The sequence below is a fragment of the Leopardus geoffroyi genome, chromosome C3 (assembly GCF_018350155.1).
Source record: "Leopardus geoffroyi isolate Oge1 chromosome C3, O.geoffroyi_Oge1_pat1.0, whole genome shotgun sequence".
In the NCBI taxonomy this organism is placed as follows: domain Eukaryota; kingdom Metazoa; phylum Chordata; class Mammalia; order Carnivora; family Felidae; genus Leopardus; species Leopardus geoffroyi.
The window spans coordinates 29,524,698-29,651,204 of NC_059338.1; the positions used below are offsets into that span (position 1 = coordinate 29,524,698).

The window sequence follows — 126,507 nt, forward strand, 5'->3', positions numbered from 1 at the left end:
AGATGTTCAAGAAATGTTACTTAGTCATCCACTCAACAAATATATATATATATATTTATATATATATATTTATATATATGTTTATATATATGTATATTTATATATTTATATATATTTATATGTATATATATATGTATATTTATATATTTATATATATAAATATATTTACATATATTTATATATATATTTATATATATATGTAATGCTAATATTCTTCCTATTTAATTTTCAGCAATTTGTCTAAAGGCAAAATATTTAGCAACCTGAGGTTCTCTTAGTCCTAGAAATGACTACCATAAAATCTCTGCATTAAAAGAACTAAAAAGTATACATGCAGAATTTTATGTAGAGAAAAATGCATTCCAAATGATAGGATCGGATCTGTTAATACTCAGGAAAAGTACCCAGGAGTCACTAAAGCAGCATTTCCCAAACAATGTTCCTTGTTACAATGGTCTTTAAAGAGTCTTCTCAAAAAAAGAGTTTCTGGCTAAAACTATGAGGAAACCTTATCCACGGTAGTATTTTTTAAAGAGATTCGTTTTGGGATGAGCACTGGGTGTTGTATGGAAACTAATTTGACAATAAATTTCATATAATAAAAAAATTTTTAAAAAGCCATCAAAAAATAAATAAATAAAAAGAAAAAAATTAAAGAGATTCATAACATGTATTATCACATCAAAGCTTCTAAGAAGTTCTGCAGTAAATACATCTACATAATTTAAATTAGGGCTTCTCAAACTAATTTATTCATAGAAACTACATTTCCCCATGTTCAGTAACATCCCATGAAATTATTCCTGGGAGTGTAAATTCTGAAACATTTCGAAAAACACTACCATGGAGTATTCTCAGAAAGACCACAGAATGTCAGATCTGGTAGAAATGTTTTGGCCTTCTAAGCCAGCAGTTTTCAAAGCGTGGTCTGGGGACCGTGTGGGTCTCCAAAACCCTTTTAGCGCAATCATAAGGTCCGCTGATTTTCCTAGCGATGCTAAGATGTTATTCGCCTTTTCAATCTCATTTTCCTCCAGGCATACAGGGGGGTTTTCGGGAAGCAGATGACACATGATAACACGTAATTCACAAGGAACTGAATGCAGAAGCAGATGTCAGAATCCAGCTGTCTTCTATTAAACCAGACATTAGGGAGATTTAGCAGAAAAACAGGTAAAACGATACCACCTTCCTCGCTCCATTTTTTCTTTTGGAAAATACAGGTTGTTTTTCACCAAAAGATGTTTATGCACACAACGTGTTTGTTATTGCTATTTTAAAACAAATTTTTTAAAGCTTCCTAGCTTTAATTTTAATACTGTAAGTATTGATGGATAGGATCACGTAAAGCTCTTTGGGGTCCTCAGTAATTGTTGGGTGTAAAGGGGACATGAAAATAGGGAAAAACTGCTCCCCCTTCTCCGCTCACACTCACATATCAACACCTCTGACATCAGATGCGTAGGTTTTCCCCACGTCAAGCAATTCTGTGACATCAGCTGGGTGTCCTACAGTTCCATCTCATTCTGACACTAATCAAATGCGTGCAGACCTCACAGGTTGGGGATTCAGTCCCACAAGCCTGCTCCCTTTCCCCTACTTCAGATGCCCATTGTGAGTCACCTGCTTTCGCCTATGCGTCTGACTGGCCGGCTGTAAATCGAGGATCCCACGACCCTCTCCTCAGGTTCAATAATTTGCTCCCAGAACTCAGGAAAGCGCTTTCATTATGAGAGTACCAGTTTATTATAAAAGGACACAACCCGGGAACAGCCAGATGGAAGAGACGCAGAGGGCAAGGTATAGGGAAACGGGTGCAGAGTTTCCAGGCCTTTCCAGGCACACCGCCCTCCCAGTACCTCTATGTGTTTGGGAATTCAGAAGCTCTCGGAACCTCATACTTTGAGATTTTTATGGAAGCTTCATCACGCAGGCACGATCGATTGTTAGCTCATTTTCCAGCCCCTGTTCCCTCTGCAGAGGATTGGGGATGAGGCTGAAAGTTTCAAGCTTCTAATCCTGGCTCGTTCTTTCTAGGTGACCAGCCCCCACCCAGGAGCCCACCAAGAGTCACTTCATTAGAACAAAAGATGCTCCTATCAGCCAAGAATTCCCAAGGGTTTAAGAGTACGTGCCAGCTGTGGCTGTCATGCAGGAAAGAAAAGATTTTAGGAGTTTTGTGTCAGGAACCATGGCAGAGACAAATATATAGATTTCTTATTATTTCACAGGACGTGAGCCCAAAAAGATTTAGAGCTGCTCTTTCGAACAAATCCTTTGAGGGAGAAACTGAGGCCCCAGTGGGCTAGTTTCAAAATAAAACCCAGATCTTGTGATTTCTGAGCCCGGGGACTTACCCAGCCCCCATCCTGCCTCATGTACTTTTGTGAGCTGAGCTAACAGAATCCAAGATACTTGATGTGGTTAAGACAATTGAAACCCCAAAGTGAACTGTTGTTCTATACTTCTGTAGTGCCCTCAAGCCTGCACCAAAGAGGATGTGTAGCAAAACAAGCTGAGCCAAGAAAGATAGGAGAGGAGCCACTTAGTGTAAGATCACACACGTAATTGTGCCCAATTAATAATTGCTGGTAGAATGACTGGCATAAAGTGGGTCCAGAACTTATATACTTATATTTAAATGTGTGTGTGTGTGTGTGTGTGTGTGTGTGTGTGGACTACATATGTATGTATATATGTGTGTGTATGTGTGTGTGTGTATGTATGTGTATGTGTATGTCTACGTATATTAGACTGGGTGCAGTTTATGTCATGTAATACACTTTAGATAGAATAATGCTTTCATTCAGAGTTCTTCTCAGTTAAATATAATTGTTCTTTGACTAAGTGCTGTCTTAGCTGGTTTTGGGGAGCACAGCATGTGTGTGAAAAGGCAACTTTGGGGGCCCAGGCAAAAAAAGAGTACACATATTCAGGCGGATGTCAAGCCCAGGGAGTATGCTCTCAGCTCTGTGCCCCCTGATGCCTGAGAAATCCTGCTGTGGTCAGAGAGAGCAGACACCCTCAGGGCATCTGATGATGGCGTTCACTCTGTCCCAAGGACGTCCCTGGGCCCCTGACCTGCCACCTATGGGCGGAGTGATGACTTCCTATTAGAGGTAGATCAAGGGCTTCTCTGTACTCCAAACTACTGCCCCCTTAGAGCCTGTTACAAGCTTCCGAATTCTAGCCCTTGAACTTCATTCTCTCTTTGGCTTGGATGACACTTTATTCTCTGTTTAGCTTGGATGATGCTTCAGTGTAGCTATTCCCTGGTGGGGCTAAAGCGTGGGTGCTGTTGTACAGATTAGGAAGTTAATCATCTTATAGGAGATTGAGGGTCCAAGGCACTGGACAGATAGGTAAGCTTTGCTGGGAGTAGAGGAAGAGCGGGGCACATAGCTGATGCCGGGGAGAGTAGGCACCGTTTGGAGGTGATGACAGCAGTCCAGTCCCTCTTCAGGAGAACCAAGAGTGGGGACAAGGAGTGAGGAGGAACCCAGACTTTCAGCTCTGGCACAGATGCCAAGATCTGGTTTTTTCAGGCCAACGGATATTAGGGTTGTTGGGGTAAAAGCAGGTCCCCGAGAGGGACCTGTGGTTTAAGTCCCAGAGCTCCAAATCTGGGAGTAGGGAGCAAGGTGCAGGATGAAGACCAGTAGTTCCACGAGGAAGCAGCAGGAAGCTCACGGCTTCGTTCAGCCTCCTCTGCTGGAGGCAGCACATTCCCGAAGTTGCCTGGTCCTAACCCTGCCCTTGAACCCCGAGCCAGGGGCCCGGGCTCATTCGCTGGCTCACATCGACTCTCTGCTGTCATGAAGTTCTGGCCTTGGCTTACCCTCTGCCCTCCCTTCCCATTCACCTGCCCTGGGTTTGAGCCAAACCGAATCGTTTGCTCTTGCCCTACGTGCATGTTCCCAGGGCCATCTCTTTACTCTTCTTACACTCCCTCTATGTGGATGTCCTTCCCCATAATCACCCTGTTCCTGAATTCTGTTCCAAATTTTGCCCACCCTCCTGGCTATATTAGGTTTCTATTGCTGCTGTAATGAATTGCCATGAATTTAGTGGCTTAAAACATCACAAATTTATTATCTTACAGTTCTGTAGGTCAGAAGTCTGACACAGGTGTCACTGAATTAAAATGAAGGTGTCAGCAGGGCTGTGTTCCTTCTGGGGACTCTAGGGGAGAATCTGATCCTCGCCCTTCCCAGCTTCGAGAGGTTATACCCTCATTCCTTGGCTTGTGGCCCCTTCCATCTTCAATCTCTCTCACCCTGCTTCCATTGTCACATCTCTTTGTCTGATCGCAGCCAGAAAAGGTTTCCCTTTTTTAAGGACTCACCTGATTAGATTTGGCTTGTCTCGATAATCCAGGCTACTCTCCCCATCCCAATGACCTTCATTTAACTACAGCTGCAAAATCCCTCTTGCCATGGAAGGTCACATAATCACAGGTTCCAGGGATTATGATGTGGGGGGCTACTCTTCTGCCTATCATACTGGCCCAGCTCAAGTAGCCCCCCACTACCTTCAAAGCCTCCTCTCTACCATTCTGGGCTCCTCTGGCCTTTGGTCTCGGTTTCTCACCGGCCTCTGTAGGTCTTCCCCACCATAGCTCTTACCACCCAAAATTGTGATTACTTGTTGATCTGTCATTTTCCTGCAATAAACTTCAAGGTCCACGAGAGCAGGGACAGGGTAGGTCTTGTTTACTGATATATCCCCAGCAACTAGCATGCTGCCTGGAACATAGTGCTCAAAAATATTTTCAGGGAGAAAACTCTTCTATGACACATCACTCGATTTTTTAAAAAATTTTTTATGTTAATTTTTGAGAGAGACAGAGACAGAGAGAGAGATACACACACATAGAGACAGAGCATGAGCGGGGGAGGGGAAGAGAGAGAGGGAGACACAGAATCTGAAACAGGCTCCAGGCTCTGAGCTGTCAGCACAGAGCCCGACGTGGGGCTCGAACTCACGAACCACGAGATCATGACCTGAGCCAAGTCAGACGCTTAACTAACTGAGCCACCCAGACGCCCCAGATCACTTTCTATTTTAAGTAACTTCCCGGCCATATGATTACTCCCGTACAAGACTACACACTTCTTGAAAGCAGGGTTCACCATATGGCTTGTCTGTGGTACCTGCTGGGATGTCTTGACAGTGCTTAGTCAATGTTTGTGGGATTGAATTGAATAAATAGCTTCAGACTCATCTCAATGGCCTGGCACTTAAACTCAGGGCACACGGAGGATGTGTGGGAATGAGGGGCCCTGGGTCAGCTAGGGCGACCAGGGAAGAGTTCCTGGAAGAGAAGTGCTTGGGGTAGAGGTTTGAAAGAGACGCAGGATAAGGATTGGCAGGGCTGAGGGGGTGAGAACATCCTATGGAAGGACTGGTGTGAACAAAGTCAAACATAGGAGATAACTGGTGGGTTGTAACCAGAGATGAGATATGGTGGGTAAGGGCAGAAATGGTGGCCAGGGCTTGGATGCCAGGTAGAACTGTCTGAACTTGATGTGACAGGATCCTACCAGGGATTACTGAGCAATGAACAATGTACTGAAAGCAGGGTTGGAGGACAGAGGAAGAGAGTGTATTTCAGGAAGCAGAGTGCTGGCTGCAGGGTTTGCAGACAGGGGGATGATAGCCCCTCCACAGAGACACCTAGATAGACTAGATGGAGACAGGAGATAGCAGAGACAAGGATAATTTTTTTTTTAACGTTTATTTATTTTTGGGACAGAGAGAGACAGAGCATGAACGGGGGAGGGTCAGAGAGAGGCAGACACAGAATCTGAAACCACGCTCCAGGCTCTGAGCTGTCAGCACAGAGCCCGACGCGGGGCTCGAACTCAGGGACCGCGAGATCATGACCAGAGCTGAAGTCAGCCCCTTAACCGACGGAGCCGCCCAGGCGCCCCGAGACAAGGATAATTTGACACCACAGTCTGGGGCCTGAGAAAAGCAGCAGGATGGAGGCCTGGCTTCCATCAGATGAACAAGATGGTGAATTCAGCATTGGGCACCTTTAGTGTTGGGTGTCAGAGGGGCATGCCTTGGAGGTGACTGGGACTCAGCCCAATTGCTTTTGTCCCTGTGAAGTTCCCCACCTCCATATAAGAGATGAATTGGGAGAAGGAGGGTATTTTTCCCGTGCCTGAACTGTCCCTTCTGCCCCCATGTGGCAGGCATGCTTTCTCTGCCCCAGCTTACTCATCCAAGCAGCCATTCTGACCCCCAGAATGAGCTAACATCTCCATTTATAGATCCCTCCCCTGCTTTGGGCTAGCCTGCCCCTGGTGCTTTGCACATAAGGATCCATTATACTCTCACAATAACCCTGAAAAGTAGGTAATATTAGCCCCATTTTATGGATGTGGAAACCAAAGCTCTCCTAAAGGATAAGCCAACCACCCAAACCCTCACATCTGGGACAGGAGGAACCAGGATTCCTTCCCTAGTCCCTGAGCTATGACTTTGTGTCACACCATTGTGCCTCCTGCCTGCTGTCCAATGAGGTTTAATTGAATACTACCCAGTTCAGTTTAGCAAACATTTCCTGAGCACCCACCAAGGGTAGGATAGTCTACCAGGTGGTGAGGATTTAAAAAGGCATAAGACATGAGTCAGGTAAAGAAACATAAACCCAACTACCTGCACACAAGGCGTATAGTGTGCCTGTGAGGGGCTTAATTGTGCCCACACCCAGCCTGGGTGGGCCACACCCAGCCACCAACATCAAGAGCGGGCCACATCAAGCCACTTCCTGAAATCCCCAAAATTTCAAAGCTGAAAGGGACCTTAGTATCCAACCAAATAATTTTACAGATAAAGACACTGAGGCTCGGAGAGGGGAGGTGGTTTTTCCCAGGGTAACATAGCCGCTTATTGGCAAAGCCAGGGCCAGAGCCTCGGTGTCCTCACTCTGGGTCTGGTACCCCAGGCTCAGATGGCTTCTCTTTCCTTCACAGCTGGCAAGAAGTTCACTTCTGCCCCCCAGCAGCCCAGACTTCCCTCTCTCTTCCCCAACCCTCCACTCCCCACTCCCCATGCTGGCCTTGCACATCTTGCCCCAGTCTGCCAGGTCCAGAACCGGTACTCGGGGCAGTGAGACCACGTAACCAGTGGCCGGGCACACGCCTCACAGGCCCAGTCCTCCACTTCATTGCCACCCCTGGTTTCCTCCTCCTCAGGGAGGAGGGTGGAGGGAAGAGTAGAGCTGGGGTCTGGCAAAGTCTTATGCAGCAAAGACATGGATCCCTAAATAACATTTCCAGATTGTGAGGGAGGACAAAGCCCTTTATTGGATTTTTAAGGTTATTGTTGTTACTAGCCTATTGTGTATAAAGTGCTTTCTCTTCAAAACAACAAGGTGAAACAAGCTTAGTCCCTCTCCGATCCTCCGCCTTTTATAATACAAGGAGGGGCCAAGCACTACAGTGGTAGTTTTACAGGCCCCACAAAGGCAAGACCCTTCCACGTTTTGGCCTGGAAGACTGACTGACGCTCCCTTTTCTTGTTTGGTCGGGTTTGAGAAATGCCTTCCTCTCCCTTGCGCCGGAGCCTCTAAGCCCAGGCGAAGGTGGGTCTTGTTACCTTGGCGATAGCGAGGTTGGGCTGAGAGACTGCTCCAGCAGCCAATAGCGGCCGGGAGGGGGCGGGACCGGCTGGGTCTCCTGCAGCAGCGGCGGGGCTCGCAGGTTAGCGGACGGCGCGTTGGGGGAGGGGACGGGGGTCGTGGGGGCACCTGGGGATTCGGGGAGGGCCCAAGACCCCTAGATTAGGTGGGCACTGGCCTTGGCGGTCGGATCAGGTCTTCCAGCCTCTACACCCAAAGTTTTCGTCGGGCCTTGAGCGGGGAGGAGCTGCCGGGCGGGCGGAGGCAGAGATGGCGGAGGGCGGTGGAACGGCATGCGAGGGTCAGAGCACGCAGCGTGGCCTGCTTCTCGGGGCTCCAGGCCCCCTGCGGCCGTGTCCCCGAGAGGCCTCTCTTCTGGGCGCTCCGGGTGGGCAGTCGAGAGCCGGAGACTTGGGGGAGAGGGAAGGCAGCATTTGGCTACAGGGTTTTAGGAGGCCCTGGAATGCTGAGCCCAGCCCCCAACCCCATTCCCACGTCCCGGCTAGACGGCCAAGGGGCCGAGAGTGCCGACAGTGGTGTGGTCACCTTTCCTTGCCCGACTTCATATCTCTTATGCAGGTGTCCGGTCTGGTTGGCACCCCCAGCCTGCCAAGCATGAAGCTCCTATGTTTGGTGGCCGTGGTCGGGTGCTTGCTGGTGCCCCCAGCTCAAGCCAACAAGGTGAGGGAGGTGAGACAGCAGCACCTCTTGCACGACCACCCGCCCTGCGGACAGGGCTTCCCCAGGGGTAGCTGCTGTTCAGCCCTGCCCCTCTCGCTCGTTTATGGGCCATACTTTTGGGACTGGCAGGCGCAGAACTGCAGGCGTCGGGAAGGGTGGAGTGAGAGGAGTGGGGTGGTGCACAGAACATAGGTTCTGGACCAGATGGAAACCGAGGTAGGATTCCAGCAAGGGAGTTTGTGTTTGAGGGAATTATCTAAGTTCCCCATACCTTCCTTTGCTCCTGGGTTAAAATAACTATGGTTATAATATCCACTACTCTGCTGAAGGAGAATCAAGTAATACAGTGAGTAGAAATGCTCTTTAAGTGTGAAGTCCTACACAGTTGGGAGTTTCTGTTGCCAAGGGTGACCAGCCTAACCCACCCTAAGCACTGGGACTCTGGAGAAATTGCCATTTTTTTTTTTTAGGGGCATATTACCCGGAGCTGGGCAGCTCTGTGGTATTTGAAAATTTGAAGATCCCCAAGGCTTTAAGTAAGGTGGAGTCGGAGGGTTTGCTTGCAGTCTCCCTGGGGAATTCCTGATTGGGATGAAAATATTTGTGGTGTTGTTTCTTACCCATTTCAGAGAGGAAGAACTTTCTGAGGGGTTGCACCCTCTTTCTCTTGTTTACTTCTGCCCTCATCCTAACCTGGGAAGTTGGAGATGGGATGATGGAGGGGTGGGGAGAAAGGGTCTCACCATCAAGATTGATGGACAGAGGTGCACACAGCGGATGTGGGGCCCAGAGTAGAGGACTGTCACTTTGCTTGCCACACACATCCCTACTCCAAAGCACCCTACTAGGGAGTGACAGCCCTAGGCAGCTCTCTGGGGGTCTCGTTTGCCACCTGGACAGTTGACGTCTTGAGGATCCTGTGATACTAGCATCCTTCCTGCAGAAGCCATTCCTTGCTGAACTTGGGGATGGGAAAGGTCAAGAGCATTCATATATAGAACAGGGAAATGAAAGCTGAAAGTCTTTGCTAGAACCTGAACCCATGGGCCCTGTCTACCTGATACGCTTTTTCTTCCAGAGCTCTGAAGATATCCGTTGCAAATGCATCTGTCCACCATATAGAAACATCAGTGGGCACATTTACAACCAGAATGTGTCACAGAAGGACTGGTAAGGCACTGTACAGGCTGGCTCATGGCCGCTTCAACCAGTTGAAGTTACAAGTGTTTCCTGGGATTCTTGGACCCCTGGAGGATAAGCTTTCCCTCTCATTCCTATGGACAGTGTACAAAGCACTGTTTTGTCCATGGTCACACAGCCAATTGGGAACAGGGCCTAGGTGCCTTGAATTCTAGCTGAGGGGTTCCTGGTCAGAGAAGTGGATGTTGTTATTTTGCTTTGGTTTGGGTGTTTATTCATATATGCAAAATGGTGGCAGAGAAATTGGGAGAGGTTGTTAGTATGCCCGCATACTGTGGGATCTTTTGTGTACTTTTGCAAAGCTCTGTTACGTGTGTTATCCTGTACCAGTGTCAGTAACACCTTGTGAGGTAGGCGAGATAGGTAGTGTTCCCTTTTTATAACTGCAGAGTCTAAAATCCAAAGGGGAATTTTAAATTGTACTCCTGGAGTCCTGAATTCATTTCTAGATGCTTCACGTTAAAAAAGAAATGAAGAAGCACAAATTCAGAGAGAGGAGACCAGCTTGATTAAAGGAAGTTTCAACACATTGTCCTAGAAGGAGTGATTTAAGGGAGGCTCAAAGAGGGGAGGGTTTGGGGACATCTGGTGACTGACAAAGACCAGGAGCAGGGCTGGCATGCTATGGGAGGTGGGGCGCATGGGAATGGGAATCCGTTATGTTCCATGTGGTTTTTTGGTGTAGAATCGGAGCCAATAGAAACAACTTGAAGGAAAGCTTCACGGAAACAGATTTAAGTGTGAGCTGAGGAAACATTTCTAATCCAGACTGTTTTGGGAGCTGGGAAGCCCCATCCTTGGAGGGATCTGAGCACAGATGGGGTGATTCTTTGCTAAGGGCACTGTTAGAAGGGATTCACATCATGGGGAGGGGATGTCCAGGTCAGTGCGCCTGCTTGGTTGTACGGCAATATCATCAGGTGGGCTTTGAGAAAATAGAGATTGCCAGCACCTTCTGCCCCCCAAGATTGTGGACTTTGTTGTTTTTTTTTCTCCCCAGCTTTATTGAGATACGTTAGACGTAGAACTTTGTGTAAGTTTAAGGTGTATATCCTGATGGTTTGATATACATATTATGAAATGATTGCCACAATAAGGTAAATTAACACCTCCGTCTCCTCACATAATTACCTTTTGTGTCTGTGGTCAGGACATTTAAGATCTACTCTCTCCACAGTTTTCAAGTGTGTAATACAGTATCGTTAACGATAGTCACCATGCCCTACATTAGATCTCCTCCCCCCTAAGATTTCGATTCCGTAAGTATTGGGAACAGGAAGGCAGGGGTAACATTTTCTTAAAGTTCCGTAGGTGATCGTGAGGCAGTTTGTTCGGAGAAGCATTTGGGAATTTTGAATTTACCCAGTTCTGAGATAGTCTGAGTGATTTTCCAAGAGGCTGTCTAGTTAGATGCACAGGCTGGGGATCTGGCTTGCCTTGCCCTCACTCTGGGTCTGCCATTTGCTCATTCTGTGACAAGTTACTTCCTCTCTTTTTTTTTTCAACGTTTATTTATTTTGGGGACAGAGAGAGACAGAGCATGAATGGGGGAGGGGCAGAGAGAGAGGGAGACACAGAATCGGAAACAGGCTCCAGGCTCTGAGCCATCAGCCCAGAGCCCGACGCGGGGCTTGAACTCACGGACCGCGAGATCGTGACCTGGCTGAAGTCGGACGCTTAACCGACTGCGCCACCCAGGCGCCCCAAGTTACTTCCTCTCTAATGTACTTCAGTTTCCTCATCTGTAAGATGGGCGGCAGTATTTTGAGTATTAAATGTGTGTGTGTGTGTGTGGGGGGGGGGGGGGGCGTGTGTGTGTGGTATATGTGCTTGTACATACCTGTGTAAGTAAAGCACTTAGACAATGCCTGGCACATAGTAAGTGCTGTGTAAATGTTAGCTAATATTAATATATATTATCATGCGTTATTAGAGGCCACATAGATAATCGTCAGACTTACACCAAGCCCCAGAAAACTTGAGCTCCTCCCACAACATAGGTAGACTGTTTCCCTCTGGTTTTGCCTGTCCTGATGGAGTCACAAAGCCCTGAGACATGAAGTCCTGGGAGGAGCCCCTGTGACCTCCTTGTATGTTGGGGTTATAGCTCAAATAACATCAGGAAATGATCTGATAGACCGTCAGAGCCCCACAGCAGGTAATAAGACTACATCGCACAGGCAACAGATTTTATTAGCAATGTCTCTGCCCTGGGGTTATACTATGGTCTGAAAGCCCAAGTGTGGATGCCCACAGAGAAACGAGTCTTGTCTGGACCTCTCAGGCTGTAGTTTATCTTCTCCTTAGAAATCAGAATTAAGGGACTGCCTAATGAACAATCTTAATGGAGAACTTTGAGACAGTTCCATTAGGGTGGTAGGTGGAAACCGAGGCTGGACAGATTCTAGGACCCAGCGACACTGGTGACACTCCCTTAGTAATGGGATGGGGCTTGACATGTGGTCTTAGGGTCTCCGTGCTAGGACCAGAGGAGTCCAGTTGTGTCTTCCAAGTCTCTGCCACCTTGTCACTGTGCTGTCACATTGGTCCACAGCCGGGGCAATACTTGCACCCTCCTTTGTGGTGCAGAGTGAAGCCGGAACTGCCTGAGCCGCAGTCCTCACATGTAATGGCATTTATGTTCCTGCGGTGCTGGTATCCTGCCATCTAGTGCTGGTAGTTCATAACCACATGCCTGTAGAAGGGCAGAAACCCTAACAATGTTGCCCTGTTGGTGGGCCTGCCAAGGAGATAATGTATTAGAGGCCATCCCAGAGTAGGAAGGAACCAAACAGGTTGGCTAGTTCAGTGTCTTTCAGACTTATACAAACTGAACCTTTCTATCGACAGAATCTGTTTTGGAAACACAACGTACAAAACAAAATCAGAACCCGTGCCGAGAGGGACCCGTCCCTCAGCCCACCTCCTTGCACAGTGGTTCTTGAGTGGTTCTAAGAGAGCACAGCTTGAAAGACACCGATGGAGTTCAGCCTCCACTTATAAATGAGGAAACCGAGACCCAGAAAGGGTAAATAAATTACCTGCCATCACAGAACACAGAGAAGAGCAGAGAATTAAACCCAGCTTATCTTTGTAGACCTCTCCCCTTAATGTCCTCTGGCCAGTCCTTAGAGTCTTTTGATAGCACTGATCCCCAAAAAGGTAAAGGAAAGCCTTAGAGAGCAGGATCATGTTTAGGGTTTCACTGACTCTCAGGAGGGCCAGAGCCAGCAGAAAGATTACAGCTTTTCGTTTACTGTTGCCCTAACCCTTCTAGAAACAGCCTGTTCCTGTAATAGCATTCCAGTTTGAAAAACCTGGGTTGGCCCCTCTCAGCTCCCCCTGACACTCCACCTTGGCCTTGGGGGTAGTCCACATATCCTCCTGCAACACTGGCGTGACCTTCTAAACCACGACCCCGTGTGGCTCGGAAAGGAGGCATCTGGTCCTCAGGAGGCTTGTAGGGACTTCCTGGAAAAGAGAAGGTCCCAGCAGTGATGACCAAGTGTGCGTGAACCTGGCCTTGTCCATCAGCCCCCAGAACTGGCAGTGTGCAGGGTCTGGAAATGATGCATTTAGTTACGGTGGAAGAGGACCCCTTCGTGCAGCTAGGAGTGATGTGGTGAAGTTGCTACCCAGTGGTGAAACTGGAATCGTCGGAGGTTTAGATAAAATCACAAATGCAGCGGGCCAGATTTTTAAGGGGATCAGAGGATTTTAGAGGACATCTCATTTTTATGTCAACACTTGATCTTCACGTCACACGTCTTTGATGCCTCTGCCAAAAACCCAGCTTGAGTCTAAAAGGACCCTGGATAGCTCAGAACAGGCCTGGTTGTTTTCAGAGAGCTATGCATGACTCTTGCAGGCTTCCTGTTAGACCAGGAAGGTCCTTAAAGGTCATCTGGTACAACCCCTGCATCTCAGAGAGGAGAAAATAGGCCCAGGGCCCCAGACACTCAGCGGCACAGCCAGGACAGCCCAGACCTGGTGATCCATGGCAGTGTGATGCCTGGTTCGCCTCCGTGAACCTCTGAGGGTGTGTTTGACCTTTCCTGGTGGTAGTGATAAAGGCAGATCCTCTAGGTCATTGGCTTACTGTGGTCTATGAACCATACTTGTTGAAAACCTGCCGATCTGAAGGGCTGGGGCTGATCGAGAGACTCAGATAAAGAGCTGAGCACAGGCCCCACTGAAGCTGAGGGTCAGATGTAAAGATGAGCCAAGGATCAGGGTTTGGGTCCTGACCTCATCGTGGTGGAGATGCCACTTTGCCTTCCTGAACCCACCGCCTTTTCAAATGGGCCTGTGATCTTTGGCTCACCTTCTGCGGGAGCCCTGTTAGGGAAAGGTGGGCTAAGTGGGCATACTGTTAGAACATGGGATTCATTTGGCAGTCACTTGTTCACTGAGCGCAGCTCTGCCAGGGTGCTGGAGATGGCCTCTGTCCTCAAGGAACTCAACATCTCCTGGGGCGACTGTACAAATAAAGGTGAGATCACAGTACAGTGTGGTCAGTGCTGTGATAGAGATGAGCAGAGGGAGAGGTCAGGCCTTTGAGCTGGATCTTCAAGGATGTGTAGGATTCAGTTCATGGAAAGGGAAGGTGGCAAAGCCATGTATTCCTGGCAGAGGGCGGGAGATGTATCAAGGAAGGGAGCATGGCTCATTCAGAGAAGAGTCCAGAAGATCAGCATAGCTGGAGGACGATGGGGAGCAGGTTGAGGGGAGGCAGGGGATGGAACTGGACAGGTAGGCGGCCCTGGAATCAGGTGGATCAGTAGGAAGCCGAGGGGCAACAGCTCAGTTCGTCCTCACCCTAGAGGCTGGGTGGAGACATTGAACCAGCTTTAGGCTTTAAGCTGGGGGTGACATGACCAGAGTTTCATTTTGGTAACACCACTCGGCTGCCAGGTGCAGGTAGTATTGGCACAGGGCCAACAAGAACAGGAGAGCAGTGGGGAGGCTGGGTCATTTGCCCGAAGCAAGAATGATGAGAACTTCATCTGAGACACAGCAGCGGGAGACAATAGAGAACGTGGGTCTTAGAAATGTCTAAGGGGGTAAAATCACTGGCTTTTGGTGGATTCATAGGTGAGAGGAAAAGGCAGTGTCAAGGTGATTGCCAGGTTTTGATTCGGTCAGTGGAGTGGACAGTAGGGGTGCTTTCTGCTGTTTGGAACACAGATCCCGGGACTGGGGGGTTGGGGCAGAGGGGCGGAGGGGTGGACGTAGAGTTTGCGGACCCTGTGGGGTGCTCCTATGGTGAATCCAGTGGGCAGCTGGACGTAGGAGGGCCCCGGGGCGGTCCTGACTAAGAGATTCTAGTCTAAGATCCCAGTCTAGGCCTCACCAGCTCGGAGTTGAAAATCTTTGGAATGGATAAGCCCCAGCAGGGGAACCATAGCAGGAGACACGAGGGCAGCTAAGGGTAGAAGTTTGGGGAACGTTAGCGTTTTTCGTGCCAGCCCTGTAGGCACACTTTGAAGAGCTGGTTCGGATGGCCAGTGGCCAGGTGCTGTGAGGCTCTGAGTTGGGGAAGGGGGCTGGCGCCAGCCTGACCCTTTATAAGCTCCATACTCCCTGGGAACACCCTCACCTTTGCCCAGCCCCTCCCCTCCCAGGCTGCCCGCTTCCTGTGGCCCTGCTCCCACCGCCCTGTCTGTCTCCGTTGCAGCAACTGCCTGCACGTGGTGGAGCCCATGCCGGTGCCCGGCCACGACGTGGAGGCCTACTGTCTGCTGTGCGAGTGCAAGTATGAGGAACGCAGCACCACCACCATCAAGGTAGCCCGGCTCTCGGCCCCCCCCCCCCCCCCCATCCCCGGCTGCCCGGCACTCACTGTCTCTGGCTGTATTCTGAGCATCCCAAGTGGCTGTGGGACCGGCTTCTGGGTTGGCCTGGTCACAGATGCAGGGGCCCGCTCCCCACACCTTCTTGGAGCCAGCTTTCTCCTCTGACCTCTGTCCAGTGGCTCCCATTACACAGGGGCGCTGGGAACCTGGGAGAGGTGTTCAGTGTCACTCTTTTCTTTCCAGTCTTTCCCTTCCTCTCTCCCATTCCTTCAGGGAGCCTCCTTCAGGTGCCTTTTATGTTCTGGGCACCGTGTAGGATGCTGCTAATAGAGCAATAAGCCCACCCTCCTGGAACATCCAGTCTACCGAACTCCTCAGAGTCCTGAAAAGCTCCCAAGAGCTGTGGACAAGGGCGAGGTGTCTGCGTGGGGCAGCTGGGCGGGAGGGGCTTCAGCCCTGACCCTCGTTCTCCTAGGCTGTTGGGTGAATTCAGGAGAGAAGTGGTAGACACGACCACTCCCGTAGCGCGTGAGGACGGGGGCCTTGTTCTTTCCTCTGCCTGAGGCGGACACAACAGGACCACGGCTCACGCTAGCAGGGTCTCGTCCACCCACAGCCCCCCCGGGACTCCTAGTCTGTGTTCCAACACCTGAGCCAGACCCCGTCTACCGATTTCTAACTTAAGCCCTTCCTGGCCAGGTTCTGTGGAGAACCTGGTTCTGTGGAGAGTCTAGAAATAGCCTCGAGAAAGGAATTTGGGAATTTAACAACACTGCCTTGTCCAGGTTTCTCCTTTTGAGGCTCAGGAGGGGAGGCGATGCTCACTGCTGTCCTTCCAGACCAGGGAGCTGGCAGCACCTTCCCTGCCCTGCAGTCCTCTGTGTTCTCGCCTTTCTCATGGAAAGCAACTGCCTATCCCCCACATCCGTCACTCCTTTTATCCTCCCGCCTGACCCAGCCACTCCTGGAGCATCTTTCTCCTGCTCTGAACGTGCTCTGGGGCCCCACCCTCTGGGGACCAGGTGGCTGAGACTGAATTCTGAGCCAAGTGTCCCCTGTCCCTGTTTGGCAGAAAGGGACTTCCCGATATGGGGACCTCATCAGACACACTTCCTAATCCCTCAAATTTCCCTCCAGTCCTCCTCCCAAGGAGCCTCCCCCTCCCCCCAGCTTTAGCCTATTAGAGACTCAGTCTCCACTCCCCTTCCTCTTCCTGGGGTACAGGCAAGAGGTCTGATCATTTACCCTGTTTAAAGAGGCATGAACGGGGGCGCCTGGGTGGCTCAGTCGGTTAAGTGTCCGACTTCAGCTCAGGTCACGATCTCACGGTCCGTGAGTTCAAGCCCCGCGTCGGGCTCTGGGCTGATGGCTCAGAGCCTGGAGCCTGCTTCTGATTCTGTGTCTCCCTCTCTCTCTCTGCCCCTCCCCTGTTCATGCTCTGTCTCTCTCTGTCTCAAAAATAAATAAACGTTAAAAAAAAAAAAAAATTAAAGAGGCATGAACGCTGATGCCCCAGTCAGGGAGGAAGTTGGTCCAGTTGAACTTGACCTTTGAGCTGAGCTTTGACTTGAAAGTCCCAAGGTTTCTTTCTTCCTTTTATCCCTCCTCGCAGTCCATTTAGGGTCAAGGCTGGGTTCAGAGGCCAGTGATGGCCAGGCATTGTGAAAGTAGGAAAGCATTTGAGACAATCAGTAAATCTGAGTTCAAGTTACATCTCTCCCACTTGCTAGCCTTGGCACCTAGGCTGAGCGGTTTAGCCTCACTGTTCTCAGGTGATGGCAGCCGCCCAGGGGGCATTTGGACACAAGCAAAGGTGCTTCTGTAGTCCCAGTAACTGAGGTGTATTAGTAATGCCATTACAGGGACTGAAGCTGCTAAGTGTCTTGGAGAATCCTGTCTTAAATGCCCAGAGTATCACACTGGAAACCTTGAATGGGCCTCACTGAATCTACTTCTGTAAAACAGAAATTACAGAAATTACTCCCGGGGTGACCGCCGGGAGGGGGAGATGTAGCCTCCAGCCTCCAGTGCACACCTTGCCGGTCTGTCCCCCTCCACCTGTTGGTGTGCCCTCTCAGGACCGCAGCTTCGCACCTGTCCATCCCGTTGGCGGGGGAAGTGAGCCCTCGTGCCCAGGTGCTCGGCCTCTGCCTTCAGGCCTCTTCACCAGCCGGTTCTTCCTTGCTCTTAGTGTCCAATTGCTTTCCACCCTTTCTTAGAGATATCCCAGTAGCCCTGTTTTCCCGATCCCCACCCCTGGGAGCATCTTGGGATGTCAGAACCCAGACGTCTTCCTTCATTATCTGTTGTTTTTATGTCCGCCATTCTTGGGGGGTCCCCTCAGTTTTAGGGCAGAGCTAGTACACATGTGGAATAGGGCACATTCCCTTCCCTCTTGCCCTCCAAGCCCCCAGTGTCCTCGCCCTTCCCCAGTGCAGAAGTTGAGGCAGCTACGCCATCAAATATGCACAGCACGGGAATGGACACGATTTGCCCTCCTGGCCCAGGATGCTCACAGGACAAGCTGGCTCTCTCCCTCAGGTTACCATTGTCATCTACCTGTCAGTGGTGGGGGCCCTCTTGCTCTACATGGCCTTCCTGATGCTGGTGGATCCTCTCATTCGAAAGCCGGATGCATACACCGAGCAGCTGCACAATGAGGAGGAGAACGAGGTAACCGGGGTTCTGGGCGCCAGGGCCCTGCCAGTACCTCTGCCCACACGTGGGTCCTGGGCCCCCGGCATGTGAGTCCCCGGGGCAGAACCAGAATAGCATTACAGAGGCCTCGTTGAGGATCCGTGTCCCCCACCCCCCATACTCCAGTTCGCTCTTCTGTTCAGTGTCCCACACATCACCCAGACTCTAGAGTTTTCCTCGGCAGGGGACTGCCCTTTGCACTTCCAGGTGAAGCGGGAGGTGGCCCTACACTTCTCCCGATGTCTGGCATCAGGCAGCCTCAGGGCATCAGCGGGGGGAGCCATATGTTCCTGTTACCCTGCCTTTCTAGGCCGAGGGGGAGTGGGCCAGCCAGGGCCGGTCACACGTGAACACAACACGTGACACCGGTTGCTCAGACACTGGTGTCAAGCTGTTGGCAGACTTGGAGGTAGCAGGTTTGTCCTTTAGTCATTCTGTAGTCCTCTGCGGAGCACCGGCTCGATGCAAAACACAACCTGGGCGCCTCGAGAGGAAAGTAGGATTTTGAGAGCCAGTGAGGAGTAAAGTAGGTAGCCGTGCTGAGGGGGGAAATCACTGTGTGTGCTTGAGGAATTTGGAGCGTTCCGAGGGTAAGGTAGGCAGGAGGAATAGTGGCAAATAGAGCTGGCCAGTAGGTTTAGGCCAGATTATTGTTGGCTTCAAATATCAGGCTCAGGAGTTTCAACGTCATTAGGTAAAGGAGATGGGGGACCACTGGCACCAGGCAGCCTGCAGACCCCTCAGGTCAGGCCCGGCATAGCTAGCAGCCACTCTTGCCCTCCTGTATCTGTCCCCATGCTGAGGGGTTAGGGGCGCCCTGCAGAGGAAGCCCTGTGCGGGGCAGAGGACGGCTGCAGGAAAAAAAAAAAAGAAGTGGTGCGTGTGTAGGCGGCCTGGGCAGGGGTGTGATGAGCCAGCACGCCGCCCGAGGGAGGCTCCTCGCCCCGCGCGCCCGGAGCTCCCCCTCTATGGGATCACACAGCCACCACGACAGCCTCAGAGCAGTGGCATCCGGAGGCAGGGCAGGTCTCACTGCCACTCTCTACCCTGAGGGACGCGCTCTGAGAAGTTGTGGGAAGCACAGACCGGTCCGTTAGCTCTGTCCTTGGTGGCTCCGGCTGCTGGAAGGTACTGTTTATCCCCAGAGTGAGGGAAGGAGTGAGTGAACCAGCGCATGCACAAAGGGTCTTCTAGGGGTGAAGCATCTCAGCCATGTCCTGGGAGGGTAAGTTGAAGAAACCGGGAGATGTTTAGCTTAAAAAAAAAAAAAAAAACCAAACAAGCCAAACTCAAGGAGATACGTGACAGCGGCCTTCGGATAGCACGTCTTCAGAAGAAGGCTTTGCTTCGCCCAGGTAAAGCCAGGGGTACGAGGACCCGCAGTTGGGAGTTATGAGAGGGAGATTTCACGAGATCTAAGAAGGAATCTTCTTGCAGATGACACCGCTGATAATGTGTCGGGTGGGCTCCCTTGTAAGCGAGTGCGTTTAGAGTCACAAGAAATCACCAGGCATCGGCTAAACTACCACCAGGCCGTCAGAATTTAGAACATTTCAGGCACTGGATCAGAGGTGGGCAAGGGCGGGTCCCTCACCAAGAGGGTCCAGGGCTCAGACCTCAGTGTGCAGCCATTGTGGGTCTGAGCCAGCACGAGCAGGAAGACGAGGCCAGGAAAGGAGGGAGGCCTGGCCATCCCATGGGCCCTGTTGCTTCTCTTGGGTGTGTGCCTGGACCATCCCCAGTGTGCCCCCAGCCTCCTGCCGACATGCGTTTGGCCAAAGGGGGAACAGAGAGGCTGAGCCTCGCCCCTTGGAGCTGGGGCCTGGGAGCTGGTGGCACTGGCGGCTGGGTGGTCTGTGTTCAAGAGGAAACCTTGTGTGCCTACCCGGTTATTAATGTGCAGTAATAGCAGCTCTGATGGGGAGGAGCGTTGCTAATAAACACTCGGCGATTAGGGGTAATGTGGTAATTGCAGTCCTGGCTGGGGGAGTAATTGAGAGATGCAGCCCCGTGATTACCCAGTCCGCACTGCGATTTCTCTGGAATGTGTGGCTCTCGGGCATGGCCTTGTTGTGTCTCCTGCCATCCTGGATGTGGTGCCAGAGGGGAGGGCAGCCTGCCATCTCTGGGTCTGGGCGCAGGCCCCTCTCCCCCAGGAGACCTGGGACGCTCCCCACTTGGAGTCTTAAGTCACAGCTGCCTCTGTTTGTATGAGGGGGCTTTAGGGAGAGTGGAGGGGTTAGATTTGGTCACCCAGTTCCTGAGAGCAGGTCCTGAATCCACTGGAGCAGATCCTGAATCCAAGGGAAGACGTCCCCTGGGTGCAGATTTTGGCTGAGTAGTAAGGAGGATTGGCCTGCGAGGGGGTGCTGTCCAGCCATGTATCGTGGGTGCCTGCAAGGGCAGTGGGGTGCCTTAGGCAGCCCTCAAGCGGAAGCTGGCGAGCCCAGACTCCACACCGTGGAGGGGATTTCTGCCTTGGTAGAGAGAGGTGGGATGACACCCTCACCTCCTACCCCAAGGTTCTAGAAGGTAATAAAAGGTGTTCAGTCTCTGATACTGTGACCCAGCCAGCTCTGCACAGATGTGGAGGGTGGCGCAGGGTGCAGCTCCTGGGTTACCCGGAGGGTGGTTAAAGGAACACCTTCAGGCAGCCGTGAGTGGGGTCTGTCCCCCCGTTGTAGCACTCTTAGCATGGATTGTCCCCTAGTCCCAGTATTCGGCCTGGCTCCCCATCCCCTCACCTTGTGATTCTGTATGGTGTCCCCAACTTAGGTGTTCCTAGGTCATCCCTCCTGGGGGTTCAGCAGCACCATTTTTCTCCCATGGACATAGCGTCTCTTCTTTCCTCTGGACTCAAGAATCCTGCAGGTGGCGCTGTGTAGATTTGTAGACCTCATGTCTGCCCTCAGGGGTTTATGCCCCAAGACAGAGCCCCAACCAAAGGAATGAGCAGGGACCATGAAGGCAGTTGGTGAGATCAGGTTTTAGGAGATGGGCAGTCAGAAAGCTGGGTGCTCTGGGAAGCCCTTTATTAGACTGGGGGCTGGGCACTTACCCTTTTCTTCCTGTTAGTCTGGGAAGGAAGGCTTCCTGGCAGGGGGCTCTTCAGAGCCAGCTCAGAGGATGGATGGGACACTGATAGCTCAGCTGCTGTAGGGACACTGGGGTCAGTAGTGCCCAAAGGTTTCATCTCTCCAGAGACCCAGTGCCCCTAGTCTTGGATGTTGAGGGATACTGTGCTGACCCACCTCTCTCAGTGCACTTGGGGAAAGGGGGATGGGGTGGGGTTGGGGGCACGGAGAGCAGGCCCCAAGGCCACCTGGCTGAGCAGCAGCAGAGCCAGGGCTGAGGCTGTGTCTCTGGGTTCATCGATGGTCTGGAGAATGTTTCCCTTAAGGAAGCGAGAAGGACGGGGTCTCCCCTGGGGTAAAGGATTTAGCTTTCACCCTGTAAGGAAGAAAGTTGGAATAGGACCTCTCAGTTCTTTGAAAGTTCTCCTGGGCCCGTACAACTCAGTGACCTTGAGGAGGAAACTGTCCAGGCTCTGGTGCCCCCACCCCACCTCCCACCTTGAGTCTGGGACCCAGTTAGAGATGGATCTAGGGATTGGATCACTTCCCAGGTTTGGGGGCCCTTGTCCCCATTCCCCCAACTCCTGTGGCCAGAAGCTCTCCTGCCCTGGAGCAAGAGGTCTGGAAGGGGAAGGGAAGCCTCCCCCACAGCCGCAGCCCAGCGCCTGAGGAGGGAGATGAAAGCCTGGCGTGTTCCCTTTGAAAGTGCTGGCAGGCCTCGGTGGGCCCTGATTGCTTAGCGCTGCCTCCCCTGGGATTCCGGCAGCATTAGGCTTAATCCCCAGGCTCAGACACCCTTTGAAAGGAGGAAGCAAGCATGTTTGCTGGGACAGAAACAGCAAACAGAGCTGTTTTAGATGTACAGGTTTGGCCCTCTTTGAAGAGAGAAATAAGGGCTTCCATGAGGCTCTGGGTGTTTCTGCTTCTTGCAGCATGGGCCCCTGAGCTCTGCGGGGTCCTCAGAGATCTCACCCCACTGGGGCTGGGTGCAGCTCCAGGCCCCCTGTGTGAGAGGGGTGTGTGGGGAAGCAAAGAATGGTGGTGACGACGAGGGCAGCAGCTGGGGGCACGAAGGAACCAGGGTGGCGAGAAGGCTCAGGGCCACTGGGACGGCCTCCCTTTCTGTCCACGGATAGGCGGGCCGCATGTGTGCTCAGGGCTTTCCCTCCAGGGAAGCTGACAGACTTGGAGATACACGCTGATGGGGACAGTCCTCCCACCTCCTCTGGGGATAGACAGAAAAGTATGTGATTCTAGAGCATCCGTTAGAGGACTCCCAGCACTGTCGTTGGGAGCAGGGCTTTGGAGCCACAGCTCGGGGTTGGAGTCGGACTCTGCCACTTAGTAGCCACGACACCGGAACTCTTAGTGTGGTTTCCTCAGTCTGGATTCGGTGCGATGTAATCAGGATCATGTGTGTTCCAGTTTGACAAATGTTTGTGCATCCTTAAGAATGAGAGGCCTCTGCCTGGACCGGTGTGGCTGCAGGGCTGGGGGACGCAGGGGAGGTGAGGCCGGGAGTGTGCGCCTCAGCCAGCTCGGGGGCCTTGAATGCCGTACCCACGAGTGTTTCATCTGTGAGGAGCCGAGTCAGCAGGCAGGGTTTTTGGGTGGGGGAATGGCATCGTGCCATGTCCTAGGAAGGTGACTGGGAGCATGTGGGAGTCAGGGAGAGCTTTGCAGCAGAGAAGCAGTGGGATTAGGTGACAGCAAGAAGGATTTGGGCTAAACTGGGAAAACAGAGGGAGGCTGTGTGGTCACTTTTCTGAAGGGCTTTGCACCAGGGCCATTCTTAGCTGTGTGACTGGGTAAGTGACAAGAGTGCCGGTCCTGCCCCCACTCCCAGGGCTGGGGACAACGGTGGAGGGGCCGCAGCTCCAGGTGGGGGTTCTTTTTTCCTCCATCTTCTTGTCATCAGAGAGGCTTCGGCCCAGCCCAGTGTTGACTCAGAACCAGTGTTCCTGTGTGGGCTGGAGAGGCTTCATCTAGGCTACTTTGATGGTGGTCGTCAGCTCTGGCCTGTGTGCACCAGTATCTGGGGCCTGCCAGGCCTGGATGGGAGGGTGGCCTGAAGTGCCTGATTCTGGGTGCCTTTACAGGTGCTTTGTTCTTCCTTCAGTGTAGCAGAAAGATAGCAGCTTGCTTCTTTGGGTTTCCGCATTGGCTCCCTCTTAGGAGAAACCAGCCAAAGAAGGACCCAGCAGAGTGCTGGGATAAGAGAATCACAGACATGGTTCAAACCCCAACTCAGCGACCAAAATGGCTGTGTGACCTTGGGTAGCAAAATGATTCATCTCCCATAGCCTCAGTTTCCTCATCTGCAGATGGGAGTGATGTTTCCCATGTGCCAGTCTTGTAAGCCTGGGGAGAATCCACGTAAAGTACTTAGCAGAACCCACGGCACTTAGTGATGCTTGTCATCGTCGTGCTAGTCTGGTCCCACCGGGCATCTCCTGGTGTCCCATCAGTATCCGGCGCCTTCCTCCTCTCCTTGCTGCCCTCTGGCCTCCCTTAGTTCCCGGACACTCAGCCCCAGAGGAAAGGAGCTAGATCGGAGGAAAGGGGCTAGAAATGGTGCTGTTCTCCTCCTCCAGCTGCCATTCTGCCTGCAGAACGGGCAAGGGTAAGGCCCCGCTCTGGGCCGTCTCTAGAACAGATGTGGAGTCTTTAATACCTTTTAATCAGACTATTAGCAATGGAAACACGGAGGCTCTCAGCAGCAGCTTTCCCCCACTTAGGAGCTGTTTGTTAAGACTTTACATGAAGGGAAAACAAATGATACTGTGGTAATGCGGTGAATTTCAGCATGTTCCCTTAATGCTCTGCTCTTGGCTTCCTCTGGCTTCCTCTCCTCAAGACGTCCTCCCGAGATGCAGAGCAGTCGAGGAGAAGCAGGGCTGGAGCTGCCCCATCCCTCCAAGCCTGCCTGGGTATCCCAGCCCACACCTTGGAGCTCGCACCTGGGCACTCCTTGTGGGACCCAGAAGGGACGTGATTAGAGGTGGGGGCTTGAGGGGGGAGGGGAGAGAAGCCCCTGTGGCCCCTGAAGCCAGAACAGCAAGGTCCTGGTGGGCCAACAGCTTCCTCAGTGGGGCTTCAGTGCCCACGTCACCTATACTGCCACATGGAGCCCTGTCCTTGGCCCCCCATAGCCCTCAGCTGGCACAGCTGAACGGGGAAGGAACAGCATTGAAAGGTGGTACAGGGCCATGGGGGTTTTTCAAAGGCAGCTCCCTCTGGCAGCAGGCTGCCGGCTTTCTCCTCCTCTCTCCCACCTAGTAGAGCTAGGGTCTGCCATGAGCAATTGGAGCGTTTGCTATCTGCCAGGCGCTGCTAGAGGCCTTACTTTCTTTGCCTCATCAAGAAGTCGCTCTTGCAGTCCTCACCTTCTGGATGGGGAAATGGGTTCAGAGAATGAGCTGACTGGCCCAGGGTCATATTCCGATAGGTGTCAGAGCCAAGCCTCACAGCCAGGTTGGTTTGATTCTGGAGTATTCTTAACCGCTGAGCTGCGCAGTCCAGGAAGAAGGAAACTAAACATTTCCTGAGCTCCTACTCCGTGGTGGCCAGTACACTAAGAACTCTGGACATACTGTTTTCCTTAACCTTGCCATACCTGTCTCCTCATCCTAAACCGTGTTTTTCAAAGTGTGGATCACAACTGTTAGGCCACGAAATCAACGTACTGAGTCATGACCCGCATCTTAAAAAATGAAACGGAGCAGAGCAGAGAGTATCCGAATGCCTCATACTAAGTGTCTTGTAAAAGTTTTAAATGTAATTCCTGCTGACAGTACAGTCAGAAAAGTCTGGAAAGACTGGCTTCGTTAAATTGAAGCTTGGAGAGGTAGTCACTTGTCCAGGGGCACAGAGCTGCTAGGTGGCTGAGGCCACCCCTCTGTCCCAGCTCCCACTGGGAGGCCTGTGAGATGGGCCCTAGGGGTCTGAGGCGGGGAGAAGGTGGCCCCTCGGAGCCCCGGCCTAGAACCCAGGAGTCCTGACTCCAGGCTCAATGCGCCCCCCGCCTCATGCTGATAGCACCTGCGTCCTTGATGTCACCATGATCCTCAGCTAACCAGGCTGAGGAGGCCTTCCTCAGGGTTGTGGACTGGGGCTCCCAGAGGGCAGTGTTCCTCATGAGACAGTGACTCGGAGTTCTGCGGCAACGGCGAATTACCTCCCAGCCTCACCCCTGGCCAGCCACCTCTCTGCAACTGCCAGCTATCTGTGCCTCCCCTACCCTTGCCTAACCACCCCTCCCTTCTCCCCAGCCTGGCAGCTGTGAAGCGACAGAAGCTGTGCCAGCTCGGGGCATTAGAAGCAAAGTTGCATTTACTGGGCGGCTCTGGGCTTAGAGAGGTGTGCTAATCCCTTAAGAGATGTGTGGCAGCAGATGAGAGGCAGGGAGAGCGAGGGAGGAAATCCCCACAGGGGTGTGGGCCTGGCCCTCGGCTCTAATTCCCCCCAAAGATCAGGTTGGGGTCCTGCAGGAAATGCATGGGCTCCGGAGCTTCAGAGGCAGAGGTGGTAATTAGGGGAGCCACTGCCTTTGACAACAGAGCAGTTCCGAGAGCAGAGGGGAAGGGGATCAGTAGGGCACCCAGGGGAGCTGAGCCGTCCTGACCTGACCTGTCAAAGGGGAGTGGGCCAGAGCAGGCTCTGGAATGGGAGTGCTGGGGTCCAACTCCAAATCCCCATCCCTGCCAGACTCCCTGAGTGAGGGGCAACCCCTCTTTCCCAGGGGGAGTAAGCTGGGTGTCCGGTGCCTGGCAGAGCAGCTCCCGTGCAGATGCCTCGGTGGGCCCGTCCTCCCCACTGGAGCACACATGCTGCCATGTCAGGGCAGCGAGGCCCTAAGTCCTGGGCCTTCCCGCTGTCCCTGGGCCGTGGCTGGCAGGGCGGAGGAGTCCTGCAGCCTTGTACCCGCCACGGGGCACACCGATACGTATCCACAAACAGCAGACGGCATCAGGGCCTCTGCTGACCAAATGAGTGAACAGTCCAGGAAGAAGTATTCCTCTTGAAGGTTAGAAATAGGCCAGTGTGGGGGCGTTTGGTGTCTCCGTTGGTTGAGCAGCCAACTCATGATTTCTGCTCAGGTCATGCTCTCAGGATTGTGGGATCGAGCCCCTCATCGGGCTCCACGCTTCACATGGAGCCTGCTTGAGATGCTGTCTCCCTCTGCCCCTCTCCCCACCCTCTCTCTCTCTCTCTCTCTCTGAAAAATAAACAAGTAAATAAAATAAAGTAAAAGAAATAGGCCAGTGGGATGCAGCCGAGGACTCAAGCTATAGCTGTGTGGTGACTGGGGCCTCAGATCATTTTCCTCCCGGAGTGCCCCCTTTCCCAGGCCCTACCTTACACATTCTACAAACACCAAGCCTGCAGCTGGGCTGTGGTGCTGTGCTAGGCCCCATGGACCACCAGGCAAGGCCCTCAAGCCACCCCCAGCCATTGGGGAGGTCCAGCCTCCCGGTCTGCGGGGAGCTCAACCTTTGGGATTGCTCTAAGGGCATTTTTTTCTGTGTCAGGCTTTCGAAACCACCCCCCCCCCCCCACCAGCTCACAGTGCCAAATCTCTCCCTTTTCTTCCACTGCAGGATGCTCGCTCTGTGGCAGCCGCCACTGCCTCCCTTGGGGGCCCTCGAGCAAACACAGTCCTAGAGCGTGTGGAAGGCGCCCAGCAGCGGTGGAAGCTGCAGGTGCAGGAGCAGCGGAAGACCGTCTTCGATCGGCACAAGATGCTCAGCTAGATGGGCCGACGAGGTTGGGTCAAGGACCAGAGGCCACGGCCGCCAGCTTCTGGGGCTGGATGGAGCCAGATGCCCCTTCCCCCCACTCGGTGCCACCCTTCCCAGGCTTTCTCTTTAGAAGCCCGTGGCCATTTTCCCTCTCCTCTCTCTTTTTAGGAAAGTCCTAGTCAGCTGATTGAATCTGGGAAGAGTGATGGGGTCCCTGATCTCTGGTTTGCCTGCTCACATCTTGGGCTTAAGGGGAGGGGGTGGTGGCCAGAGCGGAGCAGAGACACCTCAGGTGGCCTCAGGATTGGAACGGTCTGTACCTCCTTACTTCACCCTGGCCACCCTTCCAGCTCCAGATCTCGGAATGTTCTTACCCTTCGCAGGATGGAGCTGGGCCATCGAGGACTCAGTATGTGGGAGGAAGGCAGTCAGCATGTTCTCCTTTCTGCTGTGGTTCTTATGGCCACCTTCCGCCCAGCTCCAATACCTCAGTCCCGCTCAGCCTGGTTCCAGCCCTCAGGATGGTTCTGATGGGGCAGCTGATGCCACTGAGCCGCACTGTGTCTTCAGGGCACACCCACCCGCTTGCCCCCACCCCCACTCTCCCGCACTCTTTCCCCAAGGCACGGTGGTGCTGATGCACCTTGCTCACTCTGCCACCTGGGCCCTCGCCCCCACCTCAGGAGGTCGGGCTGTCCCCCCATCTCCCCATGTCTGCACTGAGCCAGTTGGTGGGACCACGTGACCATGGGCTGAGCAGCGGCTCTAAATGCTATAGCTCCTGTCCCTGGATTTCCACTCGTCTCTGAATTTCATTGTACCAGTGCATGGAGAGAAACGTTTGTCCTTCTGTTGTCTGTACATCAAGGAAGCCATCATTAAATTGTCTTCTTTCTCTCACTTCCTGGATTTCAAGAGATCTAGAGAGCTAAGAGTGTTTCACAAGTGATGTGATAAACGCTGTGTCCCAGAGAAGGGACAGAGAACATTGTCCTTTAATAGGTCCAGGGAGAGAAGCAGAGCCTGGAAAGTCCTGGTCGGTGTGGCAGGGTCCACGGGGTCCGGGCAGAGCCCCAGGGCTCGCCAGGAGTGCCGCTCACTTGATGGGTTGGAGACAGGCTCCTCACGAGCTCTATCCACTGGCCGTTGGGAATTACCTCGAAATTCTGTGTTTCCTCTTTGGGGGAGATTCCCCCTTCAACTCTGAATAGTCCTGATGTCAGTCAGTATCTTACAGACCGGTAAAAAGTGCTCACTTCGAAACTCGTGTGTTTTCCCTAGTGAAAACCCACGGCTCTTCAGAGAGGTGTGGGGCAGCAAGGAAAACAGAGCTGCCTGGGGGAAACAAATCTGAGCACCATCCAGGGGCCATCCCGCAGAGCCTGGCCCAGTGCCCTCTGTCCCATCCCAGAACATGCAGTGTGGGGTGTGTCCTAGACCCAGACAGAAACGGTGCACCTGGAGGGACCAGCTGGATCTGATTAAAGTTTCTGCCCTTGGGTTGGGCCAGCAAACTTGCATTGAGGAGCTTTGTGTGGAGCCCCCTGCTGGGTCCTTGGTGAAGTGCGAGCTAAGAGAACAATGTGAGGCACGGATTTCAGTTTGCAAAGATTTGCCCAAGTTCAGAGTCCAATACTAGTGTAAAGGGGATGGGGGGGGCGGGTAGGGAGGGAAGCGGTGACACACCAATTGGGCTTCTAGGAAGAGCGGAGACTTTGGAGTTGGCCTTGAAGCAAGCAAGGGATGCAGCGGAGAAGGGGCTGGAGTGATTGCGGGATCCTGAGCAAATGTGCTCAGCCAGCATGAAAGTTTGTGATGGCGTTGACAGGAGACACGCATACCACGGGGAGGAAGGAGCATGGGTCCCAGTTCTGCCTTCTTCCTTTTCCTGGCACATACTTGCCACCTGCTGGGGCCACTGCTACTTTGGAAGGCCGGGGGACGGGGGCATTGTAACTCTTCCACAATGAGGATGCTCTTATTTCAAGAGGCAGGCAGAACTGGGTCTTTTCAAAGGTGGGCAGGTGCGTGTGTTAACTTATCTAGAATAACCAATCCAGAAATTGGTGTCTAACGCTGCTGGGTCCCCACCAAACGACACCGCCTGGGAGAAACCTCGAGTACCCTGTTTCTCGGAGTCTTGGTTAAATCCTACAGATGATCCAGCTAGTTGTTGGTAATTTTAAGGATTTAAAATGAAGCAAGCCACTATCACTAACTATAAATAAGCCAAGTGTGTAAAAACAAATTAGTATAAAAAATTAGGATGACTGTTCACTTTACATAAGGATTCAGCCAGTAGCCAAACATGTAGATGTGCTTCACCTTACACACAAAATTGATTCTTAGGCAACTCTTCCAGAGTGTACCTCCTCTTTCTATGAATGATGAAAGAACAGGGAGCCCAGCAGAGGGAGAGTTTACTGCTCAGCAAGTCATCTGGAACAGGATTGTGATCCCTACAGTTAATTACAGAAAAGATCAGAAGTGACACTCTATCCCATCTCATGTAGTACGACATGAATTTTAGTGTCGTGCTCGGGAATCCTGTGTCTCCTATCAAACCCACGAGATCCGCTGTTCAGCAATGCTCAGGCCCACCGGGAAGACACTGGGTTTGGCCCTGGGGACTAGGGTCTTAGAATTGGTCCCCACGGTGTGAGGCCAGAACACTTCCTGGTGGTCTCTCTGCATTTCTCACTCAGACCCACTCTGCCTTGTCTCCTTGCATCTACCGTACTCCACCAGCAAAATTCCAAGTGTGGATCTACAACCCAGCCTGTCTTCTCTGTTCCTCCCTGGGCAGTTCAGCTCTGCCTATGAGAGACTGAGTGGGGCCCCTGAGGGCTGGTGGTTACCACCCCCCCCCCCACCTCCTCTCTGCCTTTGTGGGGGCCATTAATCCCTTGACATTAGTCCTTTCTTGTGGCTCACTCTTTGTGGAGGTCACTAGGCAACTTTCCTAGTGGAGAAAAGTTTTTTTTAATTTCCCTTTCTCCCTACCCTAGAAAATCTTACCTTGCTACTTCAAGAAAATCAAGGCCAGTAGGTATGATCTCTCAACTTCCTTACTCCCATCTGAAACTTTTTCTTCGTACTTACCTTACTGCCTTTGCTGTGGTCTTGGGGATAGCATGTCCCTCCTGTTCAAAGCCAACCCACCCATCCCCTTCTCCCAAGGACCTCTACCTCACCCTATTTCCTGGTCCTTCTCAGCCTATTAACATGTCCAGTCCTCCTGCCCTCCAAAGAAATTTCCACGGGCCCCATGTCCACCTCTGACTACCATGGAGTCTACTACCTGACCCCATGCCCTCCACCTTCCCTTTCAGTCCTTCACCCCAAGCCCTCTGTAGGCAAGGTCATTGATGACCGTAATTGTCAGACCCAGAGGATAGCCTTGGTTTTTATCTTTCTGCCCGCCCCCCCCCCCCCCCCCCCCCCCCACTACATATGATGCCCTGATCCTTCTTCCTTCATGAAATTCTTCACTTGGCTTCTGGGACCTTGCATCTTCGGTCCTCCTTGCCCTTTCTCACCATCCCTTCACTTCTTCCTAAAAATTGACATTTCTCAGGCTTCCATTTCCAGCCTACATGGCTCAATCTAAAGTTTAATGTCCAAGTACTCTTCCTGAAAGTCTATTCTCCTTTGTGATTTTCTGATATTAACTCTAGAATCTCTCTCTCTAGCCCAGACCCGACCCTTGAGCTTCAGGGTTGTCTACCCAGCTCTCAGATGGACTCTCCCACAGGGTGCCTCAAGCCTGTCAAAATACACATGTCCAAGATTAAGCTCTTTAACTGACCTTTAAAAAAAATTTTTTTTTTCAACGTTTATTTATTTTTGGGACAGAGAGAGACAGCATGAACGGGGGAGGGGCAGAGAGAGGGAGACAATCGGAAACAGGCTCCAGGCTCTGAGCCATCAGCCCAGAGCCTGATGCGGGGCTCGAACTCACGGACCGCGAGATCGTGACCTGGCTGAAGTCGGACGCTTAACCGACTGCGCCACCCAGGCGCCCCTTTAACTGACCTTTATATTCGTTATCGTTCAAGCCAGAAACCTGGAGGTCACTCAATTCTTGATCTTTGTCTGCAGTTCCTGTGCCCAATCACTCAAAAGTCCCACCAACTTGACCACCAAGCAGAGCTGACTCTTGACTCTTGAATAAGTTTGAACTGCACGGGTTCACCTATATGTGGATTTTTTTACAGCACAGTATTGTAAATGTGTTTTCTCTGTCTTATGATTTTCTTAATAGCAATTTTCTTTTCTCTAGCTTACTTGATTGTAAGAATACAGTATATACTACATATAACATGCTAAATATGTGTTAATCGACTGTTCATGTTATCGGTAAGGCTTCAAATCAACAGTAGGCTCTTGGTAGTTAAGTTTTGGGGGAGTCAAAAGTTATATGTGGATTTTCAACTGCGCAGGGTGTGGGCCCCCATATCCCCCCCCCCACCTATTGTTCAAGGGTCAACTGTTCAGGAATCTGTCCCCTTCCTCCACCCCTACCACCGCTCCCCATTTCATGCCTTCATTTCTCTTGGGATCTTGTTGCTTCCCTCCCTCAGAACCATAAAGGCTCCCCATTTCCTAAGTCTTGAGTTCTTTATTGAGGCCTATGAGGCCTTGAGGCCATGTTTTGCCTGTACCACAGCATTTAGCCCCAGAACAAATTGGCAGAGTTACTGGGTGGGGCCCTTGCTAGGGAGGAATTGATGGGCTCTCCACCCAGGCCCTCCCCTAGGTGGGCGCAGGCGTAGCTACCAGGGACTTGGCTCTTCCCAAGCTGCCTCTGAGACTCCACCGTCTGGGGCAGGAGGCACTGTCAGAAGCTGACTCGGGCTTCTCACCAGCTCCCACTGTCCACCCACTTGCCCTGGGGGGCTGAGGAGGAAGCAGGGCTTTAAGACATGACTGCAGGTGTGGAGGAGAAGGCCGAGTCTTTCCCTCCTAGCTCCTCCTGAGCCTCTGCTTTCCAAGTGCAGGCAACTTCCCCAGGCTCCAGGCAGCCAGCAGGGTGGGTGGCTGGGTGGAGCTCGAGCCTAGAAGCTGGGATGAATAGACAGCCCTTCCACCCCTCTGAGCCAATCCCCTCATCTGTAGTGATACCTTGGCCTGGGGTCTAGCCCCTGGTTAAGTGCTTATCTGGTGATGGCTGTCATTATGAGGGGCTGGACCAAAATCTCCCCATAAGATCAGCCCTCCATTTAGTAAAGCAAGTGGGGCACTTAAAAGCGTGAACCCTGAGCCAGTAGCCTGGGTACAAATGCGAACTCTGCCCCTTACTGGCTTGGCAACTTTGAGTAGATCTTGAAGCCATGCCTGTTTCCTCACTGTGGAAGGGGAGTAATTATCTACCTCATTGGGTTGCTGTAAGGAATAAATTATTAACGTGTATAAAACACCTAGAACAATCCTAGCACCTAAATAAGCACTTAGTGCTGGTTATTCTTCACTGTTATTACTGTTACAGCATAAACTCCTACCCATCAGGTCAAGGTTGCATAGATTGAACAGAGAATTCCTACTTAGTGCGATCGGGGGCCCTAGGGCCCCAGGAAACCCTGACCCCTCAGCTAAATCCCTCTCTTGTTGAAGTTCTTCTCAGAGCCCCCTGGGGGTGATTAGTTGGTGGCCCTTAGCCCTTAGCTACTCCCTTAGCCCCCGATCTCCCTGCTCCCCAGCCATGGACTTGAGCTCAGAGCCAAGGCTGGAGGCAGGCAGGCCCTGAGAGCACTGGGCTTCTCTGATTACTGCATCAGGGTGGACACAGAGGCTGAGGCTTCAGGCTGGGAGTCGGGAGCCCTGGTCCCGTCCTGGCTCTGTCACTCGCTGCCTGACCTCAAACAGCAGGCCTCCTGACTGAGCCTGAAGTTCTCGAGGTAGAGAGTGAGGACGTTACACCAGCCCATTGTTTCCCGAAGTGTGGTTCACCTGAGCCTGGTGATTTTAGGGGGGGGTACCCCGAAGAATACTTCTTATTCTAGTAGTTCTATGATTATTTTAATGAGTATTAGAAAAAAAAAACAAAACCCACCATCAGCACATAAACTTCGTGATTTCAAGGGAAATGAGTGCTAAGGACGAGTAAAAAGCGGGGAAGTGAGTACATACCAAGGAAATCGTAGCAAAACCGTTCAAACGGTGCTCGGAAATGGCAGAAATTTTGCAAGAAGCTGGGTGCTACTGCCGCTGGTTGGGGACCCCGGAGGTGGTTGATATCTAAGGTACCTTCAGAACTGACATCTGTAAACTACTTAATCTCTCTGGATGCCAGTGTCCCACTGGCCGAACGGGGGTAAACGAGTACCGAGAGAGGGTCTTCTTTAGCTTCTGCTGGTGTGACGGAGCCGGGGGAGCCCAGAGCAGGCACCAAGTGGACCCACGCCCAGAAACCCCGGACCTGGCCCAGACCAAAGGACACTGTAGCGAAGAGGCCAGGTGTGTAGGCCCCAGAGCCAGTCTGCCTGGGTCCTAATCCCAGAGCTGACTCTTCCGAGCTGTGTGGATCTGGGCAAATTAATCCGTCTTCCTTTCCTCGGCAGAGAAGCAGGAATAGTAATTTATCTCATAGGGTGTTGGAAGGGGTCGATGGGCGTGTGTGAGTGTAACAGAGCCTGGCAGGTAGTAAGTGCTCAGTGGTGCAGTTTGTAACCATATGAGGGAAAGGAGTGTCTCCCCCTCCTGCTGAGAGGGGTACCTTGGGCCCCTCCCCCCCAGGCTCTTTCTGAAAGGAAACAGTATTCAACGCAAAGGGGAGGGTGACAAGGCAGAGGCCAGCACGCAGGTCTCCTTGCTTCCACCTTGTCTAGGTCAGTAAGCTTTGCCAGAGCGGAGGTCTTGCTTTGCAGAAGGCTAAACTAGCTGGTTGCGTGTCTTGAACAAACCCTGCCCTCTCTGGGGGGGCAGTTTCTGTGGCCCGGGTGGCCTCCAAGGGCCCCTCCAGCTCTGGCATCAGGCAGTTTTGTGGAATAGCCCTCTGCTGCCCCGTAGTCCCCAGCGGGCACACGGCAGCCCCCAGCCCAGCTGTGCGAGTACGTGTCCTGCCCCACCCTGGAACTGTGTCCTAGAGAGCCACCACAGCCCTCTTAGTCCCCCATCCTTCCCCAGGAGGGCCCAGGGACCACATCAGCTCCCAGCACCCAGACTGGTACCATAAAGTCACTCCAGAGACAGGGCTGTCTTCCCCTAGCCAGAAGGACTGGCCCCATGAGAAGAGACCCCTTGCGTTGTCCCAGGTTTTGCACCAGCCACAGTCAAGAGGCATTTCCTAAGCTCGAGAGTCCCTCCTGCCGCACACACTACCATCTTGGAGGCTCTCTGAACTTCCCTGCCAGCTGGGCCGGTGTGCTGGCCCTCCGCTGGCCCTCAGGTGGGCAGCACCCTGGGGGGACAGCATCCCGGCTCACCCTTGGCTCCAGCCGGAGCCGCATTTGTCTTGCTTGGACTTGGGGTAGCCAATCACAGGAGGCCGAGAGTGGCCCTCTCTCCTCCTTGGGAGTGGATCCCGGATCAGAGGAGCCCCCCCGCCCCCCACCGCCCTCCTCCCTCCCCTTCTGGGTGTGTCGCCGCCGTTTGAAGCTTAATCAGGAAAGTGTACCTGGCTCCTGGTGCTGTGGCAGGGAAGCCGGGCCAGAGGCTGCCGAAGGCGCCACAGGACAGACAGGCAGCACCGAGGTCCCTCTGTCCCCCTGAAGGCCCACGAGACACAGATCGCTGTGAGCGGCAGCCGCGGTGCTGGAGGAGCGATCCCCGCCCGAGGAGGTAACTGTGCAGAGGTGGGGGCTGAGGGATGTGTCTGAGTTTTGTCCTGAAATAGTGACGGCCCCACCCGGCTCGGAGGAGTGAGGTTGGGAACAGTTTACTCAGGGCTTAGTCACTCCCGATGGCTCTCCTACCCAAAGGAAAGGAAAGCGGAGCCGAGCCACCTGCTGGCTGGGGTTATGGCATCCATCTCTGAGGGGAGCAGGCGAGATTAGCTGTGCTGCCGAAGGCTTTGCCACCAACTGGGAATTTTCCCGTGGACTTGATCTTGGGACAGTCCACTGCCACTGCGTTTGGCCCAATGCCTGATGCCTGCCAGTGTCCGGAGACTAAAGCAGGGCTTTTCTGGGTGGAAATCAGCCGGGGTTAGCCCTCCTGGAAAGCAGCTACAATGTGAAGGGGTGTGCAGGGGAGAGCTTGGTCCTGTGTTTGAATGTGGGAGCAGGCTCGAGGTGGCTCCGGGTGTGACCTCCGGAGCAGGCTATCTGGATCAAATCCCAGCTCTGTCATTTGGTAGCTGTGAGACCACAGGCCATTTGCTTATCTGCCCCTCAGTCCCATCACCTGGGAAGCGGGCCAGTAATACCTACCCCGTAGGACTGCTGTGAGGGTCAAACGGTGGAAATGCATAGACCAGCACCTAGCACCGAGGAAGTTCTACAGAAATCTCCATGTGGGGTTTGTAATCCTGCTATCTCCCAGAAACACGATCTCACTGAAGCTCACTGAAGCTCTCTGAGCCTCAGTTTCTCCATCTGCAGCACAGGGAAGAGAAGTTACCATGAGGGGATTAAATATGTTGCCAGCACATGGTAGGTGCCTGCTAAGTTGCAGCCCCCGTCCCCATGAAGTGAGCCGAGATTCCGTCCCTGTTAAAACCGTATTTCCTCCCGTTCGGCGCCTACGCTTTTTTATTCTGCTGCCAGAGGAAGCAGGTTGGATGGAAAAGTTTTGTCTTCTCAGGCCCGGAATGCCGGCATCGCTGCGTCACCGCAGACACGAGAAACTAGACGTGGCTCGTGAGCACCTGTGTCACCGCGGCGTTCTGTGGACCGGGTGGGTCACCCTCATGTGTGACCGCGTGTGCTTGGCCGCTGAATCGCCCCTGCACCTTTAGGGCACCTGAGGGGCCCACCAGGGGCACCTCCTGGGCATCAGGAGCAGCGCCAGCCCTGCGGGATGCTGAGGCACGCGAGGCACGGCCCCGCCTTTCTCCGTGAGAGAGCAAGACGCAAACATGTGGCCAGGTCATCGGCCGGGTGAGAGGACAGCCCGAGAGAGAGCGTCCCCAAACCGATGATGGCTGATGAGGGACAACCACGCAAAGGCTCTAGGATTCAGGGGAGAGAGAGAAAGAATAGAACAGGAGGGGGCAGGGTGGTCTCCATGGCCATGGACAGACTCCATCTGGCTCCAGAGGACTTGAATTTGGACGGGTGGAAAGGCAGGGGCTGACACTCCAGGAGGGGAGTCGTGGGGAGAAGGCCAAGGCTGGTGTGGAGAAATGGGTCACAGTGGAGGCGAGGGCTGACTCGGCCAAGCGCCGAGAGGGAAGGTCGGAGAAGGAGGAGGTCGGCATGCCGCTGAGGGCCTTTGGTGCCAGGCAAGGGGGGATTACGCTTTAAAGAGCTGTAAGTCCCCTATGGAGGAGGGGGCAACATGATCAAAATAAGGTTTTAGAGGATGAGTCTGGCTCTGTGCCTCTAGAGGGTCTGTGTGGGGCGGGATGGGAGCCCGACACCAGCTGCTGTCCCCAGCGGCAGCAGCTGCAGAGATGTGGACTGAGCGCTTGCACAAAAGATGCTCACGCCCGTGACCTCCTGCAACTGCACGGTAACCCTAGGGAGGGAGTGTCCCAGCCGTCCGCCACCCACAGAAGAGAAAATCCAACAGGGTGGCTCACGCCGCTGTAGCTGGGAAGTGTCAAAGCCAGGATCCCAAGCCACGGTTGGCCAGCCCCAGAGTCCCTGGTTGGATGCCAAGTCTTGACAAGATGCAGAGAGCACGAATTCTGTCTGAAACGTGGCTAAGTGCGTGAATGAGAGAGACAGATCGGAGAAGCCCGGGGATTGGACGTGGAGGGAGCCGTGAGGACCTCAGCCACCAGGAGAGGGGGCTGGGGTGAGGAGGTGAGAAGACAGGGCCACTGTCTGATCTGGCCACACGAGCCCTGGCTTCCTCCTTGTGGAGTGGGACACTTCCTCACAGGGACACTCTGACGGCAGTGAGGTCCAATGCCTGAAGCATCGCCAATGCAAACAACATTACCTCTCTACCCCTCCGTCATCGCAGACCAAGGAGATGCCATGTTCCTGGGACCCTGAAGCAGGAAGTCACTTCCCACCTACAAACTCTCTGATTCCGTGATTAGGAGGGGCCTCAGGAAACCTCAGACTTTTGCTCTGCGGCCCTCAGGGATTTTTTACCCAGGAAAATACCCATCGCCCCCAAGGGTGACTTTCTTTGTGGCGAAGGGGGTGAGAATCTCTTTTTCCTCTGTTCCCCTAGTCAGCAATGATACGGGCTCCAAAGCCCAGTTCTCTGCCTGAGGTTGGTGCTAGGCCCACGGCAGGAGGCCCAGAGAGGAGACAGCCACACTAACGGCTGAGGGGGCGACTCGGGAGAGCCCTGGGGGGCGTCCTCGGTGGCGCCCCCTCAGCCCACATACCCAGCCTGCAGCCGACTGTTCCCCATCAAGGGAAGCTGGGCTCGGCTGGCAGTCTCCCGGTCAGAGCTCTTCTGCGCAATAGCCTGGTTTGCACTCACCATGCCTCCACAGGGTGATTTTCCTTCCCTGTTCTTGTCTCTGAAATTAGCATGGCTTCAGAAACACCCTTGAGCACTTACTCTGTGCTGGCCACGATCGGAACAGGAATCAGAGTAACTTGCATTTGGAAGCAGTCAGTATTCTTTTAACCGAGAATCGGGTTATATACTGGGCTCCCAACAGAATTTTGGCGAGCGTCCCTTCCCTTGGCCTTTCATTCCCCAGCTGCCCTCCTGCGACCCTAACACCACCCTCCCCACCGACCCTCACCCCCACCATGAGGTTGTTGGACTCCTCTGAGCTGTTTCCCTGAAGGCTAGGGAAGGAGCAGCTTTATCTCTTGGTAGGATTTGCCCACTGAATCACATTAGCACTTACTGGTAGCTTTGGATCCAGATGAGTCTTAGATGTCCCGGCTTCTAGGCTGTGGCTTCTTTCCTCCCTGTTTTGGGTGTAACTGACAGCAGGGGGCAGGGGGAGGTGAGAGTGTGGGTAGAAAGAGAAACGACTAGAACAGTCTTTCTCTCTCTTGAATTTTAGTTTTTCCTCATTTTCTTAGACTGTTAAAAAAGACTCCTCCTTGGACAGAATGATGATGCCTAGCCAGTCCCAAGGCGTATGCCAGTTCCTCTCAAATGCCAAGTTTAACATTTAATCAGCTGTGTGCCCTTAGGAAAGTTACTTGACCTCTCTGTGCTTCAGTTTCCTATCTGCAAAATAAGGATAATAATAGTTCCTGCCTTGTAGTGAGGATTCAGTCACTGGCCATATGTGTGTATGTGTGCGTGTGTGTGCAAGCAAGCACACGTATCTGTGTCATTTACAACAGTGGCTGACCCGGAGGAAATCTCATGGACAAGTTAGCTGTTGTTCTCTGGTCCAGCCGTGCTCAGAATTCTAAGCTCTCAATGGCTCCTGAGGAGCAGTCACTGTTTCTGAAGGTCAATCTAGTGGGTCCCTTGGTGACGAATGCAAGAATGGGTTTTTCCCAAAGTTCATTGCAGGCTTGAAAGCATATTTGAGAAATCTTTCTGACCCCTTAGCTCTCACCCTTCCAGCATATATAGAGAGGTGGTACCTGATTGGTGGCCGCATCTTTTATTTTTATTTATTTTTTAAAAAATATTTATTTGGGGGGGTGAGGGGTAGAGAGACAGAGAGAGAGGGAGAGAGAGAGAAAATCCCAAGCAGGCTCCTCACTTTCAGCGCACAGCCCAGCTTTAGACTCTCTCCCTCAACGCTGGCATCATGACCTGAGCCGAAATCAAGAGTCGGACGCTTAACTGACTGAGCCACCCAGGCGCCCCGGCGGCCACTTCTTTTAAAATGGCAATCGCAAACCTAATGATTACAATCCTTTTACACTTGTCTGCAACTTTACAGTTTACAAAGTGATTTTACAAACTTACCCATTTGATCACCAAACAGACCAGGCAGACATTACTGTCCACACATCCCAGTTCTGGGAAGTCCGGAGCAAACCTGAGATGGTCTCATGGTGCGTTTTCCTTAACCTCATGCCGTGAGTCTTTATCTTCTCCTTGCAACTCCTTTTGCTTTTCCCTTTCTGGTGGTATTTCTCCTTATGAGTACGACAGTGAGCGGGGCTTACTCAGGAGCCCAGATACCTGGATGTGAATCTCAACTCTGTCCTGTACCAGCTGTGTTACTTTGGGCAAGTGGCTTAACCTCTCTGAGCCTTGTCGTCCTCACCTGTAACCTAGGCTACTGCCAGTGCTGCCCTCCCAGGGCTGTATGAGAGCGCACTTAGAGACGGGTCTGGCACATAGGAAAGTGCTAGGTGTGCAATGGGCACTGTTGCTCACACGCAGTCCTTTTTGCCTGCTGCACTGGGGACAGCTGTTGTGGCTGTCCTGTGCTGAGCCCCAGCCCACAGCAGGCTTCCTGGAAGGAGCTCAGAAGACGTTTGGTGGGTGAATTGACAGGCAGTAGGACACGCGCTAACTACATCCAGCTTCTGTAGAGAGTTATGTGAATTCGGTTACCCTGTTCCTCCAAAGACTTGAGAAAAAAAATCAAGCCCTGGGTACAGACTTTTCCTTCTGGGCTTCTATCAGGACAGATGCGACTGTGGGAAGCTGTTTGAGGTGGGCATCAGCGCTGTGTCCAGTCACGATGTTGGAGAACGGCACACGCTGTTTTGGGCCTTTTGCAGACGTATCCAGGGACCTTAGAGCTTCTAGAAGCTCTTCCCAAGGTCGCCCTGCCTTACTGACGATACCAGCTTCCGGTAATGCCATTCCTATTGGGTGCCACGTGACTAAGGCACATTACCTTATCTCTACAGTAACCCCCGAGATAGATATTATTGCCCCCTTTTTACAGATGCGGAAGCTGAGGCTTCTAGAAATCACTATCTGGCCTAAGGCTGCTCAACCGGTGAGTGTAGAGCCAGGATTCAGTCCAGGGTGAAAGTCTGTGCTCTCCCACGTGTCTGGCCACCTCTCTCGGGAACTCCTGGAGTTGGGGTGCTCTGGGGTTTTCCTCCCAGCAGGAGGCTGGGAGCCTGATACTCCTAGGAAGTCGAAGCAGGTGCCTCCAACAGCATCTTCCTGTGACCCCCAAGCAAATATTGGGTCGCAGTCCAGGGAAGCAGGAAGGACCGAGCCCCTCACTTGACTCTGGCCCCCAGGAGATCCCGTAATGATCGTTTTCCTCCAACAAAGTTGGGGACCCCTGCCTAGCTAAGAAGGTCCTCATGCATCAACCTGACCAGACCCCAGTAAGTTGCACGCAAGCTGTGCGCCACTGAGGCACTCTCTTAGCCTCTCTGAGCCTGTTTCCTCTTCTGTAAATGGAAACAATAATACCTACCTCTTCTCTGGCATGAGGGTCACCCAAGACAGGGAGAGCAGGCCAGCAGGCAAAGTATCAGACATCAGAAGGCACCTACCCCACATTAGGCTTCCCTTCTCCACTCTTTTCCTCTTCTTTGAGATTCTCAGCAGAGTGATGCCACGTTGGAGCACGGGGCTCCGTCAGCCCATGCCAAAGCTCTGCAGTGCTGTTCTATTTGCTGAAAGTGGTGCAGACAGTTTGCTCGGGGGCAAACAGAGCTTTCCAAAACGGGAGGCAGGAAGGATGGCGTGGGGGCAGTGTGAGGCTAGGCAGCTCTGGGGCTGAGGCCACCGTGGCCCTGCCTCATCCAGTGCAGGCCGAGGGGCCAGAGGGGCTGAAATCAGCCTGCACGCACTCTGTATCTGCTTAGAGCATAAGGCACCAGAGTGTCTAACCCTCTGAAGGCACCATGTGGGCATGTGGTCGGCCTGGCTGTCCCCCTCCTCTTTGGTCAGACCCAGTGTGACAGCAGTGAGATACTGAAATGATTATGTATGTTACACATGTATTTGGGGGTGTTGCATATGCATATGGTGGTGTGGTGAGGTTATCTTTCTAGAATGAGTTACAGGCCAAGGGCACCTGGGTGGCTCAGTCAGTTAAGCGTCCGACTTCGGCTCAGGTCATGAACTCACAGTTCGAGCCCCATGTCAGGTTCTATGCTGACAGCTCAGAGCCTGGAGCCTGCTTTGGATTCTGTGTCTCCCTCTCTCTCTGCACCTCCCCCACTCTCTTCTTCTCTCTCTCTCTCCCTCAAAAATAAATAAATTAAAAAAAAAGAGTTACAGTCTATAAGACAGACTCCCAAGGGATATTATGAAATTTCTTATCCAAAAAGAAAAAAGTACATATTTGGAGATTTTATCGTTGAATTCCCTGAAATGAGGGAAAAAGTTCTCTGAGGTCATTTGGGAATTTCTGCGTTAACCAAAAATGGCTTTCTTTGCTGTAGGGCTTTCTCTGAGATGTCAATGCATCTTGAGAATCTCCAAGAAAGGGAATAAAGGGGGCTGCATTTCTGAAAGTATTTGACCACGGAGCCCTTTGGGGAAAAGTTTTAGTGACCACCTTGCTGGCGGCCAGGAGATGTGCAAGATGACAGCACAAGGCCAAACAGTTCTGTCACTTAAAATGTGTGTTTTTTTTTTAATTTACTAATCTCTATGCCCGACGTGGGGCTCGAACTCACGACCCTGAGATTAAGAGTCACATGTTCCACCGACTGAGTCAGCCAGGTCCTCCCTCTGTCATTTTAAGTGCTTGGTTTCCTTATAAATTCTCCCAGGTTTTGGCCGCAGAGGGTGGCAGGCTCTGGAAGAAGTCTTGGCTCAGGGGCTCAAAGACACCATGGTGGGTTTATCAACTGTACGAATCTCTGAGAGGTAGGAGAAGCTGAGGACCGTGAACTCCCTGTCCCCAAAGCTGCCGCTGCAGCCGTGGGTTCTACGTTCAGCCAATTTCTGACCTCCGACTCCCACCTCCGGCTCCACTCCCAGTGAAGACAGTGAGAGAAGCTGTTCTTTAACTGGTCTTTTTGGAAGTTCACATCTCCCTTTGTTTGATAAATGATGGCTCGGCCCTCCCCGGGGATTCCCAGTGTCGATCAACAAACATTTGTTGAGCATATACTATTGTCTTAAAAATGAAGTATAAGGGGCACCTGGGTGGCTCAGTCGGTTGAGCCTCTGACTTCAGCTCAGGTCATGATCTCACAGTTCGTGAGTTCAAGCCCCGCATCGGGATCTCTGCTGTCAGCGCGGAGCCTGCTTCGGGTCCTCTGTCCTCCTCCTCTCTCTCTCTGCCCCTCCCCCACTCGCACTCTCTCCCAAAAATAAACATTTTTTTTTTTTTTAAATGAAGTATAAGACAGGAGTTCCTTCACTTATAGTTTACAACCTGGTCAGGAGGTGGCGTCGGGATGTGCTCCAAGGAGAGAGCCTGCTGGCTGTCCGTGAGCCACCAAGAGTCCAGCATGAGGGATAGTGGGAGAATGAGACTGAGTAGCCACTAGACTCAGTGGCTTGGGGGGGGCTGGGACAGGGGTCGGCAGGCGATGCTCATGAAGCCATCAGCAACATGCTATAACAATGTGTCATCCCCGGGACTTGTGACATTAGAGCCTCTAGAAGCATGTGACAACAAGGAGGTGCTACCGGAGGGGCAAACGCTGCACGCTGCACGATTGGAACAGCAAGACTTTGGGAGGGAAGCCCAGGACACCCCCACTGGCAACTTCCTCTACTGCAAGTTGGATTTGAGGGTTTGGAGTCCTGCTGGCCCATAATAAAGTGGCCGTGCAGGGTACGATGTGAACGTATCGTGGTCCTAAAGGGGGAAGCTCAGTGTGCTCGCGTCGTGAGGTAAGCTTCATGGAAAAATATCACGTACCTCTTGCCCTGCACATCTGCCCCGCTGTGCCGGGGTGAAAATAAACCAGAGAGGGGCAGAACTGTGAGGAGTGGGGGTGCCAGGGGCGAGGAGTGCCCTCAGTCCCAGACAGGAGCCAGCACCCCTTTGGAAAGTGGACAGCGTTGCCCACGGGTGCTGTTTTGTGGCTGCTTAAAGCAATCTACGGGTTGGTTGAACTTAACCCATCCAGTAGTCACCACTACAGCTAACATGGGGGGAGGGGGAGTGCCTCTACGTGACTTCAGAACCACACTTCTATCTAGCGAGTTGTCTAATACTGACACAATGTGCAAGTTTCTGTTCAAAACAAATAACAAAATATGTTTAATTATATATACTTAAAATTTTTTTAATGTTTTTATTTATTCTTGAGACAGAGACAGACAGAGCATGAGCAGGGGAGGGGCAGGGAAAGAGGAAGACACAGAATCCGAAGCAGGCTCCAGGCTCTGAGCCATAAGCACAGAGCCCCATGCGGGGCTCCATATACATATTGTACATAACAGAAGTTTAAGTGATGCGAATTGATCCACAAACTCAGGAAGAGAATTTAGTATATCTTAACAGAAAACTGAGTGAGTCTTCATGGGGGTGGGGGGGTCTTCCCTCCTCCTTAAATTTCCAAAAGACCTGGAAACACAGATCCCAACTGACTTAGAGCAGGCAGTACGTTAAAACGCTCAGGAGGTCCTGACCTGGAATTTCATCAATCAACCACTGCCATTGCTTCTCATAGCCACACGGGGGCACTGTTAACACACGGTTCTGCCCCGCCGAGTGAACTCCGCGGAAGGGTTAGTTCCCTCCCCGCTGCTGACCGCATCCTGCCCAGGCTGCAGACCTTTGAGTGAGGACCATCCCACTATCCAGGTTGTCTAAGCTCAGGCAAGGGTCTTTATCAGGTTTCCTGGAGTACAGCTCCTGATGCTTGACTCAGCCTGATTACATCCCAATTCTTGCCTTCCCAACAGAGCTTCATGGCTACCCTTCGAGAATATCCTCAAGGGGGAGTTACCTTCCCAAGGTGACCTGCGGAACCTCTGTCACCAGAGCAGAAGTTCGGTCACAGCAGGATTATTCAAATCTGCAGTGGGACATCTCCTCCAACAGGAATCATAATTTAATAAGATACTCGGGATTGCCTGGATGGCTCAGTCGGTTCAGCGTCCGACTCTTGATCTCAGCTCAGGTCTTGGTCTCAGGGTCATGAGTTGAAGCCCCACGCTGGGCTCTGCACGGGGCGTGAAACCTACTTAAAAAAAAAAAAAAAGACACTTGTGTTAGGTTAGAGCAAACCCCTCTGAGATCTTTTGGTTCAAATGTGAAGCCACTGGGGGAAATCCTGGGGGAAGGAGTGAGGGAAGAAGCATGAAGAAGGGTATGGTCATTTAGCACTTGTTAGTTTATGAAATTACTCACTGTGGAAACTCGGGTAGTACCTTAACGTTTATGAGCCTCTATTCCCCCCCCCCCCCCCCCCCCGTAATACTGGTCGATTCTAGCACCGACCTCATGAGAATGGTGTAGGAGTTAAAGGGGATGATTCATGGAAAGCGCCTAGCATGGTGCCTTGCACATCATAAATAATAAATACCAGCTAGAACTATCATTACCATTACGTCACTGCTGTGTTCACGTGTTCGCCGCCCTATCCCAGCGCCTAGAGCGCCCCCTAGCGTACACGAGGCCCTGGGTAAGGCGGCGCTGCCCGCATGAAGGTCTTGCCTCTCAGTGATACTTCTGTGTCCCAGTTTGCGGGGGGTGGAGAGGGGGGGGAAGGGCGGAGTCCGATGGCGGAAGGGGTGGAGCACAGCGCACATGCAGGCAGGCGTGTTCTCGCCCAGGCTCCCTCCCAGGCTCTCTGCTCTTTCCTCACGGTAAAGACAGAACTGGCTCCAGAACATCAAGCTGGGAGGTTTCTTGTTTGAGTCACTTCTCTGCAGAGTTTTACGAAGAACGTAAACAGTGTGTGAGGAAAGTAAGTCATCGGATATCGAGTCAACACAAATAGATACGAAGTTCTATTTACGGAAATTGTCATTCGAGGTACAGAAACTGACCTCTATCAAAATGAAACTTAAATGAATTAAATCAAATACGAAGAGACGGGGGTCACGTGGGAGAGTCTAGTCTGGATCCCATGGTTTTACCAAAAAAGGGCACCGCTAGCAAATGATTGTCAGCTCCGTTATGTACCCAACACTGGGCAAGAAGCTGTTGTATACGCTTTCATTATGTAAGAATGAAAGGCCAAGCCCTTGCCCTCTGCTGGCTTACAGTCTGCTTGAAGACTCAGAAGGCACAGCCCCGAAGGTCCGCGCTGGGGGCTGCTAAGCTCCAGCCGTCAGCAGGGGCAGGAGCTCCCTCAAAAGTACCGCGGGGATGGGGAAAATCAAGAAAGGTGTGAGATGGGTCCCAAGATCAGTCAGTGAAGCCAAGGAGTGAGGTCAGGAATGAGCAGAGAGTGGTCCTGATAAAGCTGGGAGTCTGTTTGAGAGAGGTTTTCTAGAACAAAGGAGGGGGAAGCCCTGAAAGGCTGCTGGGCAGGGAAGGGATATGTGAATTTGTCCTGATGTCTGACACATTTGCTTCCGCTTTTGAGAACAGATGCAAGTCTCCATGGTGCTTGGAATCGCTGTTGAGTTTTCCTGGTTTTCGTTCAGCATGGAGGGCAGAGCTCACTGGGGACAGAGTTGGGACCCAATGAAGGACAAAGATGAGCAAGTGTGGGCCACCTGGGTGGCTCAGTCGGTTAAGCATCCGACTTCGGCTCACATCGTGATCTCACAGTCTGTGGGTTTGAGCCCCGTGTCGGGCTCTGTGCTGACAGCTCAGAGCCTGGAGCCTCCTTCGGATTCTGTGTCTCCCTCTCTCTGCCCCTCCCCAGCTCATTCTCTGTCTCTGTCTCTCTCTCTCTCTCTCTCTCTCTCAAAAATAAATAAAAACATTAAAAATAAACAAATAAAGTTTTTATTTAAATTCCAGTGAGTTAACATACTACACCTGGTGCTCATCACAAGTGCCCTCCTTAATCCCCATCACCTATTTCACCCATCCCCCACCCACCCCCCTGTGGTAACCGTCAGTTTTTTCTCTATAGCTAAGAGTCTCTTTCTTTGCTCCTCTCTCTCTCTTTCCCTTTGTTTGTTTGTTTTGTTTCTTAAATTCCATACATGAGTGAAACCATATGGCATCTGTCTTTCTCTGATTTCATTTAGCATTATACTCCCTAGATCCATCCATGTTGTTGCAAATGGCAAGATGTCGTTCTTTTTTGTGCCCAAGTAATATTCCAGTGTGTGTGTGTGTGTGTGTGTGTGTGTGTGTGTGTGTGTGTGTGTGTATCTTCTTTATCCATGCATCTATCAATGGACACTTGGGCTTTCCCCATAATTTGACTATTGTACATAATACTGATATATATATCTGGTGCACCTATCCCTCTGAATTGTATTTTTGTGTTCTTTAGGTAAATACCTAGTAGTGTGATTGCTGGATTGTAGGGTCATTGGGCACTTTTTATAAGCCAGGCCCAGGGTTGTTTGTTTTGTGGGGTTTTTTGGTATATTTTTTTCTCATTTGATTCTCCCATATGACTAACCTCCAGTGAGGGATATTTAAATTTCCACATGTGGAAACCATGACCCAGAGAGGCCCCCCAACCATGAAGGGATGAACGCAGGGCTGAACCCTGCTCTCCGTATATCGTCTTCAGCAGCCACACTGCCTCCCCTCATAGTGCTTACATCCCCTTTGAGGATGGAGGTAACACAAAGAAGCCCATCATAGAAAGCCTTTCCTAACTGATGTGTTCACTCTCCTCTTCTTTAGAAACATGTCCCTGAGCTGAGCGGGCACACTCCTAACAGCAGCCGGCGGTTTGCAGCCCAGGCAGCCGGGGGATCCCCAAGGCCGTGAGGAACAAGAAACAGAATGGAGCCCCAGGGTTAGTGCCCGCGTGAGGTGCGCAAGCTGGGCTCAGGAGGGGGCGGGGTGCAGAGGCCTGCCGTCCTGCCCACATGGGCGCCCCGGAAGAGGGCAGGGGTCCCCAGAGTTGTGCAGCGCCACTACTGGACTGGAGAGGGTGCCTGCTGAGTCCCTGCGAGGAGCCCCGCTAGGCCGCAACGATGACTGGTGTTTGGGACACCTCGGAGGCCATCCCACAGGGCAAAGAGAAGCCCTAACTGATCCTCGTACCCCAGGGCCGTGGCTGGCGATGTGACTCGTCCCCGTGGTCAGGACGGCGCAAACCCCAGGCGGGGGCGATTCCCGGGGAGGGTCTCACTCTGGGTCCAGCTCCACGCGGCACCATGAACAATAACTTCTGCCGGGCCCTGGTGGACCGGCGGTCCCTGGCGCCCCCCAGCTGCATGCAGTTGGGCGTCGTGCCCCCTCCGCGCCGGGCGCCTCTGCCCCCCGCCGAGCCCCTGGGCAACGTGCCCTTGCTGCTGTACCCAGGCCCGGCCGAGCCGCAGTATTACGACGCCTACGCGGGCGTGTTCCCCTACGTGCCCTTCCCGGGTGCTTTCGGGGTGTACGATTACCCCTTCGAGCCCGCCTTCATCCAGAAGCGCAACGAGCGCGAGCGGCAGCGGGTCAAGTGCGTCAACGAGGGCTACGCGCGCCTCCGCGGCCACCTCCCGGGCGCCCTGGCGGAGAAGCGGCTCAGCAAGGTGGAGACCCTGCGCGCCGCCATCCGCTACATCAAGTACCTGCAGGAGCTGCTGAGCGCGGCCCCCGACGGCGCGCAGCCCGCGGGCTCCCCGCCCGACTGCCCGGGCGACGGCGAGGCCCGGGGGCCCGCCTCCCTGGTGCCCGAGTCGTCCGAGTCTTCCTGCTTCTCCTCCTCGCCTTTCTTTGAGTCGGAGGAATCCAGCCACTGATCCGGGATAGAGGGGGCACCACAGAGACCGGAGGAGCCCCGTCGGAGCAGTGAGGGCGCCGGGTCCCGGGAAGTTGCGGGTGCGCGCCGCGCCCGCTCCAGGCCTCAGGAGGGCAGCCCGGGACGGCCGTCCCTGGATGGGTCTCCGTCTCTGCTTCAGCCCGCGGCGGGGTGGTGCACAACCCGCCGTGGTGGCCCTGCCCCGTCCTCTGTCGCCACAGGCGCAACCCTGTGTCTGCGACTCCCTAGGAGGCCAGCCGGTCTTTGGTTTGGATGAGCCGTGCCCTTGCCGTCCACGAGATGGCCTCAAACACTAGCGTCCACTTTGGGGGCTGGCTTGCCACCCCCGCCTCCCACCCCACCCCGAGAGGAACCCAGAGGCCGCGGCGGAGGCCAGACTACTGCTTGCCCTCGGCCGAGATCCAGATCAGACTTGGGAAGAAGCCCAGAGGGGGCCTTGGTGGCGCCCTCTGGCTTCCCTGATGGAGGGCTAGGATCCACCCCCAGCCCTAACCTCCTGGTGTAGCCTTTTCATACTTCCCCTCCGCCCCCCCCCCCCCCCCGAGGTTGTGTGAGGACTGTGTTTTTTCCCTTCAGCCTGTATCCCTCTGTGGGCAGTGGGACCATATGGCACAGTGTTTGTACCAAGAGGCTAAATAAAAGATTTGTTGGGTTTTGTGATTCCAGCTCATTGTCTACCCCCACGTGCTTTGGTGCCCCTCTCGCATTCCCATTGGCAGCTCAGAGCACTTCCTGTGGGCGGTGTGGGGTGTTCTGTTAGCTCCTGCATTCAACTAACATTGACAGAGAGCTTTGTGTATACCAGGGACGGTATCTGGGCGGGGCCAGAGTCCCAGACATGAGACACAACCCTTGTGCAGTTAGGCGCTGAGGGCTTGAGGGAGGAGCGGACGAAGCACAGTCTCTGCACAGTGCCGCAGGGGCTGTGCCTGAAGCGTTCATGTTCAAGGTTCTTCTGGGGAGCCTTTAGTGTGGAGGCGTTAGCTTTCCCTGACATGGGGTGTGCATGGGGTGGGGGGGACTGACCTCTAGCTGCAGGGACTGAGATGGGAGGGGGTGCGGTGTAGTCGTGCCGAACTAGACCACCCAGCACCTTTTCTGGACGGTGTCAAGGGGCTAGGGAGAGAGGTGAGAGGTGGGGTACTAATCCTGGCAGCAGGGAGCCAGTGTGAAGTTCGGGGCTCCCTATCATAGGCCATCCCCTTCTTGAACCCTCGGTTGCCCCAGCCTCGAAGCCCTCCATCCTGTCGCCCGCCGCCCCCATCCCAGGCCTGTGTGAAAGTTCCTTCCGCCACCCCCCTACCAACCTCCTCAGGGACGTATTGGGATGTCACTGGCTGGGCTGGGAAGGAATGACAGCTGCCTGGCCTCAGGAGCTCAGGCCAGGCAGCGGGGAGCCGAGCGGAGGCTAATTTTACTTGCTGGGAGCAGGGGGAGTAATCCTCCTGCCCACGCCCACGGCTGGCTCAGCAGGGCACGCTTGGCCCAGCAGGCTCAGCCGGTCCAGTCCCCAAGACTGGGGCGCTGGGGACACAGGGAGGAGCGGGCAGCGGGGTGGGGGAACTGGAGACCGCGAGACTGCCAGGGGAGCCATGGAGTCATCCTCACCCCAGGATGAGGGCCTGAGGAAGAAACAGCCCAAGAAGCCCGTTCCTGAGATTCTGCCAAGGCCACCCCGGGCCTTGTTCTGCTTGACCCTCCAGAACCCCCTGAGGAAGGCCTGCATCAACATCGTGGAATGGAAGTATCCTTTAGGGTCCCCAGGGTATCAGGGAGAGCACGTGTAATGTGGGAGAGGGAGACCGGGTATGGGCACAGATCACGAGATTGGGGGCCGGGGAGACTGGGGGCTTGGAGATGGGGCGAACTCCACAGAATGACATAAGGAGCCTTTGGGAAGGAAGCCTTCAGTTGAGGGGGAAGGGAGCGGCAGAACTCTCGAGGCTCCTGAGGCCTGAGTGCACCGCCCAAGGCCCAGTGACAGCCCTAGGACCATCTACAGCAGGAGCCAGGGTTGGGGGAGGGGCGGTTCACAGGTGTGCCCAAGTCACATTGTCATGGGGCTCCCCTGCGGGGTTTGAAGCAACAGTCTCATTTTGATACAGGCTAGGAGAGAAAAAAGTGGCGGCCTCTGTAAGAAAATTCTCCCCCTTGGTGGGAGAGTGTGAAAGCAAAGAGATTGCTGGGTGAGGGGAGGCTGGCTGGGGCTGGAGTTGGGGGAGAAATGGCCTTGAACAAAGGGCTGTTGTGAGGGGCTCCCGGCAGTGGCTAAGAGGCCTGGCAGTTTTAGCTCAGACATACCAGCCTGGGGCCAGGGACTTGCGATCCCTTTCTATGTTTGCAGTAGCTCTGAGGGGAAGACCGTGAAAATATCTGGGTTATTTGGGGAAGGGAGGAAGGAGGTTGGGGGGAGGGGCTATGTCAAGTGCCTTCTCAGAGAGAGGTCAGGAATATTTGAAATATTTCTGTAGGGTTCTGGAAGACTAGGCTCCCACCAGCTGTTCCTTAGAAGAAAGGAGAATAAGGGATAATTGGAAAGATAAGAAAAACATGGGGCCGGTTGGAATAGTTGGGGTCGGCGTCAGCTCTGCTCCCCACAGCTGCACCTGGTGACGTGGAACCTCTCGCTGCCTCTCCCTGTGGCCCGTCTCCCGTGAGATCGGGTTTCCCCGGGTGGGTTCTCTCTCCTCCAACCTCCGCTCCTCCACGCCTCCTCCTCTGCTGGCCTCTGCCCCTGTGGCCAGCCTCTTCCCAAACACTGGAGGGAAGAGAGTGGGGTTGTCAGTCCAGACCTTCTCCACAAGCGTGCCTCCCACCCCACAACCTGTCCCCACCTCCACCACTGACCACGCCCCTCCTTCCCTTTCCCTCCTCTCCTTCCACACCCGCTTTCCAACGGCTCAGCCTATCCGGTTGGCTGTACGGCTCACCCACAAGGAATGGGCGTGGGGTGCCCCCTGGAAAACGGCCCCGTGAAGCGGTGGGTGAGCCTGGAAGGGAGGGGTGAGTGAGTGCGAGTATGAGCACGGCTGCCCAGGGGTGGGCTGCTGACTCAGTTGGGTTATCTAGTCCTTCCTCTGGCTGCAAGGCTCGGGTGCTATCTCGGCAGCCTCCCCTTTCCCTGTCCTGCCCTGTGGATACTCAGCCCCCAGCCTCCCTTGCCAGTTCTCCGAGTGGGCCCCCCAGGTTGTCTGGCCGGAATCTCAGAAGGTCATGGCTCCTCAGGAGCAGGGCAGGTAGGGTTGGGGGATGGGCAGGCGCTTACAGCGGAGCATTAAGACCCCAGCCAGGAACCAGAGCTTCGAGGTCCCAACAGGTCTAAATGGAAGTCACCTGTTCCGGAGGAGAACGTACAACCTGCAGGAGAGCAGGGAAGGAGCAACATGGGCCCATCAGCCTGGCTTTACATTCCTAGTCCAGACGGACCTTCAGGGCTCTCGTCCCCTTAACTGCACCAATCCCACGCCTCACTCGAGGGCTCTCCTTAACCCTGGCACCAGACCCTTCGAGACAATCATCTTGCTCACCATCTTTGCCAATTGTGTGGCCCTGGCTGTGTACCTGCCCATGCCAGAAGATGACAACAACACTCTCAACCTTGGTCTGGTAAGACAGGTCTTCCCACCCCCCACCTGTGGGCCTGCAGCCCCAGGCTCAGGGAGGCCCCCCTGGTGGATGGCATGCTGGTGGATGATGCCAGAGCCTCAGTCTAGCTCCCAGCCACCTGCAGGGCTGGCTGAGTGGCTCAAGAGCTTTGCAGGGTACATCTGCTAATTCTGGATTCTGTAATATTACCGTCCAGCCCTGAGCAAGGGCCCAGGCACTGTGCTGGGCATCTGATGAGAGTAAGCTTCTAAAATCCTCCCGGCAACCCCATAAAGTAGTCCCATTTGACAGATGTGGAAACTGAGGCTTAGTAAGGTCAGCTCCTGAGCAATGGAGGCAGAAGGCTAGTTTCCCTTTCCTGGATATAAGCCAGAAGAAACTTGCTTCCTGGGAGAGTGGGGTCTAGGAATCCCAAGAGACCACGTTTTAGACCTCTATACCACTTTTCTCCTCACCCCTTCACCAGTAACACGGACACAGAACCATAAAATGCCAGATCTAGGAGGGATTTGTCCTATCTTCTCCCTGCCTCACTGGTTTATGGATGAGAAAATGGAGCCCTAGGGAGTAAAAGGGCTGATTTTACTCAACAGCTAGATAATAGTAAGCATGGTTACCATTTGTTGTGTGCTTACTAGATGCCAGGTTCTATGCTAAATATTTTACATTATTGTCTTACTTAATCCGCAGAAGTATCCCTGTGAGGTAACAACATTAAAGCCATGTAAAAGACAAGGCAACTGAGGCAGAGAGTTTGGGTACCTTGCTCGGGACCACCCCACATGCAGGTCCCGCCCATAGGGTCTCAAACTCAGGCCTCTCTGACTTGAGGGCCTGCCTTTGTGGCAGCTGTGTTGCTAATGTGGTAACAGCATGAAGACTTCTAGGGGAATCCCTCACAGAAACAGTGCTCTCAGGCCCACGAGGGGACAGGACAATGGACCCGCCATTTCAACAGGTTTTTTTTTCCTGCATTTATACCACGGGGGAGGTGGGGGGGAGGGCAATTAACATGCATCCAGGGCCTGAAACAAAGGTATTTCTCTTTGCCTCTCCTTTATGCCGGTTTCCATGGGAATCTATCTTGAGCTGGCGAGAAGCTGGGATTTTAAGTGTGTGCTTGGCTATAAACAGAAAAAACTCTGAGCTCCTGCGTGTGGAAGGAAAGTGAGACAAAATGTGGGCAGGACTGCAACTGAGGCTGGGAGGGGCCTTCCACAAGGCAGGCCCAGTATTCAGTGTTCCTGAATCTAGGAGGGCTCTGGGTCCACCCCACTCTTCAGGACTTCATATCTGAGGGCCTTAGTTTTATTTCAACTCCTTAAGAAGTTGGTTACTTTCAAAAGAAATTGCCCTCTGGAGGTTATTAAATTACGCCTTACTGGGTCTGTCCTCTTCCATTTTGAAACAAAATGGCTGTCCTAAAAATTTCACGCAGTCCTGTGTGCTTTCCCTTTAGCTTGTGGGCTCGGGTAAGGTCTAGAGTGCATAAACACAGGATGATAAATTACCTGGAAGAGGAAGAACTAACCAGAAACCTTTCCAAAGCAGCGAATACCCCTCAACTGTCAAAGTTGGATAGGCTATTAATAGTCAGTGAGGGATCCTGATCTGATCCCTTTGGGGTAAAGCCCAGAGAGGGTAGGTGATACTCAAAGTCACACAGCCAGCTTCTAGCGGTGGATTCCTCACTCCTACTTGTCAATTATATGTTCATCTCCACACAATCCAGCAGGAGGGAAATGAGAGGAGTTAGACCAGAAGGAAGGGAAATCAGACATTTATCTCTCTCTTACCCTATTGGCTGCTTTGGTAGGTATCTGAGAAAGGTTAGGGACTTCCCAGTCATCCAAAATAACCCATAGTTTTTAAGAAGGGAGTCCCAAGGACCAATTCTTCATTAGCATTCTCACTCATTTTACAAATATTTATTTTGTGCCCATTATATCCCTGGTACATACTGGGGATAAGATTGGGAACCAAGTAGACCTAGTTTCTGTCTTCACAGGCCTTAATTAATTCAACCAATTAAAATGATGATAATTAAACCAGTTACACAAGTATCTGAATTGAAAAGGGAAATCTATAAGGTTTGGGACACTATGATATTGCACTGGAGGAAAACCTATTCCCTCCCAGAGGATGGGATGTTTTCCCTGAGATGTGAAGGATGAGGACAGGGCCAACTTTCACGTGCATGTGACCTGTGCAGTCCCTTCGGGGCCTGCATTCAGAAGGGCCCCATGGTTGGGGTTTAATGATCCATGGGTATAGCACTGAAAATTTAAATAATTTCATCTCTAAATCCATATTTTGTGAGCGAAGACCAGTGAGATCATGGTATGTGCACGAGTAGCTTGGAGCCACGGCTCACTCACATTTCGCCCTCTGCCACCTCCTATCACCTTCCCACCTCAAAAGACAGACACCGCTCATTCTCTCCCTGCTGGTGCCCTGGGCCAGGGTCAGGGTTGGATACATTCGGTCTGTCTTTGGTGTCTCAAGACAGGGCATGGCAATGGCTGTCCCCACCCTGGGCTGACGGTTCCACGGCCCATTCAGTGAATGATCGCCGGGTGGAGCCTGTGGCTGATCCCTCAACCACATCAACCACACAGACATCCCCTGTGTCTCTTGGAGCAGAGGTGGCCATATCCACCCTTGTGTGCTTCCTTCCTGTCCACCTTGGGTGGAGACAGCAAGCCCGTGGGAAGGGAGATGCCTGTCTCCGCTTCCCCACCTCTGGCCGAGACACAGGATGTCTGGCTGCTGGATGGTGTGGGGGGGGGAACCTGGCAGCTGGTGGGCGGAGCCTGGAGGAGGTCATGGAGGAGGACGGGAGTGCCTGTGAGGGTCTGCCCTTGTGCCTTACAACATTAAATAGGCAATAAAAAACCAAAAACCAAAACCCACCATGACAGATTGAAAAAGAAACCATGGACGGAAGGAAAAAGCTTTGCATTTTGATACCTTCAATGGCATTTATTTCCGACTTTTTGGACAAAGGGCCCTACAGTTTTTCATTTCGTACTGGGCCTGTCGATCATGTAGCTGGTCCTGGAGGAGGGGTCGGGGCAGCGGGGAGAGGTTATAGAAGCCTCAGCAGGGAAGCCCCATGAGCAAAGGGCTGGAGGCAAGAGATTGAGAGAGGAGTTTGGGACTTAGAAGAATCTCTCAAGCTACCGTGTAGAGGGTAGACTGGAGCGCGGTGCGATGCGGGAAGCAGGGAGAGGGAGGAAGAGGTCATGAAGTTGTCCAGGCAGGAAACAGGGGAGACTAGAATTGAGGCATGGTGCATAAGAGGGTGACGTTGAGAGACAGGAGATGGCTCAGTGGGACCTGGTGACTGCTGGATGTAGGGACGGACGCATGGGGGAGGGGAAGAAGACAAGGATGACACTTGGGTTTCAGAGTGGGTGCCAGAGCAGATGGCGGTATCACTTACCAAGACAGGCAACACCGGGGGAGGAGCAGGCTGAGGTGCGAGGGAGGGCTACAGTGATTTTAATTTCCGACACGTGGAGATACAGGTGCCCACGTTCACCGGGCAATGGGCTTTGCAGGTCTGAGCATTTGATGGGTGAGAGGTGGGGGGCAGGGCTGGTCAGGGGGCAAGAAGGGCTTCCCACAGTTGACTTGTGTGCAAACAGAGTCAGGGGGCAGCTGGCACCCCTGATTTTGGGAAAGAAATCCTGACACTTGTCTGTGAAGCAGGCTCCCGTGGAAGGTCTGGGTGCTTCTCCAGGAGCTTTCTCCTACTCTCCATCTCCTTCCCCCCTGCTTTCGCTGCAGGTGATGGACTGGTGCTGAGGTACCCCCCCCCCCCCGACTCTGCCTGTTCTGTGTCAGTGGGGAAACCTGGGTCCTCCCTGAACAGAAGGGGAAACTGAGGCCCTTGCCCAGAGAGGGCAGGGGAGTTCTGGGGAGACACAGTGGGTCAGAGGATGGCAAGAAGAAGATCCAGGATGCTCATGTCTTGGCCGGCTATGTAGCATCATGGCGGAGGGGGAAATGGTCTCTGAAATCAGCCAGGTTGGGGAAGCAGCGTGGTGGTTAAGAATGGGTCCTAGGGCTACAATGTATGTTTTCTTTTTTTTATAAAAAATTTTTTTAATGTTTTTATTTATTTTTGAGACAGAGAGAGAGACAGAGCATGAGCAGGGGAGGGGCAGAGAGAGAGGGAGACACAGAATCCGAAGCAGGCTCCAGGCTCTGAGCTGTCAGCACAGAGCCCGATGCGGGGCTCTAACCCACGAACTGAGAGATCATGAGCTGAGCCGAAGTCGGACGCTTAAACGACTGAGCCGCCCAGGAGCCCCTACAATGTATGTTTTCTAGTCCAGAACCATTGATATACTAGCTGTGTGATCTTGGACATGTTATTTAACTTCTTTGCACCCTAGGTCCCCTCATTTGTAAGATGGGGATGACATCATACACTTCAGAGAAGTTACTAGATGAGGCACCACTGTGCCTCAGAGTGGGCTCCCCAGTCACCAAGCCCTGATCCCAGAGACCCTTGGGTTGTTCTAGGGTATGACCAAAGGAGTATTTCAGATAAAAAAAATTCCCCTTTCCTCCACCCACTGTCTGTCCCTGATGTCTCTTTAATGCTTCATTTTCACTCCTTGAAACATCCAGCTTATCTGAATGGCTTTCCTGGCCACCCCCAACCCCATCCTACAGCAAACTGTCCTCCCTTTCCTCCTCCTCCTCCTCCTCTTCCTCGACAGCAACATCTGGTATTTGTCGAACATTTGCATCGTACAGGTTCTGTTCTAATGCTTTATATGCATTATCTCATGTATTGCCCACAACACCCCCACAAGGCAGGTAGTATTACTTTTCTCCTTTTTTACAGAAGAATAAACTGAGGCACGAGACTGGGTGCACATACCCACCCGGCTATCTGGGCGGGCCCATACCCTTTGTGGGGCATCTTGATGTGGCCTTCTGGACAGTGGAGGACAGAGGATGATGACCATCCCTGCTCCCCTGGGGACTGGTACAGGAAGGTGTCCCACGAGAGCAGCCCCCAGCCCCTCACTGTAAGTCTGCTTTCTCCTGATTGTGAAGCTGTTGCCTGCCCAGGCCAGAATGGACACACAGAGCATCCAGCCCGAGGCTCTACCTGGGCTGGACCCCTCTTGCCCAAGAGAGAAGCCTGGCTTAGGCTTGGGAAGCCTGTGTCTAACACAGCCCTGTCCCGGAATTCTCCCTGGAGAGTAAAAGCCTGGGGATGCAGGTCACAGAGGGGCATTGCTTGTCAGCGAAGCGGGAGGAGAGAAGAGACACAGAGTCACCACTGAGGCCAGCAAAAGGGCAGTGAGATGTCCAAGGGCAGTTGGAAGCCAAGACCAGAGTGCAGGGCCCTAGACCCTGAACCCAAACCAAGACCTTCTAAAGCCAGCTCTGCCCCTTGAAGCCCCTCTTGCTCCCTGAAGTCTGAAGCAACGCTGATCCTAGGAGGTCCCCCTGCCTGAGTTAAAGGGGACTTTGGGAGGGTCACCATTCCAACCTTGACCGGCCCGAGGGGACCCACATGGAAAAGCAACAAGAGTCACCGTTACTAATTACTGGGCACAGACTGGAAACTGATTGCTCTCGCTACATTATCTCACTTCGTCCACAGAGCAATCCTGCGTCCAAGGAGACTTTTCAAACAGTGCAAACATGACTGATTACAATAAAGAAGGAACACACGTTAAAGATTAGTTCCCTCAGAACAAACAGGAGGGTAAAGCTGATTCAAAGAGAATTAGCGGAATAGAAGTATATGATAGTGGAGAAAGAAATGATGGAATAAAATTGCCAGGTTGGTTTTCAAACTAGCTGACGTCCACCGGGCAATAAAACAGTAACCTATTGGGGTTATCTTTTCTAGCAGGCAGAAATCATTTGCAGCTCTACAGGACAGAACAGTGAGAGGGGAACCAGGTCAATGGTTTCCAAGGGCGAGGGAAAGGAGGGACAGTTTGGTGGGGACCGTGCCCACACTACTGGCATCTACTGGTAGAGGCCAGGGATGCTGCTAAGCATCCTGCAAAGCACAGGAGGGCCCCCTCCCACCAAAAAAGAGTTATCCAGCTTGAAATATGAATAAGGCTGGGGCTGATAAACTTTGTCCTAGATAATTAAATAATCCTTGGCCAGGCCTGTTATGAAATGCTCCAACATGGCGTTACAAGGACGCGGTGACCTCCCTTTGCCTGATTTCTAAGTTCTGGATGATTTTTGGTAGCACCAGTCGGGTAGGCCTTGGTGCTGCCCAGCACAGGGCCAGGCCAGCGGGATTCGGCCTTTCAGCCTGTCCCTGGCGTCGGCACCCCCAGCCTCCCTGTCCCTGGACCTTTGAGAGCACTGTGCCCACCCCTGCCACCCCTCCCGTGTCAGCAGACTCGGCCAGGCCCCTGGTACATTCCTGGGGTTCCGGTTGCCGTGCGGTCTTATGCACAAGGCTGCAGCCTAAGCCTCTGGCAAGCAGGGCAGTTGTTTTTTTATAGGGTTTGGAATGTGCCCGCCAACTCCCGCGGCCAGCAGCCCACTCTACACACCATCTGGGGAGGCTCCGGCCTCAGATGGACCCCGGCTCTGGCCTTGCCCTTCAGAGATCCGGGACCTGTTGGGCACCGGTGACTGAGCCTGGGTCACCGTACAAGGGTCTGGCAAAGTACAATTAAAGCCTGCCTTTCAGCCTCACCTTGGAGCCTGCCCTGCCCCACTGCAGGGACTCTGCTCCCCTTCCGGGGCGTTAGCACTCCCCACCCCTCGTCTGCACCCCTCACATGAAGGCAGGGCTGAGGACGGGGAGGTAGTAGTGAACAACGAAAGCTTTGAAGGAAACTTGGGCGCCCTATGGGGGAGTCATGGGGAACGTGAGGTTTCAAGTCAGACAAACCTGCCTCCACCCTGGACTTTGGCTGGCAGCTTCCTAAGCTCTCTGAGCCTCAGTCACCTCACCAGGGACCACGATGGGTCCTTTCAGAACTCTTACATTGATGAGGGGCAAGGGCATCATGTCCCACACAACACGGGAGTTGTTCGGTTGTCATTCTTTTCCTTCCCTGCCTGACCAGCACTCCCAGACCACAGCCAAGGGGCAAGGGCAGACCTGGGCCGGGGCGGGGGAGGCAGGGGCAGGCAGGATCTGAGGCCAGCATGGCCTAGTGGTTGGGACCACTGACCCTGGAATTAACCTGTCTGGATTCACATTATGGCTCTGCCACATAGCAGCTGTGTGACCCCAGAGAAATCACATAACCTCTCTGTGCTTCAGTTTCCTCATCTGTAAAATGAGGGTAGGAGTACCTCCCTTACACGGTTCCTGTGAGATTGAAATGTATGTATGTGGCTAGGATATAGCCTGGCACATACATGGGTACTTAATAAACCTCAGCGAATAGCTAATATTATCATGATTACCCGAGACAGTACTGGTCTCCCACCCTCTCACATGGTGGGCTTTCCCCTCGTCCCCCTCCGTCACCTCCACTACAAGCGTGCGGCTCCTCCTGCTACCCTCAGCTCCACGGTCTTGTTAGGGTAGAAAGCCCTGGCATGTCTGACCCCCCTAGACCGGGGGGAGCCCGGTTCTCCCCTGTGGGAAGGGAAGGGGGAAGTATGATGGCAGGAGAGACCCACTCAGATCACGTCTAGTTGGGTAAGACTCCATCGGCCTAAATATAGCCACGTTCCTCACTCCTCAATGGGTCATTTTCCAAACCTGGAGGCTGAGGTGGTCATGGAGACACATGCCAGGACCCTGGATACCCCTTGAATGGTGTGGCCACCGGACACCAGGCTGGCTTAGCAGAAAAGCCATTGACTCAGTCCCAGCAGGTGGGACTAGCCCTTTGGGCCTCAGGCACCCGGCTTCCCTCTCTGAGCCCAACTCTCTTCATCTGGGAAGTAGGAGAAACAGCGTAGCAGGACTGAACCTTTGTCCACAACTAAGGTGCTCAGGAAATGTCATCCTTTTTCCTAGAAATCAGCTTTAATCTGGATTCTGAGCCCGTGTCCCTCTGGATGGGGAGAGCTTCACCTGCAGTTATTCTTGGGTTAGGGTTAGTCGGCCTGCCTGCCCTGGCCTGGAGCCAGGCCTGTGTCTCAGGCAGTGCTAAGGGCCTGGGGTCACCAGTGCTCTGTCCGCCCTGGAGGAGACCTATTGTTCCAGTCCCACGTTCCCCTCAGGTCCACCCTCCACTGTCTCCATGCAAAGTTTAAGGGGCAGGAATCCTTGGCAAGGTGAGACCCTGCTTTCCTGGGGCTCCCTGGGGCCTCTTCCCAGACCCTGCCACACCTTTAGGGCACTACGAGGACGCAGACCCCAGACCAGATCTACCATTGGGGCCTCTCGGCCCTGGCGTGAGTCTCTGCTTCACTTGTGAGTCAGCCCTCTCTCTTCAACCCCTTTTTCCACATGGTGGGTTCAGGCTTAGAAAACAAAGGCCTGGGGCCCTGGCCCAAACGTCTCCTGGGGCAGGAAGCCCAGCACTGCTCTCTGCTTCAGGGAGCGAGAAAGGGGATGAACCCAGGAGGAAAACAATCATTAATGTCATGAAAGTAACTCATAACCACAGCACCCACCAGCCTGCTGGGAACACTTACTGTGAGGCCCCCAGGCATGAAGGCATGTGCGAGGATGCCCGCACGGAGCCCCGCCTCACCCAGCCTGTGCTCTCTACACACACACCGGGTTCCCTCTCCCTCCGCCAAACCCACTTTGGCTCCTTGAAGCAAGTGTACCTTAAAGAGTTAACAACAACTATGAATGAATGGCCTCCCACCAGGAGGATTTGTATCCTAAGGGATCACCATGGGTTGAGCCTCAGGAAGGAGACTCAGGCACAGGAGATGAGGCCCGGCAGTGGCAGGAGGCCTCTGGCTCTTTTGTCAGCCCTGCTCTAGGCTATGGTTCTTTCTGAGCCCTCCAAGGGGGGCGCAGGGGGCCCGGGAGACTGGAGTCCAGTCCAGCCTTCCTGCAGGCTACAGTGTTGGGGCAGGGATATGGAGGGAGACGGTATGCGAACAGTTGTTTCTGTGGTCCCAGACAGGGTCCGGCCAGCTCCCACCCTCTTCCGTCAACGCCTAGCACATGCCAGTGGGGGGAGCAGTTCTGTGGCAGGACTGGCTGCCCCTCATAGATGGAGGATGGCCTGGAAATAGAGGCAGTAGGAGGGCGAGGGGACTGCAGTCTAGCCCCTGCCTTTTCCAGCCCAGGACTTTGGGAGTGGCCAGCTCCAACGCCCCCAGGAACAGGTGCAAGGGCTGTGGTCGGGGCCATACACCGGGGAAGCCCAGTTAGAGGTCTGTCTGTGGAGAGACGAGAATTCTCTTGAAGGGGATTGTGGCAGTGAAGGCACTTGTAGGAAGCTGGCAACAAAGTTCGTCTCGCAAAGTCAGACTGGTTCACGGTCCTCCCGTGAGGTCAGGAGGGTCAGGGGATCAGCGCTGTCTCCCCTACTCTGGTCTCAGAGCCTGGGGTGTAGCGTCCCTCCTCAGGAATAGAGATCCCGAGGCTGCACCCATATTGATTCGGCACCCATTTCCAGTGTGTACGTGGGGGGTTTTTCCCACACCACCGGGCAACACTCTGACCAGCCGGGTGAACCTACAATTCAAAAAAATTCTCACACTGTCTACCTGGATAGAACATCAGATCTCACAGATGAAGGGCTCGGTCCTACAAGATTGCCACCACCATCCCCAACTTCAGATACCCATAGCAAGTTCGGGTTGTTATCTGTGCTTCTGACGGACGGGCTGTGGATGGCAGGTTCCAACGACCTTCCCCTTGGGTCTGATTAATTTGCTAGCGTGGCTCACGCAGAGAAACATTCTACTCACTAGATCACTGGTTCATTGTAAAAGAATATAACTCAGGTACAGCCAGATGGAAGAGGTGCCCACCTTGACCTCAAGGTATGGGGGAAAAGGGCATGAAACTTCCATGCTTTCTGAATGCACCACTCTCCTTCCCTGCATCTCCATTGTTCACCAACCCAGAAACTCTCTGAACCTGTCCTTCTGGGTTTTCATGGGGCTTTTTAGATAGGCACAGTTGATTACATCACTGGCCGTTGGTGATTGATTCAGCCTTTAACTCCTTTCCCCTCCCGGGAGGTTAAAGGAGTTGGACTGAAAGTTCCAACCTTTTAATGATAGGGTTGGTTCCTCTGGTGATGCGTCCCCAACCTTAGGTGAGTTCCTCAAGTCGTTACTCCGTTAACATAACAAAGACATCTTTGTCAACTCTCATCGCTTACGAAATTCCAAATGTTTTAGGAGCTCTGTGCCAAAGACCTTGAAGAAGAAATATACATTTCATGTTATAAATGCAATATCACAACCTCCCTTTAAATTACGTCGTAGGAGAGATGATGATTGTTGACTGCTTTTTTAATTCATTCAACAAACATTTCTTGGGCACTTGCCATGTGTCAGGAAGTACGATGTGCTCCAGAGCAGAGGCTCGGAGACAACTATGTGGCGAAAAAATCGGCCTGTCGCTTCTTTCAATTTGCAATCCACTGTGGACTGGTAGGTGGTCCTACTTCATGGGATCACGTCACAGCTGTGCCCTCTGAGACTCGTCAAGCCCCGCCTGAGGCTACGGTCCACCCATGTGCTCGGAAGTTGTGGCGAATTGCTGCAACAATTTCCAAATGCTTATTCTCACTGCCTATGCTTGTCTCAGACTGACAGCAACAGTTTGTGGACAGCACCAGCCTCCAGTCTGTACGTTGAGAAGCAGCGCAGTAAGGACCCTGGCTCATTCCTTTGATCACAAACACTGGTGCGGCGGGCACTGTTCTAGATGCAGGTGACACAGCAGGGAACAGAGTCAAGGCCCCTCGGCCCAGGGAAGAGTGATGGGAAGAGCCAGGAAAGACCCTGGATTCCTAGCTTGGGCCGCTCGGTGTCATTGACTGAGACAGGGACAATCGAGGAAGGGAGCAAGTTCAGGAGTAAGAGGAGATCAGTTTTAATCATGTTGAATTGAAGGTAGGACAGAGCCAAGTCCTTCCTGGTGAGCTACCCGCAGAAGTGACCTGAGACAACAGCTCTGTGGAAACGGGTAGAACACGGTGCAAGCAGAAGTCAGACCTTCACAACTGGGCCCAGGCATCTAATAAGAAAAGCTGTGGCTTTCTGAGCATTTGGAATGTGCCAGGAAGTTGGGGGTGCTTCCCTCCAGGAGGCCATTTATTCCTCAGAATGACCCTTCCAGGTAGGTAGTGGTCGTTATCTCAGCTTTACAAATGAAGAAACGGAGGGTCACAGAGGTCAGGAACTCGTCCAAAGAAACAGAGCTGATGGGAACCTTTACGCCACACACCTACTGCCTCCCACCTGCTGAGGGCAGCCTCTGAAGGGGAACTGGGATGTTTGGGGGAAAGTTGATAACTTCGATCTTGGGGAGAGATAGCAGGGTCTTGCCTGCTGCCTCCAGTCCAACATTGAATAAATATCTGTGGAATGGATGTCCCTTGTTCCTCTGTCAAACACTGAGCCCAGGCTGGAGGGGCCATGGGGCAACCCAATGTGGCATTGACGACACTGTCCCAAAACTCAGGAAGGGACATATCCTGCTCCCATGTCCTCCTGGGCGAGGGCCCGTGTTACGTGCACACACGGGGCTCCTATGGCAGATCCGTAGAGTTCCAGATGTTCCCGATTGGGTCAGGGGAGTATGGTGGGGAGAGCTGGGCCTGGGAGCGAACAGGCTGTGGAACCTGAGTGACCCTATCTGAGGCCTACGGGCCTCGACAAGCTCACTCAGGGTCTGGTGGCCGTAGGACAGGCAGTGGCAGGTGTGGGCAGTGCTCCCGTGGACGTGGCTGACCGCCCAGCCTCTGAGCACCACAACTATTTTGGGCCCTGTTTTCCCTCCACTCACTCGCACTTCAACTGTCTTGCCCCTGGGGTTGCAGCAACTTAAAACTTTAAATGCTGACTTGACTTCACTCTCCTCCCTATGCTTTTCCCTTACTGGTGAGCCTGACTCCCGGGAAGCCGGCCCTGCCCAGGAACGAAAGCACCCAGCCCATTCCAAGGAGGCCCTCCATGGCTGCCCCCCACTCCACCTCAGCGGGGAGGTGCCCCGACTGCCCTGTGCATCTCCCCATGGAGCCAGGTGCCCCACGATTCCCGTTTCACCTTCAGTTAGGCACAATCCCTGTAAATAGGCCCATTAGTAGAATGGTATGTTTTGCATTTTAACCATACATTATCTGGAAGAAAAAGCAAGCTTTGGGATTACAACTGGTGGGAGGAACTAGGGGTGAGGTTAAGGAAAGTAGTCTCAGTCCATATGTGCCTCAGTTTCCCCCTCCATATAGAAGGGAAAACTATGCTCTCGGGAATGTTCTCTGAATGACGAGCTGGGAGGTTTCTTGGACCGCATCCACGTCAACGGGCCATTTGGCAACCTCTTCCCTTGCTTCCCACAGCTACTACTTGGAAGTAAAAACAAATTCTCTTCCAAATCATTAATGGGGTGGCCCGTTTCCTGATCTGGCTCCATCCAGAATAAAGAATTCATATTATGAATTCATAATCTGAGTTATGCCTCTGGAGTGTGCTGATGTGAGTGTGAGGCCCTGGCCGGGGGACGGCTTTCCTGGGGGTGTTGGTGACTAATGGTAAGGGAGGGCGCTGGTTGGGGCACAGACCCCCTCGTTGGTCAGCTCCAGAGGGCAGTCAACCCCTCCCGGAGTTGTGTAGTGCTGTAGCTCCGTCCTGCCTGCAGGCTGGGCGACACCCTCTCGGGAGACTGGGCTTGTCCACGGAGGTTGGTGGGAGGGGGGTGGGGTGCAGGGCTCTTGGAAGCCACCAACCAGGGTTCAGATGGCTGCAAGGAGAGCAGTTTCAGCCTGGAGTCCTGGCACAGGGGATGCTGCCTTCTCAGTTAGAAATAGCTCTCCTGGGCCCAGAGGTGGGGGAAGGGTGACTGGGTCCAGGATGGGGTAACTGAGATTATCAGAGGATCGGGCTGCAGGGCCAGAACGTGGAAGGGTCAGCAAGGCCTCCTGCAGGGCAGAGGCTGAGCTGAACCCCCCCCCCCCGCCACCTGGTACCTGCGGGCCCTCCTCCAGACACAGTGTGCCTGATTCCCCTCCCCCTGAATCATCCTGTTTGTGGGCTCCAGAGGGCTCCCCGAAGGCAGCTGGTGTGGGCGGGCTGGTAGGACGAGCAGGGGGAGGTTACAGAAAGATGGGTTAAAGGTGAGACCCCGACCAGCCAGAGAGGGCCATCTGGGGTCCTGAGAAATGCACCCCCTCTCTGCAGTCATGCCCCACTGTCGGTCCTCAGGGCGGCGCGAGAAGAAAGATGCCCAAACCAGAAACCACCTGGGGACCTTCACTTTGGGGGCTGCCCAGACCATTCATTTATTCATCCAATTCTAGGCCACGGAAGTAGAGTGATAAAAGAAATGAACAAAAATCCACATACTTCATGGAGTTTACATTCAAGTGGGTGAGACAGAAAACGAACAAGATAAAAATATATATGGTATTTTTAGCTAGGGATAAGTGTTAAGGAGATAAACTAAAGCAGAGAAGAGGAACAGAAAAAGTCAGAGGTCACTCCAGTTGTACTTGTGGGGCCAGGGAAGGCCTGGGTGAGGGATGACTTTTGAGTAAAGACCTGTAGGAAAGGAGGGAGCTGGCAATGTGGGGATGTGTGGTGGTGATGTGGGGGTGGGGGTGGGGGTGGGGGGTGGGAATTCCAGGTGGAGGGAACAGCCAGTGCAAATGTCCTGGGGCAGGCACGTCTGAGGAACAGTGTGCCTGGAGGAGAAGAGAAAGGGAGGATCAAGGGCACACCCGGAATACACAGAGGAGTGGTGTGACTGTTTGCCTCCACAGGAGAAACTGGAGTATTTCTTCCTCATCGTCTTCTCAATCGAAGCCGCCATGAAGATCATTGCCTATGGCTTCCTGTTCCACCAGGATGCCTACCTGCGCAGCGGCTGGAATGTGCTAGACTTCATCATCGTCTTCCTGGGGTGAGGCCCACATGTGGGGAGTGGGGTTTGAGGTCAGAGGGGCTCTCTGAGGACTCTGTGCCCACCGCCGCCACCAGCATCCCAGAGGCAGGCGGGGCCCCCAGCACCATGCACGCCCTGCCATGGAGCAGCCTCTGTTAGGGGCTGGCCCCTGCCTGTCGAGAGTCACACACTGCCCTGGCAGGTCCTGCCCCTCCCCCAGTGAGGCACCACGGGCTCCTTTCTTCTTTTCACCTCACACAAAATGGGAAATGATGGGTGTGGTTTCAATGGCCAGCAGTTTCTGGACATTTATAAATGTCTCCGCCTTTATTCCCTGGACCTATGTGGGGTATATGGGGAACCTGTTATTTGGGCTCACAGAGATGGATATTTAGAAACCTGTATTTGTCTGCCTGGGGGGACCATAACCAAATCCCACAGACTGGGGGGCTTAAACAACAGAAACTCATTTCCTCGCAGCTCTGGAGGCTGGAAAGCCAAGGTCAAGGTGTTCCCAGGTTTGGTTTTTCCTGCAGCCTCTCTCCTGGGATTGTGGGTGGCCACCTCCTCCCTGTGACCACGTGGTCCTTCCTCTGTGGACACCCGGGTGCCTCTTCGTGTGTCCGAATTTCCTCCTCTTCTAACGACACCAGCCAGATTGGATTAGGGTCGACCCTAACAGCCTCACTTAACTTAACTCTTTAAAAAGAACTTGTCAGGGGCGCCTGGGTGGCTCAGTCCGTTAAACACCCAACTTCACCTCAGGTCTTGATCTTGTGGCTTGTGGGTTCGAGCCCCATGTCGGGCTCTGTGCTAACAGCTCAGAGCCTGGAGCCTGTTTGGGATTCTGTGTCTCCTCCTCTCTCTGCCCCTCCCCTGCTCATGCTCTGTCTCTCTCTGCCTCTCAATAATAAATAAACATTAAAAAAAAATTTTTTTTTTAAGAGGCCTTGTCAGGGCACCTGAGTGGCTCAGCCAGTTAAGCATCTGACTTCAGCTCAGGTCATGATCTCATGGGTTCGTGGGTTCAAGCCCTGAGTCTGGCTTTGTGCTGACAGCCCAGAGCCTGGAGCCTACTTCAGATTCTGTGTCTCTGCCCCTTCCCTGCTTGTGCTCTGTCTCTCAAAAATAAATAAATGTTAAAAAATTTTTAAAATAAAGTAAAAAGGCCCTGTCTCCAAATACAGCCACTGTCTGGGGTACCGAGGGTTGGGGCTTCAACATCTGAATTTGAGGGGTACGCAATTCAGTCCATAATATAACTTTTAATAACCACCCCCTAATTACAACAGCAGCATTTATCAAGCACTTACTATGTGTTTTACACGTAACATCTCATTTAGCTTTTTCAACAATCTCATTTTTTCCACTTAAGGAGGCTAAGGCTCAGAGAGGTCAAGCAACTTGCCCGAGGTCGCATAGCTAGCCAGTGGCTGTGCCAGGATTTGCACCAAGGCAATCTTGGCTCCAGAACCTGGTATTTAACCACTAGGCTGCCCCTCGACTCAATAAACATGATGTTGATGATTTACTAATTATCCCATGCGGCTTTAGGCACACTGGGGAAGGCAGAATTCTGTGAATTGGCCTCTACTCTTGATGAACCAGCCTGGGGGGGAGGCCAAGACAAATGATGACAGAATAATAGAGTGTGGGAAAACAATAGCACACAGCGCACCATTGTTAGACTCAGCGACTTGTCCCAGGGATTCCTTGTCAAAGGCAGGATTCATAAAGAAGGGTTTGAGATGGTCTTCAGAGGATAATGGGAATTCGAGTGAATTGAGAGGAGGAGCAAATGAGCAGGAAAGGAAATAAGAGGGCATTGTCAGAAAGTGCTGCACAGGGAGACACAGCTCTGGGCTTTCTCCTCTGGGTCCCCACTGAGTGCAGCGCCACTGGTGACCTTCAGCTCCCCCACGGGGTACACTCAGCTCCCAGGCCACAGCCTGTGAGTGCCTGTGGCACGTGTCCCTCAACACCCCCCTTCGGTGCCCAGATTGGACATCTCAGATGGATCCAATCCTCTTTGTGCAGAGTCTGAACTTGGCCTCAGAATCTTCTAATAAAATTTTCCAGACCAGCATGACCAAACCCGAGTTAGTGATTGATGAGGGTTGCTTCCTGTCCCCTAGGCCTGTCCACCGGCCCCTTGAGCACAGATGAGACACAGGGTCCCAGACCAGTCGCTTGTCTGACCACTGAGCCCTCTTCTCTCCGTCTTCTCCCCTCTAGGGTTTTCACCGTGATTCTGGAACAGGTTAACGTCATCCAAAGCAACACCGCCCCGATGAGCAGCAAAGGGGCTGGCCTGGACGTCAAGGCCCTGAGAGCCTTCCGTGTGCTCAGACCCCTCCGGCTTGTGTCGGGGGTGCCGAGTAGGTGCCGGTGCTCCTGCAGATGCCCTTCCTCCTCCCCCAACCCATTCCCCGGCCCAGTTCTGGGTCCCCTTCCAACCCAGAGACTTCCCAGGACATAGAGAGTGGGAGGGCCAGGAGACCAAGAGGGGAAGTGACTCCTCCTTTCTCCTCCCTGCTCGCCCTCTGCAGGCCTGCAGGTGGTCCTCAACTCCATCTTCAAGGCCATGCTTCCCCTGTTCCACATCGCCCTGCTCGTCCTCTTTATGGTCATCATCTATGCCATCATCGGGCTGGAGCTCTTCAAGGGCAAAATGCACAAGACCTGCTACTTCATTGGGACAGGTGAGCTCCCAGGGCGCTGGGGTGGGGTTGGGGTGGTGGTGGCAGTGGTGGCCGTAGTCCTAAGACAACTCAAAAGGGACAGCCACCTCAGCCATGGAGAAGGTCATTGCTTCCCACACCTGTTGACCTGAGGAATGGTTCTCTCTTGGACAAAGTCTCCCTTGAAGAAAGCACAGGTCTGCCAGGGTCAGTGATGGAGGCAGGTGGACAGGGGCCCAGGCCACAGCTTGCTCTGAATGGAGCACTCCCACCCCAAATAAATAAATGTGGTATTTTTGGGCTTTCTGAGCCTGCTGTGGCTTGAGCTGCAGGTCAGGACAAGCCCAAATTTCCACTTGTACTTTTCTTTACAGCCATCATTTTAGCTTTAGTCTGAGCAGGCCCTCAGAGCCGGGACCCACAGAGCAGTGTTTGAAAGGGGATCTCAAGAAAGCACCCAGGAGCCGAAGGGTTATTTGTAGGGTTCTCAGAGATAATACGTCTTGAGGCCCAGCTGAGCCTGACCCCAGCCTTCTAAGCCAGTAGTTCTCAAACTGTTTGCCTCAGGACTCTTGGCACTCTTAAAAATCATTAAGGACCCCAAAGAGCTTTTGTTGGTATGGATTTTATTCATTGACGTTTATGGCATTAGATACGAAAACTGAGAAAAAAATGTCACAATATTAATTTATTAATTCATTTTAAAAGGACACTAATAAGGCCATTATGAACATAAATAATTTATTTTATTAAAAAATTACTGTATTTTCCCAAACCCAAAACATTTAACACAAGAATGGTACTGTCTTACTTTTTGTCTAAATCTCTTTAATGCCTGGCTTAATAGAATCTGCTGGATACCCACAGCTACCTCTGTGCTCAGTCTGTTGTGAAATCACACGTCATGTAGTCTCTAGAAAACTCCACCCTGCGTTTGTTGAAGGATCAGGAGTGGAAATAATGTCTTGGCATTATTATAAAAATAATTGTGACCGAGTGGGGGCCCTGAAAGGGTGTGGGTCCCACACTGCACTCTGAGACTCATTGCTGCCGAGATGGCAGGTATCGATCTGTCTCGGTTGGAGGGTTGATTCTACCAGGGTCGACAGGAATTGGTGATGGCATGAGGAAGAGGTGACTTCTGTTAGGGGAATCCCTCCCACCAAAAGCCCGGAACCTAACTCACCAGAGTAACCCAGGATGGCCAAGACTACAATACCTGCGGTGTCTTGGGAGACGCCTTACTTCCCCAGGCCCACTGACAAGGGGACGGGCAACACAAGGTCCAAGCCCAACCCAAAACAGTGAGCTCTCATAGAGCTTTCAGTGGTTTCATTCCTAGTCCCCTCCTAGTTAAGCCTCGTCCTGTTCCTGTAACAGTCTATGTCCTGTGATACGTGTTATCCAGACAGAGAGGAGGAGACTTTCTATCACAACCTTCAGACCAAATTTGGTGGTCTCATCCAGTGTTCTCATGCGTTCTTGACCAGTGCTGGCCAGCCATGCTCAAAAACCTTTCTGGGATGGGCCCTCCTTGCCTTGAGGGGTCAGGGCCCAGAACTATTGATGTTCTCCTCTCCCTTCTCCAGAAGATGGAGGCAACATGGTAAATACGGGTAAGGTAGGGCATTCCAACTCTGATGAGCTAATTTAATCTCTGAACACAATAGAGGACTAAAACATCCCCCAATAAGAAGGGATCCAGGATGGAATCCAAACTGAAGGATTTTAGAGATAAGAAGAGCACCATCCAGGGACACAGCGGGGACTGCTGGGAATGCCTGTAGACCCGCACCCCTGAAGCGTCGTGTCTTGTGCAGCTCATCTCAGTACCATTGGGGTATCTCCACGTCATCTCCCAGAAGGAACTCTTGAGTCAGAACACGTGTGACCTTGCCCCTCACCTCCGCCCCAGTGGGATAGCTGCCTCCTGTTTTAAAGCTCTGTGGATATACCTGACATTCACATTACACCTGCTACGTAGGTTACGTCCTCATAGGAAAGTAATCCTCGAAGCGGGCCCTCTGATGAGGCCCTGGGCCTAAGATATGACCGCTGCTGCCTGTAGACATCCGTGGCTGGGCCCCCCGCCCCAAGCAGCCCTCCTCCTCCATCGCCATATGCTCCAGGGGGCGCAGTCCTTTGTGTTTTCAGCTGAGTGTGTTTTAGACCTATTGCTCAACGATTGCAAACTACCTTCTCTCATTCCTGTCCACCTGCTCCTCTCATCTGATGCTCATGCTGCCTTCTGCCCCCAGATATCGTGGCCACGGTAGAGAACGAGAAGCCCTCACCCTGCGCCAGGACGGGCTCGGGACGCCCGTGCACCATCAACGGCAGCGAGTGTCGGGGTGGCTGGCCGGGGCCCAACCACGGCATCACGCACTTTGACAACTTTGGCTTCTCCATGCTCACCGTGTACCAGTGCATCACCATGGAGGGGTGGACCGATGTCCTCTACTGGGTGGGTCTGGCCCTGTGCCTGCAGAACCTTCTGCCTTCATCCGCAGGCTCGTCGGGGAGGGGGAGGGGCTCGACAGTCACTGACTCCAGTGTCCGCGGCTGCTTCTCACCCCTCCCTGGGAAACCTACACGGGGTGCATGGCCCCCTTCCTGTCCCCAGGTGTGTGTCCCACCATGCTTTGGACAATCCCCAAGGCACAACCTGTCTGTGCAGAACCTAAGAGGTGGGAGAGGAATGGAAACCAGGAGCTCCATAGGTTCCGGTCTCAATTTCTAACTTTTCCCTAAGCCTGGCTGTGAGCGACTCATTCCTGTGACCTAGAATCTCAGATTTCTTGAGGGATAAAGGACCCTTTGAGTCTTTTTTTTTTTTTTTTTTTTTTTTGCCCCAGGGCAAGACTGCTTTCCCATATAAATATTTTTAGATATGAGTTTCCTTGTCTATAAAATAAAAATACTGCCTACATCATAGGGTAGTTCTGATGGTTACTACCACGAAGATTAACTGAATTACAACAGTAATGTGGTCAATGCTATATAAGTTTTCTTTTTTTTTTTTTTAATTTTTTTTAATGTTTATTTATTTTTGAGACAGAGAGAGACAGAGCATGAACGGGGGAGGGTCAGAGAGAGGGAGACACAGAATCTGAAACAGGCTCCAGGCTCTGAGCTATCCACACAGAGCCTGACGCGGGGCTCGAACTCACGGACCGCGAGATCATGACCTGAGCCGAAGTCGGCCGCTTAACCGACTGAGCCACCCAGGCACCCCAATGCTATATAAGTTTTCTTGTTGGAGTATATTATTTATTTGGTGTTATCAAGAGCTAGGTTGTGTTTCCTAATTAATCTTCCAACAATGGAAGGCATGGTTCCCACTTTACAGATGAGGAAACCGAGGCTCAGAGAGGTCCAGTAACTTGCCCACAGTTATGGCGCTGGTGAGCAAACTCTAATCCCTTGGGCTCTGATCCCAGGATGCGTAACCACAACATGATACTGCCTGTTGAGGAAAAGATTGTCAAACAGTCAGATGCTTTGCAAACATAAAGGATTAGTATGGGTAGTTCTCGTAAGCTCATATTTTGGGAGCGAGTTATCAAACATGTCAAAGGACTGTCACGTGTTATTTCACCTCTATTACGGGTCTGTGAGGGGCAAGCGTATATCATTATCCCCATGGACAGATGGGATAATGCTCAGAGATGTTAGGTGACTTGTCTAGGGTCACAGAGCTTGTTTATGAAGGAGCTGGCCAAGCTCACGCCGAGACTTTTTAGTGTTTCTTCTACTTTGAAAAATCTTGGCTGTAAGGAAACCAACTGGAGAGAGAGTATATGAGAGTTGAGCCCAGGGGTGCCTGGGTGGCTCCGATGGTTAAGCATCTGACTTCAGCTTTGGTCATGATCTCACGATTTGTGAGTTCGAGCCCTGCATCGGGCTCTGTGCTGACAGCTGGGAGCCTGAAGCCTGATTCAGATTCTGTGTCTCCCTTTCTGTCTGCTCCTCCCCTGCTCACACTGTCTCTCTCTCTCTCTCTTACAAAAATAAATAAACACTCAAAAACAATTTAAAAAAAAGTAAATGAAAGAGTTGAGCCAGGGAGGTGAATGGCTGGGGGAAGAAATGTGTCGGACTTGTCTGGCCAAGTGGACAGCCAGCAAGGCTACTTTTGAGATGTCCTTCTAATTCCAGGTCCTAGATCTTTGGGCGAGGACAGTCCTCTCACTGGGCCCAGATGGCCTCTCTCCTTGTCCCCAGGGTCAGGTGGAGCATTGAGTCCAGAAGGGGACCTAAGCCCTCCCAGGTCAGTGTATGGGACTCATACTTTTGTCTGGACCAGGTCAATGATGCCATTGGGAACGAGTGGCCCTGGATCTATTTTGTCACCCTCATTCTGCTGGGATCCTTCTTCATTCTCAACCTGGTGCTGGGTGTCCTGAGCGGGTAAGGAAGTTCACAAGCAGCTGCGGGGAGAGGGAAGAAAAGGAGAGGAGAAGGATGGAGGGTGGAAGGGAGAAGGGGCAGAGAGGTTGGGGGCGGGATGGGGAGAGCAGGAAAAGAGCAAGAGGGAGAAAGAGAGTAGGCAGTAAAGGAGGAAGAGGTGTGGGAGGAGGAGGAGGAGGAGGAGGAAGGGGAGAAGCAGGGCAGGGAGATGTGGATTAGAACCTCCGCTTATCCCTGGCTCCCCTTTTGCCAAGAGCACACTCCCGGGTTAGCAAGGGAGGTGTAGAAGATGCAGGTAGGAGCCCCTCGATTTTTAATTTTTCTCCCTTCTCCCCAAGCCTTCTCGCATCCTTTCTTCTTCTGTCCCTCTATACCCGCATTCCCTCTGGGTGAAGCCCCCGAGATCCCAGCCTCCTGCCCCTGGATGTGCAGGAGTTGATGCTTCATGTTAGGAGTCTGTGGGGCCTTCAGTGAGGCACACAGACTGGGGCTAGACTGTCCAAGTTTAAATCTTTACACTACTGCTTGGTGGCTGTGTGACCTTTGCCTCGTCACCTAACCTCTCTGTGCCTCATCTGTCAAATGGGAATAATCCCATAGGGGTGCTGGGAGCATTAAATGAGTTAATACGAAGAAAGTCCTTAGAACAGAGTCCAGCACATAATGAGCATTAACTACTAATGGTCATTATTAATGAGAGCTGTTCTCTCTGCGACGGCTCCAAGGCAGCCACAGTGGAGCATCTAGAAGTGACCATCAGCCCTCTTCCCCATGGCCATCACCCCACCCCAGAAGCTTCCCTCCAAGCACTCTGTAGAAAGAACTCAGGGAGTCTGTGAAGTTGAATGAGAAAAACTTGTCTTTCTTTTCTGCTAGCTCTGATTGAAATCCAGCGTCTCCTTTCACTAGGCATGGAGACAGTGCGCCACAGTGGTATTTAGCGCTCCCTGTGGCTTGTCCCAATAGAACCCACACAACACGCATTACTACTCTGAAACTATGACAGTTGTTAGATCTGCAACTCGGCTTTGCTAGGGAATGAGCTAACAAAGAAGCATATAGGTACTTATCACAATTTCTTTATATGTCCATAACTATATTGCGATACGATCGACTCCTTTGTAATGAGATGGTTTTATTTTTTACATTTTGCAACATTATCCTGAGGAGGTAGCCTCAGTTTTCCTGGGACTACCAAAGGATCCACAGCAGGAAAGAGTCAGAGCCCCCCTGCCCGGGCCCTGTCCCTGGGGATGGTGCTGAGGGCTGAGGCGCTGACGTGACAAGCCAATGACTGTGCCTGCGTCTCCCTCTCTCCTGCCTCTCTCTCCACCCTGCTTAGTGGGTTGCCTCTGCTGGTCTGAAGATCCCTCACTGACCCTCCGGTCCTTTCCTTCCAGCGTGGTCACCTGGTTTCTTCTAGACTCAGGGGAATTTCCTCCAGACCTTAGGTCTGTAAGCAGAACTAAATTCCTAAGGTAGCTTCGAGGGTCAGGAAAGCCTGGAAAATTTGAGGATCCGTGGCTGATTCTGTTAGGGAAATGGTCGTGTCATTAACCCCTAGTGTCCAAGGCGACCCCAAGACGAGGGAGGATGAAATACCAGATGAGATGAGAAGAAGGCAATGAGAAAGGCAGGCTGGGCGCTCCAAGGTGCTCCTGAGGGTGTGGATGGCGAGGGGGCACGAGAGGAGCTGCCCCTCTGTCACCTGCTGGGCCCGAAGGCAGGGGCGCATCCAGCCACAGAATGTGCTCTCTCTGTCCATGGGAAGCCCAATCCTTCTCCACACCCTCTCTTTTTTCTCCGCCCTTCCCCATCTCTCTGTTCCTTCAGGGAATTCACTAAGGAGCGGGAGAAGGCCAAGTCCAGGGGAACCTTCCAAAAGCTCCGGGAGAAGCAGCAGCTGGAAGAGGACCTCCGGGGCTACATGAGCTGGATCACGCAGGGCGAGGTCATGGACGTTGAGGACTTGAGAGAAGGTTCGGGCCCAAAGGCAGAGTCAGCATGCCCTCCCCACCCCTGAGCGGCCTCTCGCGGTCGGCTCCCAGAGACGGCACTGCGTCACGTCGCCCTTGCGGCAGGTAGACTGTTGCCATTTTGCAGGTGAGAAAACTCAGGCCCTTAGAGGGTGAGTGACCCACCTTAAGCCTTACGGCTCGAAATGATGGCATCCGGGTGTGCCCGGGGCTCCTCCTGAAGTACAGAGTGCCATGCTGCCTGCCCACAGCCGCCCCTCCCCTGCAAGTGTGGGCTCTTCCTCGGGCGGCTCGGGAAAACACAGAGCCATCCAGGCCCACTAAGTGCCTCCAGACAATGGCCCCTTTTCCAGGTGTGCCCGGCCTAGGTGTGTCCAGCCCGGAGGGGCCCCAAAGACTGGCCCACCTTTTCTCTCTCGTTCCCAGGGAAGCTGTCTCTGGATGAAGGAGGCTCCGACACAGAGAGCCTGTATGAAATCGAGGGCTTGAACAAAATCATCCAGTTTGTGTAAGTATCTGCCCTTCGCCCCAGGGTCTTCCCAGACTCAGAACTCCCCGAGACATGGAGTTAGAACGCATGTGCTGTTCCCCATGTACTGTTAGAACCCACTTACTAGCTTTAGAGTCACATGCCCCATCCCTCAGCGCCATCAGAGGGCACTCAGCAGATCACCTGCTTATACAGCACACAGGGAAGGGGCTGGGAGCCTGCCAGGAGGCAAGGAGAGGATTTGGCTGCTGCCCTCTGATGAGAGTGGAGTCGGTGGGCTAATTAGTCCCGGAAACCTCTGCTCGGGAAGAGGGAAGGTGTGCGTTGCAAAGAGGTGGCATGGAGAGCTTTGCAGGCAGGAGGCTGGCCGGCCAGGGATCTGGAGACAGGGGGACACTCCAGGCTCAAGTGCCTTTGTCTCAAGAGGAAGATGTATTTGGTTGGATGCTTCCTTTTACAAATCCATACATAACCATGATTTTGAAAGCCCAGTGGTAGAGAAATACATCAAAGAAAAGATGAAGGTCCCACCGCCCTGCAAAGAGGTAACCATGGTAACAGATGGCTATCCCTCCAAGACCTTTGCTATGCTTTTATCTCTCTTACACACACACACACACACACACACACACACACACACACACGCCAGGTTTTTTGTTTTGCTTGCCTTTTTACACGACGGGTCTTTGCGTTAACTACTGTCCCAACAGAACCCAGAACAGTGCCCAACATAGACTACGTACTGCCAAATATTTGATAAATAAATGAATATGATACACATAGCATCTATGAACACTTTTAACTTAAAATCGTCTATGTAGGGCAGCCTCACACATACACAACCATCTTGGTGTTTTTAAGACTTTAATTTTTTTAAGGTTCACGGCAAATTGAGCAGAAGGCACAGAGTTGTCTCATATCCCCCCGCCACCACACGGGCCCAGCTCACTCATCACCAGCCCCCACCAGAATGGGACAGTTGGTACACCTGATGCACCTGGTTTACGCTAGGGCTCACTCTTGGTGCCGTGCCTTCATCCCGTGGGCTTGGGCAAATATGAAATGACGGGGACCCATCCATCATTATAAAATCATACACGGTATCTTCACTGCCCTCAAAGTCCTCTGTACTCTGACTACTCATCCTTCCCCCCCCGCCCCCACCCCCCCCCCCGCCACTAACCACTGATCTTTTCACTGTCTCCATAGCTCTGCCTTTTCCAGAACGTCACATAGTTAGAATCATACAGTACGTAGGACTTTCAGACTGGCTTCTTTCACTTAGCGATGGGCAATTAAGTTTCCTCTGTGTCTTTGTGGCTTGATGGTCCACACACCTTCATTCGGTATGTCTCTGGATGTGAAGTATTTCACAGCATGAATATACCCTAAGATATTTAACCTTTGCAATTTTTGACAACACAAACGCGCCACAGGAACAGTTGTCCCTCAGTATGAACATTTCTGCTGGGCCGATACCTAGAAACGGAATTGCTGGGTCGAAGAGTATATAGATTTTAAAACCTTGGTCGGCGTTGCCAAATGGTTCCCCGAAGCGGTTGCCGTGGCTGTGACAGTGCCCTTTCCACACCCTCACCAACACCAGATATGATTCATCTGTTACAGAATTTGCTTTTATAATGAGCAAAGTGAGGCCTCCCAGTGTGCTCTAGCTGAAATTAACGTATGTGGAGGATACTGGGCACAGTGCCAACTAAGCATTGTACTCGCATAATCTCTAATCCCCTCTGAGGCTGGCATCGTTATTATTCTCCTTTGAAAAGAGGAAGAGCTTCGCTAGTAAGAGGCAAGATTTTAAATCAGTCTGGCTCTGCAGTTCCTGAGCGTCTCCCATGTGGCCAGAGAGTGGGCGATCAGGCTAAGTACGGCTGTGGTCTGGCCCAAAGCAACCGCAGGAAGGAGGGAGCTTGGAGTCAAGCAGCTCTTTGACTCCGTCCTGCTCTTTCTCCTCTCCCAGCCGCCACTGGAGGCAGTGGAACCGCATCTTTCGCTGGAAGTGCCACGATGTGATCAAGTCCAGAGTCTTCTATTGGCTGGTGATCCTGGTCGTTGCCCTCAACACCCTGTCTATCGCCTCAGAGCACCACAACCAGCCTCTCTGGTTGACCCACTTGCAAGGTGAGACAGAACAGAGTGAAGCCAGGAAGGGGACAGATGTAGCCGATGGCCAAAGCCAGCCGGTAACACCTCAGGTTTTGCAGAAGATGTCAGGCAGATATTGACATTGTTCTCTGGAAATTATAGGCTGGTAGTATTTTTCCTCCTGGCATTACCGGGGGCAGTAACAGCAGCTCACTGGAAAGCCTCCAACCGCGCACCCAGGTGTCTGGTTAAATTATTACAATTTCAGACACCGAACATGAGGATTACCGGCAATCTGAAACTGCAAACATCCGGGTTCGAATTCTACTCCCCAAACAGCAATCTTTCACCAACTCTTTATTGCGTGCATACTACATAGGTAAGGCACAGAGAAAGAACCCAGGATGCAGAGAGAATCAATATGCTGTTCTTGCCTTCCAGGAAACTTACTTGGCCAGAGGAGAAGACAGATGCTAATGAGTAATGCCAAGTCCATGTAGGGAGGGCAACAGGAGAAGCAACTGTAAGATAGCAAGAGAAGGATTACAGGGGAGGAGATGCTGGGGCATCTCCCACGTGATGTAGGGATCCTAAGCTAAGAGTGCAAGAATTAAAATCTGGGTGTCACTGGCAGGGATGGCAATAGAAGCTATGGCCTTAGAAGACATCACCAGGTCACCAGAGGATGGTATATACTAAATGTAGAGCTCAAGGTCAGCATTCAGTGATTAGGTAAAGAATTGCATCTGCAGAGGAGGCTTGGGAGAAGCAGGCGAAGTAGAAGAAATCCAGAAGGATATGGTGTCACAGAAGCTAAGGAAAGAGAATATTTGAAAAAAAGCCAGGCTGGTCAACCGTGCCCCAGGCTTCCAGGAGCTCAGGAAAATCGCAGGTTAAACCACCCATTGGATTTGGTGACCTGAAAGTCGTGCCCCTGAGAGAGTTTGTTGGTGGAGCGACCAGGTGGACCCAGTTAGGTATGAGTTAAAGGGTCAACGGGGCAGGGCAGGGTGTGAAGAGGTGAAGAGATCCAAGAAGATAACCTTTTGCTGTGTGTGGCCGTGATAGGGAGGAGAGAGCCAGAGCAGGAGCTGCTTGGGGGGTGGGGTGGGTGGAAATGGGAGAGACTTCTGCATTTTTTAAAACGGCGATGGGAGAATCCACTTGAAAGGAGAAGTGAAGCACACGGGAGAGAAAAGAGATGGTTGACGGTGGGTTTCGCCAGGTGGGGGTCAGGGGGCAAAGCCTAGGTGGACGGGCTGGCTTTGGCAAGGTGGGGGGACCCCTCCTCTCGCAGGAGAAGGGATGTGTACGGTAAGCAGAGTGGGGCAGAGCCCCATTAACTTGAGTGAAATCAAAAGCAACAGAATTCGGTTTTGTGAAAACATGGACCGGTTGCGCTTCTCGGGCGTCTGCCTCGGCGTTCGTCCGATGGGCAAACATTCCCCGGGTTCTCCTGGGCTGGGGGGTTGGGGAGCAGAACAGGGACGGTGCTTTGGAAGCGCGTGAGGGGTGGGGTGGGGGGGGGGTGTCCCGGGTGGGGGGCGTGGCCAAGGCAAAGTCCCGGCGGCAGGGGGCGGGCAAGAGGGGCGCTAAGGCCCGGCCGCCCACCCCGCAGACGTTGCCAACCGCGTGCTGCTGGCCCTCTTCGCCATCGAGATGCTGCTGAAGATGTGCGGGCTGGGCCTGCGCCAGTATTTCATGTCGATCTTCAACCGCTTCGACTGCTTCGTGGTGTGCAGCGGCGTCCTGGAGCTGCTGCTGGTGGAGTCAGGTGCCATGACGCCCCTGGGCATCTCCGTGCTGCGCTGCATCCGCCTCCTGCGGATCTTCAAGATCACCAAGTGAGCGCGGGGCTAGCGGGGGCGCCTCCGGGGGGACGGGGCGGGGGGGGGGGGCGGTGACGCCAATCGTCTCCACCGGTGACCGTCTGCCTTCAGGTACTGGACGTCGCTGAGCAACCTGGTGGCATCCCTGCTCAACTCCATCCGCTCCATCGCCTCCCTGCTGCTGCTGCTTTTCCTCTTCATCATCATCTTCGCCCTGCTGGGCATGCAGCTCTTCGGGGGCAGGTACGACTTCGAGGACACGGAGGTGCGGCGCAGCAACTTTGACAACTTCCCGCAGGCCCTCATCAGCGTCTTCCAGGTAGGCCGTGCCGCAGGTGCTGAATCCCACTTCTTGTCCTTGGGGATCGGCGTGGGCATCACCTCCTCCAGGAAGCCTTCTGCGATCTGCTGGTTTGAGTTCAAGGTCCCTCTGCGGGCCCCCTCACCCCCTGTCTTCTCTCTACTGTGAGCCTCCCTCACCCTCCCGAGGCTAGGAGCTGTGCCCAGTTTGTCCTATTTGCCTGTGTCCCCGGTGCCAAGCGGAGCGCTGGCCCATAGTAGGATCACTGATACCAAACGAATGGAGTCCCAGGGTCTGCTTTCTCTCTCACGCACTACCCACATCACTCCCCTGTGTCGGAGCCAGCACTCTCGAGGAACATCACCTCGTTGGTACCAGTGGGGAGGTCGGCGTGTGGCAATCAGTTGCTCTTAAAGATGACGTCACCCTCTCTGTCTTCCATTCACCCGAGGGCTGGTCCGGTATCATGCCTTAGAAGACACTTGACATTTCACACTGTTTCGGGAGGCTGGAATGCCAGGAGGCATGGGTGGGCGTAGTACAGGTAGGCCTGGGCATTAGGGACAGAGCACAGGGATGTGGCGACCCCACGGCCAAACTCCTTGGCCCACTTTTGACCACTGGGAGAGAGGCCAGAAGGGCAGGGACCTTTCGTCCTGGCCGTGAATGAAGAGAGGAAAGGTTTAGGGGAACTGACAGAGTTGGAGGGGGCCTTTTGGGCAATGTGGTCCCGACAGAAGAGTCTCAAGTCCATCCGTGTCCCTCTACCCCATTGCTCCCTGTCCCTCTAGGTCCTAACAGGTGAAGACTGGAATTCTGTGATGTACAACGGGATCATGGCCTACGGCGGGCCGTCCTACCCTGGGGTGCTCGTGTGCATTTATTTCATCATCCTTTTTGTCTGTGGCAATTGTATCCCCTTGGGAGCAGGGCGCAGAAAAGAGCGGAGGGAGGGGGTTGGGACGGGGGCTTACAATGCGGGTCAAGGGTACCCACTTGCCAGGCACCGGGCCCTCTGGCTGGAGGGGAGCTCCCAGGCTCATGGAGGGGGCAGGGGGATGGGACGTAGCATATGGCAAGTGCAGGTCGAGCTGTAGGATAATTCCTTCCACCAGGAAAGGGGAAGGACCACAGAGGTGACAGGTTACAGGTGGGAGGATTTCATCCCAAAGAGGCTGGTGAGCCTGGAACAAGGCAGGAGCAAGAACAGGTCTGGTGGAGGGGCCGTGACGTTGGTGGGCAGCCTCCTCCACAGGTTCGGAGGCAGGCAGGGAGGAACCAGGGAGCAGGCAGACCGAGAATGAGATGGGCAGTGGGAAGGGCGAGGTGGACGGGGCAGACAGAGCCGGCAGTGCCCGGGGTTCTGGTGCCGGCACCGTGGAATTTGATATTATGAGTAGCGGGGAGGGAGGGAACCAGTGGTCATTGAGCTTATGTGCACTGAGCACACGACTCTCAGTTACAGCGCCTCACGGGTGCCCCACAAAGCCCCCCGAGAGAGCTGGGATCAGTCCTGGGCAGGAAATGGACGGTACTCAAGGCCCATCATGGGCACCCTCTGCAGTCAGGCTCCCCTGGGGATGCTTGTCCGTGTCCTTGGGCCCATGCCATCCCATGGGGTAACTGGCAAGAAGAACTCCAACACCCCACCAAGGAAGCAGGGTTAAGTCGTGCCAACCCACGGGCAGGGTGAGACTCCGGCCCCCCAGGTTTCCCTTTCATCCACAACCCAAGACTCCTTAGCCGGACACCCTCAGATATCCTGCTCAATGTCTTCCTGGCCATCGCTGTGGACAACCTGGCTGAGGCAGAGAGCCTGACTTCTGCCCAGAAGGCCAAAGCTGAGGAGAAAAAACGCAGGAAGATGTCCAAGTGAGTGCTGCATCCTCAGAAGGGAGGGACCTGGCATGCCTGATGGTGACCTCCTAGCTCTGGGCAGGTGGCTCCTTGGAGCCCGATGAGCAGAGGCTGTGCCACAGTGACACCTGCCCCAGTGGGCAGGCTTCTGCAACCAGCGTGCATAGGGATGGCTGAAGTCCTATGAGGTGTCCCTGGGCGCAGAATTGGAGGCGGTTGGTCTCTAGACAGGCCTCAGGAAATGTGATGGCAGAGCCAGGCAGGTGGGACCAGGGAACCCTGGTGGAGAGTTCTAGAAATTCAACCAGTCCTGCCACGGAGTCCCTGCACTTCTTGAAGGGAGTCATTTCCCTTTGCTGCCCCCTGGCCTTGTTGTATGTGAAGTGGTGGTTGACTTCTCGGTCTTTTACACCTTTCTCCATCTGCTGGTTGGAGAACCATACTTAATGGTTCTAGACAAAAGTCCTGCTTCCTCCAGTGCCCATGCCTGCGGGAATGGTATGCATATTCTGGGGAGGGGCAGGATAGGAAGAGAAAGAGAGCAATGTAATCCAGACACTTCCAAAGAGTTGAGCCCCGTCTTGAACCAAATCATGCTCCCACACTGTGAATTCTTTATGAACTAGGCACAAAACCATTTTTCACCCATTCATCCTTCAATGAACATTGAGCATAGCTGACCAGCGAGCCGTATGTAGTCATGGCCCCAAGCTGGGCATCATGCCCTTTCATCACAGGGAAAGGGCTTGCCCAGGGCTATAGTCCCTCCCATTTGGCAGTCTACACTGCTCCATCCTCCACAGAGTCCCCTGAGTCCTTGGTGTGGGATCCCCTTGAGGATGCCATTAGACTAAGCAGATCCCTGAGAACTTTCTAGTTGGGCTTCCACTGTGGGATATCTATCTATCTTTCTTTCTTTCTTTCTTTCTTTCTTTCTTTCTTTCTTTCTTTCTTTCTTTCTTTCTCTCTCTCTCTCTCTCTCTCTTTCTTTCTTTCTTTCTTTCTTTCTTTCTTTCTTTCTTTCTTTCTTTCTTTTTAACTTAGGGGTCTTCCAGATAAGTCAGAGGAAGAGAAGTCAGTAATGGCCAAGAAACTGGAACAGAAACCCAAGGGTGAAGGCATCCCTACCACCGCCAAGGTGAGCATCGTGTGGGGTATCTTCAGAGGCAGGATGGGGAGGGACTCTACAAGTCCTCTGGTTTCACCTCCATGACTTAGGGTGCTGGTGGGTGGGTAGGAATGTGGAAAGGGGCTATCTGCCTGGTTATCAGCCAGGTGAGGACATCTGTCTCCACTCTACTGGGGGGAGAGTAAATCCTACCCTCCCACAAGGAATCCTTTATACTGAGAGGCATAGATGCCCCACTCTGGGAACCAGACTTCCTCAGAGTCCCGGCTTCCCACCCCAGTCAAGGCGTCCCCCTCCCGACTTGACACTCCTGTTCCATTGAGAGACCCAGACTGGCTTCCCATCACTTCCTGCTTGTTCCAGCCTGGCTCTGCTCAAACTTTCTGGAAATGGTGGAAGCAGAGGTGCAAGCGTTGGAGAATTGGGCCCCAGGGAACTAAACAGGGGATGCCGTGCACGGGCTCAGACAGTCTGAGGTCTTGGCAACTTGTGTGACCTTTCTAGGCTTGGCTTCTCATTCATAAAAAAGGAATGATCCTATACGACCTATCCCCCAGGCTGTAGGGAGGACCGAGCGGGAACCTACACTGACCCTCCAGTAAATGCTCAGTAAGCAGAAACTGCAGCTTTTGCTTTTATCCTCATCTTTGTTGTGTTCCTTCCTACAGCTGAAAATCGATGAATTTGAATCTAATGTCAATGAAGTGAAGGATCCCTACCCCTCAGCTGACTTCCCAGGTGAGGGTCCTGGGACTGCTCGAGGTGTATGCTGGTGTTGATTTCTCCCCGGGGACGATCCCTTGGGTGTCCGCTTCCTGGATCCTTCCATGAGGGGATCGCAAGACAGAGACCTCCCTTCTGACCTAGTCATGCAAATAAGCCGTCTGCCCGCCTGCCTTGTGTCCAGTGCACACAATGGAAAAAATCTACACATTCTATTTTCATTCAATTCGGCTAGTATTTATTGAGTGCCAGTCACATACTTCGGTACTGAGGACTCCTGTTTTCAAGTTTTCCGCTCTGGCCACACAGAGTAGACCACAGATGAGGACCTGTCTGTCTGTGGTGTCGGAGATGGGCAGGTTACTCCCCACCCAGCATCCAGCAGGGCTGGGGCTGGACTGGTACAGGAATAAACAGAACCATGGCTTGCACTGCGGGGAGAATTGAAATGAAGGAGGCAAGCGTAGGGTGGGCAGGAGGGTAATGCACAGCCACAGACAAACTATAAACGTCTCACAAAGTGAGGATCCCTACTCACAAAGGTAAGTAAGCAGTGGCTGCTGCAGGCGGGAACAGATAGGTTCACGGAGGCCTCCTGGCAGAGCCGTGGAGGCCAAAAGCTCTGAGGTCCTCTCTCAGCTCGCTCACAGGTCCTTGGAGCACTGAGTCACTGGTGCAGTTTCAGGAAATTGTGGAATCAGCTGATTAGCGTCTGTTTGCCCCAGTGACTCTGAGCTCCGGGGGGGGGGGGACTTTTTGTGCTCCAAATGGCACAGAGTAGGCACTCAGTAAATAGAGTAAGTGAACACATGAAAGAATTTTGCAAAGTGATGTGTGGGGAGAATGGAGCTGATCAAGACAGGGCTAATCATATCTCTTCAAATGTCTGCCAGAAGTGAATAGTTGGGTTTTAAAATAATTCATCTTGAGCCGTTTCATCTAACAACCATCACCTAGCAGGTGGGAGTGGCTGGTGTGCAGGGGAGATGACTGACTCAGGAAATCAGAGGTTAAGGAAAGGGAACAGGGTTGGAAAGAAGGGGGGAGGGTAGACGGTAGAGGGGAGGTGGGGTGAGCATTTGGAAGAGAGTTCTTACCAAAGAGGTTGAATACATTTATTCTGCTTCTTTCCAAAGACGATTTGAAAGGGCTTAGGACAGGGCGCCTGGGTGGCGCAGTCGGTTAAGCGTCCGACTTCAGCTCAGGTCACGATCTCGTGGTCCGTGAGTTCGAGCCCTGCGTCGGGCTCTGGGCTGATGGCTCAGAGCCTGGAGCCTGTTTCCAATTCTGTGTCTCCCTCTCTCTCTGCCCATTCATGCTCTGTCTCTCTCTGTCTCAAAAATAAATAAACGTTAAAAAAAAATTAAAAAAAAAAAAAGAAAGGGCTTAGGACAAAATGAAGTTAACAAAATGGGCATAGACAAAGGAAAAAAGAAAGCAAATATATTAGTTCTAAGAATTAACACTTTCTCATTATAAGAAGGGAGAAAGGGGGGTTTCTGGTGGAGCTGCGAGCCTGTGCAGGCTGCCACAGTGGAGAGAGAAGAATCTAGTGGTTCTTTCTTGGCTTCCCCAAGGGGCTCTGCCAGGGGCCAGCAGGGGTAAGGATGAGGTGGCGATGGGGTGAGGGAAACAAGGGACTGGGAAAGACCTGCATATCGAGGGACACCCCAATTTTCAAAAAAAAATTTTTTTAATGTTAATTTATTTTTGAGAGAGAGACAGAGACAGAGCATGAGCAGGGGAGGGGCAGAGAGCGAGGGAGACACAGAATCGGAAGCAGCCTCCAGGCTCCGAGCTGTCAGCACAGAGCCCGACGCAGGGCTCAAACTCACGGATTGTAAGATCATGACCTGAGCTTAAGTGGGATGCTTAACCAACTGAGCCACCCAGGTCCCCCCCCCCCATTTTTTTTTAATGTTTTTAAGTATTTATTTTTGAGAGACAGAGACAGACCACAAGTGGGGGAGGGGCAGAGAGCGAGGGAGACACAGAATCTGAAACAGGCTCCAGGCTCTGAGCTGTCAGCACAGAGGCCAACAGAGGGACAGCCCAACTTTGGACAGTGCCCCCAGTCTGATCACTGGAACCTTGGCTCCCCCTGCTAAGCCCAGCTGAGGACCTCAGGTAGTCAGCTGTCCCATGAAACCATGGGATCTAGCAAGTGAACCTAGAGGGCCTATGTCTTCCTCTTCGATCCCTCCCACCCCGGTATCTGCCTTGGTGCTGAGGACTGGCCGAGGCTCAAGGAATATTGAGTTTTTTCCCATGCTGGCAGTTTCTCTCTGAAACGATCATTTTTAGAATTCTAACCCAGGAGAGGAGCTCAGAGCCTGTTTATTTCAACAAGCCTCCTTCCCCTGATCGATTTCACAAATTGGGGACCTGAAGCCCAGGAAGGACAGAAACGTAACTAGCATGCACAGCAAGTCAGGGGCAGAGCCTGGACCACAGCTCAGGTCTCATCAGAAGTAGAGACCACCCCCCCCCCCACCCCCCAGTCTCCCAGCTGTGAGCACTTGGGATGGCGTGAGTCCAGCCCTGAGACAGCAGATGAGACAGCAAGGCTCCTTGACTTTGCTCCTGGCCCCACTTCTGGAAGGTTCTGGGACCGCCTTTTTCCCGTGACGGTTCAAATCTGTTCCCTGAGGGGAAAGGGAGGTATGAAGACAGGACTCTGCCGACATCCTCGTGCCCTGCCTTGGCCTGCTGCCACCTTCACTTGCTGGTTGCTGGGGGTTCGTGGTTGGATTCGGAGCACAGACACCTGGGGGAGCAGTCAGGTTTGTAAAGACGCCCCCAATGTCTCTCTCTCCCTCCCCCACAGGAGATGATGAGGAAGATGAGCCCGAGATCCCAGTGAGCCCCCGACCACGCCCGCTGGCTGAGCTGCAGCTCAAAGAGAAGGCAGTGCCCATCCCAGAAGCCAGCTCCTTCTTCATTTTCAGCCCCACCAACAAGTGGGTGGTCTCTTGGCTGCTGTGCAGGGTGGTTGATGGGGCTCTCGAAGAGGGATGGCTTCTGCTCTAAAAAGGCCCCTTTTCCTGATTCTTTGGGCCTACAGTTACACTATGAGAAAATGACTCTCATACGGTCCCCCTAGGAGGGACTGTATATTTTAGTTCCCTTCTGAGGGCAATTTTAGCCAGGACGAGGGGATGAGAACCGGGTGAGGCTGTATTTCTTCCTGGCTTCACACTTTTATACCTTTAAAATCTACATCGCCTGTCGTCTTCAGGGAGTTTCATCTGTCTGCTTCGTGGATGGAGATCGGCCGGGTCCATTCTTCTTGGGGGAAACCAGAGGGTGGTGGAGGAGTACTGGGGGAGGGGACGGGTGGTAGGAGAGGGGGCTAGGGCCACACTGAGAGAATGAGGGACAGGGCCCCTGCGTGTCCAGCCAGAGGACAGTTGAGGTGCGGGCTAGCCTTCTCCACCGAGCCGGGAGGGAGGGTTCCACCATCTGTGTGTGGGACCGAGGCTGGTGAGGCCCGAGTGCCCAGGGGCTCACAGCTCCCCTGGCCCCCTGGCCATCTTCCCCCAGGATCCGTGTCTTGTGTCATCGCATTGTCAACGCTACCTGGTTCACCAACTTCATCCTTCTTTTCATCCTGCTCAGCAGTGCCGCACTGGCCGCGGAGGACCCCATCCGCGCCGAGTCCGTGAGGAATCAGGTGATGGCAGGCCTGTGCCTTCTGCCAGCTCAGCACCCCTCCCTACCCCAGGCCTCAGCCACCCGGACACCTCACTCTGGGGCTCAGAGCTCAGCTGTAGGCTCTGTGTGGCCATAGGCATCAGAGTTTCTTAGAGTTTAAATCCCTGGAGGGGTAAGACTGCCCGGTCCGGTCCTGAACTGTCTCAGCGTGTGACGTGACAGGCTCTTGTTGCCTAGTTTTAATGATGATAGTGATGGTGGTGACAATGATGATGTCATTGTTCGGTTCTTCCTCTCACCGACTTCTCTCTCCCCTGCCCTGTCACCAGATCCTTGGGTATTTCGACATTGCGTTCACCTCTGTCTTCACTGTGGAGATTGTCCTCAAGGTGAGTGAAGGCTTGTGGGACAGCCTGGGTGAGTGGTGTCTCCAGGCCAGGATAGCAGACCTCACGTGGCTCCAACTTACACACCCGGCACTCGCTCACAGGCTGGGTGGCAGGGGTGAGGGAAAAGCAAGAAGAAAGTGGAGAACACCAGGGAGGGACTCGCGGGACCCAGGAGCAGATGGGGTTTCTGCTCGTAAGCTGGGGCAAGGAGGTGAGCAGGTGCATGGGTGGGGACATGACGTACGACCAACCTGCAGCTGAGCACGGCTCAGCACAGCTCAGTGAGCACGTCCGCGTCTATAAAGCCTCGGGCATTCCTCCTCCATAGTGAAGGCACAATTAGCCTCAGACCCAGAGAGCCGTGATTTGTTCCGAGACCTTTGTTACCGATGACTAAAAGGCGTCTCCCAGGAATCCCCAGAGAAGTGACCTTTGCCCTAGATGGGTTTCTGGCAGCTCTGTCCCATCGTAGCTCCCCCTTCCTTACCCACAGCACATCACTGCTCTCTCATTCTTGAGGCAGGTACACTGGGTTCACACCATCACCGTGGAGGGTCTCAGAGGCAGAGGGAGGGCCCATCTAGGGCCCAGTAGCCCCAGCCTTCACCTTCATGAATGAAGAAGGGAGAGGGGAGCTTTGCAGAAGGAATAGCCCAGAGCAGGCTGCAACCTGAAATCAGGACAGTTCTTTATTTCAAGGCCTTTGACTACTAAAGCAGTTGAGCAGAGGGATGGTGGCTTCCCTGAGGTCCAAGAGGGCTTCCTGGAGGTGGTGGCATTAGAGGTGGCCAGGACTTCATTAGGGAGGGATAGCAGGGGCAGTCCAGGAGGACAGGAAATGGCAAACACATTATGAGAAGGTGGTTCAGATGTGCTCAGAGAGGAGAAAGTGGTCCTTTTGGGCTGGGATATAGCACAGAAAACAGAGCCTGGGAAGGCAAGTTGAGAAGAAATCACCTTGAATGCCAGGAAAGGCTTCAGGCTCATCAGACTTCAAGGGCATAGCGTGTTTGCACAAAGGGCCTGGGAGATCATCACAGAGTACACGAAAGAAGCTGAAGGAACAGCGAGAAGGTGGGACAATGGGGAAGGGAGAGGGGTCCGGGCCTGGTGAAGGTCTTCCAGTCCTAAAGGGGCTGTTCAGCCTCACTCAGCAATCCTCAGGGCAGAGGTTACTTCTGAAGAAGCTTCCCAGAGGGGAGGAAGAGGAATTTTATCATGTTCCAGAGGGGAGAGAAGGGCCAGGACTTCCCCACTCTGTGGCCCCGTGGGGAAGGAGACTGGGGCGCCCTATGGCATCTGACCAAAGAGACAAGCTCAGAGAGCAAAGTCTGGTGGAGCTGCCCATGAGAAGTCCTCATGTTTCCAGAACTGGGAGCAGAGAATGGGAGAAAAAGCACTTAGGACACAGCAAGGAGTGGAGTGAAGGGTAGAGACCTCCTGGCAGCCATCTGCCTCTGCAGACTGAGGCAGATCTTCCCTCGGGAAGCCCTTCTTTGTGGGGACACGCCCGTCCCCAAGCTCCCCACCGCCCCCACCCACCCAGGATGCTGGCTTTCCCCACAGATGACGACCTACGGTGCCTTCCTGCACAAGGGCTCCTTCTGCCGTAACTACTTCAACATCCTGGACCTGCTGGTGGTGGCCGTGTCCCTCATCTCCATGGGACTCGAGTGAGCAGTGGCAGGGGCCAGCCCCGGGCGAGGACCCCTCCTCAGAGCAGAGTCCCACCCACTGTTCGTCGGTGGGCACCAAGCCGCAAGGAGAGGGATTCTCAGGGCCATTGATGGGGGTCCAGGGTCCCCTAGGGTGTCACCAACTGGACTGAAGTGACAGTGCTTAGCAGGAGGGGCTGCAGTCCCTACCCCTGGGTCGCCCCCAGTCTGATGAGAGAAACAGAGCCTGTAGCCACCCATGGAGGAATCCCTTACTGTGCTGCACCACCCAGCAGGAGGCGGCTTTATCCGGGGGTGGGGTCCTCGTGCAGCCTAAGGGAAGGGTGGGGAACGAGGGGAGTGTGTTCAGACAGAAAGATGGCAGATGTGGAGGACTAGAGGCCGGGGGCGGGAGGAGGGCTGGAGCAGGCTGCCCTCACCCCCCACCCCCCGCCGCCTCCCCCAGGTCCAGCGCCATCTCCGTGGTGAAAATCCTGAGGGTGCTGAGGGTGCTCCGGCCCCTGCGGGCCATCAACAGAGCCAAGGGGCTGAAGGTGAGAGGGCCTGGGTGGGACCCCAGGAGCAGGAAAAGAGAGGCTGCAAGGGCCTGATCCTGGAAACCTCCGCCCAGCCGTTGCTGGGGCACGTGTTGCACCCCCTTTGCCAAACGGGGGTAGGGGTGAGGCTGGGCGGCCATGCTTCCCCACGAAGCTCCCTCTGCCCCCACCTAGCTGGGAGGCAGCAGGGGATAGCAAGGGCGGGATGTTGCCGACCTGGTGTCCCTCCCCAGCACGTGGTGCAGTGTGTGTTTGTGGCCATCCGCACAATCGGGAACATCGTCCTCGTCACCACCCTCCTGCAGTTCATGTTTGCCTGCATCGGCGTCCAGCTTTTCAAGGTGAGCCCCACCTACCCGGGCAGCTTTGCCCCCCCCCCCCTTCCGCAGCTCAGGTGTCAGCTCTGAGGCCAAGGCAAGAGCCAGTCCGTTCCCCACCCTCTAAGCAAAGGGAGCCCCAGACTGTGAAAGCAGATGTCCTCGAGTGCACAGAGTTGTGAGGCTCAGCTACCTGGAGTCTGGATGAGGTTTCCTAGGCGATGCCCCTTCCTGGCCCCAGTGGCTCTGCTGGCCACCATGACCGTTGCACCTGCTGTCTTCCTGGCTCTCCGTGGCTTCTCCTTGAGGACCAAGCCCCCTCCCCTACCTGCCGGACCCTGTCAGCACCCCTCCCCGTTATCAACCTCCCCCACCCCTCCCATCCTGCCAGGCCTGTCTAAAACATGCCCCCCAACTCTAGCCCCCATCCACTCCACCTTCTTCCGTCAGCTGGACTTCGGCACCCCATGCTTCTGGCCGGTGTGGCTGGCATCATTCATATCTACCAGGAGCTTCTGAGGGAGGGAGGCCATCATTCTACCCTGGGAGCCGCCTCGTTCTGTCCTCACTTTCCTGGGAGGACACAGCTATGCAGTTCCTCTCTAGGAATCAGCCCCGCAAGGCTCCCCTCCCACCGAGCTGGTTTCTGGATGCCTCTGCCTTTCATACCATCTGTAGGGCACAGAAATTGGTATCCGAGTACTCCAACACCCTGACATTTCCTTTCATGACCCAAACCGCTCCTGTCCCCCGAAGCATGAAAACCACGATGACGTAACTTCAGTCAGACTTGGGCAATGACATCATCGTACCGTCATTCATTCATTCGACAGCATTTGTGGAGCATTTTTCTCTGGGCTGGCGTCTCGGTTAAGGCCGAGAGGGGGTCATGAAGCAAACCCCACAAGTCCCTCCCTGTGGGCAGGGAGCAGGTTTGGGGGGAGAGCAGTCAAGGTGGGGTTCCCTGATGACCTTAAGGGAGATGGGTCCTGTCAGTTACTGTCCTGGAGGGGTGGAGGCATCCCCTTGGAAACCGCATCCAGACTGAGACAGCTTAGCCTTCAAACCTCAGTTACCATGATTGGCATGTGACCTTCCCCTCCTAGTTCCAGCAGAGGGCTGCCCCTCCCCTCGAGCCCTGCCCCCTCCTCTACCAGGGGCGCTGGGTATATGTCTCACTCCTCCCTGACCCTGGCACCCAGTCTGGGCCTGGCGTATAGGCGGCCCACAAGACACGTTCCCTGGGGGAACGAATGAGTGGCCCCCTCCTCTGGCTCCTGTGTCCCTTCCAGGCAAGAGCAGCTGCCCCTCAACCCCCCCGAATACCTGCCCCGACCCCTGTGCTGTAGTCTCTCATCAAAAGACCCCCAGCCCCTGCCCACTCAGATAATGCCCAGACATCAGTTACAAGTGGCATTTTACCCCACATTTTACCCTGTGGAAACTTCGCATACATTCCACATTACATCAAGAGTTTGCTTCCTATATTAAATTGGGTGTTTTGTTTCAAGTGCCCAGAAACCTGCCCAGTGACAGCTGTGTCCTCTCCCTGCTTCTCCCCCAATGTCACCTGCCTCCCCTTCACCCCTCTGCTCTGGCAACCGTAAAGGGGGATGTGGCTGGAACAGCAAAACCCTGCAGCGGGCAGGGCCTCTGAGCCATCAGCCAGTCCCATATCCTTGGCTGAGGCAGCTCTTTCTCTGGGCCTCTGAGGGGACTCAACCAGATGCCGTGAACTTCAGGCTTCATGCAGCTCCATTCAGGCCTGGCGATCACTCCTTTTCTTCACACAGACTCTTCTGTGGGTGCCCAGTCTGTGATGTAGACAAAAAGGGAAACTGCTCTGACTGTAATCAGCACAGGGGGGCACAGTGCCCGCCTCTTCAGGCCTCCGAGTGGGGGTGCAGGACCCCCGTCCCACTTTGAGATGATTTGCGCCCTCAAGACCCGGTTGGGCTCCGTCCCTGCAACTCTTACTGTGCCCTGTGTGCCCTGTGGCCGCCCCACTGGCAGGAGAAGGAAGGGGGGGGCAGCCCTTCTTGGTCTGTCATGGGGAGACCTCAAGAGGGCTTCCCGTAGCAATGGGAGGCAGGGGGCTCCCTGAGGGAGGGGCAGGGCCGAGCTGTATCCATATTTCCTTCCCCTCAGGCCCAGCCTGTTCAGGAACTGGCTTCTCAGCCGCGACAGCCTCGGGCCTGGTAGGGAAGCCCGCAGGGCAGCTGAGGGAAGGGATGATGGTGAAGGAGGAAGACAGTGCTGGGGCCCTCTTTCCACATGCCCTGCCGATATTCACTTCCGTAGCCCAGTTTTCAATCTTGTTTCCATGACAATGTGTGTCCCTCCCTCCCTCCCTCTTCTTGACACAGGGGAAGTTCTTCAGCTGCAATGACTTATCCAAGATGACAGAGAAGGAGTGCAGGTGGGCTGAACTCTGCTGGCTGAGGGCACGAGGTGGGACAGCCACTGCGTGGGGGACCTTGTGCGAGGGGGACCTGGGGAACCTGAGCCCCTAGGCCCAGGAAGCGTGTTCTAAAGGGTCCTTCCTTGGGAAACTGTGGTGAGGGAGTGCCCAGCAGTGTCCCCTCTGGTCCCCAGTCTACAGGGGATCAGAGGATGTGGGTGGGGAGGGGGCAGCCCAGCCATGCACGGTGGGGTGACTGAGCCTCCCCACCCCAGGGGCTATTACTATGTGTACAAGGATGGGGACCCCACCCAGATGGAGCTGCGCCCCCGCCAGTGGATACACAGCGACTTCCATTTCGACAACGTGCTCTCGGCCATGATGTCACTCTTCACGGTCTCCACTTTTGAGGGATGGCCTCAGTGAGTGAGGGCTGGGGCCTGGGTCCAATGCGGGCATGGTGGGGGCAGTGCCAGGGAGCCATCTTGCCCTTCTGCAGCCCTCACCACTCTGTGCCAGGCCCGCGGTAAGCGCTCAACAAACCCACCAGCTGGGAGGGTGTGTGGGACCAGTGTGTTGACCGGCCACCCTAAAGACATCCTGACCTGGTCACTCTGACAGAATGTCCCAGCCCCCCAACAGGTGTAGGCCTCTGTGCCCATGTGGGGAGCCCTACTGATTGATATGGGTAGATGGGGCATCCCACGGAAAGGCAGGCCCTTTCCAGGACCTGTCCCAGTCTTTTCTGGCATGGTCCTAACTTCCCTTCTGGTGCTTGATTGTTCAGAAAGCTCCCTCGGGTCCCTGTGGCCAGTGAGAGAAAGCCTGTCCTTCCTGGCCTGGCTCTCTGCCTCATCACCCCTGTCCAACCAGTCTCTTCTCTGTCCACCCCAAGGCTGCTTTACCAGGCCATAGACTCATACAAGGAAGACACAGGCCCCGTCTACAACAACCGAGTGGAGATGGCCATCTTCTTCATCATCTACATCATCCTCATTGCCTTCTTCATGATGAACATCTTTGTGGGCTTCGTTATCGTCACCTTCCAGGAGCAGGGGGAGACTGAGTACAAGAACTGTGAACTGGACAAGAACCAGGTGCCTGGGCTGAGGTGGAGAGCGGACTCAGCAGGCCTCCTGCCAGCCTGAGCCCTAGGCTCTGACCAGTGAAGAGTCCTGGGCCTGGGGTTGACCCCAGAACCTCCATTTCGTGCCCACACCCAGCCTGCATACACTCTACCCCATTCCCAACCCATCCCCAACATGAAGCAATACAAGTTGGTGCTGTGGGAGTCTTCTCGTGGAACCCTCGTGATGCCCAGAGAAGGCTAGTCCTTCAGAGCCCCCTGGGTGGGGCTAGAGCCATGTTAGAAATGGGCCGGGATAACTCAAGGGGAACCCACAGGCCCACTGGGACTCGTCCCCTAAAGAGTCCCGCAGAGCCCGTCAGCCACGAGTTCCTGGCCACAGCTGCTCCTGGCTGACCAGAATGCAGGGTTCCCTCCAGCCCATGCATGTGAGTGTGAGAGCAAGGGAGGGGCCGTCAGTGCTGACCTGCCCTGTGGTGTTGTGTCTCAGCGCCAGTGTGTGCAATATGCCCTGAAGGCCCGCCCGCTGAGGTGCTACATCCCCAAAAACCCATACCAGTACCAGGTGTGGTATGTCGTCACCTCCTCCTACTTTGAGTACCTGATGTTTGCCCTCATCATGCTCAACACCATCTGCCTGGGCATGCAGGTAAGGGCGCCCCCAGGAGATAAGGGCCGGATGGACTGGGGCCACGGGCAGGGCAGGTGGGCGGGGCAAGGTTCCCGTCTCCTTCCCCCAATATACTTTTCCTGGCACCTCCTATGTGCCAGGCACTGTGTGGTGAGGTGCTGCGGGGGATAGAGAAGTTCCCTGGGCCCAGGCCTGGTTGCCAGGCACCCAGTAGTTTATTAAGAAGGCATTCAGACATACAAATAGCTGCACAAATCTGCAAACAGGAGATAGCTGTGCAGAAGCACACGGCAGCGTGGGAAGTAGGAAGTGCCTTCTCAGTTTATCTTCGGCTGTTGCAAATCTGCATGATTGAGTTGGCTGGAATCTTGGCTGCAGTCTCAAGAAAAATGGCTTTGATATTCACAGAACAGGTGTCTCTTAGGAGTTGAGCATACTTTATAGACAATATCACAATCAGCAGCATCGTTAGCAAACCTTAATTAAGCATCAGATCCCTTAAGCCCCGTATAAATAGAATTGCACAGCTAGGCTTCCTGGCCCTAGGCAGACACATCCAACAACAGGACTCCGCTTTGCCAGGTGATGAGGACATGGAAAGTGAATCACTGGGCCAGCAGGGCCAGGTCATACAGAGGATCGTGAGCAATGGCTTAAGTTTGGGCTGAGCTGGGCAGCAGAATTAGGCAGTCCGGCTAAGACAGGGTGGGGTGGGGGCAGCCCCCAGATCCTTCTGAACTACCTGGGGGGGTTTTATGGAAGAAGCGGGAGTTCATCGACTTTCCAAAAAGACCACGAGGTTCCTGGCAGGTTATATAAGGAAACAGAATTAAGGAGCATCACAGTGCTGGGTCAAGGGGGCTAAGGTTATTGCTCTGACTGCTTCACCATCCGGGGGACAGTGTGCACGAGTGTCAGCCTGGTGAGCTCGGTGGCCCACCTGTACACCTGTAGCTGGTGATAATGCCAGCTCTGGAGTCAGCATTCTTCTCTCCTAGTTCTGTGCCCAGATGACTAGATGGAACCTGTCACAGAGTCCTGCTGAGGGGCCTCCCCTCCTGGTCATCCCATAACAGATCTGGAAATAAGCTCTGACCTTGCAGTCCCACGTGTAGACCAGCCTGCTCAGCAGGACCTCTCCTCCTCCTCTCGCTGTCTCTTTGGGGAGAGGGGGATCCATTAGACTTGGTGGGGATTGCCAAAACAGGCACCTGGTTTTTGGAGATTTCAAAAAAGTGGGCAGGAAGCCTGAGGAAGAGGTTTGGGAGCTGCCTGGGAAGAGAATGGGGCTCTGGGATGCAACCTGCGGGGTAGGGCCACTGGGCCCATCCAGCCCCCTCTCCTGTGCCTCTTCACAGCACTACAACCAGTCAGAGGAGATGAACCACATCTCAGACATCCTCAACGTGGCCTTCACCATCATCTTCACCCTGGAGATGGTCCTCAAGCTCATGGCGTTCAAGGCCAGGGTGAGTGCTGGGGCACAGGACAAGATGAGCAGATGGCACCTGACAGGACAGGTCACTTCTCGTGCGCCCCCACCCCAGTGGCATTCTACTGAAAGCCCCTTCATCCAGCACTTCTGGTCCCGCCCTGCTCACCCCTTTGCTTACTTCCACCTTTAGACACAAGGCATAAGGCATGCAAGATATTCAGGCTGCCAGAACTGGCTGATGACCGAATAGATGTTGGCTGCCTCTTCCCCAAGCCCTTTGTTGAACCTGCCTTATGTTCCCTGCCTGCCCTTAGGCTTCTGAAGGGGGAGTATCTCGCTGTGTCTTTGGTTCCCCAGTCCCACTCCCACCTGGCCAAGCCCAGCCCAGCCCAGCCACACTCTGAAAGGTCTGCACTAGCAAGCTCCAGACAGGGCTTCAAAGCTGGGGGGGATGAAGGAGTTCCCCATCCGGATCAGGATCCCAGATCCTGAGTTCTCAACCATTCTGTCCCTCCTCTCTGACCACCTTATGCTCTGGAGGAAGGGAACTACAGAGCCCAAGGGAGAGGGGTACTGGAGTGGGTGGGCACGCAGGAGCACTAGTGGAAAGTGGGGCCACGTGCACCCCACCTTGGCCTGGCTTGGCCATTCTGCATTACCTTGGACGGGGACCATCACCTTCTGCTGGCCACCAAAACTCCATCCCCCTAGAGCTCACCCCCTGGTTCTCCCATTGCTGTCCTTTCCAGGGCTATTTTGGAGACCCCTGGAATGTGTTTGACTTCTTGATTGTCATCGGCAGCATCATCGATGTCATTCTCAGTGAAATCGACGTGAGTATCAGGCAAACAGAGCCATCCCCAGGGTGGGGTGCAAACACTTGTGCAGTCCATAGACATTTGTGGGGTACCTGCTGTGTGTGCAGCATGGCGCCCCGGGGGTCTACAGAGATGGAAATGACAGGAGTCACAGCCTACAGAGCAGACAGATAACTCAGATTCTAGGCAGCCATCGTGAACACACCAGGCTGTCCAAGGCAAGAGCTGTTATGAAACGGAAAAGGTCTCCTCTGGGTGGAGCGGTCAGGGAAGGCTTTGCGGAGATGGTACAAGCTGAAGGTGGGTCCTGAAGGAAAGCGAGCTGGTGACCGGAGGTGGAGAGAAGAGCAAACACCACAGGCAGAGCTGCTGTAGGGGAGGCACAGAGTAGGAAATGAATGATAGAAGATTCGGGGCACACCCAGAGGTCCGGTTTAGCAGAAGCACATGACTGTGCAGAAGAGGGACGAGGCGGGGGGTGGGGGGGGGGGCGGGTAGGGATGGCTGGAGAGGTAAGCGGTGGCGAGGGGGCCTTGAACTTTATGTAGCAGACAATGGGAAGTTACCAGAGGGTTTGGAACAAAGCAGTAGAAGGACTAAAGCTGTTACGGAGGAAGTTATTTATTTAGTCTGCAAATACTTATCGAGTACCTCCTACCCATGCTAGAGACAGAGCAATAAACAAGAACACGGAGGCCAACAGACGATAAAAATTCTCTAACGTGGCAGATATGCTCAGTGTGTGTTATAAAGAAAAATAAACCAGGGTAAAAACTTACTGGAAGGGAATGAAGGGTTGGTGCCAAGATGGTATCTGAGTGACAACCTGAACAAAGCAAGGGGGTAAGCCATGCAGGTATTGGCACAGAGTGTTGTAGGGAGAAAAACAAGTGAGTGCAAAGGCCCTGAGGTTGAGGAATAGGAGGAGGCCCTTGTAGCTGGAGTGGAGAATGGTAGAGATGAGGTCAGAGACAGAGGGCAGGTGCCAGATCGCTTAGGCCCTTGAAGGCCATGGTTATGATCCTGGGTTTTATTCTAAGAGAGATGAGAGCCCTTTGGAGGGCTAAAACCTGGTCTGACTTTAGTTCTAAAGGATCCCTCTGGCTGCTGTATTGACAGAAAGCTGTGGGGGACACAGGGCTGGCCCAGGGAGAGCCACCAGGAGGGTGTTGTGATAACCAGGTGAGAGGTGACGGTGGCTAGGGGGCTAGCTGTGGACGTGGTGAGAACTGGACACATCCTATTTATTTGGGAGTTTGAGCTGACAGAATTTGCAGCTGGCCTTGATTTAGAGTGAGTGAGAGAGAGAGAGAGAGAGAGAGAGAGAGAGAGAGAGAGAGAAACAAATCAAGGGTGACTACCAGGATTTTTGTCCAAGCAATTGAGCTTCCATTTACTGAGATGCGGAAACTGCTGGAAAAGCAGGTGTGGGGCAGAAGCCAAAATTTTTGTTTTAGACACGGTAATTTAGGATGTTTACGAGGCATCCGGATGGAGATACCCAGTAGGCTGGGATTTATGAGTCTGGAGCTCAGAGGCTAGGGCGGGTTGGAGGTATAAATTTGAAGATGGTATTTAAAGTTGTGGGGATGGACGAGATCTGCAGAGAAGGGAGAAGGTATTTAGAGAGAAGGGATCTGGAGGCTGAGCCCTGGAATGCTCCCGTGTTTAGTGATTGGAGAGACGAGGAGGAACCAGCAAACAGACTAAGAAAGAATTGGCCTCTGAGGCAAGGGAACCAAAAGAGAGTGATGTCCTGAGATCAAGGAGAACAGAAAAGTCAAGGAAGATAAGAGCTGAGCATTGACTTGAATTTTGGCAACGGGGACCTTGGCAGGAGCAGTTTCACTAGAATTATGGGGAAGAATGCCTGGTTGCCGTGTGCTGGGAAGGGAGAGCAAAGAATGGAACAATTCCTTTGAGGTGTTTTGCTACAGAGAGAAATAGGAGTTAGAGAAAAATGTGGAGCCAAGGAGAGTTTCCTTGAAAATGGGAGAAGGGGCATCTGGGTGGCTCAGTCTGTTGGGCCTCTGACTCTTGATTTTGGCTCAGGTCACAATCTCATAATTCATGGGGTTGAGCCCTGCGTTGGGCTCTGCGCTGACAACCTGGAGTCTGCTTGGGATTCTCTCTCACCCTCTCTCTCTCTGTCTCTCTCCTGCTCTCTCTCAAAATAAATAAACTGGAAGAAAACAGAGGCAAAAACAAGAAAAATGGGAGCATATCCTCAGGCTTTGCAAATATCTGGTAGTAAGGAGGTAACTACTGCAGCAAAGTCTTTGAATAAATGAAAGGGCTGAAGACCCGGTGTCCCAGGGGAGAAGCTGGATTTCAGAAAGCTGTAATTCGTCCATAGGAGAAAGAGGGTGTGCAAAGCAAACGGGCATAAAGCAATGAGAGTCAGGGCTCGGATGGCAGGAGAGGAACAGAAAAGCTCAGAGGCAGCAGGATTTGGTGAATGTGACCCTGTGGCATGGGAAGGAAGGAACCCAAGGTGGCTCAGCACCTCCTGAAGAGAAGGACTTGGGGTGATGCACTCACCGTGATTCTGTTCTGGTGCTGTGGGTTTGGATGCTGGGTACACAAGTGGAAATGGGTAGCAAGTCATTGGAAATGCAGGAAAGGAGCCAAGTGTTAGTCTGCGTCTGGCACATGGTGACAGCTCCATCAACATGGGCTGGTCCCAGATGCGTGGAGGTGATGGTTCAAGCCTCGGGTGGGATGAGCCAGCTGCGAAGGAGTTGAGATCCTGCAGAATTGAAGCCAGCAAGGCCATAGGGTTTGTGATTGGAAGCCATCCATGAGCAGGGTGACAGATTGGCACACTGTGGGGCTGAAACCGGTTAAAAGGATGCAGCAGTGACCAGAAAGCGATAAGAAGAAAAAAACCCCAAAAAACATCAAGCAGCTGTGAGTACAGGAAACAGTTTCTGCCAGGAGGTTAGGTGAGGTAGTTACTGGAAAGTGGATGTTGATTAATACAGGGAAAGGGAAACCATAGACGGAGCGAGTGCAGAGGAGAAATTCACAACATGTGAGAGAAGAGATTGTTGAGGAAGCGATTAGAGTTTCGGAGGCGACGGCAAAGGACACGAGTCAGAAGACTGGAAGAGGAAGAGTGTAAGCAGAGGTGGCAAGAATCACGAAGGGTGCGAGGGAGCAGGGGGATGGGGTGGAGGGAAGAGGGCATTCATCCTGGGCAGTCACAGGCGTGTCCGAGGCAGCAGGCAGAATCCTCCACTGGAAGTGAGGACAGGACGGCGGATGTGAGTGCAGGAACTGACCCTTGAGGAATAGCCAATGTGATGAGTCCATCTGCAGGAAGAACGACGGGGTCTCGGGTGGGCCTAGTGAGCTCAGTTTCACCCTGGAGTAATGCTCGAAGAAAGGGACCGGACCCCTGATGTGGTCTTGAGGGCTGGCACACTGGGTAGAGCGTCTCAGCGCAAGCAAGGGCGCTATAGAAATGGCAGGACAAACGTCCAGGCTGAGTGGGGAGGCAGATGGCTGAGGGTCACTGCAGGGTGAAAGAGGGGAGCAGGGGACAGGGAAGAGGAGATCCAGGAATCAGAGACAGAACTCAAAAGACGGCTTCCCTCTGGGCAGAGTGCCTGCGGAGGAGTATCCTAGGAAGGATGTGGAGAACACTCGGCCTTCTGAGCCACCCTAACCGTGGCCATAGTGCGATTCTGCTCAGAGGTGGCTGGTTTGGCCATGGAGGTGCCCAGCTGGGGACTAGCCCCAAAGCCAGGAGCCTTACCCATGCATAGGGCTTCTTAACTTTCCGCTGCCTGATGATAAGCACTTTACGGTCTGCCAGCCCAGGGGTGAATCCTATGGAGAGGTGGGGGAGAGGGCTGGCACTAAAGACACCCGAGGGGGGGGAGGGAGTGGGGGAGCAGCTGAGGAAGAGTCTGGAGCCTGTGAGGAAGGAGCCCTCAGCCTGAGATTCCTTTAGACTGAAGCCCTGGCAGGAACAGCACTTTCTGGGGACTTGGCTGCCTCGCTGTCTGGGGGAGGGCTTGGCCTGGGAATCCTGTTCACCCCTGTGTGCAGAAAGACAATGACAGAGCTCTACTCAGATCCTGAGGGGGTGGGGCAGACTAAGGGCTGGATAGGTCCCGGGCAAAATCAGTGTGTGTGTGTGTGTGTGTGTGTGTGTGTGTGTGTGCGCACGCGCGTGTGTGCGTGCGCACGAGTGTGCATGCATAGGTGGGTAGGTGGGTGTTGTAGATTTCCATCCATTTTGGGTTTCCACTGAGAAATAGCATCCCAAAGGCCTCATGGTTTGATCCTCACCAGCAAAATTAGAAGAGAGAACCCCAAACAGCCAAAATAAACAGCCTGAGATCTGTGTAGAGGAAGCCTGGATAAATCAAAACAGTTTCTTTGGTGGTGGAGGGCCCAGAGGGCATCGGTCATTATTGGATTTTTAGGAGCAGATGTACTAATAATGTTTCCCTGAAGTCATGTTAAGACTTCAAATTTGAATGTTGATTTACATTCTTGACCTACAAACCGGGGAGCAGACTAGGGCAACCCTGCCTGTTAGAACTTTCTGTAACGATAGAAATCTTCTGTCCAGTCCAGTAGCCACTAGCCATTCGTGTCTGTGCCTCTGGTGGTCACTTGAAATGTGGCTAGTACAACCGAGGAGATGAATTTCTAATTTTATTTAATTTTCTCTATAATTCAGATAGCCACATGTGCTTAGTAGCTACCGTATTGGTGGTATGGGTCTAGAACACTGGTCCTCATCCTTGGCTGCGTATTAGAATCACCTGGGATGCAGTTTCAACCCCTGGAGCCAGGCGCATCCCCTAGAAGCAGACTTAATTGGCCTGGGTGGGAACCCAGCAAAGGAATATATTATTTTAAGTTCTCCAGCTTATTCTGATGTGCAGCCAGGATTGAGAACCAGTGGTCCAGGGAAAAGCTGCCCAAGAGAATGTTGCTTGGTGGGGAAACCAGTATACTGGGAACCAGTCCACCCACAAATAATTGCAAGATGAAATAAGGACTTCCCCTGTCCCACAACTGCGGGACAAAGGTTTCTCCTGAAAGGTGGTCTAAGAGAGAAGTTTAGAGTAAACAGGAGAAAATGCGGCTCTCACACATGCAACTCCTGGCCCCTATGATGGAGGCCTCGGCCCCGCTCCCAGGTCCGGGGCAGAGAAGCAGCTGCGGTGGGGGTCTCAGACTCCCCCAGAGGGCCTTAGCCCCTGGAGGATGGGACTTCCATAAGGGCCTCAGTGGCACAAGGGAGCCTTGCTGGACCCGGGGAGAAAGAGGGGTGTGAGCCCCCTCAGAGTGATGAGCTGGTGTTTCCAGTGTGTCCCCGCAGGGATGGCCCCAGTATCATGTGACCCAGACACCCAGGAAGCACCTGAGCCCCTTGTCAGCTGTAGGCACATCCTGGAGATGGGAAGGGACCTGTCCGTGTCTGGTCTTCCCTCCTCTTCTTGCTCCCTTGTCCCCAGCCTGTTGCCTCACTGTTCCCACAGCTTCATCCTCACACCCGCCCACCCCCACCCCTGATTGGCAGCCACTCGGGGTCTTCATCCCCTGCCGCTCTGTCTTTTCTCTCTTTAACTCTTCTGTGTGTCCTTTCTGACAACCTCTCCTCACCTCCCCCCCCCCCCTTCCCACCGTGTCCCTCCTCCTCTCTCTCTCCTCCCCTTCCCCTCCCCCGGTCTCTTCTCTCCACAGACTTTCCTGGCCTCCAGCGGGGGACTGTATTGCCTGGGTGGAGGCTGCGGGAACGTTGTAATTCCAGGCTGCATGAGCCTGCCCTGCACGCCCGCCGGCTCTCTGCCCTGCAGCTTGCATGCTCGGGCCTGGCCGTGGATTGCATGGGGTGGATCCAGCACTGAGGGCTTCCTTCCCTAGAGCAGGCACCCTGGAGGGATCGGGTTGGGGGCGGGGGGTGGGGAGCGGGGGCTCTGCGGTAGACTGTGCATGGATGTAGTGGCTTTCTCGGAGCCCCGGGAAACAGGGCGAAGCGTCTCTCTGGCTCCCTCTGTCCAGATGGGAACATCCCGAGAGGACTGTGACTGCTAGCTGGCACAGGACCTTAGTGACCGTTCGCTGGCACGAGGTCTCTGGGGACACAGGAAGCCTGGCAGGGCTCTCCCCTTCCAGAGTTATCCGGGTGTCTAAGGCTAGGCTTGCCTGGCTTAGGACAGCCATGTGCTGAGTGGGGTGGCGATGTTGATTGATGGTGACAGAGCAGCCAAGCTTTAGGGAAACTGCGCTGAAAGGGTCCTCTGCTCCGTGGCAGCTTGAGGAGAAGGTGAGATAAGGCAGGAGGCCCCAGGAGGACAGGCCCGGCCACAGCCTCACCTCCCTGTTGCCCTCTCCTCAGAAGGGGCTTACCACGCTGCTTGGCCCACTCCCTCCTCTCGGCTAAACAAGCCCAAAGCCTTAAGGCTACCGGTGGTCCAGCGGCAGTTCACAGCAGGGGCCGTGAGGTGGGGGTGGAGCTGCCCCCCCAATCCATGGAAGCCTCCCCAGCACACACACGTTGCCCCTCCCTCCCCCGCCTGCCCCTTACTACCCCTGTGAGGTGCCACCTCCAGACTGACCTCTGGGGCTGCCGGCCCGCAGGACCCAGACGAGAGCGCCCGCATCTCCAGCGCCTTCTTTCGCCTGTTCCGGGTCATGAGGCTGATCAAGCTGCTGAGCCGGGCAGAGGGAGTGCGCACTCTGCTGTGGACGTTCATCAAGTCTTTCCAGGTGCGTGTGCCCAGCCTACCTGGCCAGGGTCCGAGCCAGGTCTGCGTGGGGGCCGTGGTCACCGCACGTACCTGGAGAGGCTGCGAGGGGCATCCGTCCAGCCCAGGGGAGAGCCCTGGGGCGACCTCAGGGTCCGCAGTGAGCTCGGGGAGGGTAGGGCGTGGAGCCCTGTGCACTGACCCTCCCTCCTCACCCCCTAGGCCCTGCCATACGTGGCCCTGCTCATCGTCATGCTCTTCTTCATCTACGCCGTCATCGGCATGCAGGTGAGAGGCAGGTGGGCCCAGGCCGAAGGAGGGATCTTGGCCAAGTGGGAGGGGGCGTCGGTGGACCCCGGAGAGGCCTAATTAGTGTGGAGGTTGGACCCTCCGCCCTCCCTGCATCTTCCATCCTGGCCACCAGGGGCGTAGCTGTGAGTCTGAGAAAGGAGACTGCACCTTCTCCCCGATGCTGCAGTGCTGGTCAGGTGGGAGCAGGCCGGGAGGGGCCTCGGCATGCAGGTCAACAGCAGGGGCCAGGCTGTGTCTCTCCCAGGCCCCGATAGGCGCTTCAAGTGGTCCCGGTCTACCCTCCAGTGTCCCCTCTCCCCCCCATTCCCCACACTGAGTCCCCAAGTTGGCTTGCTGTTGGAAAAACCAGTCCACTCTTGGGCTTTCCTTGGGCTTGATTGGACGAACTTTACCCACCTTGAAAATAATCTAACTGATTTGGCCTCGGGTGTGCTGTGGCCTAAAATAAAGGGGATTTGCAGGAGGTAGGGGTGGAGGAGGGGAGTAGGTCAGGTGGGAGAGGACAGTGGGGCCTGCGCTGAGGGGAAACTGTGACCTAGGTCCCAAGGTTGGAGCCCTTTGTGATTTGCAGATGTTTGGTAAGATCGCCATGGTGGACGGGACCCAAATAAACCGGAACAACAACTTCCAGACCTTCCCACAAGCTGTGTTGCTGCTCTTCAGGTACCAGTCTCCTTCTGTCCCCACCTTGTCCCCACCCTCTGACCTTGGCCTTTGCTTTGCTCTACTCTACATTGCAGGCAGGGCCGGCTTCCTGACCCTGTGGCCTGAGCAGCCACACAACACAGTGCCCTCATTCAGAAGAGCTAAGGCTCAGGGTGCCTGGGTGGCTCCGTTGGTTAAGCTCCCGACTCTTGATTTCTGCTCAGGTCATGATCTCAGTTCAGGAGATCAAGCCCCGTGGGACTCTGTGCCGACAGCTTGGGATTCTCTCTGTGCCCCTCCCCTACTCGTGCTCGCTCTCTCTCTCTCTCTCTCTCAAAATAAATAAACTTTTAAAAAAAATTTTAAAAAAAGAAGAAGAAGAAAAAAGACAAGCTAAGTCTCTCCTGTCCCTGTTTTGAAATGTTTGATCACTTTCAGAAGTTAGCTGCGCTCACCATTATGCAACCGATGCCATTTTTAAAATCATTTTTGAACAAATGGCCCCACATCTTCGTTTTGCACTGGGCCCCAAAAATGACGTAGCTGGTCTAAGAGGAGTACGATATATTCCCCTGATCTCATCCCACTGAAACAGGAGATAGAAGTCACATGTCCCTTCAAAAGAGCATGTCACCTTGGTCAGCACAGGGCTCTCCTGTGTGACCCCCCCACCAGGGAGTTGAATCATGGATTGATTTTGCCCCTTTTCTTTAGTTCAGCTCCTACCTATAGTGCTCCTTAAGGGATAGAGCAGTGGGGCCGCGGCACAGAGGGGAAACTGAGGCCTGCCTCACACTGAGCTACTTGGTGAACCCAGGGGTCTGAACTGCTTCCTTTGGGTTGGGGGAGCAGCCCTAGTCTGCTCGTCCGTCCATACCCTGCTCCTGCCAGGCTGCTGGCCTCCTGAGGGGCTGCCCAAGAGTGGACATGCCTTCGGGGCGCCTGGGTAGCTTAAGCGTCCGACTTCGGCTCAGGTCATGATCTCGTGGTTCGTGAGTTCGAGCTCCATGTCAGGCTGTGTGCTGACAGCTCAGAGCCCGGAGCCCTCTTCGGATTCTGTGTGTGTGTGTCTCTCTCTGCCCCTCCCCCACTCTTGCTCTGTCTCTCTCTTTCTCTCTCTCAAAAATAAACATTCAACAAATTAAAAAAAAAAAAAGAGTGAAAAGGCCAACAGAAGCCCTTCTCTTCCAGGTGTGCGACAGGTGAGGCGTGGCAGGAGATCCTCCTGGCCTGCAGCTATGGCAAGTTGTGTGACCCCGAATCGGATTATGCCCCGGGTGAGGAGTACACGTGTGGCACCAACTTCGCCTACTATTACTTCGTCAGCTTCTACATGCTCTGCGCCTTCCTGGTGAGATGGCGAGGAGGGTGATTTCACAAGGGAATCTGCCCCCCCCTTCCCCGTCAGCTTCTGTCTCTTGGGGATTGACCTCAGGGGCCCAGGAGGCAGGAGGCTCTGGTTAGATTGTTCTGGTTCAGGCCATCCTGCAGGTGGCTTCGTTTTCTGAGGGGTTGCTAAAAGGTTTTTTGTTTTTGTTTTTGTTTTTGTTTTTACTTTTTTGGTTACAAATGAATAATCAAAAGAATTTAGTGGGGCTCTGTCCTAAATAAATAGGGGCTCCCAGTAAAGCCATTTGCCCCTCCCTGTTCCTCCTAAGAGAAAGTTGCCCCACTGTGAGGAGGCTGGGGCTCCGGAAATAAGGTCCCAGAGGAGGTCCTGAATGGGGTTAGAAACAGAGCACAGATTGTTCTAAGACACGAGGGCTGCTGTCTGTTCATGTGGAACGCAAAGAGCCAGCAGTATCCATGGGACTGTCGTCTCTTCACTCTATTTTCTTCCCTATATTCGGTCAAAACAGTTGTGTGAGCATCTGTGTGCCCCTGGGCTCAGTGCAGAGGGTAGAAACATGACAAGACCCAGTCTGGCCCTGGAGGAGCTCATTGGGCACCTGGGGAATCCATGTGTGAGCAAGCCTTGCAGTTCAAAGGGACGCCCACTAGACACAGAAAAGGCAAGAGCAGTAATGACGCACGGTCCAGTGAGGGCACAGAGGAGGGGGCTCATCTCTCTGGGGCGGGGGCAAGAGGCTGAGATGGAGGAGCTCGAGCTGGGTTTTAAAGGATCAGCACCCAGAACCCGGGCAGAGGACACTGTCTATGGAGGAGTGCAGAGGTGTGACATAGGTCACTAGTGTTTGGGACGTAGGTCATTCGGAAGGACTGCAGTGAGGGCCCAAGTAGGAAGGAGCTCTGGCCCCCTTACCCAGTGGACATCTCCCAGCCCCCAGCCCCTCCCCATTGTCACCTGCTTTCCTGTGGTGGCAGCCCTTGGTTCTCCTCTTGCAGATCATCAACCTGTTTGTAGCTGTCATCATGGACAACTTTGACTACCTCACCCGGGACTGGTCCATCCTGGGCCCCCATCACCTGGATGAGTTCAAAGCCATTTGGGCAGAGTATGACCCAGAGGCTAAGTGAGTCCAGTCTGTAGATTCTGTGCAGACCCCTCCCTTCACTGTCCACCCCCCTCCCCCATCCTAGCCCCTGTCCTCGTGTCCTATAGGGAATCACTCTCCAGTTTAATAAGAATGAATGGACTTCTTCTTCCTTCATTATCTGAGGTCCCAGATCAGAAAATTGGAGTTTCTTAGAGTTAGAAGGGATCCCACAGCCTCTCAGGACAGAAAACCCCTTGACTTTATTGGGAAATGGTCATTCAACTTCTGCATGGACATGTCTGAGAGCAGGGAACTCAGTACCTGAGCAGCTCTGGGCTCTGGCTAGCCAAAGTTTTAGTCCACTGACTAACAGCATCCTAGCTTGATTAAAATGCAAAGTCCCGAGCCATACCCTGGACTGACTGAATCAGAACCTGCATTGCTTATTAACCTGATCCTCATGGCATTCATACCTATGTTAAATCTTAGGAAGCACTTCTGCTTTACATTCTTTCTTTAAAAAGTAATAAGCTCATATTTGATGAGTATTTCCCAAAGTGTCATGCATTGTGCTAACCATTGCATACATTATCTCATTTAATCCTTACAACAACCTATGACACAGGTCTCTAGCTCTCTACCAGTCTCTGGAAGTGAGCTTTCACCTCCAGTGATCCATACCCTCTACTTCTATTAATATAACCCAAGAGCCCCCCAGTCAGCTCAAACAGAACCCAAGGAAGGCTCTGCCGTGGGGAAAATGAGGTCCAGATTCTGGGTCTGGAGATCCCACATCTGAGGGAATTCTGGTCTCAAAAGGATGTCTTCCCAAAAAAAGGACAGCCCATTCCTGGTGGTGGGTAACAGTGAACCCAAACATTGTTTCTTCTTTAAAGCAGGAGCTCAGCTCAACTTCCTAAACACACTCCGAAAATAGGAAACACTCCCCTGTCACCTGGCTCTCTTCCCCTTGGCCGTTCTCTGAGCAGGGAGGAGGTCCTGGGTGGAGACGCCTGGTGTACAAGTCTCTGTGTCCTCCTGCAGGGGCAGAATCAAACACCTGGATGTGGTGACCCTGCTGAGACGGATCCAACCCCCTCTGGGCTTTGGAAAGTTCTGCCCACACCGGGTAGCATGTAAGGTAACCAGCGCGACCAGGGAGGGGTGCCCCCTGGGAGAGGAAGAGGCTCCGGTACCAAGGGACAGGGAAGCTGATGAGGGCCTGATTGGATGAGTCATTTTAGAGCAGTCATCTCCTGGGTCCCCAAGTCCCTTCCTGAGGACCTAAAGTGTCTCCCAACTCATCAGTGTCTCCCAACAGTCAACAGTGTCTCCCAACTTATCCTTCCATCCCCTCGTGAAGGGCATCCCGAATCACCTGCACCCCCAGCCTTCATGTCCCATCCCCTCCCGGTCCACAGACCAGGCCAGAATGACCTGCCAAGCTTGGCCTGGTCCCAGCTCAGCAGCCAGCCACTGCCCCTCCCCTCACAGCGGCTGGTGGGCATGAACATGCCCTTGAACAGCGACGGCACGGTCACCTTCAACGCCACTCTCTTCGCCCTGGTCCGCACAGCACTCAAGATCAAGACGGAAGGTGAGAACTTTCTGGCATGCAGCCCCCTCCCTTCTCTCATAGGATGAGTTTTCTGGTACAGATTCTGCCAGATTCTCAGAGCTAAGGGTTGGAACCAAGAGCCATGAGGAAAAGCAGAAGGAGGACGCCAGTCTGTGCCTCTCAGGGCTTCGAGAGAGCTCAAAAAATCTCTGCAGGGGAAAGGTCACTAAGGATCTCTTCCCACACAGCTATGTCTGAATGGGGCCCAAAAAATGGCAGTGTTCGTGCAGAGGTGGGGGCTGCCTGTGGTGCGGTTCTGGGGGGAGCCGAGGGGCGCCTCAGTTAGCCCTGGGCTTGCAGCCCACACTCAGCTCCACAGCTGAGTGCCCTGCCGCCAGGAAGCAGACATCATGGGAGCAGGGAAAGGACTTAAGCTGGGGGCTCTTTTGTTCCTGAGCCCTCACTTAGCGCTCGGCTGTATCAGAGCCGTCCCCGAAGGCAATCAGGACCACTGCAGGGATCTGAGATCACCACAGGGAAGGTTTTCTTGGGAGGGCAAGGAGAAGAAGACCAAGAGTGAGAGAAACCACGTTAGGGCAATAGGAAGGTTGCCTGAGAGTCCTTGGAATAGACCAGAGGGCCATGGGGATTTAAAGGCTTTTGAGGGGAAAGGGAGAAGACCAGGAGATGACAGACAGACTTCAAAGGGAGCCACTCTGAACACTGGAAGCCAAGGCTTGTGGGGTGTGGAAACATGACTCAAGGGTTGGGCTGCCCCAGGGGGATGGTGGTGCCCTCCCCTTCTTGCCAGTGCTCAGCACAGCAGCTGCCAAAACCAAATAGACAAACAAAATCTCAGCCAACATTTGTTGAATGAGGTGTTTGGAGAATTCTAGGTGTCTTTGTCAAGTGCAGTTGACTTGGGCCGTGTGGCTTTAGGGCTGCCCCTGCCTGTCCCTTGCTCCCAGGTAACTTTGAGCAGGCCAATGAGGAGCTGAGGGCCATCATCAAGAAGATCTGGAAGAGAACCAGCATGAAGCTCCTGGACCAGGTCATTCCTCCAATAGGAGGTGGGTGCTGCTTTGGGACACCAGCATCCAGAGGCAGCTGAGGAAAGGGGACAAGGGACTTCTCCAGGAAGCCCTGTGGGAATCTGAGAATGGCCCAGAACCTTCATAAATACCTTGGAGAGACCCCATGGTGGTAATCAGGGTGGGTACCAACCTTAGGGTGGAACTGCCCACTGGCCAAGTCAGCAAGGAGAGGAGTGTCCTGAAGCGCCCGGTCCTGGCTACACCTGGCTCCCACTCTGAACCCAGTTCAGATTCCTACCCACCTTCAGGACACCCCTTTTGACTCTTCTGCAGATGATGAGGTGACTGTAGGGAAGTTCTACGCCACGTTTCTCATCCAGGAGCACTTCCGGAAGTTCATGAAGCGCCAGGAAGAGTATTATGGGTATCGGCCCAAGAAGGACACTGTACAGATCCAGGTAAGCCCAACCTGACCTCCAAGGGACTCCACTGAGCCAGGTCTTCAGGCTCCATGTCCTTGAAGGCCAGTGACAGAGGCAGAGAGGGAAGGAGGGCTCCAGGGTGAGTGAGGAGCCAGGCAGGAGCTCCTCCATCTTTGGGTGACAGACCCAAAGGCAATGGCATTGGTTCAGAAGAGGGATTTGAGTGCTTAAACTGGTCCATTGGCATGCAGAGAAATTTAGAACTTTGTTTCATCTCATCTGTCTTTTATTTCTATTTTTTGGTGTTAATTATAATGCATACAATTTACAAATTCAAAAATATGTGTGCCTTTGGGCTGTGTGCTCAAAAATTTATTTCAATTGCGATTTTTACTTTAAAACAGTGTCATGATTTTAAAAGTTGTGTGTATAATACAAACACCTTTTTTATGAACCATTTTAAGTGTAATTCCTAACATGATGTTCCATCAACCCAGAACATTTTCATATGTATTTCCTGCAAATAAGGGCATTCTCCTACATAATTCTTCTACACAACCACAATGCAACCACCAAAGTCAGGAAATTAACATCGAGACATTATAACCATCAAATCTTCAGGCCCCATGCAAATGTCACCAGCTGTCCCAAGAATGCCTTTATAGTAAAAGGATCCAATCTAGAAACACACATGGCATTTAGTTGTTATATCTCTTTAGACTCTTTCAGCTAGAACAGTTCCTTGGTCTTTCCTTGACAAGACCTTCATGCTTTTGAAGACTACAGGATATCCTTCAGGTTGAGTTCAGGTGATGTTTCTTCATGGTAGATTTAGGGATATACATCTTGTACAGCAATGTCACAGAAATGATGCCATGTTCTCACTGCAAGCTGTCATATGACACCAATCTTGATTTGTCCCATGGCTTTAATCAACTTAAAAAACTGTATTAATGGCATATTCAGTAAAAGGAGATCATTTGTCTAAAAGACTCTACTGAGTAAAAAGATTTTTCCAGCTGGAAGCTGGAGAGGGTATGAAACCCCATGAGGTTGGACCATCCCAGAATCAGAGCAAGACCTAGTGGCCTCATGAAGTCCTGGGACATTGAATGTCCAGGAGAGAGTGGGGCTGGAGCTGGAGCTAGAAATGAGCAAGGCCATGGGAAGCAGTCTGGTCTCCCCCACTAGACTGGAGGGGTCATGGAGCTTCTGTCCCCAGGCCGGACTGCGGACCATTGAGGAAGAGGCAGCCCCAGAGATCCGGCGCACCATCTCAGGAGACCTGACAGCTGAAGAGGAGCTGGAGAGAGCCATGGTGGAGGCTGCGATGGAGGAAGGGATATTCCGGGTATGTGAAAGCCATGACCACCCTGTGTGTCCCAGGCACAGGGATTAGCAACATCCCATAGAAATGAGGGCGAGAAGCCTAGCCACATGGGAGGGGAATTTGGAAACTGAAGACACCCACAGCCCACATCTCTTGGGACTCAAAATCAGTGACTCAACCTAGTCAGTTGTCAAATATAACACGTATTTTCTTCCCTTCCTCTACCAAGCCTCACTCCTTTCCTCACGTCCCCACAGCCACTAGTCAACATTCATCTCTTAGAATCCCTTCATTGTCAAATGCCCCACCTGCTTCCAGTTACACTGGCCCTCGATTCTTAGCGCTGTCTAGTGTTTTTTATGACGCTACGGAACTAAAAGGTCCTTAATGACCACCTAGTTAAAACCTTCTGGGTTATTCATGAGGAAGTGGTGACCCAAGGAGATTATATGAGATATCCAGTATCACTTTAGCAAGTTAGTTAGCTTTAGAGGTGGGACTAGAACCAGTTCTCCAGACTCCCAATCCAGTGCTCTTTCCATGACGCCATATTTCCCTATCTGGCTATCTGTGTCTCCTGTGTCGTTCCTTAGATGTGTCCTGTCTACCCCATTGTACAGAGAACTCTCTGAAGGCGGATGGTTTCTTCTCTGGCCTTACAGCCCAGTCCATTTCCCTTTGGCCTTATAGGATTTGTCTTCTAATACGATCACTTGTTCCCAGCAAATCATCCCAGTATGGCAGTCCCCATGCACTCTCAGCTCTCATTCCCCTGTCACTGCTCTCAGCCCTTATGCTCTCCTTCTTGACCCTAGAGGACTGGGGGCCTGTTTGGCCAGGTGGACAACTTCATGGAAAGGACCAACTCCCTGCCCCCTGTGATGGCCAACCAGCGACCCCTCCAGTTTGCTGAGATAGAGATGGAAGAGCTGGAATCACCCGTCTTCTTGGAGGATTTCCCTCAAGATCCACGCACCAACCCTCTTGCTCATGCCAACACCAATAATGCCAATGCCAATGTTGCCTGTGACAACAGCAGCCATAGCAACAGCCAGCTATTTTCCAGGTAGTGGCAGTCACTGCCAGCTTTGGGTGTAAGGGTACTGGGGTAGGACTGGGAAGACATGGTTAGTGGGTTCCAGGCTTTTCCAGAGAGGGACACCCTGAAACATATAGGTTGTCCTCCGCTTGCCTTGGTGTCCTTTGGGATCCATCCTCCCCCTTAAGGCAAGAGGCAGGCCCAGACTGCAGAGACTCCTTTGGCCAGCAGAGAGCAGCCTCATGTCAGCATTGGCACAAATGCTGCGTGGTTCCTTTATTCCATCATCTACGGCAGCCAGGTTGCTGTAGGAGCTGAGACCTACTGAACATATTAGATTAGAAAGAGAGCTTACTACAACTGTGGAAAGTTGAAGTTTAATTGTAGGATTTGGGTTCCAGGGAGATCTCACTGCTGTTTGGGCCCCCTCTCTTTCACCCTGAGCTGTCCACCAGATATAATCTGTGATTACATAAGTCTCATGAAAAAACAGCAGGATGAAGTCGGGGAGCTTCTCAGAAATCATAACCTGCGGGCTGAGGTCCAAGCAGACCTTCCCTTATAGATAGGAGGTCGGGTGATTAGAGGTACCTTAGACCTGGAAAGGCTGAGTCGCACACCCTCAGTAATGGGCAGGACAGGGCAGAAGCCCCGTGAGCAGGTGTTTCCCATGGCCAGAGCTGCCTACACGCCCTTGCATGCAGAGACCCTTTGAATTCAGCCCTCAAGCCTTGAGAGGCACCTGCGCCTTGGGTCACCATGGTGTTAGGTGTTCTGGGAATACAGAAGCACCAGACCTGGGCCCTGCCCTGAAAGGATTGTAGTCTTCCTGGGAGATGTCACGGGACCTGACAGTGACCGAATAATCACAAAGAGCAGGTGTCCTGAGAATGCAGGCATATTGATCACCATGGGCTGGAAAGGTCTAGATTTGAGCTAAACAACGTTTCTCGGCCTCCACTGAGCATCGGAAACACCAAGGAGCTTTCAAAATTGCAGTTCCTGGGCCTCACCGCAAACTCTGGGGGTGGGACACAGCCACTACTAGTTTCTAAAGCTCCCCAGGTGATCCAGTGTACCACCAAGGTTGAGAACCAGTGTCCTGGAGGTCGTGAGGCTGGGCTGAGCCTCGGAAGATGAACAGAATGTGAAAAAGGGTAGAGGGAAGGGCATGTCTGACAGCAGGGACCATTGAACGAAGGAGAGGAGTGGGGAATGTATTTGGCCCATTTCTCTTAGAGAGCCAGGACTGTCTGGGCACAGAGCAGTGGGAGCACCAGCCCTGGAGTCCAAGCTGCACACAATGATGGGTCCAGATCCTGAGGGAAAAGGATGTTTGGGGCCATAGAGGGGCAGGATGGTGGGAGAACCAGAAGCCTGCCTTGCTTCCCTATCACCAGCCTTGCTTCCATTTCAGCATCCGCTATGAAAGGGAGTTCCCTGGAGAGACAGAGATGCCTGCTGCCAGAGGAGGAGCCTTTGGCCAGCCCCGAAGCGTCCTGGGTCAGTCTTTTCTGTGCACCCTAGAAGCTGAGCCTTCTCCCAGAGAGGCCTGGGGAGCCTCGCTCGTTCCTTACGCTTGGGGAATCTGGCTGGGAGGGCTGGCTTGGGAGCCTGCTGCGGTGGGATCAGCTGGGCCCGGGACGGAAGAGCAGTCAGGGCCAGCTCCTGATCCAGGCAGAGATCAAGGGTGTCATGTAGGTCACCGAATGAGGTGGGAAGGGGGCATGCCTGGAAACTCACACCCACTCGCCCGAAGGGCAGCTCTTGAACGACTGACCCCTTGGCTCTGGGGCCCTTCGGCAGATGGTCTGGCAATCTCCCAGCAGGTCCTAGACTGCTGTGTGTGACAGCAAGAGCCCTGAGGATGCTGGAGTTCAAGGGAGATGAGGGCACTTGCCTTGCTCCGTGGCGTGTAAACACACACACACACACACACACACACACACACACACACACACAGTTCTGCATGCAAACACACGTGGACACACTGAGAAACAGCTTGACCAGAGCTGGTCAAACTCTGGCCCTGATTCCCCCTCCCAAACCCACAAGCACAAAGACCAGGACAAGTACAAGGGCAACGGGACAACACAGGGTCCTGCCTGGCCTGGAGTTGGTTGGGCCTCAGCCTACGTCCACCCTCTAGGACCCCTTCCACAGCCCCAAGGGTCTCAGAGAGCTCTCAGAGTTTGGATGCCTGGCCAGGCAGAGCTCTGTTGACTCAGGCCCCTCTTGCCTTTGCCCTGTCTTGCCCACAGGAGCCCACAGCAAATCCTGTATGGAAAAGCTAAAAGGACAGCTGGCCCAGAGAGAAATGCCTGGGGCCCAGGCGTCTCCTACCCCCTGCCAGGTAATAGGGCACAGGCCTGGGAAGAAACTCTATGCATAGGAAGGGTGTGGTGGTAATTTGTCCATTAATAACAGAAAGGGCCGGACTCCTGGGTCCTCCCTTTTCTGTGAGTCTTGGCTGAGGCTCCCTAGGGCTAGGGTTTCACCAGATCCCAGCGGGCTCCAGCATCCCTGTTGGGGTCTTTGCTTTTGTGCATTTGGAACAGCGTGCCGGCGCAGAGCCTCCCCTGCCTGGGGAGAGGAGGGACCCCACCCCGGGGCCTGAGGAAGCATCCCACCACGGTAGGACCAAGGAGAGTAGTTCCAGGTGCCAGACTCCAGCGACAGCCCGGCTGATACAGGAGGTGAGATGGGGGCTGGGACAGAGCAGTGGGCTGCATTCAGGGGTGGCCCTGTGATGTCCTGGGGTAGAGAGAGGGTAGAGCCAACAGAGGCAGACCCCTGAGGCAGCTCCCCAGGAGATCACACCCAGCCTTCTCTCTTCCCTGCAGGCTCTGGTTCGAGGAGGCCTGGACACCTTGGCGGCTGATGCTGACTTTGTCACGGCGACAGGCCGGGCCCTGGCAGATGCCTGCCAGATGGAACCAGAGGATGTGGAGGTGGCAGCAACAGAGCTACTGAAAAGACAAGAGTCCCCAGAGGGCATGGCCAGTGCCCAGGGACGCTTGAGCCTCGGGTCCTCGCTGGGGAGCCTTGACCAGCATCAGGGCTCCCAGGAGACCCTGATCCCCCGCAGGCTGTGAAGTTCCGCACAGCAGCAGCATGGGCTTAGAGCTAGCATGACCAATGGTGAGGGGAGGGTGGCTGGGGCCGAGAAGGGTTAGCCCACCACGGCAGCCCCTCTCTCTCTCAGCAGCTGAATGGATGGGCCGAGTGGGGGTGGTCAGGAACCACCGGAAAACATGTCCAGAAGAAGTAGATTGACAGACCCTTCTCCTCACCGGCAAGAGGCATGGTTGGATGGAGCTTCTAATGTCATCCAAATAGGCCCAGTCAGTGCCAGTGTCTGTCTGGCATAAGGCCACTCCCACCAGCAGGACATTAAAGTCTCCAGGCCTATGCCATTGGCCCCTGGCCCCTGCCTGTCTCCTGTTTTGGAAACTTCTACACTCACTCATCCCTCTTCCCCATCCCATTTCCCAGGAGCCCCGCGCACGGGCTCGGGAGCCTGGGCCCAGGAGAACAGAGGGGCTCTCTGGGCAGCTATCCTGCGTGCAGCAGAGAGGGGCTCATTGTGGAGAACGTGGATTCTCCTAGAAGTGCATGGCCAGTTCCACTGACCGGGGCCGCGTCGCCGCAGGAGGGCCTGGCGGCCTTAGAAGCAACGGCCCCACATCCCAGGCCACACCACAACCCACCTTCTTTGAAGCTGTGACCGAGTCCCTTTGGCCAGAATCCACCACTGACATAGGCCTCAGGTCCCTCACGTATCTGTGCCCCTGGATATCAAAGATCTGCAGTTTCCACGGCTCCTCTTACCCACACCAAGCAGTGATGAGTCACAGTGGCTCCTACTTACCAAGTACCTCCTGTGTGCCAGACGCTGTCCCGCGCCGTGGGGTGTTCCACGTTCTAGGTACAAAGCATTTCCACGCAGCGTCCATTTCATTCTCGTTGCACCCTCGCAAGGCAGGGTTTTTAAGGGTTGAAAGGGATTTAAGGATGTGGCAGTGGAGGCACAGAGAGGTGATGTGGCTGTGGTCACAGCCAGTGAGAGGCAGAGTTAGGCCTGCCAGGTCCCAGCGGTGCCTTTCGCTGGATACTCTTTCCTCTCCTTGCCATCCCTTCACCGAGCTTGCCCAGCGCTGGTGGCTGGGTGGCTGTGGTGACACTGGGCCACCCCGCAGCCTCCTGGCAAACCCCCAGGTGGGCTCCTTGGGCTCCTCGGGCGGGCCCCCAGGCTGCAAGGGCAAGGGCAAGGGCAGGGAGACTCGCCCTGGCCGCAGATGTGTGGTCCCAGACCGTTTCAGCTCTCCGCTCCTCAAACCTCGACACCACTGGCTTCCCCCACGCCTTCCCTCGACAGCCTGCTGTCTTCCTCCACAGAGAAGCAGAGGCCGCCAGAAGTCCCCTCCCTCAGCTCCTGTTACCAAACTGATGAGCTTGCCAATGCTTTTGTCTCTTGCTCTCCTTTCCTCCCGACCCAGTGGAAGACTGGCATCTCCTCCAGCCAGCTTTTCGGATTTTACCCCAGCCCGTCTCCCGTCCTCCCCTGTCCCCCTGCTCCCTCCATCTGCAGGGACCACATTCAAGGTGTTTCCCTCTTAACAACATGGCCTCACAGCTGCCCTATCTACCTACCTGAGGTCTATCTATTCTCTCTCTCTCTCTCATCTATCTATATCTATCATCTATCTATCTATCTATCTATCTATCATCTACCCATCTATCTAGTCCATTACTGAAGAGCAAACTTCTTACCTGGGTTGTCGCCTCATCCACATTTCCATTTCTAGTTCCCGTTTCTCATCCCCATGCAGCCTGCCTTGTACCCACATTCACCAATATCTCCACAACCTTGTTGCAAGTCCAGGAGATTCCCTCCCTCCACCTTTTGTTTTTTTTTTCAGGAGACCTCTTTTATCTTTATCTTCCTTGATTTCTAGACAGCATGAGGTACAATAGACTTCTCCCTCCTTCCTGACATGTCTCCACCACTGCCTCTCCTGAATTTCCTCCTACCTTTCAAGTGCTCAACCCAGAGTTTCCCTGTGAGTTCTCCCCTGGCCCATCTACCTCTCAGGTTCTGTGTCCTTGATCCCTCTTCCAACCCGGGAGGTCTTCCTGGTTGCTCTCAGCCGCTCACACATCAGCTGCCTCTGTGTTGAAAATTCCCAATTCCATGTGGCTAGACTAAACCTCTCCATCTCTGTATCCTTCTCCCCAACAACTCCTCACGTATGTCCTACCTGTACCAAAAGTGCATCGTGTCCAAATTCGACCCCGCTGTCCTTTCCCCATAGGCTGCTGCTACTCTGGTATACTCTTGGGTGCTACCCACCCCCTGTTGAAACCAGGAGTCTGGGTGTTGTCCTGGGCTCCCAGCTTGCCCCACAGATTCACCCTCCTAAGTACTTCTCCAACCCGTCTTCATGCCCACAGTGACTTTCCTGACCTGTTCAATCAACATTTCATGCCTCTTCCTTTGCAACAGCTTCTGGACTGCCCTCTCAGCAGCTCCTCTCTTCTCTTCCTCCCTGCCTGTCTCTGATCTTTCTAAAAGGAGAAGCCTGTTGTCTCATTCTTTTGCTTAAAACCCTTAAAGGCACCCCCAAACCCTCAGAACATCGTGCAAACCCTTGCCCTCTGCTTAGAAGCCTTCCCTGGATCTGGACCTCACGCATGGCTCCTGCCAGCCCCACCAGGGGGAGCTGCCCTCACTTCTGACTTCCAGAGTGCTGTTGTCTCTGGAAAACTCCATGAACCCTAAACTCCATGGATCCCTCCCTAGTCATCTTTGAAATCTCAGCTTTGCTCTTGCTTCCTGCAGAAAGCTTTCCCCGGACACCCTCCAGACCCTCTGGAGGCTGGCCCAGAAACATGGCGGGCCTTTTCCCCGAGTGCAGTGGGGATCAAAACCGCTTGTTTATTGTTACCCTAGCCAGAGGCTAAGCTTCACAAAATCAGGAGCAGGTCCACTTTGTTCCAAGTACTCTACCTGGAGCTGAACACTTTTCAGCACAGACCAGTGGCTCAATAACTGTTAAATAAATGCAGGAAAATGGTGGCAAGTGTGGGCCCGGCCCTTCGCTAGCTCACTGCCCAGTGTCACCTGCCTCAGTTCTGCAACCTCAGCCACCTTGGCTGTCTGTCTAGGCCCTGGGGAGACAGGGAGGAGGTGCTCTGCCTCCAGGGGCCACGCGCTGGACTTCACCTCAGCCCTGCCCACACGTAGCTGCCGGGCCACTCCAATAAAGCCTAAAAGGAACAAGTGTGGAAGGATGAGGACTGAGCGGGGAGTGAAGGGGAACAGACAGGTCTGGGGGGGAGACAAGCCCCTCCTCTCAGCAGGACCATCTGACAGAGACCGGGTACCCATAGGGGCCGGTGGGGCCACCTTCTGTCGCCTGGGGGACACTGGCCAGAAGCAGTGTCTGCTGGACCCCTATCTTCTGCCGGCGGTTCCCTGCAGACTTGGGGCCCAGCTGCTGGGTGCGGGGTCTGCCAGAAGGGGCGGGGCTGCAGCTGGTGGGAGGGGCTGGTCACAGAGCCTCACGCTGGCCGTGGGGACGAGAGGAGCCCTGCGCTCTGGAAGGTGTGAGGCTCAGATGGAGGACCCCTGGACACCGTGGAGGGTGGGCTCAGTTCCAGTCTATCTGCAGAGTGGGGAGGAGCTCCCTGGCTCTGGTCCGGGTGTACGTGTAGGCCCTGCTCTAGATGTGGCCGAGTGATTCTTAAAGGAAGCATGTGGTTACTCTCTGCAATGCGTTTCAGAGCACAGTCTTGGAAGCCAGACCCCTTTGGACCTGCATCCCATTCATTTACCTCCATGCTGTGATCTCAGGCAGTTCCTACAGCCCTCTTAAGCTTCTGCTCCTCCTTCTGTAAAATGGGGGACTCATTCCTACTTCCAGGTTATCGACAGGTATGAAGAGGACCCTGTAAAGCGCAGGCCTTTAGTAAGATGCTGTTGTTTTGATCCTGTCTGATGCTGGCTGGTGAGAGAGCTGGGCTTTTAGATGAGAGGACACTGAGCTCAGAGGGGTCCTGAGGCCACTTATTGAAAGCTGGGCGGGGAACCTGGGTGACTCAGTCTCTTGAGCTTCTGATTTCAGCCCAAGTCACGATCTCACGGTTCGTGAGTTCGAGCCCCATATCAGGCTCACTGCTGTCAGCCTGTCAGCACAGAGCCCTCTTTGAATCCTCTGCCTCTCCCCTGCTTGTGCTCTCCCAAAAATAAATAAATATTAAAAAAAAAAAAAAAAAAAGACAAGAAAGCAAGCGGGCAACTTGACTGCCAACCCAGGTAGCTCTGCATCAGACCCCATCCCCCACAGCCCTGCCAGCTCCCAGGACAGTCCAGGGATGGAGAAGCCAGCTCCTGTCTCTGCAGAAGCCACTAGAGAAGGCCCTGCCAACTCAGAGCTGATCTTGATCCCCATTTTTCTGGCATCTGATCCCATTGACATGTCACTCCTGTCATGAGGCTGACAGCTTATAGTGCCAGGTGACTCTCCCCACCCAGAGAAAGAAAACCAAGACCCAGAGGAGGAAAGAGCCATATACACCCAACTTCCTGAGTGAGTGGGAGGAGCCAGGAGGAGACCTCAGGCTCCCTGGGCCACACCTTAGAGCGTCCAGTGAAATGTGCAGGGGACAACAAGTCCTGGACGTGGAGAAACTTCCAGTTGTGTATTGTTTTCAAAAGCTCTCTGCCGTTGGCTTTCCCCTCTGTAGAACCATAGTAGCTGGTATTTGTCAAGTCCAGGTCCTTAAGTGCTTTGCCTGCAACATCTCGTTTAGTGTTTGCCCTGCCACCTGTAAAATAAGGTCCTTGTGAATCCCGTTCTGTGATGAAAACACAGCCTCAGAAAGACTAAGTTACCCCAGAGTCACTTGGCCAAGAAGTAGTGAAGCCCAGTGTAGGACAGGAGCTTGGACACCATTCTTGAGCTGCTGACTTCTCCTATCTCTGTGAGCATCCCCCAGCAACGCCCCCTGACCCTCTGCCTCCCCCCTCCTCCCTGCATCCCCTTCCCACAACCTGCCAAGCACCGCCCACTGCGCTAAACTCAGCCCCACAGGCCACGCTCGTGCCCCCACTCGCCGTGCCTTTCCATGCCCAGTGAATGCCTCTGCACTCGGCCTTGGTCATCCCTGGTGGCCTGGCTACACTCAGTTGCCTCTTCTGTAGTGTGTGGTAACTTTTATTATGGCATTTATTACCCTGTGACTAGGGTCACCTAGGGTCACCTAGGGTGACCTGTGACTAGTCACCTGTGTGACCAGGAGTTTAAAGTTTTTTTCTACCATGAGTTCCTCAAGGTCAGTGAGTTTCTTTATCAAGTTTGTATCCCAAGCTAGGAGAAGAGGAAGGAAGGGAGAAAGGAAGGAGGTGGGGAGGGAGGGAGGGAGGGTGAATGCACGAGACCACACCAAGTTCACTGCTAAACGATGTGTATTCGATTGAATCATTTGAAATCGCAGATATTTTATCCTTTTTGTCTATGAAATGGCAGTTTGATAATATTTAACCTACTGTGACGAGGGTGGGTTTCCCCACCATCCAGGGCCACCCCAATACCACCACTGCCTCTCTGGGGGGGGGGGGGCAGAGACCTCACCTTTTGCTTTGGGTTAGTGTATACAAATCGGGATGAGGGCTCACTGAGGGCGGGTGTCCTGTGCAGGGCTGTTCTCAGGCAGCGTGCAGACTTGAGGGGGGCCTTTTCTGCATTTGCCATAGGTGAGCTGTCCCCTCTGAGAGGGGGGGTGGGGGGTCACTATAGTGACCACAAGGAGTGGTCTACAGGTGGCGCCCAGCGGCCCCAGTGCCAGCCACTATCAGAGGTTGACTATCTCTCCAGATCACCCCACGTCTGGTCTTTGGTCTTGGAGTTTGACCTCCCCCGAGGCCCGGGCCTCCCATCCCCTGGCTCTCCTTGGCTAGCCCCAGGGGCGCTGGGGCAGTCTGTGGTGGGGGAGGGAGGGATGGGAGACAGATTATGGCCTCTCCCTCTGGGTTCTTTCTAATTCGGGTTATGACTGCAAACTCTTCTTTGGCTCCTCCAACCTAGCTTGGGAGTTAAAGAGGAAGACAAAGTTCTTTTCATCGCTCTTTGCATCCTCCCCAGTCTCGTCTAATTCTCCTCAAGGCAGAGTGTCTTTTCTGTCAACTGGACAAGTGTCAGGAAGTACGGGGGTGGGGGAGAGGACACAGATTCATTTTTCAAGAGATTATGTCACCTCAGGCCAATGCAGGCTGTCGTGGTCAAAGGGGCTTTGAAATTCTCCTAAAATCATCCCAAGAGATTCAGCACATACGCACAGCCAGGGGTGCTGGCATTCATTACGGTCCCATAACATTCCCAGTCTGGTACATTGTTGTAAAGGAAGCGTACTTCAGTGGTTAATCTTGTGTGATCTCTCACCACCACCTCTCCAACACCTCTCCAAGTCTCCCACACTGCCCCCACCCCCATTTTTAAAGTGTTACATGTTCCTTTGCTGACAGTTTGCTCTGCAGGGTCTCGCTGAAGGTAATGTCTATTAAAATCCAAGGAAAGGATGCATCCTTGGGGACTGCAAATCAATAGCTCCTAGGCGGGATGGGGCTTATTTGTTAATCAGAAGGAAGGGGCTTACTAGGGTGGCCCTAGTAAGAGAGAGGACCTGACTTCCCTGGGGTCCTGGCTAGGACTGCCTCGAAGGCCCCCTCCTCACCACCAGGTTTGAGGGGAGGGGTCTGCCCCCTCCCTTCTTCCTTCCTCGTCATCTCTTTTCTTTCCCCCTCTCTTTGGCTTTTCCAGCTTGACTCCCTGCTTGCTCCTTCTCCTTTTGTGTCTACTTCCCCTCTCTGTGCTAATTCCCCAGCACTGTCCCTCCTGGGGGAGAGGGGACCCCCAATGAGTGCACAGTCCATAGGGGGCGGGGCAGAGGGCTCAGCTGCCTTTTAGGTGGCCAAGACTCCAGTTTGCTGTCCCAGTGATGCAGGAAAAGTCACCAGCTATTCTGCATCCCTGTTTGACCAAAGAAGTTGGAGCAAGTTACCTTTTTAAAAGAGTTCATTGAGTTATAAGAAACTGCAAATATTCAAAGTGCACAATTTGATTATTTCTGAAAGATGTGTATACAGCCGTGGAACCAACACCATCATCGAGATAATAGATGTATCCACCACCCCCCAAATTTCTTGGTGCCTAATAGTGATCCCCCTGCCCCCTCTGCCCCTCCAAGTTCTGTTCACTGCCCATTCCTCCCTTCTCTCGGGTCCCCCACCACCCCCGGTGCCCAGGTCTGGCTTCTTATACTCAGCATAATTATTTTGGAGTTCATCCATGCTGTATCATTGATAGTTCATCCTTCTTATTGCTGATTGTATTCTATTATTTGATATATACCAGCTTATGCATTCATCTGTTGATGGAAACTTGGGTTATTTCCATTTTGGGGCTACGATAAATAATGCTGCCGTGAACATTTGCGTACAGGTCATTGTGTGGACCTATGAAGCAGGTGAATTCTCAAGGTGCTCTGCTCTTTCTCAGCTCAGCAGCTGCCAAGGTCTAGATCCATCCTTATTCTTCACTATGATCTGACACAGGATGAAACAGGAAATCGGCTTGCTTGGGTGGGTTTGACCCCCCCACCCCCACCCCCATCACTTGCCGCATGACCTTGGGCAACTCTTGGTGTCCTTTGTTCATATGGGAATGATAATTGTTCCTACCTCTTAGGGTTGTTGTGAGCATTACATGACAGTAGGGATCTGAAGCCTTTAAACAACGCCGGACACAATGTTAAAAAAGGGTAGCTTTTATTACTTTCTATGTGCCTCTGAGAAGATCTGTGGGATCCTCAATTGGCTTCCTCTAGGACCTCTGGGTTGGGGTTAACACAGTTGTGTCCTGATGCCCAACTTGAGAGCTGTTTCCTAGGTAAGCGACGGGCAGAGGCACTGGAAGTCCCTTGGAACTGTTCTAATTACCTCTCAGCGTGGCCCCTGAAGACCCCTGAGAGATAGCACAGCTGACCAGAAGACTCGGAGCCCCCAAGGGGGTGACAGGAAACCATGCTCATTGAGGACCCAGCAATCTGGAAACATGGCAAAATCTTCGTCAAATCATAGGGAGTAGAAAGAAGGGAAGGCAAGACAGGCTCCCTGCCCTCTTCTCCTGCTCCAAAAGTTGTCCAGATCAGAAGCCAAAGGGGGCCTCTGTGTCTTAGACAGGCGGGTAGAGTCCTCGAAGGCACTTGGGCCCTTTGGGATCTTTACAGACCAGGGCTCTGAACTCTGGCTCTGCCCCTTCACTATCTCAACCAGGGTAGGCTAGGCTAGGCCAAGGTAACAAATCCGCCCATAATTTCGGTGGCCTGACACAATAAAAGTTTATTTCTCACGTAAACTCAATCAACAACGTGATGTAATGCGAGGGCGCCAGTAGCTCAGACAGCTTCCACTTAGAAGTGAAATGTGTCTGTCCCGCCCAAACGTCACTGGTCAAAGTCAGTCACGTGGCCACAGCTAACATCAGAGGACACGCAGTCCTGCCTTGTGACGGACAGCGGAGAGCCGGAAATATTTGGTGCACAGCACTAATGACTGCTACACTAGCCGAGTGACCTCTGAGCCCATTTCCTCTTCTGCAAAATGGGGACAATAACCGTGTTTACCTCAGCGATTGTCGTGAGGATGAAATGAGAAATCCTATGTGGCGTCCTTGGCACAGTGTAGCACATGGGGTGAGTGAAATAAAGTTGAGATGCCCTCCAGATAACCCCCAGTGAGGCTGAGACCAGGAGTGTTTTTGCACAGAAGGGGTCCAGCATACCCCAGGCCCCTTCCTGCCTCTGTGAACACTCACCCTGCCCCCCCCCACCCTGGTCCCCACCACCGAGTGGCCAGCAGAGGCCTCCGAATAACTCTGCGAATTGGCTTCCTCCCACCTCCCGCATCAACAAGGAGCACTTGGGCCCCGCGAACCTCCTCACCTTGTCCACACCTCATTCACACTCACCACAGACACTCCCTATCCTGCAGATTTCTTTATGACAGACGTGCCCTTCTGTCCAGTTAGAGGGCAGAGGCCCATCGCAGAAGGGACAGAGAATCCACGGGAAATGTGAAGGAAATTACTATTTTGTGCTGAGCATTATACTGGGTGCTTGGCCCAGGTTACTGCCTTTAACCTCATCCTGGTCCTGCGACGAGGGGAGTGTGATCATCCTCTTTCGGAGGTGAGGGAATGGACGCCTGAGGTAGTTACATAACTTGCCCAGGGTTACGTAGCTAGCGCGTGGCAGGGTGGGAATCTCAACCCAGATCTCTGACTTGGAACACCACACTTTAGCTTCCACCTGTCTCTTGTTATCTGGTATAGTCTTCACTTTCATCCAAGCCAGAAACTCACACAGGGCCCAGTCTTGGATGTTTAGCTTCTGGGTCCTTCCATGCTGCTGTGGAAACCGCCCTGCTCTGGACCCATGAGGACCACACCGTTGGTCCCTGCTCACTAGTTTATTGTTCAACTGTCGACAAGTCTCTTTACCCGTCTGGGCTTCCGTGTCTTCACCTGAAAATGAAACTGCAAAACTCGATGATCTGAGCGTTCTTTTCAACTCCACAAAGTTTCTGTGACATTGAGAATTTCCCACACCTGCTCTTCCTGCTTTTGGCCCTGATAGGAAACATGGCAGAGCAGAAAGTGGATGAAGAGCCATGTCTGAGGTTATATGGAGTATTCATTAAATTGTCATGAACATTTGAAACCAAAAATAGTTGGGTTTTTTTTTTTTTTTTTTTTAAGGACTGATGGGGTGTTTATAATCCATGGCAGTTCTCTCTCCCTTCTATTTATAACAAATTCTGGTTTCCTCTAAGGCTAAGTCTGTCTCCTTCTGTAACACAGGAAGTCAGGCTGAGCCCGCGCCTGATCTAAGACCTCTGAATCTGCACCCAAGTAGATCCTTTCAGGGGTTCTGAGCTCCTGTTGGCAGGCAGAGCTGGGCTCCATACCCAGGTGGACACGGGAGGGCGTGGCTGGCAGGACGGGGCTAATGCCCATTGTCCCATGGAACCAAGCCCAGCTGCTGGGGTGGGGCTGACAGTTAGGCCTGGAGGTCCAGAACTCTATACTTTCCACCCCCGGAACTTTTAGGACAATGCTCAGATCATTTCTTCAAATGCCAATGCCTAGTGCTAACCCTAAAGAAGATAAGAGGGAACAGGTCTCAGGTTCAGACCACCTCTAGAGACATTTCTGGAGCTGAAGGGTATCTCTTAGGTATATTGATTTGTTACCGTAGGGTTGCTATTGAAAGCTAGGCCGTGCCTGAGAGATCTGGGCCAGATGGCTTCCTCAAGTTGCTGCTGGAGTATTTTAACTACAGGAGTGGGAGCTTCCTGCCTCAGAGAGGGTCCTCCACAGCTCCCCCACGTTCCCATCTGCCCAGACGCCCACGGCTCCTGTCAAGAGAAATGATGGAGGCCCCTAGACGCCTGACGGGGAAAGGCCTCAGCTTAGGACAAGAGCTGGGGCTCAAACTCCAGTCCAATTAGCGGAATTAAGGACCAAACAGGAGGTAGTGTATATGTGTTTGCCCATTTCTGTCAGGCTGAGAGGAAAGGGGTGGGGGTTGGGAGGGCTAGGCATATAGGCAGCTCCTTGAGAAACTTCAGGGTTAGGGAAGGAAAGAGCAGCTGGGAGGAGGGAGAAGGGGTGGGAAAGGGTGGGGGTGGGAACAAGCCAAAGAGAGGAAGCAGAGTCTGTGCTGAAGGCACACAGAGACTGGAGAGGGCAGGGATTGTCCTCGGCCTCCTCTGACCCATCTAACCTAAATCTCCCCACGTCTCTTCTTGCCCCTTGGATCTCCCTCTGACCTCTGTGCCCGGTTTCCCTGCTCACCCCTGGGCAGCAGTGCCCAGGAGTCAAGAGTCTGGACATCTAGTGGCCCTGGTGGTCCAGGAGGGAGCTGCTGAGGTGGCTGGCACAGCTGATGTGGGGCCCTGACCTCTAGGAAGCCAGAGTTTCCAGCGCATGTGCCTCCCTGCTCCTCCTGGCTTGACATCCTTTGGCCTGGAGGGAAGGGGAGGGTGCTTGCAGCGGCTCTGGCGCCATTTCCCAGCAGTAAAGCTGTGAGTCAGAAGGGTCACCTAATCTCGGAAGTCAGAGGGGACCTTCTGGAGGCAGGAAACCAGAGATGAGCCCCAGAGAAGTCCAGGGTCTAGTGGGCGGGAGAGCAGCTTTGCAAAATGTAGCATTATCATCCAGGAGGGCTAAATCTCCAGCAAAAGCCTGGGTCAGGCCGGCTCCCTTCCCTCTGGGCACTTGCTTGGAGGTGATCTGGGGAGTTTGGAACAAGATGCATAAGTTCAAATCCTGGCTCCATTGCTTATATGCTGGGTGAGACTCATTCTCCCCCAACTGCAAAACTGAAAGAGAATATTAAAGCCCAGCTCACAATGTTATGAGATTCAAATGAGAATATGCATAAAAATACCTGGTTCTCATGGATGGTCCATAATTGTTAGCCACCTCCCCATCTCTTATTTTGGTTGGAAGATGGGGAGAGAATGTCCAGGATCTGACTCAACACTCTGCAGGCCTACTGCTCGGGAAGGGGTGACCTACTGGCCCAGAGAGAGCTTCCTCTAGGTTCAAATGCTAATAAAAGGTGCAGGATCCCACCAGCATCCCCTCCCTCTCCTCCTCCACCGTTGGGCCACTGCTGGTGGTGCCCTGTTTTGAATCAGGTTGGGGGGAGGGGTGTTGATTTGCCCTGGAAATTTGCCCTTGAAATTATCATTGTTTGGGTTTGACTCATTAAAACCAGAGTGATCTGGACTACTGGACGGAGCAGTTATCTGTGGGGGTGAGTGGGGGAGGGAAGGGAGAGAGGATGGTACCAACAGATACATCCTCAGACCCTAACCCACACCCTTGCCAAAATCTCTGGCATAGTTTCATCATCATTGGAGGGTGATGCAAGAGGCTTGGCGTCTGACTCCCCTTCCCCCCTTCCCCCAGAGAGTATCATCCACATCTGGAGCTGCAGCTGGGTCCTCCTCTTGGGCTCTTTCCAGGGGAGGGAGCTGGTTGAAGTGTGGGAAGGGAGGGCAGCTGGGGAGGGCCCTGGGAATGGCCCCCATGTTGGGAGTTGGGGAGCAGGGAGAGGGAGTCTGGGCTCAATGGGAGGGTAGGTAGAGTGGAAAGAGAATTGTGACTTCTCAGGGCATTGCTTTTCTCCAGCTCTGCCCTATGTTTAAAGGCTCCGGGGCTCCCCTTTTCCTTTATATCCATGTAAAGGCAGCTGCACTGCTCTGTCTCCTTCCGCACCCACCTCTCCCCTCCAGCCTCTACCCAGGTGCCTGGAGTTGAGTGCCCCCTTTGTTGCCTTCTCTCCCAGTGCAGCCCAGGCCTCCCACGCC

The 126,507-nt window shown here is 53.4% G+C and overlaps 3 protein-coding genes across 7 annotated transcripts; all 3 read left to right on the forward strand.

Annotated features, from left to right (window-relative positions):
- Positions 1 to 7,641: 7,641 nt before the first annotated feature.
- On the forward strand, positions 7,642 to 27,718 carry TMEM9 (transmembrane protein 9). Of its 3 annotated transcripts, none has more exons than XM_045456543.1 (6): positions 7,642 to 7,712; positions 8,210 to 8,320; positions 9,390 to 9,481; positions 15,189 to 15,297; positions 17,848 to 17,979; positions 26,678 to 27,718. In XM_045456543.1, exons 2-6 carry the CDS (start codon positions 8,246 to 8,248, stop codon positions 26,828 to 26,830), a joined length of 561 nt encoding a protein of 186 aa, XP_045312499.1. In that variant the 5' UTR covers positions 7,642 to 7,712; positions 8,210 to 8,245; the 3' UTR covers positions 26,831 to 27,718. The 3 variants fall into 3 exon arrangements, with proteins under 3 accessions (XP_045312499.1, XP_045312502.1, XP_045312500.1); XM_045456546.1 differs by having other exon boundaries at positions 7,644 to 7,712; positions 8,210 to 8,311; XM_045456544.1 differs by lacking the exon at positions 7,642 to 7,712 and adding an exon at positions 7,719 to 7,796.
- Positions 27,719 to 46,045: 18,327 nt separating this feature from the next.
- ASCL5 (achaete-scute family bHLH transcription factor 5) lies at positions 46,046 to 48,171 on the forward strand. The gene has a single exon (XM_045456550.1). It carries the CDS (start codon positions 46,943 to 46,945, stop codon positions 47,513 to 47,515), a length of 573 nt encoding a protein of 190 aa, XP_045312506.1. The 5' UTR covers positions 46,046 to 46,942; the 3' UTR covers positions 47,516 to 48,171.
- Positions 48,172 to 49,030: 859 nt separating this feature from the next.
- CACNA1S (calcium voltage-gated channel subunit alpha1 S) lies at positions 49,031 to 114,494 on the forward strand. 3 transcript variants are annotated; one of them, XM_045456547.1, is made up of 44 exons: positions 49,033 to 49,279; positions 51,036 to 51,141; positions 65,013 to 65,152; positions 67,370 to 67,512; positions 67,684 to 67,836; positions 70,074 to 70,279; positions 72,122 to 72,225; positions 74,059 to 74,204; positions 74,628 to 74,709; positions 76,670 to 76,830; positions 78,413 to 78,638; positions 78,735 to 78,942; positions 79,716 to 79,836; positions 80,682 to 80,796; positions 81,826 to 81,919; positions 82,579 to 82,648; positions 85,461 to 85,593; positions 86,177 to 86,306; positions 86,617 to 86,676; positions 88,243 to 88,349; positions 88,798 to 88,885; positions 89,122 to 89,229; positions 91,572 to 91,624; positions 91,882 to 92,028; positions 92,502 to 92,703; positions 93,184 to 93,342; positions 94,683 to 94,793; positions 95,509 to 95,592; positions 101,287 to 101,343; positions 102,184 to 102,312; positions 102,513 to 102,578; positions 103,174 to 103,265; positions 104,439 to 104,598; positions 105,594 to 105,721; positions 106,730 to 106,826; positions 107,180 to 107,282; positions 108,212 to 108,313; positions 108,611 to 108,735; positions 109,922 to 110,050; positions 110,845 to 111,095; positions 112,486 to 112,571; positions 113,330 to 113,421; positions 113,627 to 113,764; positions 113,912 to 114,494. In XM_045456547.1, exons 1-44 carry the CDS (start codon positions 49,128 to 49,130, stop codon positions 114,161 to 114,163), a joined length of 5,616 nt encoding a protein of 1,871 aa, XP_045312503.1. In that variant the 5' UTR covers positions 49,033 to 49,127; the 3' UTR covers positions 114,164 to 114,494. The 3 variants fall into 3 exon arrangements, with proteins under 3 accessions (XP_045312505.1, XP_045312503.1, XP_045312504.1); XM_045456548.1 differs by lacking the exon at positions 101,287 to 101,343; XM_045456549.1 differs by lacking the exons at positions 108,212 to 108,313; positions 108,611 to 108,735; positions 109,922 to 110,050; ... (3 more) ...; positions 113,627 to 113,764; positions 113,912 to 114,494 and having other exon boundaries at positions 49,031 to 49,279; positions 107,107 to 107,201.
- The last annotated feature ends 12,013 nt before the right edge of the window (positions 114,495 to 126,507 follow it).

Coding starts and splice junctions, on each gene's coding strand:
- CACNA1S (XM_045456547.1), top strand. CDS start 49,128: ATGGAGTCATCCTCACCCCAGGATGAGGGCCTGAGGAAGAAACAGCCC. Junction 76,831..78,412: donor CTGGTTGACCCACTTGCAAG/GTGAGACAGAAC, acceptor CCCACCCCGCAG/ACGTTGCCAACCGCGTGCTG. Junction 102,313..102,512: donor CGTTCATCAAGTCTTTCCAG/GTGCGTGTGCCC, acceptor CTCACCCCCTAG/GCCCTGCCATACGTGGCCCT.
- ASCL5 (XM_045456550.1), top strand. CDS start 46,943: ATGAACAATAACTTCTGCCGGGCCCTGGTGGACCGGCGGTCCCTGGCG.
- TMEM9 (XM_045456543.1), top strand. CDS start 8,246: ATGAAGCTCCTATGTTTGGTGGCCGTGGTCGGGTGCTTGCTGGTGCCC. Junction 9,482..15,188: donor AATGTGTCACAGAAGGACTG/GTAAGGCACTGT, acceptor TCTCCGTTGCAG/CAACTGCCTGCACGTGGTGG. Junction 17,980..26,677: donor ACAATGAGGAGGAGAACGAG/GTAACCGGGGTT, acceptor CTTCCACTGCAG/GATGCTCGCTCTGTGGCAGC.